General features: G+C 39.7%; 3 protein-coding genes and 1 pseudogene across 5 annotated transcripts; 2 read left to right on the forward strand and 2 right to left on the reverse strand.

Moving 5' to 3' along the window:
* Positions 1-3,477: 3,477 nt before the first annotated feature.
* On the reverse strand, positions 3,478-29,381 carry DYTN (dystrotelin). The gene is given in 13 exon segments (XM_008588429.1): positions 3,478-3,630; positions 5,142-5,249; positions 6,840-6,905; positions 10,465-10,668; positions 10,892-10,963; positions 17,130-17,152; positions 17,155-17,229; positions 17,783-17,910; positions 20,348-20,455; positions 20,457-20,547; positions 23,982-24,056; positions 29,141-29,188; positions 29,279-29,381. Coding segments are annotated over 12 exon segments (1,122 nt in total). The 5' UTR covers positions 29,160-29,188; positions 29,279-29,381.
* Positions 29,382-43,817: 14,436 nt separating this feature from the next.
* On the reverse strand, positions 43,818-75,615 carry MDH1B (malate dehydrogenase 1B, NAD (soluble)). 3 transcript variants are annotated; one of them, XM_008588425.1, is made up of 13 exons: positions 75,486-75,615; positions 73,805-73,917; positions 65,359-65,493; positions 65,014-65,156; positions 63,146-63,546; positions 59,232-59,373; positions 57,723-57,886; positions 55,445-55,584; positions 55,094-55,145; positions 49,589-49,669; positions 47,025-47,090; positions 45,683-45,748; positions 43,818-44,856 (listed from the first exon to the last, which is right to left on the reverse strand). In XM_008588425.1, exons 1-13 carry the CDS (start codon positions 75,505-75,507, stop codon positions 44,828-44,830), a joined length of 1,554 nt encoding a protein of 517 aa, XP_008586647.1. In that variant the 5' UTR covers positions 75,508-75,615; the 3' UTR covers positions 43,818-44,827. The 3 variants fall into 3 exon arrangements, with proteins under 3 accessions (XP_008586647.1, XP_008586646.1, XP_008586649.1); XM_008588424.1 differs by having other exon boundaries at positions 63,146-63,642; XM_008588427.1 differs by lacking the exons at positions 73,805-73,917; positions 75,486-75,615 and adding an exon at positions 65,960-65,980 and having other exon boundaries at positions 63,146-63,642.
* LOC103603837 lies at positions 69,129-72,837 on the forward strand (annotated as a pseudogene).
* A 1,027-nt stretch (positions 75,616-76,642) lies between the features above and the next one.
* Positions 76,643-105,533, forward strand: FASTKD2 (FAST kinase domains 2). Its single transcript, XM_008588428.1, has 11 exons — positions 76,643-77,395; positions 80,583-80,686; positions 81,401-81,509; positions 81,794-81,917; positions 82,090-82,229; positions 83,566-83,738; positions 100,901-101,064; positions 102,049-102,264; positions 102,673-102,757; positions 104,432-104,546; positions 105,330-105,533. Exons 1-11 carry the CDS (start codon positions 76,658-76,660, stop codon positions 105,447-105,449), a joined length of 2,088 nt encoding a protein of 695 aa, XP_008586650.1. The 5' UTR covers positions 76,643-76,657; the 3' UTR covers positions 105,450-105,533.
* The last annotated feature ends 38,646 nt before the right edge of the window (positions 105,534-144,179 follow it).

The following is a 144,179-nucleotide window of genomic DNA, read 5'->3' on the forward strand; positions in this document are numbered from 1 at the left end:
TGGGTCATATCTTTTTTGTTAAATGTTTTTTTCCAGTTAAAAAAAATTTTTTTTACAGGTATTGTAAATGGAATTTTTATAAAACTCTAGCTGTTTATTGCTAGTACGGTGAAGAATGTTGTGCATATTTATCTTTTATTTTTTACCATCACTCAAAGTATATTAATTCTAGTAATTTTTGCTAGAGTTACTCAGGGTTTCTTAGGGATTGACAATTATATTAGCTGCAAATGGAGGTAATTTTGTCTGTTCTTTTTCAGCATTTTAATTTTCTTATTTATTATATTTGCAAGAACTTCCCAAAATATTTAATAATGGTGGTGATATTTGACATCTTGAGTTCAATTATGTTTTTGTAAATGAAAGTATTCTCAGTGTGAACTGTTATATGCAAAGTAAGTGAACCCACATCAAGAGGGAGGAGGCTTATTACCAGGCAGATTGTTTGCTGAATCAGTGAATGAATTCAATAGTATCATTTGGTAATAAACATTAATCTCTTAGAAGATGGTCAGTGCTAATGTGACAACTTAATAGATAATAAGGATGGGTTTTTGCCGATCCTAACATTGTGAACCAGTAATATTCCACATTCTCTTCTCCTAGATCAGCCATTGATCAGAATCCCTGGACTCATCAATATTTAGGCTAAAGTGAAAATTATTATATAAGAAAGTCATTTTAGGAAACAACTCTGCTGTACATGGAGTAGAAGGAGCATAACACGTCGACATCTAAAGAACCTTTAGTTGACATAGCCCTTGCAATTCCCTTTCTTCATCTTATCCTCACGAATACTGCACTGCAAGTAGGAAGGACGGGTTATCCCTGTTATCGGGTGGAGAAACTGAGTCATAGAAAAGTGAAGTGACTTCATGTTTAAGGAGCAGCAAGGAGAGCCTGAGGCTGCTGAGGAACAGTTTGGAGGAGAGGCACAGAGGAGGACTAAGAGCTGGTGGGGAACAGGGTTTTTAGGGCCAGGCTTAGGGTCGTTAGAAGGACTTTGGCTTTCTTTGAAGATGCGAAGCTATCAGAAGGTTTGTGTAGGGGAGAGATATGATATGACCAAATTTTGAAAAGGATCACCCTGCCTGTGGCACCAGGAGTAGAGAAAGGGAGACCAGGGAGGAAGCAGGAAAACCAGTTAGGAGGTCACGACAACAATGCAGGAGAACGAGGATGACCGAGACGGTGGCAGCGCAGATAAAGAGACTTAGGGCTTGGATCTATTTTGAAGGCACAACCAACAAGATTAGCTGATGGACTGGATTGTTTAAATAGCGTTATGAGCCAGGTATTAGAGTTATGAGGCTGAGTGAAAGCAGATTCCTGGATAGAGCTTTTAGCCAAGTGGGAAGACAAATGGCAATCAGATAGTTACACAAATAAATATATAGTTACAACCTAGGACAAATCCTTTAAAATAAAGGTTTTAAGGGGGGCAGAGGGATTTGGCCTAGTAATATGGGTGGGGCAGAATCAGGGCTGGAGCACCGAAATTGGGGGGAAGAAATGAAACTGGAGAGGTTATCATGGTGCACCGAAAGTGCAGAACTTCTAAGTCATGTTACAACATTTAGTTTTTAGCTTAAAAACAATGGAAAGATAACGGAGGGATTAAAGGAAGGCATGGGAGTTTGCAGGAGATGGGCAGTGAGAAAGGCCATCGTACTCGTGTTAAATACATGTAAGAGATCAGATTGGCTCCAGCGGCAAAAAGAAATGCAAACGAGTATGGATCTTTGTGTTCTGACTGAGGATGTAGAAATTTAGACAAGATCTCAAACATCTAATAGATCCAGATAACTGATTGGCATGTTTTATTGTTACTTTCCTAAGGAAAGGTGAAAATAAGTAGTCTGAAGAAGAAAAATGAATTGGTGCCTGATATCCTTGTTTTTATTTTTAAATGTAAATTCTTTGTGTAATATTAAAGATATACATCAAGGGCTGAGCCCGTGGCGCACTCGGGAGAGTGCGGCGCTGGGAGCGCAGTGACGCTCCTGCCGCGGTTCAGATCCTATATAGGGATGGCTGGTGCGCTCACTGGCTGAGCGCGGTGCAGCTGGTCTCAAAAAAGGACAAAAAAAAAAAAAAAGATATACATCAAGGGCTGAGCCCGTGGCGCACTCGGGAGAGTGCGGCGCAGGGAGCGCAGTGACGCTCCTGCCGCGGTTCAGATCCTAGATAGGGATGGCTGGTGCGCTCACTGGCTGAGCGCGGTGCAGCTGGTCTCAAAAAAGGACAAAAAAAAAAAAAAAAGATATACATCAAGATGATATCCAAATTCTCCAACTTATATGTTAACAATCTGCTAGGCAAATGTGACATGGGAATAATAAATGTCATCTAATTGTGAGGTCATTATGTACTTTTTCCTTTAAAGAGCTATGAAGTATATATATATATTTGCTGGTGGACGTCTCAAAAGACACTAGGGAATTACAAAAGATATCAATAAATGAATACCAATCTGATTTAAACTAATCTATTCTTATACTCCCAATAGGTAAAATGAGAGTGAATGGATCATTATTTTCCCCTCATAAGTGTGATGACATGAACACAAATAAATAGTATCTCTTTACTTTCTGCTATTTTAATTATGAAGAAGTGGCTAATTCAAAAATTAAGGTCACAAAGACTTTTCTAAAGTCATCTTAGGTTGGTGATCAGGTATGTGATGTGTTGGCAGGGTGTGCTGCTCCAGAGCACAATTTGGCATTCTGAATTTTGAGGACTCACAAAGTTCACAACTTTTCATCCAATGATTTTACTTGAGTGAGTTTATCTTAATAAAATAATAAAAATATGCAGAAAGATGCATATATGGAGATGTTGACTACAGAATTTGGGGGTACAAAATTTGGAAATAGCCAAAATGTTCAGTGATAAGGGATTGGTTTGTGCATTATGGTGCTTCCTTATAAGGATAAAAGTAAGGCCATTAAAATTTTTTTGAAAACTAATGACATGGAACATGCTCTCCATTTAATGCAGGTGAAAAGAAGAATGAAAAATTGTATCTATAGCCTAATCCCTGTTTTAAAAACACTAAAATATGAATGGCACTCATGAGTGGCAGGATACTGAGTCTTTCTTCTTTTTGAAAATAAAGTATATTAATTCTGAATTAGGCTTTCAATGGCAAACCAGCAAAAACTAGAAATATAGAACAAAGTTATTCAAATTCTCTAATATTAAGTATCTTCTGTGTCTTTCTGATGCTTTTAGTGGTAGGAATAACTCTAAAAAATTGTACGGGTCACTAAAAGGCATTGTTGCTTTGTTCTACTTTAAAATTAAAGTTCATTTCTAGAGAGAAAAAGTGACTTAATCCCTCCCTCACTTCCACATCCTGGCTTCTGTAGGGTCATCAGCATTAGAAAAGCTGCTGCATGTGCCCTGTGCTGGCTGTGTAACCCAACACCCAGGTCCCCTGGGCTGCCCTTCTGCGAGACTGTTTTTCACAGACACTCACCTGGCCTTTGCATGGTTAGCCATGACCTTTGGATTCATCTGGTCCAGCAGCCACTGCCTTCTCATAGCCTCTTACCTCCTACAGCGCCCTTGGAGCAGGTTGTTTCTGAGGGTCCTGAGGACGAGTTTTGTATTCTCTTTTGTGGACATCTGCTGAAATGGCCAACATTAAAAAAGGTGTCAGATCAGTCTAAACACAATCTTCTTTCCTTACTTCAGTGGACTGGCCACCATGAAAGTTTTTGAAATTATTTCTCTTACTTTCATGAGTATGTCTTCAGAAAAACAATCTTACTTCTTTACCCCTGAAATATCTTCATATTCTCTCTGTATAAACATACACATAGCATAAACTGCCAAATTAAATACCTCCCTCAATAACTCCCTCAATAACTCCTCTTCTTTAGAGCAACCCCGTAATTCGGATTTTTAAACCTAGAAGAAGGTATGAAAGAGAACTAAGTTTACGGTTGCTAAAATTTGGGGTTGTTGGTTTCTTTCAGAATTTGAAGATAACTTGCAGATTTAGCTCTAAAAAATACTCATACGTTTAATTCTGTATGCAATTTCAGTGGGTTCACGGACCACCTGAAGTCCATCCATCCACCCCATGTTAAGAGCCTCCGTCTACCAACAGGAAACAAGGAAGGAATGAGATGCTTCATGAAAAGGTTTTCAGCACTTGAAATTTGAAGTGTAATAACAAGGTGACCACATGGTGTCACTCTAACATCAACAAGCTCCATGCTTTTAGAAACAGGAAAGTAGATCATAGGCCAATGAATCTGAAGATCTGGGTTAATACAGTTTATAGTACGGCAATGCCCACTGCAAATTATTTGGCAAGATCCAGGCACTTGGCTTTTGTGGACCATTCACGTTAAAGAGAAAATGAAGGAAAACCATCCTTGGCAAAGGTAATTAATCAACATCCTTCACTATTGTGGTATTTAAGGGGATGCCATCTGCATGGGGAAACTGATTTATAGGAACTTACTGATGAAAAGAAAATGTTCTTTCTGGGAAAAATTAGATGCTTTTTGCTTAGAATGTACTATTCTATTTCTCTTTCTCTTAGAAATATCTGAATTCACTTGCTGGACACATAATTTTCTTAAAAAAATTCTAAAGGCAGCTGTGAAATCTGATCTTTTCAGACAGAACTGAGATAGTAATCTTTCTGTTTTTCCTAAAGAAAAAAAAAATACTTGAAATTTAGAGCTTGGGAAGAGACATGGTAAGACAAAAACAAAAACAAAAAAATCCCCTAAAACTTCTCCAGAATATTCTAGCAAGTAGAAGCTTTGTCGCATCATTTTTACCAAACCAGAGCCCTTTTCTTTTTCATCTGTACCCATTTCCAATGGCTCCCCCTCTAACTCCTCACAGATATTTTCTAGTACACAGTATGGAATCAAAGGCTTCAGATTGGACACTGGCCTTTCTTGTCACCAAAAGATTTTATTAAAATCTACAATGTAAAGAGAGCATATTTACATTGAGAGATACTTATGGTTGTATTTGCCATTTCCTTTGTCTTAAATATTATAATGTATGACAGGAGCAGAATCTGTAATTTTAGTAGAGGGAAGGTTTTTTAACGGCTATAACTTACGCTGACTTGATTAACGAACAGTTTGGCACATTACATTAGGTGTTACCTGAACGCAGTGCTCAATTACAGGATGAGACTTCTGGTGGGACTTGCTGTGAAGACCAGATAAGAAACACACCTGGCAGATGTCAAAGTTGAGACACTTCAGCGGTATCTGCCAATTAAAATAGAAGTGCAGCTTATGTCGTTACTAGCAGGTGAGCAAAAAAATAATATTTAGGTGGAGAATTAGTGTCCCCAAATATTCAGGAGATGTCTGAGCTGTCAGGTGAGTATAAAGTTTCTCCCAAACTTTATAGGGATATTGAATGACTCTGATGTGTTTATTTAAACAAATAAATCTTCTTTTAATAGTATTTTTATATGGCATTATATTAATATGGTTTTATCCAACAAACTAGACTGATTTATCCCTCCCAAATACCAAGTATTCTCTCATGCAGAGTACTACATGCTACAACCCTTAGAATAAACTCTTGAGTTTGCAGCCACATTTTGTGTAGCTGCACAATGCACTCAAACATTTTGAATTTAATTGCCAACTTAGGAGATTTCAATAAAAACAAATTCTGGATTCTCTTGAAGCTGAGTATATACCCAAATGAATGGAAAACATCATGTTGAAGAGATACTAGCACCCCCATGTTTATCACAGCTCTATTTACAATAGCTGAGAGTTGGAACCAACCTAAATGTCCATCATCAGATGACTAGATAAGGAAAATGTGGCTTACCTACACAATGGAAATATTTACTCAGCTATAAAAAGAACGAAATATTGCCATTCACAGCAAAATGGATGAACTTAGAGAAAATCATATTAAGTGAAATAAGCCAGGCACAGAAAAAGGACTACTGTATGTTCTCACTCATAAGTGGGAGCTAAAATAATAAACATATAAACAAAAGATAGAAAGATACAACATTCACAATAACATTGAACTTTCAAAAAGACAACTGAGGTTTCAAAAGGCGGGAAAGGAGGGGAAAGGGAAGAATGGGTGAAGAGCCATGAATAGCAATGATAGTGTATATTATTAAATATAGTAATTATTTTGATGTGAGCACCACATATTGCACACGAGTATTGATGTTCAACTCTGTACCCCACAGATATGTATAATCAACTTTGTTACAATAAAAAAAAGAAAAAAAGAATAAAAAAGAAAAATTTCAAGGTATGATCATATTGGACCTGTATTCCTGCATGGTGTTGGGGAAAATTAAAACATAGATTAAAAATGTTAAAATAAGTTTTTGCAATTTTCTGGAAGTCTGTATGTAGGAAAGAAATAAAGTGGGGAAGAGGGGGAGTTCCTTACCAGCCAAAAGCTGGTGACCACCACACCCAAGTTTCTTGACACATCAACATTGGATATTTTCTTTTATGAACAGTTACAACCTTAAATCTCCATGTGGTCAGAAGGAGAAGAGAGAATTCTGAAATACTGTGGTAAGGAGGGGTGTCTCATTCACTTGTTGTGAAATCAGGGGAGGGCTGGTGAGACCTTGCAGTCGTCAATTTGTAACTTTTAAGGACATTTGAGTGGGATCATGTTGTTTGCTTGTAAAACATCAGGGATCTGTACTTCTTTGTGTGATATTTTAATTCTCTCCTCTAACTGCAGTGGATGTGGCCTAAAGAAATGGTGACAGTCTTCACAACTGGTGACAGTCGGTGAGGACAATGTGGCAGCTGCTCCTTTAGACTGGCATGCACTCTTCAGCCTTCCACAGTCCCTACCTGGCCTACAGCCCTCATGTACATCCTTGCCTTGTCCCCGTAAGCATCCGAGTTTCCAACCCCTGCCTTAAAAGTTACAAAAAAGAAATATGACAAGATTCCAACGCTCTTCAGATTTTATATCTTGCTGCAAAAATTTGACATAGAAGCTTGAGGTATTAACTAGCAAAATTAGGTGATACGTGATTAAGTGTCAAGTGAGAGGCATGGAAAATTAGTTCTACGGGAGGGAGAGGTGGAGATCCCTGCGGGCTGGTATGGTCCGAAAAGTTTTCATGGAAGACGTGATCCACACTATCCATGGAAGGCTGGGCTGGGGATTACAGCAGAGGAAACCCCAGCTAGAAAGAAGAAGAGGCATAAAGTAATGGAGACTGGGCTGGGCAAGAAGGGGTAAGAGGGCATCAAATCTATCAGACCTCCTAACTATCTGGAAGAACAGAGGGGGAGAACTTGGAATGCCCCTGAGGCCAGATGGCAGAAGGTCTCAACAGTCTGACCAAAGTCACCTGAAGGCAGAGAGGGAGAATGTGAATGCCATGTACCAAGCCTAGCTACCCTCGTTCACGGTTGTATTTCCAACACTGAGTCCCATGGCCAGATATTAATAGTGTTGAATGACTTTAACAGCAGCTAATGTTTTTGAGCACTTTCTACACACAGGCTGTGTGCATGTGTTGACACAGTTAACCCCCATGGAAGTTCTTTCACGTTAAGTTATTCTACTATGATGCTCAGTTTACAGATGAGGAAGCAGAATCAAAGAGTTTAAGTAACTTGCACAAAGTTACACAACTACTTAATAAGTGGTAGAAGTATGTTTTGAGCCCCAGGATACTATCTGAATCGAGAGCCCGCTGTTTTAACCACTGTAATAGATGACTAAGGCAGGAGGCTGGAGTTGAAGTCACACGCCACCCTCACTAGCCACAGTAGCACTAGCAGTTGGATTGGGAACTTGAGCTCACTGTTTTGGAGGATGCCTGTTACATGGTAGGTTTTCAATGAGCATTAATTGAATGAAGTTGAATTCAATTAGTTTTATCAACCAGAAAATGGGGCTAGTAAACCCTGCCCTTCTGGCCTTGCAAAATTTGTACAAAGCTTTAAAAATAATTCAACACGCATATGTGGGTAGCCATTCACTTTTTCAGTGAAGTGTATAACATAATAAACTATTCTTTATAAGGATTATTGGATGAACTTTGTCCAGCACTACCATACAGCTGCACTTGACTTATCTCGGGCAATATGCTGACTCTATCCTTGGATTTGTTTTTCTCTGCTCCAAAACTACCTGCAGGTGTGTGAGAAAGGTTGTCGTATGGGTAATGACATTGGTCTGTTGTTGATGCTTTTACCAGTACAGAACCAGGGTTTTCTCTCAAGCTCATCTCAGCCTTACATGGCTGTTACAGAACATAAATGTGACATGTCCTTTTAAAATATAAATCTTGGATTAGGGACAATCTAAGGTCTTGGCGCCTTCTCTTTCTTTAGAAGTCTGCGCCTTTGCCATCTTCCCGCTACCAGCAGATCTGTGAATGCTTCTGCCCTGAAATAGCTTTATTCATCTCACTAAAACCAAAGCTATTGCTTGAATTTCCTGAGAGCCAAAAACACAAGCTTAAAGTTAGGTCCGTAATACATCCAAGCAATTTTTAATAGACTCAGCAGAAGGTTGGAGCTAAAAGAAGCCTCTGACATCATCTGATCCACCTCTCCTTATTTTACTGAAAAAGAAACTGAGGTCCAGAGAGGTTTAAAGCCTTGCCTAGGCCACTCAGCCATCTGTATATATGGGACCTGTGCATTGCCTTGGGTGTCTAGGAGGAAAGTCAGTTCACACAGAGGCATTTCTAAGAGGAAGCTTCATCTCAGTATCAACAAATTGGGGCATATTCTAAAACGTAAGAGTGTGGCACTTCTTGCCTTCTGTCTTTGTTATTTTTTGGAGTGACTTAACAAGTCACTCAAACTCTTCAAGACTCAGCTCTTGCCATCTATAGAATAGGGATAATGATATCTTCATTAGGTTATGCATAATAATTTTGAAAAAATATTTCAATGTAAAAGTATTTTATTTAATTAATTAATTAATTTATTTTTTTGTCCTTTTTTTTGAGACCGGCCACACCACACTCAACCAGTGAGCACTGTGAGCGCACCAGTTATCCCTATATAGGATCCGAACCCGCGGTGGGAGCGCTGCCGTGCTCCCAGTGCCGCACTCTCCCGAGTGCGCCACGGGCTCGGCCCAATGTAAAAGTATTTTATATAATTGCAAAGTTAATTCTGTAGCTGGTCCAGTGCAGCACATGCAGGAACTCCTTCACTAATACTTGCTTATTGGCTAAATATTATAATAGAATCATGGTAAATCAGATTCCTCCACCGTCCAATATAAAAAGAGGTTATTTTTCATTGCAGGGTTATTTCTTTGGTCCTGCTTGCTTGGTTTCCAACAGCCCTGTCCCTTTCCATGTTTTATTGTTTAAAGTTCAGTTATTTGCAGAATTGTTCATAAGCCAAGGCTCACTGTGTCCTCCAAATTCTCTGCAAATCCACTTCATTTTCTCAGTGAAATTAAAACCTGACTTGCAGTTGTTTAGCGGCCCAGTGGACCTATTTGATATCTGTGGGGTATTTAAGGCTAGTTAAGGTCAGGAAGTATGAGAGGGGAAGGGAACAAAGTAAGCGAGAGCCAAGCCCTGAGGCCTCTTGGCGCCTTCTCTTCTGGGCCCTCCCCCCAACTCTGACTTGTACTTAGCCACCTGGTGCCCCAGAGCTTCAGTCCTACCACCTCCCCAGCTCCTATACCTGTGTCCACTCGCTATGAGAATGAGATCTCCCTCGCCTGGTCTAGACCCGGTGGTTTCCTTCTCTCTTGCCCCCGCCTTTCATGATAACTCTAACGTTACTTCCTTATTGTTTTATCGATGGGAGACCTGCAGCTCTCTTTCTTCAAGATGGGTTTTTGACTGTCATTTTCAAAGCTGTGGGAAGATCTGAATCTTCCACTCCAAAAGTGGCCCGAGTTGCTCTCACAAATGCTGATCATTCCTTTGAGCCTGAGACCTTGTTCTCAGTTGTCTGCACAGGGAGGCAGTAGAGCAATGTGGCTGCAAAGCAGCGACTCTGGATTCAGGCCACCAACCTCCGCCGCTGCCTAACCATGTGAATTTAAGGAAGTTATTAAATTCTCTGCAAATTGGGGATAATAATACCACCTTTTTTACAGGCTTATAACACATTTTAACTGAAGTGGTCCTTGTGAAGCACTCACCCAGCATTTGTTTAACACTTAACAAATGTAAACCATTGTGATGATGATGATGATGACGATTATTATCACTGTTGAGGATGCCAAAGTATCTAAAAGTGTTTTTTTTTTTTTGAACAAAAGACAAACTTTTTCCCCTTAGAGGAATAAACTATCTACTTGTCAGTGTATATGCCAGTGGAAGAATTTAATATTCCATCAATTATAGAAGATAAAATACAATTTATTATCAATCAGATGCTTCATGCAGGGAATTATTGAGCCCAAAATGTCAACTGAGTCCCAGATGTATGAGAACCTTGAAAAGAATCTGGAGAGACCCAGCTCTAACTTTAGACTCACCTGGAGAATATCCATCCACAAAATACCATGCTGACTGTACCTCAGTCCAGTAATTGGGAAGGTCCTGCAGACACCACACCAAACAGGGTGAGTGACCATTTCAATAGCTGATAATCGGTAGCAGGTTGGGAGCCACAGGAGGATGGGAGGCTCGGACTGCACCCAAGATGGAAATTTCTCTTCTTTGATTGCTGGGCTGAACACCTGAAAAACAATGGCACACTAAGATTTGTTTTTAGGCATGACTTTGTATTTTCACCTTCTTTTCTGGCTCTATTTCTGTCACCTCTGCAGAAGTTTATCATATGAAAGAAACGTCAGAGGTGAGTCTACCTTCTATATTCGGTTGTCTGGGATGCTGTGTGGAATAATAACAGGTCTGTAATTTACATCTGTCAGCAAACGGGGACGTTTGCACGGCACTCACCCCTTGGAAACGGCTACGTGTAGCACTTTCCACAGAGCACAGACCACTACTCTCCCTCACAATGGTTGGGATCTGCAAGAGACAACCTCATGTCAGCTGTTAGAAAATAAAGAAATATGTGGCCACCAGAGTCAGCCTGCCTCAATGATGATGCTCAGAGCCATGGGATCCCAAGTGTTTGCTACCTGAGACCAGGTGAACTGTCTCCACACAAGCAAACATGAAATATGTGGGTTTTCTGCAGCATTCGAGCTGAGACAATAAATGAACAAGTGGGAAGAAGAGAAGGGAGAAGGATAAGGAAGAAAAGTCTGGCAAGGGGTCCGGAAAGGGGCTGCTGTTTCGCTTCTCATGTTCCCAAAATATTCTTACCTTCCTTTGCCTGGGTTTACCTGTGAAATGCAGGTCACAATGATACTGTACTAAAGTTTAGAGTGGTTTTAAGGAAAACCGTTTCAAATGCTTTCCCATCATCTCATTTTAACCAATGTCAATCTCTGAGGTAGGGCAGTAATCATCTTTGTTTAAAGCAAGGGGTGAAAGGAAATGACGAGTATGTCAAAGAGATATCTGCTCCCCCATGTTTATTGCAGCTTTATTCACAATAGCCAAGTTATAGAAACAACCCAACTGTCCATTGATGGATGAATGGATAAGATGTGGTGGATATACATACGTACACACGCACACATATGCACACATACATGCACACAATGGAATACTGTTCGGCCTTAAATAAGAAGGACATCATGTCATTATCTATAACGTGAATGAACCTGGTAGACAATATGTTAAGTGAAATAAGCCAAACACAGAAAGACAAATACCATATGATCTCATTTATATGTGGAATTTAAAAGAGTTGAACTCATAAAAACAGAGTACAATAGTGGTTGGCAGGGGGTGGGGAAAATGGGGAGGTGTGGGTCAAATGTTACAAACTTTCAGCTATAAGATGAGTAAGTTCTGGAGATCTAACATAGGCATGGTTACAATAGTTCATAATACCATGTTGTTTACTTGAAGTTTGATATGAGAGCAGATTTTAAGCGTCCTCACCACCCCCACACACAACATGGTAACTGTGGGTGCTGATGAGTATGTTAATTAATTTGACTGTGTTCATCACTACCCAATGTATATGTATGTCAAATCATTACATTGTACACCTTAAATAGATACAATTTTTATTTGTCATTGGAATATTTTTAAAAAACGAATAAAGCAAGGAGTGATTGAAATTTGATATTTTGCTCAAGGTCAGAAAAGCAAGTGAGCCGTAGAATTGGGGTCTCACTCCAGGACTCCTTGCTGTTTGTTGAGGGTTTTCACAAAGCTCTGTCCCACCCGACCTTACGAATACTCCGATGGCTCGGTCTATGCTACCTCACACAGTGGCTTCCCTCTTTCGACCGCAGTCACCATAAGGAATTTATTTTTAATTTCTTGCAGCTGCCTGATACAGGGACCAGAAGGAGTTTAAGTGACTAAGAACCCCCTGTAACTGCCAAGATGGCCACGGACTTGGCTCTGACATCCCCTGTCACCTCCACTTAGTCCCCCTTGGTCATGGGTCCTAATTTCACGTCTGATGTTTTTTACAGCACAGGCTGTCAGCAGGCATTGCCTGTAAGCTCAGAAGTAATCTCAAAGACCCCCCCACCTGCTGAGTCCATCAACTCAAATAAACATTCCTCTAATCAGGAAAGTGGCACTTAGAACCTCTTTGCTGACAATTAGCCAGGCAGAAGTCAACAAACATTTGCGTAATAGCGCCAAGATGGCTTGTACTTTAAATTGATAATAACCCGTCACCAGTTGAAGTAAACAGCTACTCCCTATGTTATATGGCCTTTGTCAGAAAAAATAACTCATTACCCATCTTTCGACCTGTGAGTGCTGATAAACTAACAAGACCACTTATTTAGACTGTGCTGCTGATTCAACATTTGCTCTCCTTTGGTGTCAAGTTTCACTTCATCTGTAGAACAAGGGAGGTGAATAACATGGGACTGACTCACTAGCTCTGTGATTCTGAACACCAGTGAAAAGAAAATTCACTTCTGTAGTGGGTTTTAACCTACATTTTTGCATTTAAGTGAGCGCATAAAAATTTTGTGGATTAATTGCCCATTTGACTAATTTCTTGCAGGTGTTCTACGGAAGAATTAAACGTGGCTGAATGTCATGCTGGCACCAGCAGAATGCCACTTGAAGAGATAATTAGGATACTTAGGGGAGGATTTGAATCGCATGGCGAGGCCTGACATTTTCTATGGGAGTCGATCTCTGAGTCCATAATGGAAGTCAATGGGATGATAACTTGCTATGCAAATCTCTACCTTCCTAGCAGTTTTCTCAGGAGCATACAAATGTATGGGGGGAGGGTGGGTTGGGGGGTTGTGCTGCATGAGTTGCCATTCCAGCAGTTCATTGACCCCAGTTGAACCTGGAATAAAGGCAGATTTTTAGGGTCTCTCGGACTGGGTGCTGGCCTGGAGTCAGCAGAGAGCACAAGGAATTCTACAGAAGGAAAATGCCCCTCAGTCCATCTCCTTTCATCACATCCACTTTCTAAACACACTAGTCTAACCAATCTGATTGCATAAACGGATGGACATTTTCCCACCAGCTTGAGTCCTGAGATGTGAGATTGTTGGGGAAGAGCCTCTGCTATGGGCTCTCTGAGACATGCCTGAGAGACAGCAGAAATCTGGTGATGGTATCTGAGTAGAATCTGAAAAAGAACAGGTTGGAACCAACTAGAACAGTTTGGAAGTATCTATGCCTATTTTAACCTTAGAAATTAAAAAAAAAAAAAAAAAAACCTCTCCATTTAAGAAATACAAACATCTTAAATATTGTTTGGAATTCAAGTTAAATATTAATTATTGTGATTAACATGAACATAAAGTATTATTATTAAGACTATTAACTCAAAACTGAATTTGAGCTTTAGATGCCTCCATACGAGTGGTATGTAACAAACTGCAACCTAACTTAGTAAGCAAACAGACTGAAAACCTAATTTAGGAATTTTCCTTTATAAGAAATAAATGAGTCTCAGCCAGTCACAATAGCCAAGCTTCAGTCAGTGGCAGAGAGAAAACCGTTCAAATGAGTTTCCATTAAGGCAAACGCTGAGCTTTAACCAGTCAAGCTATCTCTGTACTTCCCTTCTGTTTTCTGTATGTCACTTCCCTTTCTCTGGCTATAAATATAACCTGCACATGTGGTGGTGAAGAGCATTCTGAACCATTTTTGATCCAGACTGCTGCCTGATTCTAGAACTGCAAATAAAAGCCAACTAGATCTGCAAAACTAGATTTGTTGTAATTTTGTCTTTTAACAGGACCGAATCAAAGCATGGATAATTTCGGGTAGGTTTTCCCAAACCATACCTCCTATCTCAAAGATTTTAATAATCTTCCTCCTTGCCCTCCCCTTCCCCATCATGCCTATCTCAGTTTCTGAATCCTTGGTCCAGACCCAGGGGAAAAATGACAGAAAGTTACTATGGCTTTCCAGTGTAGAAAACCTAGTTTGGGGATCTTACAGGGGCTGCAAGTTCAGAGACATCCTTCAAACAAGAGTAAAGGTATAGTGGGACAAAAACCACTTCCATGCAAAACAATCTGGAGCCTGCTTCATCCATCTGCAGAAGTTTTTGCTTGGTTACATCATTTCAACTTTTAAGAAACAAGCAAAGGAGCATGCCCAGGGTCCTGAGGCCAGGGACCATGGGCCACCCTGCCCCTGCCCACAACCAGGAAAGCAACAGAGCACACCTGGGGTCCTGAGGCAGGGGCCATTGGCCACTGCCCCCACCAGCAAGAACATCTCAGAATGCATTTATTAGCCACGTGTGTTTCTTTGGGGTGTGTGACTTGTCTGCTCATGTCCTTCACCAAATTTCTAAGATTTTTCTAATTAATTTTTAAGGGTTCTTTATTCATTAAAGATGTTAGTCTTTGCATGTTAAATTTGCTCCTTATCAATTGAAAAAAAAAATAAGAAACATTTACTATAAGGAGGTTAGAATCCTTTATCTGGAAAGGATAAAAACAATATCAAATTTGCAGATTCTTAAAACATAGGAAAGGATGGAAATCATAACGATTTGAGTATTCAGCCTTGCATTTCATCTATGCATGCGATGAAGCATTTGTTGAAGTCCTTTTAGGATCAGGCACCATTCGAGGCACTGGAGGTATCAACATGAGTGAGAGACAATTCCTGCTCTTGAGAAACAGTCTAGTGGGGAAGTATGTAGAATAATGCAACAAGTGCTGTAACAAAGTTGAACATAGGGAGTTAAAGAAGCTTTGAGTGAGGAGGTGACTAATATTTGAATGATCTTGAGAGATTAATAATGTTTGTCAGGTGAAAAGATGGGCAATGGTGTTGTATGTAGATGGAACTGAGGAAGTGAGGCATAGAGAAGTTGGTGCTTGTCAGGCACAGTAAGGATAGGAAGGATTTTGATATGCAGGAGTAAAAAGGGTATAGGAGGGTATGGTAAAATTAAATACCTTGGAATAAGCAAAAGAGACTACTGGATATCTTTTCCATGGTGATTATTGTAACCTGTAGAGGTATCACTGCCTTTGACCAGGCTATTTTACAACTCTGCTGAGATTAACGTTAACTTGAAGTGGACTGATAGCGACGCAAATAATTCTTGTCTTTAGATATGTGAGTGTATTCTGTGCTGGGGGAGGAACAATCCTCCCCTTCCTCCAAAAGCCAGTTTTACATCCACCTACTAAAGAAATTCTCTTTAATATTCCTAATCTATCAGTTTATCTGTTCTTTGTTTTGTTCCTTTCAACTGTTTGTAACATCTTGCAGGTGCCTTCCTTTAATTAATAAATTAAGTAAATGTTTTCATACATGTTCCCTTTATATTCATATGAGAACCATGATTTTACTTCTTTTTAAAAAGAGAAGCAAAGCAAGACATACAGATGGCCAACAGACATAAAAAATGCTCATCATCACTCAGCATCAGGGAAATACAAATTAAAACCACATTGAGATATTATCTCACCCCAGTTAGACTGGTTATTATCAAAAAGACAGAGATACCAAATGCTGGTGAGGATGCAGAGAAAGGGGCACCCTCCTACACTATTGGTGGGATTGTAAATTGGTGCAGTCATTATGGAAAACAGTATGGAGATTCCTCAAACAACTGCAGATAGAACTGCCATATGATCCAACAATTCCACTGTTGGGTATATACCCAAAGGAATGGAAATCATCATGTCGAAGGTATACCTGCACTCCCATGTTTATCACAGTTCTACTTACAATAGCCAAGAGTTGGAACCATAAATGTCCATAATTGGACAACTGGATAAGGAAAATGTGATATATATTCAACGGAATACTACTTTGCCATGAAAAAGAATGAAATCTTGTCATTTGCAGCAACATGGATGAACTTAGAGAAAATTATGTTAAGAGAAATAAGCCAGGCACAGAAAGAGAAACACCACATGTCCTCACTCATAAGTGGGAGCTAAACAATGACAACAACAGCAACAACAAAACCAAATAAAAAAAGAAAGATACAACAGTCACAATGATACACTGAACTTTCAAAAAGAGACAACAGAACTGAGTTACCAGAGGTGGTAAAGGGGGAGGAGATGGGGGAGGGGCGGTGAGGGAGGAATTGGTAAAGGGCCATGAAAAACCATTACATTGTATAATGTTGACTATTCTAATTATCCTATTTGAGCATTACATATTGCACACAGGTATTGATATTCAACTGTGTACCCCACAGATATGTACAATTAACTATGTTTCAATTAAAACAAACAAACAAACAAACAAAAAACAAGGAAGAGAAGGATTGGGTTAAATCATGAAAGCTTTGCTTGTGAAACTAAGGAATTTAGGCTTTATCCTACAGACATGAATGGCTAATAAAGAATTTTAGGCATGGGTATGACTTTTGTATTTTGGAAAAGTCACTGGCTGCAGTGTGGAAGAAGAGTTAGAGGCGGGAAACTTGAGCTGGAGAAACCAGTTAGGGCACAGTTACAACAGATCAGACTAAAGTTAATGGGGGCCTATAGTCCGATAATAGCAGTGGCTATAAAGGGGAGAGGTTTCATGGAGAGCTATATAAAGGTAGACTTGATGCTGTAAAAATCAATTTCTTTGACAATATATGTGGCTAATACAACTGAAATAAATTTGGAATTCTTAAGAATTAGGAATTTACCGGCTGTAGATCTGTTAGGAGGTTTTCAAAACCTTTTGAGTCATGCATGCTCCAGAGTCATAATCTCTTCTGTTATTTTCTGCATAGAGCTGAAAAAGAGCTAGACATGTAAGGGGGAAAAGAAATCCTTAAACTGAATACTTGTAATGTATCTTTGAAGAGTATATGCTTTGAATTAACAGTTTCTTTGTGGATATGAAAGGAAAGGGAAGGGAAGTTATATTCTTGGTTAGTTGCTTGCTATTTTGAAGGCCTCCCACACTAGATAATTGGATAATTCATGAAAACCCATTCAGATTTCAACCCTTTGCTAATTCAGCCCATCAATAATGAAGATCATGAGGTTGGTAAATGGCAATGTGTGAATCATCCTGGTCTTTAAAGGAATAGTAAATACTGGTGTGTGGATAATCCTTAAACAAATAAATATCAAGGACAACCAAGAAATAAATAATTAGAAAGCACAGATCTTGAAAAATTCCAAATTCTCCAGATCTTAAACATAGTTATTCAATAAACAAGCAAGTCATGCTGAGTACATGCTGAAAAACAAGAACCATTCTGACAGAGATGTAAGAGTGGGTGGAAAAGATAACAGGTAAGGGATTTGGGAATTACCGCACTTGGGGACACTCAACCCCTACACATATTACTTCTGTATTTTGTAAGAGGGCTGTCCCCTGAGAGGGAAACTAGGGCAGCAGCAGCAGATGAAAGCTTGAGAAAACCCACTCCTGTGCCACATGGCAACAAAACGAAGAGACAAGATTGAGAAGGGCAGGGTTATTCTTGGTGTAGTGGTTTATAAAAACCATGACCATTAATGGATGTTTCTGTTATAGTATTATAAGTTATAGCTTTTCATGGTCTCTTTTCCTATATCTAAAATTTGGCAGAACAGAGCCCTGAATTAAAATATTTCACCATTCATTCATTTGTTCATTTATTCATTCAACAAATATTTACTGGATGCCTCTTCTGTGCTAAGCCCTGTTCCAGGCACTGGGATGCAGGGGTACACCCTGTCTTCATGGAGCTGGCAATCTCACTTCCCCAGGACTCAGCTGCCTGGAAACCAAACAACAGAGACAACAACCAAAAGGCAGGGAAAAAGAGCAAACTTCTATGAAAAAAAAAAAAATCCACCAATTCACAGGCCCTCACTCAGAGCCTATCCACCAATTCACAGGCCCTCACTCAGAGCCTAATCACCCTTTGCCCACTAGCTGTGTAGCTTGCAAACCTACAAAACAATTTACTGAAAGCAGGAGGACTGTTAGAGACACTGATAGTAGAAATGACAGTCAAAAGCTTAATGTTTAAGAAGGCTGAAATCATGAAGAAATAACTCGAGAATGTGTTTCTACATTATTCATGAAATTAAAAAAACAAATAATAAATTAGAAAAGAAAATGACTGTAAGAAATTTGTCCAAGGGTTAAAACTGGTTGCTTCTAGTGTTATGGAATCGACTTGACAAAGAAGCAGTCAGCACTTAGAGGGTTGGAGAGTATTTTATTATGCCAGCGGGCCCAGAAGAGCTAACACTCCAAAATCTGAGGCCCGAGTTTAGGTCTTACAGGGTTTATATAGGTGGACTCTTCTGGGTTCTTTAAGTTTTGCTTTCTCAGCACTCATGTAGCTAGTGCAGTAGCTATTGTGATAAGCAAGCACAGTTTACAGAAGCAGGAGTGCAGAGCAGTTGATTATCAGTAAAGTTGATACAATAAACAGGTTCTGTTTTAAAGGCAAAAGAAGCTACTGAGAGAATTGATTTTGAATTTTTCCAACACTAGAAGGCAGGCTTATGGGTAATATTTCTTATTCTTTACTCTTTTTTTCTACTTTCCAAATGTTTTGTATTTGCTATGATTTTTTAAAACTTTATTTTAAAAGATGAAGCCTGCTGAGTCAAGACTACATAAGGTAAACCAAACTGATGAGGGGAAGAAGAATGTAAGCCCTACGGCTTGGCAAAACATAAACACTTCTCTGTCTACCAGAATCATTGACTCCAGAACAAACATCATCAACCCTTTGAAACGGGCTAAACTGGTTGATAGGTTAGCTATTCATGAACATGCTATTTAACCTTAATCCAGATAAAGCAAAACAAAACAAAAATTGATAATGGATTGCAAAGAAAAGAGCAAACAAATAATCAACCAACAACTCAAGTGTGAAGTGTAGTTTTTCATCTATATTGATGTATAATTGCCTTAGCAGGTGTACAATGCTTCTCTAGAGTGGAAATGAGTTTGTATGAAAGAAAGAATAATGTGGAGTCCCCCCCTTTTTCTTATCCATGGGTCTGTTGGGGCTAAAAAAATGATACCCCAAAGTATGGTGCTTTGGCATGTTGAACACTTTAAATGAGAAGAAATTGGAAGACCTTAGGAGCTTCCTCAGAGCCAAGCACTTTATAAACTTCTGTTGTTTCTCCACCCATCTCCCAGCACAGGGAGGGGCTCTCTCTGGAATTTCCTTATCTGATTGAGGAAACTTCTTTCCAAAAGAAATGCAATTGTCTTAAATCCCCTCTCCAAGAATCTCATTAAATAATCAGGAAAGATTAACCAAGAGAGGAGACTAAAACTCATCACCATACCCAGACAAACATTTCATCTTCTGGTCTGAGGGCAGTTCCAAGATATTACCTAAGAGACTTTATCTGCATAAGACAACGTTTGTTCACAGTGCAGTTCCACCTTCCCTCCATTTAATTTCCAAAGAGAATCATTTACAAACGATTGTCTGCTCATTGGGCACATCAAACTCTCCCCCAAACCAATTATTATCCCTCAAATATGCCTTATTACCCTCCCCCCCCATGAAAAAGGTGCTATTTAAGCTTCCACTATCTGGCCTTTCTTTGAGTCTCATACTTTGTGTGGCTCCTGTGCTTATGTATGTTAATAAAATTGTATGCCTTTTCTCCTGTTAATCTGTCTATTGTCAGTTCATTTCAGCAGACTTGAACCTTCAGAGGGAGAGGAAAAATTCTTTTCATGCCTGCAGGTTATTTATATTAGTGAAGCTGATAATCATTTACTTCTTTGTTCCTCTCCTGAATGAGTAAAAAATTTGTGGAAGACAAACAAACAAAAAGGTTTTCTATATATAAACCTCAAGCAAATATTAGACAGCACCAAATGGTCAATGACCAGTGGCAACTAAACATTGCCTTCGAGGTCACAGTGTGACATATAAACCCTCACCTGTCATACATCATTGTGAGAAGGCTCAGAGTGAGTTCCGAAGCTCTGGGATGCACCTGTCCTGGTTTTTCTGCCCTCTTTCTCTGAAACAGCTCTTGGAGTGCCTGAAAGCTGCTGCACAGAAAGGGTGCTCTCCCTAGCTTCCCAGAAAGGTTGATATAGTAGGACATGCTGGATCAGGGAGCTGTCAATCAAGTCTCCTGTAGGAAACAAATGAAGAATTGAGCCTTATTTTCTGATGAGAATGAAAGCCTGAGAATAAAGCAAATGCCATATAGTGTTTAATTAAGCCTGTCTTTTTATGACAGTTATTTTCTTTAAAGGGAGTTAAATATTCATATAACTGAGACAGGATAGGGCTAGGCCTGTGAACCAAACCAACTCCATTTTCCCTGCAGAAGACATTTTGTTACTTTCCTGCTTCTCAGTCATGAGAACCCCCAGGGAGTATGATAATCCCATGTCCCTGATAAAAGTGATTGAAAGAGACTGATGGGGCATAACCACCCTGATAAAATGAACTGAGATAAGAGGGGAACAGATATTTACTAAGTTGCAAAACCTCTTCCCCAAGGCTTGTTAAAATATAACTGTTAGCTTTGTTTAAAACTTATTATCTACCCATTCTTTATTTTCCTGTAATTGTAAAGTTAAGTTACAGATTAACTTTAAGACTCCTGTAGGAGTTACACACAAGATGCTCCTGGAACCAAACACTCTTGCGACCACTGCAAAAAGACCAGAAACCATCAAAGTGAGATGCCAACATCAATTGAGGAACGGCTTGCCTTTAAAAAGCCCTTCCCCAACTTCCCCCAGGCAGCTAGCCTGACTCCTGCATGCACACAAAGCTTCCAGGTGACTGCGACAACAGCTCTCCTGGGGTAGTGATATCTTGGACCTACTGAGCAAGTGCAAAGACCAAAGCCCTAACTGAGCATGAGCCCATGACACAACCAGGAAGAACTGAGTGGACCACCTCAAGAGGTGCTGAATGATGACATTGGCATGCACCCCTTGTCCTACAAAGGACTCTGAACAGCTTCCCCTCACCTGGTGAGCTTCTTTGTAGCTACTCCCCTTGTGCATAAGTTTATCTCCTCTTTTAACAAAGCATTGCTTGTGTTACTACTGGGTGCATTGTTCATTTCTGTGACTTTGAGACCCAAGAGCCTAATTCAGTGACATAACCACTATTTGAATACATATCTGTTTGTAAAATTCAGGCAATACCATTTTTACAGTTGACTTGATTTTACAAAAGTGCATCTGTTAGTAGAGCATAGTTATCACATTATCATCAGTACAACTTCTAGGGTGTTGTTTTGTAGAGTGAAGTTAAAGGGTAGGGAGTAAGACACTTGAAAAATAAGTCTTCCAAGGAAGTTAAGACACTGGTGAAAAGTTGGGGACAACGTTTTTATATTCTTTATTAAGTGGATTGAGCAAATTTACCTTTCATGTTCAGATATAGTTTTTCCTGTCTGCAGCCTAAAAAGATGGTGTGTTAAAAGCCTAAAAAGATGGTGTGTTAAAATGCAATTGCTGTAGTTAGAAAAGCCCAGAGATTTTAAGAAAAGAGCAGTTGCCAAATTATCAGACTCTTTAGGTCTCACCCTTGCCTCAGAAATATTATTTTTTTGATATTGGGTTCATCAGTATTATTATCTAGAAAAGACACTCAATAAAACTAGAGTTGCTTATAAAAAATAATGGTTGATTTCTTATATACTTTTCACCATCTTCTAAAAATTTTACAAGGCAGTGAGCAGAAAGAAGCATGAAATAGAGCTAACCCTATAGTTTCTTGCAGAGGGAAGACAACAGACACAATTAATGAAAACCCACTTGCACCATCTGAGGTGAGTATGTCAAGAGCACTAAGAGCTGCTGGCATTTAAAACCCTTCAGCCTCTGAAATGATAAAACTCTGTGCTTCTCTCTACTTCATAAATCAGCCTCACAGATAAGAAATCCAGCAAGTCTAATAAAAATTTTTATTTGTCCTCTGATATTGCTTTTAAGGGGAGAGCCTGAGGAATAGAGGAGCAAGTCTTGGGAATGTAACTTAAATAGAAACCTGGCTGCAGGTGGTGGAGGCTGTAAACTCTCCTATCATGATTCAATCACAAAACCTGTCACTTCAGCCGGGCATTCTGAACACAGAGTGTTTCTGTCTTCTGCTGAGAGTTCAGTATTACACCAGACCAGATAAGGTGGTGTCCATTAATCTCACCACAAGATTTCTGTGGTGATGGGCTCCAGACTCTGCTATTTGAAGTTCATGATATGCTTTATCTTAAGGTTCAAGACTTTACCGCTTTCAAATTTTTTGTTTGGATATGTTTTCTAGGTAGAATTTTCATTTACTGATTTTGTGTATTATTATTTCCCATGAGTATTATTTATATTGACTGTTTCTGATGCCAAGGGTAATGAAAAGTTAAAAAATGTACATCCTCAAATTATGCTATTATACATACACCGGCATTAATGATGGTGACTTATATGAACATTTGCTGCTATGTTTCTTTAATGGGAAAATTTCTCCAGGAAAACAGTATAATTGTAGGTAAATTTTTAATGAGAATATTCTGCCTTTTGTTTGTCCTTGGAATAATAATTGTTATAAGTGAGTTTATTTGTCTGGAGCAGTTATTGTCAAAATACTTTTTTTAAAGGCAAAAATTCCTTCTTCAAAGAAACCTGATACAGAAACACAGTGCGGAAAATAGAGACACACAGAACTGTTCTTGCTGGGGACGTGGTCGTTGAGTCTTCCGGCACTGCCTACACTGCCTCTCCCTTCCTTGCTGACTCTTTTGTGCCCTTCTCACACCCATGTACACCTTGTGAAGCACAATTTGAAAATATAATTTTCTAGACAGGAGGAAAAATATTAAAAAATTCAACCCCCAGTAGAAATGTCATATATATAACACAACTTCTTTTAGGTCTTATAGGATAAATGTCGGAAATTATTTCACATGAAGTGAATTTTTAAAAAATGCAATTTAGATAGGCTGAATGCTTGTTATTTTTTATAGCTAGAACACAATTTTTTCATTTTTTTAGAATTTTCACAGAATGTTTTTACTCTGTTTTACCTTATTTTGCCTAGATAACAGTATAAGAAAAAAAAAAAAAACCCGTAACATTCAATCAGGTATAAATTTAAAGAAAAAGGGTAGTTCTCAGGGAAGTCTCAAGATAGTTTTAAGATTTATGGCCCGTGGATTACTCATTTGAAATTACTTTTGCATGTTAAAATATGGATAAGAGGTACAACTTTTTTTGTACTTTTGTTTTCTGTTAATACTGGTTTCCTGAAAAGGAAACCATAAACATGTCTAGAAGTCGAGTAGGAAAAATACAAAAAAAAAAAAAGAATCCTTATCCATAATCATGTTCTGTTGTCAGAGAAGCTACAGGTAGATTGAATACACATTATGCACCCCCAACTCCCCTCCTCCCGTCCTGTCATCTTCTCTGCTACGAATGGGATAAATGCATAGGTCCAGTCTTCCAGAGTCTGGCAGTCACTTGCATGGGAGAGTTTTTGGTTTCTCTCTGAATCTTACATCACATATCAGGGTCAGATTATTTCAAGCCTTTCAAGAGAGCCTGTACTTACATCGGCATAGAGTTTGTACTGATCATAATTTGAAGACTGCTCCGTAAATGGAATTCTCAATACTATTAAGAGCATCTGCAAAGAAAACATGAAATATCATAGATAAAGGATCATCTCATTATAGAAATCCCACATCCTGGAAGGGAATCCTAGAGATCATGCAGCCCCATTTCACTATCCAGGTTAACAAATTAAGAACTAGAGCTTTCTTTTCTACCTGGAAACAAACAATAATGGATTTACAGTATTCTAGGGCTTCAGGTGACCCTAGAGAGTACCCTCTGAATCTAGCAAATGGAGGAGCCCGTCAAAAAGTGGGGAGTACTCCTCCACCAATCTGCCCACTTTTTATATAAAAAAGCAAAGGCCTTATGAAACAAATAGGATAAAAAACTATATGTAGAATATAAACTCAATTTTGTTAATATATTCTAGTCATATGCACACGTATTTATGTATGTGTGAAAAAGACCCAAAAGCTGTCCATCCACTTACGCATTTAGCAACTATTCATTGAGATTTTCCTACAGGGCCCTGGCATGATTCTAGGGATCTGAAACACAGCAGTTACCTAAACAGATGAAAATCCCCTCCTTGTGAGGCTTAACTTCTAGTGTTTCTGAGCACTTACTGGGCACAGAGTGTGTATTTGCCACTTAACAGTGTGGTGGACAAGGGAGATCTCTGGAGCCAGCTATACATAATCTATTCCTTTCTTTTTCCTTTGGGGAAATTAGTTTACTTTTTGATCTTTGCTTTCTTCATCAAACAGTGATTATAATACATTTCTTATGGGGTATCTGCATGATTTAAATAAGAAAATATAGAGAAAATATGGGTAATGCACTTACTAAATTGTCTCTCACTTTTCTTGAGGACCTACAATTTAAATATGTTTCATGAATCCTCCAAATTTGATTTTTATTTGGTTTAAGAGACATGCAACAGTCTCACAACAGAGCTTTTTGTTGTCTAAGACTAAAATGATCACTCTTTGTATCTATAAAAAATGAAAACTACAGAGTAGATCATCCCATTTATTTGTATTGTCTTTAATGTCATTCAATAAAGCTTTATAAGGTCTTAGAAATTAATTGTTTAGTTTATTTCAGGCACTTAAAATTGCCTGCCCTAAATGATTATTGTTGGTATAAAGCAGTGGTCCTCAAAGTATAGTTCCTGGACCCAGCCGCATCAATGTCACCTGGAAACTTGCTAGAATTACAATTTCTAACAAGACTCTACAGTCTTCAACTCCAGACTCCAGGGGTGAGGCCCAGGAACCTGTGTTTTAACAGGCCCTCAAGGTAAATCTGATGCAAGCTAAAATTTGAAAACTACCCGTATAAAGGGAATCTACTGCTTCTGCTTTTTATGATTGATTTTTGAAGGTCTTTGCCAGAGCAGTTTTGTGGAGTCATGGGGTCAAAATCCAATTGCAGAGAACTGTGCAATGACTATAAGGTGAAGAGAAAACATAAAAACACAACTTTTTCAAGATCCTTCATCTGAAGGGAAGACAAGAGAGGCACAAATAGAACAACACAAAGTCAAATTGGTTTTCAAAGGCAGGAGAGATTCCAAAACGTATGTATGGGTCAGGGAGGAGAAGCCAGGAGAGAGGAAGAGGTTGAGAATTCAGAAAGTGGGGGATCTGGGTGGCATTTGATGTAGCAAAATCCCTATCAGAGGGCACGTGTTCCCTTAGCCACCAGCATCCATTCATCTTTCTTCTGATGGACAACCTCCCCCTAATCTGAGCCCACGAAATTCTAGTAGTGTTAATTCCAACTCTCCCATTTCTAAGGCAGGCATGTGGCCAGGTCCAGACCACAGGTGAGTGTATCATCACATTCAGAGCTGAGCACATAACCAAAGCCAGGCAAACAACATGCCAACAAAACTTGGCTCAAGGACTCTTTGTTCAAGTTATCAGGGAAGCAGACTTATTTATTCCTGCTGGACTTGAACGTGGAATTGTGGATTGCAGCAGCACTCTCCTGACAGGGTGGATAGCTTGGGAATGAAACCAACACACAAGAGAGGGCAGAGATGAACTTGGAGATGAAGAGAAACTGCTTCCTGGTGACAGTGGCTGAGCCCAGGGAAAGCAAGTCCCTCCTTGGGTTATTTTATTTATTTTAGGTTTTTAATTTGACAAATAAAAATTGTATATAGTTATTGTATACAACGTGTTGTTTTGAAATATGAATACATTGCGGAATGGCTAATTGAAGCTAATCAACACACGCATTACCTCACCTACTTATTTTTTTGTGGTGAGAGCACAAAATTTTCCAGAATGCAATACGTTATTATTAACTATAGTCACCATGTTGTACAGTAGATTTCCTGATTGGGTTATTAATTACATAAGGTAATAAAGCCTCTTTGAGCTACGTTTTCTGTCACAAGTGACTGAAATATTGCTAACTGATATGTCCCTGAGGTAGAGACTCTGGAAGGGGAAAGATGCACAAGAAAAGGAATTAACTGTGGCAAGAAGTCCATCCCTCATTCCCCTGAGAGGAAAAAAAAGAAGGTATGATGGTGGATGTTGGGAAGAGTTCATGTCTGAGTGTTTCTATTTTCTTCATGAAATTAGGGACATGTTCTCTCACTTAAGACTCAGGAGGAGGTGGAGGAGTAGAAAACTTGAGGAATAGTGGAGATTTGGACTAGTTACAGTGGGGGAGTGAGAGAGGGATCCAATCACAAACTTTAGAAAGAACTGCCAGGATAACAAATTCCAACTAAATAAAGTTTATACCTGTAATGCTCACTCTGAGGCAAGGTGTTTACTTACAAGAAAGCTTTGAACCTAAGACTTACTTGTGTTTTTTTATGTTCGGGGGAAGAAACCTTGAGGAAACTAAAACTACTTTCAATTTTAGTGTTAGCTAGTTAACATAGAACTCACGCAATTGGGAGTAAGAATGTTGGGGGGTTGAGCTTAGTGACTAGAAATGCAGCCAGTTCTTTAGCCTTTGCTAAGCAGGCCCTGAGCAAAAACCGAACAAGGGACTGATCAGGGGATTTCATTGATTCAATCACATGTGGCAGGACAGTTATGGTGGTATTTATCTTTTTCTTGTTCTTGAAGCAATGAAAGAATTTAAAGAATGAAAAGACAGTGCTTCTGCATCCATTCCTGTGTGTGTTCCAAGGTCTAAGCTCTTTCTCCTTCTTTGGCACAGGCCAGGCATAAGCTAAGCCACTGAAGAGGCAATGGTGCTGAACCAGGCTGGACCCATCCTTGAGAACTTAGAGCACCCCACAGGGCTTCCCTAAACATATATTGATTCAATGATCAATATATAATCATGAGTCAAAGACACCTACCTCAGGTGAATGTGAGCTGTACCTAAAAATTGTCACCAAAACAAGAGATCTCATTACGAGCCCTCTACATTTTTTTCCCAATAGGTGAAAGATATCAAAGAACCTACAATTTGCTCTAAATCTTTTGTTATTCAATATTTCTGTATGTTTTAAAAATGCTTAGTTTTCAGTTAAGACTCCAATTCTAGAGAAGGGGAGAAATCAGAAACAACTCTGCCCTATGCCTGGAGAAGGGACACAAATGGACAGCTGATCTAATAGCGTGGAAATAATTTACAAATATGTAATGCCCAAGATATTCTTCCCCTCTGGAAATTGGCCAGTTTTTGTGCCCTGGTTCCTCTCAGATGCACCAAACAGATAGAATCAGCAAACTCGGGGCTCTGCAGGTTCCCAGATGCTATGGTTGGTGCAGGGGCGGCTCTGTGGCTGCCCTGCCATCTGGCCCGTCACACTTCTGTAAAGTTAAGCCATGCAGTGTCATCTGATGAAGTTATGCAGCGAAACATGGCAAGCTGTGTGTAGTGCAATGCGGAAAACGAATGAGCATTCAGTTGTTCCACCACCAGACCCGTTTCCTTAAGGCTTCATTTTAAAATTTTTTCTGATGGTGGGAGAAAACTCAAGGATGGAAGAAATTTCTGGATGTATCAGGCCAAAAGCTATGAACTAAGTAGTTTTAGATGCTTAAAGAAATAACACAAGCCATGTGTATTCTTGTTGACGGGAGCAATTTGATTAGGATACACCCTTTGCCTTCAACGATTCTTCTTTTTGCTTAACTCTATCAATGAATTCATTTTCCACAGATACTAAGATAAATGTAAGCAAAATCTCTTTCAGCTCTCCATCATCTAGTTTGATGATACAGAAATAAATACATTAGGCCAATGATCCTCAAGGTGTGGTCTCAGGCAAGCAGCATCAACATTGCCCAGGAGTGGGTTAGAAATGCACATTCTCAGACCTCAACCCAGACCTACTGAACCACAAACTCTGCAGGTGTAGTCCAGCATTTTGGCAAAGCCTCCAGGTGATTCTGATGCACACTAAACTTGAGAAATACTGCTTTAGGAAGAGAAAATTGAGCTTGGAATAAATTACCTGCTGCTTTGTATTAAGTCCATTAGCATGAGGGCTCAAATTTTGGGAAATCCAAAGATAATTTGAATTATTCATAATGTTGTTTCAGATAAATAACTTGAGATCATACAGAATTTTATATAAAACAAGTAAGGTTAACAACCTAGATTTTAGCTAGGGGAATAAGGCTGCAAATAGGTCCAGCAATAAAAATGTCACAGACCAATCCTGGGCCTAACCTTGTATTTAGAGATGTTGAAAGGGAGGGGAATTAGTTTCTCCATACTCATTTACAAAATATTCATATAGTGACAGCTGTAGGACCTTTCTCCCAACTTTGGGCCCACATAATACTGTGGACTTACATCTGACATTAAAATATCTACAGTGATGTTGTTTTAATAGTAAACTATGAATATAAATAAAAGTAAGATGACACTTTTTGTGTATTTGAATAGCAATTTAAAATGTAATTATACCGATATCAAGTTTTTTGTTACGTTATTTTTGGTGCTGTGGAAACAGCAGAGCAAACATTCTTCAATACATTATGGATTTCTGTTTAGTAGAGAGAGAAAGTCACTTTAATCACTTAATACTTGTAGTTTTTATTTTCTCAGCCAGAAATTTGCCAAATGTGTATTCTTCTGCAACTTAGAGGTCTGAAAATACAACATCTGTGCCTAATTTTTCTGTTTACAAACTATGCTCAGGAACCTGACAATAAAACTCACCTTGTTTATCTGGGTCCATTTCACAGATGGCAAGAGGGTCCTTGTAAACTAGAAATGAACCAATATTTTAAGCAGAAGGTTTTGCAGTGGAGATATGGGGGTGGGGGAACAAAAAGGCAAAAAAACAAATCATTTTACCTGTAGAACAGTGAATACAAGGTGCTCAGGGAGACTGAAATTTCCTGGGAGGATAAAAAGGAGGAACGTAGGGGTGGAGGCTCCGTATACTGGTCACATTTCTCAGAAAGTTGATTACAGCTCCTGGAACTAATTTTGTGAATACGTATTGTTTCAGGTAACTTGAGATCATGCAGAATTTTATGGAAAACAAGTAAGGTTAACAATCTAGATTTTAGCTAGTGGAATAAGGCTATCCACAGATCACATATGTGTATATATGCGCTCCCCCAGCTCTCCCTGAAATCCCCAGGTGGGCATAGAAGAGTCCGGCCTCCCGTCCAGCCAACAGTACAGCTGGAGATACTATCTACCTGCCTCCATGCCAGGTCCTTACCTGTGTTGGTTTCCCCAGGGAAGCAATTTAGTCAAACATTCTGTATAAATGACTCAGCATTTCTGGAATAGGAAAAAGCTGGGTAATAACAGGTTTCCAGATGTGACATTCCTATGAAGAGTTGCTTTCTCGCTCTGACTGACCAGCAGTTGCTTGCAAACCAGTAATGTTTGAAGCTGCACTGTTTTTAAGGGTTCATAGAAGTGCATTCATAAGTAATGAAGATCCTGAATAATTTAAGGCCGCGCCTACATCACTGTTTCAAAGGGCTATTTCTGTATTAGTTTCCTGTGTAGGAGAGGCAAGTAAAACGTCTTCTGGGTGCTATTGAGAGCAGTGGTTACCATAGAGATTAGGAAACACTTTAGAAAGGCTCCATATCTCAGATAACGGGCCACCTTAGGAACCAACCCAGATAAGAGTGACCTAGCAATGGAATCAAGTTCATTTTACTAATTCTTTTACAAATACAGAAGTAAGGCTGCACATTTAAAAAAGGCATTAAATATGAATGCAAGTCTTCAAAAGGGTAATAATAATTTGTTATGAATGCATATATCCTCTTCAGTTTTAAGTGTACTCTGAAGATGCCTTATTTCTAAAGAAGTTTAGGTTAAAAATATGCCTCTTCTAATCCTAACAGGATTTTTTAAAAACTATGTTACATGAACCAAATGTATTGGAACTTTATCATTAACATCTTCAGGCTGCTGAGGAAGTAGGGAGTTGATCATAACAATGTCTTTCAAAAATGTTAGATCCCATCGCACAGGCATGTTGCTCCATGAGCAGTACTCGGAGAGCTGAAATGTCTGACAGTCCAGATCCCAACTGATACACTTAAAATAACTCTGGTAAGTGGGCACAAATCCATTCTAGAATGTTCCATAATAGACACCAGTTTTGAAAAGTGAGTACAAGGTCCAAGGATAGCCAATTTATTCTTATCTTTTTAAAAGTATTAGTATCATACTATTGATTTCTTAAAAACTGAAACTTGGGACATTTAAAAAAATGAAAATTAATAAGTAATGGGGCAAGAATGGGATCAAGTAGAAGGAGGAAGCAACCTGTCACTGTCTTTGTCTATATAAATCATTTTCTGGGAGCAGAAATGACAAAAATCTAGGAGGAGAGCAAGTCTATCACACATGAAATCTGCCTCTGTTTGAGTGCTACAGACTAAAAGTTGAAATCATATTTAGAAGTTTTATATTACATTATATCTGCACTAAGACATGTCATAGTATCTGAGGTATTGGCAAAAGAGAGAGGTTTAAATGGTTTTCTGAATGCTGCCATGTTCAGATTTGAGCAGATCTCTGGCATTGACTAATTCTATGGATCAAGAATTATGGTACCAGAAAAAAAGTTGTCTAAAGTTCCAGTAAAAATAACATAATTAAAGAAACAATGTTTAAGTACGTAAGAATGAATGATGGTATGTTGGAAAGTAATTTGAGCAAATGGGCAATTGATAGTTCTGAGCTCTTAGCCTGGCTGGATTTTGGACAGGCTTCGAGAAAGATCAGAGGAGTGTTTTGGTGTCACTTACTTCTGTTATCCAAAACTTCGTAGTTACTATTGTACACCCTGGGTCAAGCTCGGATAGATCTAGTCACATTAAGACTTTTTTTTCTCTGCTTTTTGTAAAATGTTTTGGATTATAAATCAAAACCAGTTACTGCAATTTTACACATCATAAGTAACTGACAAGGTGGCATTTTTTGCTAGCATGGCAGTAGTTTCTGTAAATCATCATTGGTAATTGACACTGTTTACCTTCTGAAACAGCTTCACATTGAGGAAGCAGGTAGGAAGAAGGTTCAATCTTCCCACACGATCACAATTTACCCTGGTTTGGACAAACAAATTCCACACCAGCCAGAAGCTGAGCAACCGCTCCTTAGGGTACATGGAGACTGTTCCAGGCAGCCGAGTTCTGTTCCTGCTCTACCCGATGGCTCCTTACACAGAATTCAAAGACCAGAACTCCCAAGAGAGAAAGATGAACCTTGATACATTACACCCTAGAATGTGTCCGTTATGTAAATAATTTAATGTACATATTTATGTACATGATGAACAATTTCAGAGAAAAAATTAAGTTGATAAAATTGACACAAGAAAAAATAGAAAACTTACACAGTGCCAAGGATGATGCAGTGAATAAACTAAAAATACTCATATAATGTTCTGAGACATTTGCATGAATCAAGACTTTGCAGCCTTAAAAACCAAAAGATTTTTGTACTGTATGAAAATGGTTAGAAGACATACAAGGCTACCCAATTTATTTTATGAAGCCATAAAAACACTGAATACCAACATAGCAAGCAACCATAATTTCTGTTTCTCTCTCTCTGTTCCACACACAATCTCACACAAAAAAATACCTGAGCCAATGTTATTTATAAATATAGATGAGAAAATCCTAAATGAAAAGCCTAGAAACCATATATTAAATGACTAACTTACCACAATGAAGTATGTTTCATTCTAGGGATATAAGCAGGAATGCTTGATATTTGGGAATTTATTACATAATTTAACTTATTAAGAAGTCCAATAAGTGAAATCAAGTAATAATTTCAGCAGATGTTGCAAAGATGTTTGGTGTAATTATCATTTTTAAAAATTATGTTTTAATTGACAAAAATTTTGTATACTTATTGTGTATATTTTGAAATATGTATGCATTGTGGAATGGCTAAATCCAGCTAATTAACATATGCATTACCTCACATACTGATTTTTTTGTGGTGAGAACACTCAAAATCTACTCTGTTAGCAGTTTTCAATAATACAATATATTGTTATCAACTATAGTCACCACGTTGTATGATAGAGCTCTTGAACTTGAGTCTAACTAAAATTTTTGACCAATATCTCCTCAGTCCTCCCCTCCCTAGCCCCTTATAACTAACATTCTAGTCTTTGCTTCTATGAGGTTGACTTTTTTTAGATTCCACACTAAGTGAGATTATGTAGTATTATGTTTCTGTGCCTGGCTTATTTCACTTAAGGTTCATCCATGTTGTCGCAAATGACAGGATTTTCTTCTTTTTTTAAGGTTAAATAATCTTTTGTTGTGCACGTACGTATACAATATTTTCTTTATCCTTCATCCATTGATGGACATGTAGGTTGATTCCATCTCTTGGCTATTGTGAATAGTGCCGCAATGAACACAAGAGTGCAGGTATCTCTTTGACATACTGATTTCATTTCCTTTGGATATATACAAGGGTGCTTCGAAAAGTTCATGGAAAATGAGAATTAAAAGATAGTACAAATCTTTCCCTGAACTTTTTGAAGACTTCTCATACCCAGTAGTCGACTGCTGGATCTAATGGTAGTTTTGTTTTTAATTGTTTGAGGAACCACCATAGTGTTTTCCATAGTGGCTGTGCTAATTTACATTCCCACCAACAGTGTGTAAGGGCTCCCTTTTCTCCACATCCTCACCAACACTTGTTCTCTTTCGTCTTTTTATTAATAGCCACTCTGACAGGTGTGAGGTGGTATCTCTTGGTTTTAATTTGCATTTTCCTGATGATTAGGGATGTCAAACATTTTTCATAAACCTATTGACAATTTACATGCCTTCTTTTGAGAAATGTCTATTCAGGTACTTTCCTCAGTTTTTAAATCAGATCATTTGTTTTCTTGCTAGTGAGTGTTTAAGTTCCTTGTATGTTCTGAATATTCACCTCTCATCAGATGAATGGTTTGCAAATATTTTCTCCCATTCTGTGGTTGGTCTCTTCACTCTGTCGATTATTTCCTTTGCTGTGCAGAAGGTTTTTCACTTGCTGTAGCCCCATTTATCTATTTTTGCTTTTGTTGCCTGTGCGTTTGGGGTTATAAACAAAAAGCTATTGCCCAGACCAACATCATGGAGCTTTCTCTTTATGTTTTCTTCTACTATTTTATAGTTTCAAGTTTAAGTCTTTAATCCATTTTGAGTTGATTTTTTGTCCTATTTCCTCTTTTGTTTTTAAAAAATTATTTATTATTGTTATTATTATTATTATTTTACATTCTATGATGTTGTTGCAGAGCTGTTGAGGGGTATGGGGAGAGGGGAAAGTGGAGGGGGATATGGTGGCAGGAAGAGGAAGAGGGGGGCATGGTCAAGGCCCATGGCACACCCCTCACTCTGGCAGAAGCCCCAGAGGGGGCTTCTGGTGGTAGCTCGGTCATTGCTGGGCTGGATGTGGATGTGGGGGGATGGTGTGGCTGAGGTCCTTGCCTCCACACCACCCTGCCTCAGGAGCCTGGGGCACTTCTGGAAGTGGTCTGGTGGTTGTCACTGGGCTGGATGCAGATGTCAGGGGTGTGTGGCTAAGGCCCTTGGCCCCCCCGACCCTATCCTTGGAGCCTGGGGCCCTTCTGGAGGTGGCCTGGTGGTCATTGCTGGGCTGGATGCAGATGGTGGGGAGGCGTGATAGAGGCCCTTGGACCCCACGCTTCCAGTGTTGGCTCAGTGGTCATCGCTGGGCTGGATGCAGACATTGGGGGGACATAGCTGAGCCTCTTAGCCATTCCCCCACTCCGGCTTGGGAGCCTAGGGAGTTTCCGGTCCTTCTAGGTTTTATAGGTGTTCTTTGATGGTATTAGGCCTTTACTGGTTAATATCAGAACTTTATCTCTTATCTGTGGGTTTTTTGTTTTTTCTTTTAGTTCTGTGTTGGATTATTCACTATTCCCACTACTTAAATTCTATACTGGAACTAATTTATTGTCCTTTGCTTACTTCTAAAATGGGGAAACTTCCTGTGGGAACCAGCACTTGAGCTCTGTGGTTGAGCTAAATTGCTGCTTTGCTGCTGATTCTCTGGGGGAGGCTTTTTGTGCAGCTCAGGTTTTAACTGTTGACCTCTTAAGCACTTCTGGGTCTTGTGAGGTCTGGTACTCCTGGGTCATGTGGAAACTCTGGTCTGGGCCTGAGTCTTTTCAGCAAACTGTGCTCCTGCAGTTCTGTATTCCTGACCAGTATACACTGAGTGACCTGTGCTGATTGGATGGCAGATCAGCTGTCTATGCTGTGCCCCAGTGTTCCCCTGGTGGGCCCATCTTCTCCACCTCCTGTACTCCAAACACTTCCCATGGGATGGACTGTGTAACAGTCCCTTGCAATGACTCACCTGCCTCTGAGTGGCTCCTTTTTTCAGTTGTGGGAGGGAGTGACACTGGGACCATCTATTCTGCCATCTTGACTTGAAGTCTCTAGTTGATTTTTGTATATGGTGTGAGGTAAGAATCTAATTTCATTCTTCTGCATGTGGACATTGAGTTGTGACTGTCCTTTCTCTAATGTGTGTTTTTCACCCTTTGTTGAACACCAATTAATCATAAATGTATGGATTTATTTCTGGGCTCTCTATTCTGTTCTATTGGTTTATGTGTCTGTTTTTATGCCAATACCATGCTGTTTTGATTACAATAGCTTTGGAATATATTTTGAAGCCAGGTAGTGTGAAGCCTCTGGCTTTCATTTTTTTGCTTAAGATTGCTTTGGCTATTCAGGGTCTTTTGTGGTTGCAACACATTTTAGAATTATTTTTTCTTTTGATAGGGATTGCATTGAATCTATAGATTGCTTTGGGTAGTATGGACATTTTAATAATATTAATTCTTCCAGTCCATGAACACTAGATATCTTCTCATTTATTTGTGTCTTCCTCAATTCTTTCATCAATGTTTTATAGTTTTTAGTGTAAAGGTCTTTCACTTCCTTGGTAAAATGGTATAATAATTATTGTTATTTTTTCCTTTTCACTGAATGCTCATTTATTTTAAGCTATATCAGTGTATTTTTATGTATCTTCTAGCTTATTACCTGTAAATAGTGATAGTTTTATCTTTTCCTGTTGCTTTACATCTTCTATTTGTTATTTCATGTCATTGACCACAGTTTGCAGAACAAGTTAAATACATAAAAATATGCCAACAATTCAGTTAGAAAATACAAAAAAACATTTATTCACAATTGGCCAAGGGCTGTAAAGTATTTAGGTGGAAAGCTACCAGAGGCCATGAATATCATGGCAAAGGCTTCTTAAACTATATATCAGAATCATCAGTAACCTCCATATTGCTAAAACCAAAGTATATTTCTCGACCTTTATCTTAGCTTTTTCTCATCAAACTTTTTATTTTGCAGTTTTAAGATACATAAAAGTTGGAAGAATAGTACATATACCCTTCATCCAGATTTGCCAATTGTTATTGTATAAGTATGTACACAAACACACACACACACGTTTTTTGTTTTATGAACTACTTGAGAATAAGTTGCAGACAATTTGCCCCTTTTCTCTTAGATACTTCAGCCTGTATTTCCTTAGGATAAGGAGAGTCCCTTATATAGCCACAGTACAATTTTTAAAATCAGGAAATTTAGCCTTAATGCAATACTATTGTCCAATATGTAGTATACAAATTTTGCAAAGTGTCCTTAATAACAATTTTTTTTTTTGCTGATCCATGATCCAATCCAGCATCACACACTGCCTTTAGTTGTCATATTTCTTCAGTCCCCTGTAATGTGGAACAATTCCTTACAGGTAAATTATTCTGTAGAAAGGTCCTCAGATTGGATTTGTATGTTGTTTCCCCATGATTATTTTCAATTTATACATTTGGGTGGGGGCAGGGATAACATAAGAGATGCTTTATCCTTTTCAGTGCATCACATCAGGAGACACATGATATCAGTTTATTTCATTACTGGGTGACACTACCTTTGTACACTTGGTTAAGGTGGTGCCTCCTCAAGCTGGTGTCTGTGTCCTTTGGACATGTCCCATCCCGTCATTTAAATTTTATTTAGCATATCTTTATTTTCTGGCTCAACAAGATATCCCAGATTATCATATACTTTCCTGGCTCCAGTCCTAAACTAAATCATTTCTTCAAAAAGCCTTGGTTTCTTTTAGTGGGAATAGTTTTAGAACTCAAATTTCCAGTGCTAGGTGTGCTCATTGCTATAGGGTGGCCACTGTTGTCTAGGCTCTTTTGTAAATTCATCATGATACTTTCAATTCCAATCCAACAATCCAAAATCACAGGGTTCTTCCTTTCCTTTATCCATTCCATATCTGTTTTGTCTTTCTCCAACATTGATTACCCTGGTTTCCAAAAACTTTGATATGTTTATTCATTTCCTAAATCTTCAACTTATCTTTTAAAACCCACCCTTTTTTTTTGTCTTTTTTTGTGACCGGCAACGGGATCACAACCCTCGGTGTCACACCCGTACTGTGACCGGCAACGGGATCGCAACCCTTGGTGTCGCGCCCGCATCGTGCTCAACCAGTAAGTGGACCGGTCTCTACATGGGATCCGAACCCTCGGCGGGAGTGCCGCCACGCTCCCAAGCGCCACACTCTACCGAGTGCGCCACCGGGCCGGCCCTAAAACCCACCCTTTTAAAACACTCTCTCTTGGCCTTTGTTACAATACTCTGCATAGGTTCTCCTCTAACCTGAAGGCTATTTCTTCTGAGTCTACTTTGTAGGCTCCTCCTTGTAGATCTTGCCTTTACATATTCGAGTACTTCAGGATGTCTCCGGCTCACTTCCCTCCCCTTCCCTTCCTATGCATGTTGTATAGTGTGTAGGACCCTTATTACCTTTACTCTGGTGATTCACAAATTGGTAACTTTAGCCTTGATCTCTTCTCTGAACTGTAGACTCATTGATAACTTCTATTTAAACTTGATATGCTTCTGATTTTCTATTCTATCCTTAAATCTGTTCCCTTCTTCTTCTGCATTTCAGGAAATGGCACCACCGTACACTCCATTGTTCAGATCGAAACCAGGTAATCTTTGTATTCTGTTTTTTTGGGGTTTTTTAACTTTTAAATTTTTAAATTAATATTATTATTTTTCTTACATTCGATGATGTTGTTGCGGAGCAGTTGGGAGGGAGAGGGAGAGGGAGATGAGAAAGGGGAAGGAAATGGGATGGAAGAAGGAGGAAGGAGGAGGGGAGGGATTGGCGCCAGGGCACCCCCCTCATTCCCACAGGGGAGACCAGGGGGCTTCCAGCAGTGGCTTCATCATTGCCAGGTTGGGTGCAGATGTCAGGCGGATGTGGCAAAAGGCCTCACCCCTCACTGCCCCAGCTTGGGAGAGCCCAGGGCACTTCCTGTGGTGGTGGGCTTGGTGGTTGTCTCTGGGAAAACCAGGTAATCTTTGATTTCTCCTGTTTATATAACTTCCTCACTGCATTCATTCTATCTTCAGATCCTATAAACAGTACTTCTAGAGTATAGCTCAGGTTGTCCACTTCTTCCCATCCCCATATCACCTACCTGTCTAAGCCACTAGTGTTCCATGCCTGGACTCCTCATCACCTCCTATATGGAGGCCTTGCATCTACTCTTGTATGGCTCTAATCTTTTCCTCACAAGGCACTTGCTAGTGGCTTCAAAATACAAATTACCTACCAAGATTTAATGAAACCTTCAGTGATCTGCCTCTTTCGTCAAACCCATCCCACACTTCTCAAACTGGCTAGCATCTTTCCTGTTTCTAAGAACTTACTCATATCCTCTCTTGCCTCACACACTGGAACTTTCCACTTGATTTGCCCCTGCTTGGAACACTTCCTCTGGCTTGTCCCATGACTGCCCACACTCCTCCCTCAGGCTTCACTGAGGTCTCCCACGAACACCCTATCTGAAGTAGCTTCAACACATCTCTCCATTTTATTCATATCTCTTAGCACAATTTGTGGTCATCTTAGTTTTTTACTTGTTTACCTTTTTATTTGTCTTCTTCAGTAGAAAGCAAACCCCTCGAAGTCAGGAACAAGAACTCTTTTGTCTGATTTATTCCTGTATCCTCAGTACCTGCTTCCCACACTGCATGACCCACTCAAGAAATGTCTTGAATAAATGAGTCAGGAGAGACTGGCATTGTGCAGGGTGGGAGTGCCCTGCCTGTGATCTCAAAGAGTCTATAATGGACATGGCTCTAGAGTGGAGATGCAAGTGAATTAGCATTTGAGACCATGAGATATCCAAATCATCTGAATACCTCTTGTTCTGACTCCAAGCCTTCTGATTACAGTCTGTGTTTCTGTGTAGTTTGTACAGGAAGTGAATGCACTGTTAGGGCTGTGGACATCTGGTACCGTTGGTAATTCTATTTTAAATCTAAGATTGATCACTTGGCTTTCTTGTTCTATCATTAGTCTTGTTAGCTTGGTTATATGAGGGACATTATGGTGCCTGCAAACATCACTTATGATTCTGCAAAGATAAAGAATTTACTTTGGTGGTGGATTTTATCAAGGTGATGCTACCTCTCTTGTTCTTAGAGACTTACTGGTTTTCCTTTTCCTTTATACTTCAAAAATGATTGCTATTATTGGAATTTAGAAGAGAAGGGTCAAAAACATGTATTGATCACAAGTGTGTGCCACGCGTTATTCTAGGTGCTTAGAAAACATCAAGGAACAGATGAGCATCCCTGCCACTGTGGAGCTTTTGTTCTAGTGTGGGAGGTGAACAATACGAAGTAAGTATAACATATGAACAAACAATAATAATACTAGATTATTGTAAGCGCTGTGGGATAAAACAAATACTAGAGCAGGATAAGAGGGCTTGAGACTGCTGAGAGGGGCAGATTGCAGTACTAAATAGCGTGGTGCGTGTAAGTTTCATTAACAAAATGAAATTTGGGCAAAGACTTGAAGGAAGTGAAGGTGTTGGCCAAGTGTCACTGAGAGGAAGAGTGTTCTAGGTAGAGGGAATGACCAGAGCAAAGGCTCTGAGGTGGGGTGGCAGTGGGCCTGGCAGAGATAAGGTTCAGCCAAGAGGCCAGTGTGTCTAGAGCAGAGTGGGACGAGCACGGGAGGTAGTAGTAGGAGAAGAGACCATAGAGAGAAAATGTGGAGGTGAGAATAGATGATTCGGTGTCTTTTAGGCCATTGTAAAGACTTTGGATTTTACTGTGAAGTGGAGAACCTCTGTAGGCCTTTGAATGTAGCTGAAGTACAATCTGATTCATATTTTAAAAGAAAGCATCACTTTGGCTACTATCCTCAGAATCATCTATAACAGGTCAAGGACAAAGAAAGGAGAGACCACTTAGGAGGTTCTGCAATAATCAAAAAGAGAAATAGCAGAAGCTTGGCCAAGGGGGTAATGGCGAAGATTGGATCCTGGTAAATCCAGAAGAATATTTTGAAGGTAGAACTAGCAGGATTTCCTGAGATTGGGTACAGAATGCAAGAGAAAGAGAAGTTAAGGATGACTGACAGGGTTTTGGTTTGAACAGACGGAGGAATAAAGTTCCTCTTTATTGAGATTTGTGGAAGCAGGTTTGGGGTGGGAGATGTTGGAATTAAGAGATAAGTTTGAGACAGGTTAATTTGTTTGCTTGTTATCCATGTAAGTGGAAATTTCAAGTAGTATAGAGGAGCTGCAGGTTTGGAAGTAATGACTGGCCTGGAGATATAAATTTAGAAATCTCTATAGATGCATATAGATGACAAGGCCATGGGCCTTGATGGGATCATCAATAGATGAATGTAGGTAGAGAAGATAACCAAGGAATGATCCTTGGGGCACTCCAGTGTGATGAGGGTACAAGAGGAGGAACTAGCAAAGGAGACTGAGAAAGAGTGGAGCACTTCATGGAAATGAAGTGGGAAGAAAACCACGAGATTGTCATGTCCTGGAAGGCAAGTGAAGTGTTTCAGAGACAAGGAAATGATCAACGGTGCTGCTATGGTTTGAATGTTTGTGTCCCTCCAAAACTTATATGTTGAAAACTAACCACCAGTGTGATGATTTTAGGAGGTAGGACCTCTGGTGGGTGATGAGGTCACGAGGGCAGGATGGGATGAGTGCCCTTACGAAAGAGGCCACAGAGAGCCGCCTTGCCCCTTCCATCGTACGAGGGTGCAGTGAGAAGGTGCTGTCTATGAACTGAGAAACAACCGGCTCTCACCATTCATTGAATCTGCTGGCATCTTGATCTTGGACTTCCCAGCCTTCAGAACTATGAGAAATAGATTTCTGTTGTTTATAAGCCATCTAGTCCATGGTATTTTGTTACAGCTGCCTGAATGGACTAAGACATATACCAAATGCTGTGGACAGGTCAAGTCAGCCTGAGGACTGAGGGCTCATTTTGGGATTTTTCAAATACGGAGGTAATCTTGGGAGGTGTGGATGAAAACTTGATTTGATGGCATTGCTTGAATGTGACTCTTGTGTGTTGTCCTTGAGCAAGCCACATTTGTGGCTGTTTGCCCAGAGATAGGTAGCATACCTACAAGAAGGAAGGAGACTGTGTGCCCTCTGCAAACCTCTTGCTTATGGCCCCTTTGCGTAGAAATTCTGCTTCTTTGTACCAATGAAGTGAGAAACTTGTTAGGTATCTCTGTGGGTTCATGATTTCTGCCCAGAAGAAATTAATATGAGGGGCAGAACAGATGCTCACTGTTGGGAGGGTTACCATTTTGCTTCCAGGAGCTCAGTTGCAAACTTGGGTAACCTTTCTGTGTCCTCTGCAGACTAAATAAGCATTCAGCTCTGAGCCAAGACCATTTTCAAGTAAAGATGCTCACTTTAAGTCCAGCAAAGGAGCAAATGGAAGTTTTAGAAGACATTATTTCACACTCGTACCTTGTGGGGAGTAGAGGGAGGAAAAAGCTCTTTATCCTATGTCTGTCTCTTGGAGACCCATAATTTTCATATCCCTGAAATAAAAAGAAAGAAATAGTGGTTTGGCCAAGAGAGGAAAGGCCACTCCACTGTGTCAGACTTAAATAAGCTTCAATGACATAAGGTTTGAGGACATTCTAGGCAGGGCAAAGGGAAGGCACAAAGCAAAGAGGCACAAATGTAAGGCTTATAGGCATATGGGTGACCAGTTTAGATGGCATAAAGAAATCCTGTATGATCTACTGGTAAGTTTGGAGAAGAATGCTGTGGTAAGAAAGTGAAATCCAGACTCATGTATCTGGGGTGTAAGTATGGAAACAGTGAACTGGGGTGGAGGCTGACTCAGGAGGTGATTGCCCATAGTCGAGGACAGTGGTTGTCAAAGTATGGTCTCCAGATCAGCAGCCTCAGAAGCACCTGGGAACCTGTTAAAAATGTAAATTCTCAGGACCCACCTAATACACACTAAATCATAAACTCTAGAAACGAGGCCCAGCAATGTTTTAACAGGTGATTCTGACTCATGCTAAGGTCAAAAACCACTGGTCTAGGATTTTAACTAGGCTAATGGCATTTACTGACTGGGATTAGGCAGAATATTAAAAATATGAGGCAATAAAGGTTTTGAGCCTGGCTGAGTGGAAAAAGTCAGTTTAAATTATCTTAATATATTTCTTACTAATTTCCCTCAGCAAGTAATTGAAAGATAATTCTCTATCAAGTTATATAGGTGTTGGCTATGTTTATATATAGCCATATATGAGAGGCCTTCAAAAAATTTATGGAAGGATTTGCTTTATCCTTTAATTCAATTTTTCTATGAACTTTTTGAAGTACCCTCGTATATAAGTATATAGTCATTGTTTATAAGTAGCAGAAACCATAATCAACAAGGGCTTATACCAGAAAGTTACTTATTGTTTATTTGGCAGAAATTCTGGAGTTGGTCCAGGGTTGGTTCACAGGCTCTTTGAAATCATCCAGGCCTCAGGCCCAGGTGCCAGGCTCCTTCTGTCTGTCTGTGTTTCCTCCCTCCCGTGCTGGTGATATTGCTCCTCATGGCCACAGAATGGTTGTCCCACTGCAAGAATTACATCTTGGCAGGGCAGCATTTTAAGCAGGAAGGAATTAGGTGGGAACCAAAGTGATTTTTCTTGCACACCACTCTCTCTTTCTTACTCACTCTCTCATGCAGGCCTCTAGAAGGCTTCTCTTTTCATATCGTTGTCCAAAACTGGGTCATGTGCCTGCCCTTAGACCAACCACTGGCAAGTGGGACTAGATTATATACATCAGTATTCATGCCCCAGTGTTAGGCCCATTGGCCATCCCAACAAAATCAGAATTCCATTAGTCAAGAGAATGGGGACAGGTCTGTGGGGAGAGCAACTAACAGCGCCTGCTACAGTTGCAAGAATATATACACACTTAATTCATTCAGAGACAGTAATTACTTTATTCACATAATGATCCTCCAAATTATACTCTAATTTTTCTACTGAATATCCCTCCCTCATGCCTTTGCTATGATAGTTTTAACAATACAGGGAAATTAATTTTAATAACCTCACATTACTTCTAATGGGAAAGCCAGACTTGAGATTTCCCAAGTTGGTCCATTATATGTAACTGGCTACTGTGAGAGCTAGTACATCAGCTGAAAAAAATCTCCCTGAAAGATATTTTTGAAGTGGCATCAGTGTTATTTTTAAATAAATAGCAAATACTAATCCTTTCCTCCCAGTGTAATTCCATATCTTATATTAATTTGAGGAAAATGTGCGGTAGTAGATACAGTGATTAAAATCAATTTGTTCTATTCTCCTATGGGGATCTATTCTAGAATACCCCGGTCATCCTATAATGGTCCAAACATACAATAGTTCATGCTTGTGCTGGGGATGGGGCTGAATGTGTCCCCACAGGGGAGAAAACTCTGCCTATGTCTCTCTCTTGCCCCTTGCTCGACGTTCACCAGTTGGAGAAGAAGCTCATTATCTGATTGGTAAGAGCTTGATGCCCATGAGAAGAATATCACTAAGAGGCAGCGCCACTACATTGAAAGGTGTCGTGTGTTCGTGGTTGTATTCTCTGTTCCTGCTTTTCTACCTGGTTCTGGGTGATGTGATTCACAAACCTGATTCAAGGGGTATGGAGCAAAAGCTTTGCTTGGGCTTCTTGGTCTGAATCCTATTTTCCAATCTAGCTCAATCTTACCATGAAGAAGCCCTGCATATCGAGGGACAGCCACCTCTTGGCCACCATGTGCCCAGCTATGTATAGGGCACCACTCAATTTCCTATCCAGTTATTGTTCTTTGTGGTCACATTTTGGTTGAGGACCACACAAAGAGAGGCAGGGGAAGTGACAGAATCAGCACACAAAACCAGCGTCCTTAACATAGACAGAGTCTTTTTCACAACAACATCAAATGAAGTGCTGACTTAGGAAACAAGCAAAGGTCAGTCATGGTTTTGAAATTATCCATTTTATTATGATGGTGTAGAAGCAATGTAGAAGCATCTCAAATTTCCCTGAATTTTCAGAAAGTAACTTGTACTTTAAGAGCTATGTAAAAATACAGAGAAAGCACAGATATCAGCAGTTTTTAACATGGCTTCTGGACTTTTAAAAGTTCCTAACTGGCATCTGTAAAGAGTGCCTTTACTGGAAAATATATGAGCATATTAGTTTTACCATTACTGCTTTAATAAGAGACTGTGTAATTTTTACTTAAACTATGCAATTATATGGTAAAAATATTAGGCTTTTCTTTCAAAATTCAGTTTATTCAGGCCATATCTGGTGTCAAGAAACAGAAACCTATTCACTCTAAGCTAAAGAACATGTGTGATTTACTGTGAAGACACTTACACCGAGCAAATCCAAGGAAAAACAGTACACAGCCTGCTCCTGAAACGCTGGCGAATCTGACCTCGCAGGCAGAACCTCTGCAAACCTCCCACGCAGAACTTCACGGTCTTTAGTTCACCACTAACCTGACTCTGACACCAACTTACTCATCCACTTGTCTCAGTTCAAGTTTTTGAGAGAGAGAAAATATGATTGCTTCTCCTTGAACAAGGTGTATCGATTTCAGCCGACTGGTTGAGGCCAAGGAGGTAAGGACATCTAAACAACCATGGCCACATAGCCCTGTGTCCCAGGTACGGCCGATGGAAAGAAGCAGGTTCTCTCAGAAGGATGTAGGGGAAAAGATACTATGACTGACACTTCTATTTTAATGTAGTTTAACAAATAGCAATTGACACCAAACTATTTCCGAGAAAATGTAATAATAGACAAAACGATTGAACTCTGACTTTTGTGCGCTGTCACTGTTATTTAATTGCTTAGGACACTGTTATCTAAGACTGAAGTAAATCATTAAATCATTCTTCCCTAAATGCAGACATTCCTGGGTCTTTCTGTATTTGTTACCCTACCAAATAATTTTATATCTGGTCTAATTTGATCTGTTAGGGTTCCATAGTTTTGCCTTCAGGGTCTGTAAACAGAAGAAAAATGAAAAGATGTAACTATTTAAAAAAGACATTAGTAGCTTATGTTTTCATAGCTTTTCTTCTCTTCCCCTCTTCCTTCTGTTTACTGGATTCCTGCATTCAGTCTGATTCAACAGCTGAGAGAGTGCATGTGTGAGAGGGAATCTACAGGGAGATAAAACCACAAGACCATCATGAGATGTTTTCATGTAGCAAAAAGAACTCTGGGCTCTTTCCTGCCCTTAGGCGATTCCTATGTGCAGTCCCTCCTGGCTCCTTTGCTCCTCATTCTGAACTGTGGATGCAGCTGTGCCATCAGCCCCATTTCCTCGCCTGCCCTTGCTTCTCCTCCACACGCCAATGCTAATCCCCCATGGTTAGTCCCATCCCAAAGCCCACCGTACTACACATTTTCAGAATGGGAGGTGCACTGGATTGTGTTCATTTTATTGGACATTTAAATAAAAGCATGGAGGCCTGGCTGAATATCTTGACTGGTCAACCAACAAAGAAATCTACAGCAGCCTTGCTTTCATAAAATATCTGGACAGCTCAGTCACATACTTTGGAAATCTGGCTGTGCAGATAACGATTGTGTCCATTTCCCTACTTACTCATACTGAGGAGAGGATTAGGTTCTCACTGTTACAGTCTTGGTTATAAAAGTGGGAAGGTAGGTTCCGGGGGTGGGGGGCAAGAAAGGCTGAGTCACTGGGGATGTGGGAGAGGGAAGGTTAGAAAAAAATTACATCAAAAGGAAAGTTGGTCCCCTACTCCTAGTTCCATTTGTAGAATAAGAAAATATTTGTTAACGTTTTGTCTACCACCTACCATTTGTGGCATCTAGACTCTGCAGCTTTTCAGAGACGGCTTGAGGAATCAGATCTAAAGAATCCACTGCAGCAAAGAGAGAATTAAAAGAATAAGTTTTAGGGCCGGCCCGGTGGCGCACTGGATAGTGTGCCGCTTGGGAAGCGCGGCGGCGGAATAATTAAATTTTTCCATATATGAGAACTCAGTTTTTCAAATGGAGCTTAGTTCAGATTTTTACATAAATTCTGCTGTTTTTGCAATGTGGGAAAAAAAAAAAAAATGTAAATCCTATATGTGCCAATACCACACAGGTCAAACAAGACTTATGGCCAGCAGCTGGCAACTTTTCCTAAGCACATTGATTTTTGCAGTTATTTTCACTTTCTCCTATCTTATTGCTTCCCCTTTGAAGTTTCTCTGTAGGCCTTGCTCTCTTAGGAGTCGAAAATGCTAGACACCTTTAATATGGAGTTTTAACCCACGACAGTGGCTTGTCCAGGGCCTGGTGGGCAATATGAGTAAGCAGACGTCAAACAGCTCTGTATAGCATCTTTCTACGAACGTCCCTATGAGGGCCTGCACCCCACAGGATACCTCAGCGCTTGCCAGCTTCCTTCTATACAGAGAGTTTCAGGTAAAAAAGTGTTAAAAATGGAAACAGACTAGATTATCATTACTTTTTGATATACGATTTGTATGGCAGATTTAGAAAATAAGCAAGCCTCTACATAAATATTTGCAAGTGTTCACATTTTACGTGTGTGTGTATATATACATATACATATATGTATACACACATGAGGGGTCTTCAAAAAGGTCATGGAAAGATTCATATTACCTTTTAATTCTATTTTTCCACAAACTTTTTGAAGTGCCTGTGTGTGTGTGCACACGCATGTGTATACATGTGTGTATGTATTGTATGTATGTGTCTTATCACAAAAATTCCCAGAGTTTTCCTGTTAAAGAGAATTCTAACTTGGGTCTCTGAGTCTCCGCCTCTCACCCACTGTCTGAGGAGAATCTGGTCTTGCCATATGGGCTGTTTTGTCTTTGCAATGAAGAATTGAGAAGAAAAGGGAACGGGGACGAGGATGAGACACAGGGGTAGAGCTGAGGTCAGAGTGGGAGAGTATGGGGTGAGTATGGCATGGGAGCAGTTTTAGTATTAAAAAAATTGTTGACATTTTTATCCTTCTTTCAAAGAGCTAGTAAAGTACAAGAGAAGAAATGAAGTTATTTACAAGTTACTTGGTTGCTAGACTATGTCGTTCTGCCCACAACCCCATTCTATAAGAGTGGACACTGTGAGACCTGACTGTTAGCACTGCAGAGATTATTTATAACGCTATTGACTCACCATCAGACATAATTAGATCTTTTTCTTCTTCTGGGATTAGATCAGAATACATGCTGTCTTTACGTTCTGAAACCAAAATTAAATAAAACATGTTGGGTTTAGAATAGAACCAACAACCTGTGAGAAGTTCTAAGTTAGTGTTTTTCAAATTTTGTTGACCATGACCCATAGTAAAAAATGCACTTTACATTATAGCCCAGCATGTGCACTTGTGTACGTATAGGTAAAGCAAAAAGTTACATGAAATAATTCTTACCCTTTCCTAATCTATTCTTACTTACCTCTTTCTCTTTTCTATTTATCTTTTTCTTGCTATTCTATTCTAGTTCATTGAGTGGGGAAAATGCTAATTATTAAATTGATTTCATGACCCGCTAAAATTTTTTTTAAAACCCACCTATTTCCATAGAAATTGTTTCCACAATATGGAAAGCACTATTATAAGTAATATTTGACGGTAATGTTCACTCAACAAATGGTCATGAAACAACCTGAAATCAACCCATTTTCTCCACTTGTTTATCACTAAAGTTCCTTAGTCTGTGTAAGATCATGACTTAGTAGGGGGAGTCTAAGAACCTAAAAATTTAATTAGAAACTTATATCGTTATGATGCAGGTAGTCTTGAGAATACATACTCTACAATTCGGCTTCTCTTTCTGCATCCTGGAAAGGTGCCAGTCACCTTCTTCATGGCAGATCCTACAGTCTTTCTCAGTTCTCCCACAAGAGCCTTAGTAGCCTCAGTCCTTTCCTTAAGTGTTGCTTAACACCAGTTGGGCCAACTGCAATAATGGTGCTGCCACTCAGATGCCTCAAGGCACTGTCTAGCTGACTGGGCCTCTCCAGAGATCTATGCTGGCTGGGACTGAGTTCACCACACTCCTCTGGACAGTGATTTGGGCTGCATGATAGTCCTCTCTAGGGCTCATGATACAGCCAGATTAGTTCTCTAAGACTGATGCCATCTATTTCATGTGTTGTCCTGCTACCCACTGGCCATATTGCTAAATAACCACTCAGCCAAGCAACAGATGGCTCTTACTTACCTTCCCAGTCTTACTGATCCTCTTTGATATAACTAGGGTGGATGCTCTAGCCCACCCACCCTAGTTATTGTTTCCTGAATACAATTTTATATTGCCCCATGTTTATATTTCTGGTCACGCACTTGATCACCGAAAATGCCTCCTTTGCCCATGTTCTTTTCCCTCTGGTGGGACACCTTTCACGATCTCCTCCCTACCCAACCCTCCATTTGAATACTTCCTTTTCACTCAGTTACATGAGTAATGCCTACTCATCCTCCCAGACCCAGCTCCCATGTCATCTCTTCTGGAAAGCCTTTCCTAACACTCCCAGTCTATGGTAGGAGACTCCCTATGTGGCCTCTCTCTATCATAGCACTTACTTCTTGCTAGGGTCTGGATGTTTGCATCCCTCCCAAATTCATATGTTGAAATCTAAATCCCAATGTGATGAAATCAAGAGGCGGGACCTTTGGGAGTTGATTAGGTCATGAGGGTGAAGCCCTTATGAATGGGATTAGTACCCTTGTAAAATAGGCCCAAGAGAGCTTGTGTGTTCTTGTCTACCATGTGAGGACACAGTGAGAAGGAATCATCTATGAATGAGGAAATAGGCCTTCACCCTACACTGGATCTGCCTTGATCTTGAACTTCCAAGCCTCCAGAACTGGGAGAAATAAATTTCTGCTCTTTATAAGCCACTTGGTCTATGGCATTTTGTTATAGCAGCACAAACAGACTAAGACCCCTCTCAATAAGGTAATTTTCTCTTTGCTTTGCTTGCTATTTCACAAGGTGCTGAGCACTTTTGAGGCGGTGAGCACTTTTGAGGGCAGGAACCGTGTTTGATTTATTTTTATGTCCCTATCACATAAGCACAGTTACTTTCTTTTTTTTAATGATGGTAAAATATATATAACATGAAATCTACCTCCCTAACAAATTTTTAAATAGATGTACATTGTTGTACAACAGATCTCTAGAACTTTTTCATTCTTGCATGACTGAACTAGCACAGTTTCTGAATAAATAAATGGCCATTTGTTTATCTTTAGTCATCTGTCTGAAGTCCCAACTAGATTTCAAGATATGATTAGATTTTCTCCTTTGTACATTATAAGGGTCTTTCCTTTCCTTGTGAGTTTTTAGCATACTTACGGTATACTTTCCTTCCTTTTGACCTGTCTTGCTCTGTTTCACTAAATATTTTAATTCATTGTGTGCCTTGGCATTTACCTTTTCACATTCTTTTGGCTCCTTTCCCCCAGACAGTTTGTGTGGCCATAACTTCCTTACTGTGTCCCCAATGTCTCTCAGAGCAACCAGCAGATAGAAGGTACTCAATGGACATCTGGTAATCTCTTCCAAAAATTTAAACAGATTTTAAATATGATCTTATTTTTGACTATAGGATGAGGGTGATAAATGAGTTAATTCCCATCTTATGCCTAATGGGTGATCAAATTCGTTTTTTCAAAATTTAGTTTTAACCCTTGGATAAAAGGGCATTTTTTTTTTTTCATTGAGTATACCTACCATCTGGGATCCTTTGTTCTTCCTGGGTGTATTCTGCAGTGGGTAAGGAGATCCTTTCATCTCTTTTGGCTACTTCGGTTTCTATAACTCAGGAAATTAAGTATTAAATTAATTGAAGAGATTAAAAAAACCTCATACATAAATCATCTCACTGGTATGTTAATAAGCAGAGATCGCCAAACTGTGAGAAGGTGCCAAGCTCTGATTATTTTCAATGCTCTGATTTTGGAATCCCTGGAATAGTGTTTTTTGAGGCAAGGTCCAAAAGTGACAGAGTCAAGATCAATCAAATATGTATAGACTATGACCTTTGTTAATAAAAACACAGCATAAAACAAGGTCATCTTCTTTCACAAAACTCTGTATAATGCAAGTACATATGGGAACTTCACAATTAACTACCAGTCAGTGGAGTCAAATTCAGGATGACTGCTTCGTAGTCCATTCTAGTGAAAGGAATTTGCAGCTCTGGTCTGCCAAACACAGGAAGCCAGACAGAGGGCCTCTAAATTCTGAGAATGAAAGAGTCTGAGTTAAAGCCAGCTGCCCATCAGACTACAGATCCCTCTGCGCCTGTGTCCTCCGTCTTCACAGCACCTCTGGGCTTTGTGAGGTTTGGCCCACTCCTGGTGACCTGACCATCGGCCAGAACCCCACCCTCTGCCCACAACCTCTTTTCCTCTAGGTCTCCCTGCCCTTCCTGCCACGGCCTGTACTTCACCCTCACTAATCCTTCTCTGGTCCAGACCAAGGACACTCCTTGGTCCCTGCCAGGTTCTTTTCACCAGATACCCCATTCTGAAAGGCAGCAACTGTTTTAATTGGTTGGACTCTGTACCATACTGGTTGTTAAATACTTTCAATATGACCTCTGCCTGGACTCTTTTATTCCTAGTTATTATTTTCTTCTTCATCCAGTCTAGACCCTGTGGTCTATCACTTCAACTGCTTTCTTGCAGTTATCCTTAACTTCTTTGTCTCACCTCCTTTCTTTCTAAATTCTAAATAAAATAACAAAACTGTACCCATTTTCATCCTCATAGTCAATGCTGATGACCAAAATCACCTTAGCACCTATTTAAGGCACCAGCAAAGCAAGGACACGAATATGAGAAAAATAAACTTTTTGGAAATTATTTGATATTCCAAATAAAGTCATCATGGAAAAACTCAGAATTTTGTTGGAATGCAGTGTAGTGTTATTTTTATCCTAATTGTATTTGTTCTAACTGCAGGGGGTGCAGTATACTCTAATAGTTCGGGGTTTACTACAAATCTTGCATCTAGGTTTCCATTCCTGCATCCAGGCAGCTGAGCGTCTTTGCAGGGAATCACACGACTGTACACCGAAGTCACTACAAATTCATGGTGTCCAGCTTCCACTGAGCCCTTTTTTTTTAAAAAAAAAAAAATAAGTGCTTTTTCAGCATTGTTTCTCTCCCTTCCTCCTAACAGTTATTTCAACACTTCACCTCCTTTCTTACAACTGCAGCCCTTCCCCTGGCCTTTGATCCTCAGGACCAGGTTGTGCTGCCTTCTTTGTCCTGCACTTCCCAGCCTGACACACTCCCGTGCGGCTGTCCCATCACCTCCACCCAACCCTCGAGACGCAGCAGCCGAGGTGCTCCAGTCTGAAGCTGAGCCTGTGCTCTGGAGCTCGTGTTGACTGCTGTCTTGAGGACCCTTCTCTTCACCCCTCTCTACTTCACCGTCTCCCTCTCTACTTACTGGTAGTTACACATGAACATCCATCCATCAAGACATCTATTTCTATTTTTGGATAGGTGAATCAAGCACACAGAACAAAATCCACAAGACACGAGAGACCATGCAGTGCTGAAGTCTTCCCTGCCCAGCCTCTCAGGTCCTCCTCCAGGAGGTCACCATGGTTATCAGTTTCTTCTAATAAGTGCCAGTTGCTGACAACTCTGTGTCCTCATGTCCACCCCAGATCTCTCTCCTGGGCTCCAGACACATGTGCCCATCAACTACCAGATGCTTTCACTTAGATGCCTCTTGAAAATCTGCCCAAGTTCTCCTCTATTCCTTACCTTAACCACACCTTCCCAATCATTTTCATGACTCAGTACACATAGCAAATGACAAGGATAATAGAGGCAACCAGCCTTGGGACTCCAGTTGCCCCAGACTCTGCCTCCAGGGCTCAAGAGATCAATGGCTCCACACATCAACCCGTCTATGGCCTACTGTTTAAGTTTTCCCTCAAGTAGGGAAAGCACCATATGTCCAGATGTCAAGGACATTGGGGGCATTCTTGACTCCCTTAAGCTCTTTCTTATCCTCTGTCTCGGATTGGCCAGGTCGTGTCCATTGTATCTCTTTCAAGTCCAGCTCCTTCTCTACATCCTGTGGCCACTGCTTGGTTAAGGCTCTCATCATTTCTCTCCCTGCGATAGAACTGGTCTTCCTGATTCTTGTCTCTCCGCCTCCAATTCATTCTTCCCATTACAGACAGAGCGGTCATTCTAAAATGAGAATCTGTTCCCGTCCCTCTCCTGCCTAAAATCCTTCACTGGTTTTAACAAGGCCCGTGTTTACCTCCCTAACTCCTGACACTCCTTACCTCAAACTCTATTTTCCAGATAAAATGAATTGGCAGTTCTCTGCAAGCTCCTTCTTACTTCTGTGCCTTTGTATATGTTGTTAATTCTGAATGGAACAACCCTCCCATTCACCCCTCACCCACCTTGGCTAATCCTTCTTTCCTGTTATGACGTGGTTTAGATGCCACCTCCTCCGGAAAGCCCCTCCATCATGTCAAAGTCCTCATGTGGCCCTTCCCACTGTTTTCATGGCACCTGACACATCCCATGGGCCCACAGCACTAAGCACACCAGCTCCATAGTGAGATTGTGGCTCCCAAGGCTAGGATCCTCCCTTCCACTCTGGTCTCATTTCTGCCTTCTCCATTCCACAAAATTGCTCTCACCAAAGTCACAAATGGCCTCTGTCATGCATCTGTTGGCTACTTTTCAGGCCTCATTTTGAGCGATTCCCTGGCAGCATCTGATGGTGTAGACCAGCCTCATTCTTGAAACACCTCCGCCTTTAGGGTTTCATGACTTCAGATTTCAGGGGCTCATCGTATCTCACTGACCACCCTTTCTCACGCTCCTTGGCTCCTGTTCTACTTACCACTGCAGGCTAAGCTCCTCCAGGCCTTCTCCTCTCACTCTCCCTAGATAATCTCCATTGTGCCCCTGGCTTCATTTCTATTTAAGAGGTAACAACTTCCAATTTGAAAACTGTAGTCCAGATCTTTCTGAGCTCCAGGAATTATGCAGTTCTCTGTCTGATAGTTCCATTTTAGACATCCCACAGGTATTTTGGAATCCAAATGTGAGAAACTAAATGCATCCTTCCTCCACTTTGGCAGCATGCCTCCTCCTCTCCCACCCAACACACATGTACACACTTCTTCTCTCACATAGGCACACACAACACACACACACTCACACACACACATGCACACATACACACACACTCAGACACACAGTCATATACACCCCACATTCTCATATTCTCTCTTTCTCAAATAATGAAATAATGTTCCTTTACCATTTTTCCCCATCAGTAAATCCAGCACTCGCTCAGCCAGAAGAACCTGGAGTCCTCTGGGATTCCCCACAGCCAATCAGGTCTTGATAATTCCACCTCCTAAATATCTCTGGAATTTCTGCGCCTCTAGTCTCAGCTGTAACCATCTCTTCCTTGTGTCACTGCTCCACCCTCCTAATACCAGTCTCTCTGCAAACAGTCTTGCTTTGTCCCTGTCTGTTTTTCAAACTAATCACAAACCTACGAGGTCTCTCTCCATCTGATGCCTCTTGCATCTATTCCCCATGGCTTTGTCTCTCAGCCTCATCTCTTTAGGCTTCAGGCACATAACCTGTTTTTGCAATTTTTCCGTACAAGTTAACATATGCTCTCCTGCCTCAAGTCCTTCTCTCTACCCCCAGCCACAAGCTCTCACAGCCCAGCACCGTGAACCTCTTGGTCCTCAGACACACCGCAAGTGCAGTCATCTGTATAATGCGTGGCCCCTTGATGAACTGCAGTTTTCAAGAGGGCAAGATCAGGTCTACCTTATTCACCACGGTATCTCCAGCTCCTAGCACTGGCTATAGTCGGTATAAATATAGTGGAAGGAGGAAATATTGGGCTTCAAAAGGCTTGATTAAAGTTCTTTTCATAAATGAATTCATTTATTTCTTGTCTACTTCCATATTGAAGATGGGATTTTCTTTAAAGCAAAGGAAAGAAAGATGACAGTATTTCCTTATGAGTTTATGATTAGAGAAAATGCCAACAAGAAAAATGGGCTTACTGAAACGTATTGTTTTTAATATAGCTATCTAAAAGTAAATATGGTGTTGTGGGTTGAATTGTGTTCCCCAAAAGACATGCTGAAGTTCTAACTTCCGGCACCTGTGAATGTGACCTTATTTGGAAATAGAGTCTTACCAGATCTAGTCATACTGGATTAGGGTGGGCCCTAAGTGCCATGATTGGTGTCCTTATAATGAGAGGGAGATTTGGAAATATAGACACACACAGGTGGGAGACAGACGTGTGAAGAAGGAGGTGGAGATTGGAGTGATGCTGCTACAAACCAAGGATGCCAAGCGATGCCACCAGATGCTAGGAGAAGCAAGGGAGAACTCTTCCCTAAAGCATTCAGAGGGAGCACGTCCCGTCTGACACCTTGATCTAGGTCTTCTAGTCTCCTGAGCTGTGAGCAAACACACCTCTGTTGTTTTAAGCCACCCAATTTGGGGTAAATTGTTATGGTAGCCCTAGGAAACTAATAAACATGGTATACACAAAATTTATAAGATCATAGTGTTTCTTAAAAACACATCTTAATGTGATTTCTTTTTTTCTTTTCTTTTCTTTTTTTAATTTTTTTTTTTGTCCTTTTTTGTGACCGGTAAGGGGATTGCAACCCTTGGCTTGGTGTTGCTCGCACTGCGCTCAGCCAGTGAGCAAACCGGCCATCCCTATATAGGATCTGAACCTGCGGCGGGAGCGCCGCTGCGCTCCCAGCACCGCACTCTCCCGAGTGCACCACGGGGTCAGCCCCAATTTCTTTTTTTCAAATTGAAAAAAAATTGTTTATTGAAACATAATTGATTGTACATATCTGTGGGGCACAGCATTGAATATCAATACCTATGTGCAATATGTGATGCTCAAATCAGGATAATTAGTACATTCAGCATTGCCCAATATAATAATTTTCTTGCTAACCCCCACCTCTGGTGGCCTCAGTTAAGATATGATTTTTTTTTTTAGTATTCTATGGGATGTTTTCTTTCAAAGGACACAGGACACACTGAACTTGGCAACTTATTTTGCTTATAATTTAGTTTAAAAGTTATAAAATATGATTAGAGTTATCTATATCAATCATGATTCAGTTATAAAAAAATTTTAATACACTTTTAATAGCAGCCCAATAAAACATTACATCTAAGAGATTACCTGATTGGTATGGATGAAAATTTATCATGTCTCCAAGTGCAACAAGTTTCTCCTGTTGAAACATTTCATAATCAGAGAATTAAATGACCACAATTACTAACTTAATTATTCTTTAATAGGAAAATATTTTGATCCTTAATCTTAAAACAACAAACAAATATGTTTAACATGCCAGAAATTATATAACCAAATGACTAGTATTCCATTGATTTCTTCAAACTTTTATTGCTTCATTACTTTTAGGAATACATGCAAATTGAACCCACAAAAAGCCAGTGCATGCCTTGGCCAAGGAGAATCAGTTTAAGGTCATTATTAAAGTCAGTTCCTTTGTATCTATTCTGATATTACCTGAATTAAATCACTTGTCATTCTGGTCATTATTTTTTCACTTATTTCAATATCTTCGAGGTCTGTACGAACCACCCAAGTTCCATTCTCAAATTTCACAGGCATAGAAAAGACAATCCCTTCAGGAATACCAAACTGGCCTGCAGTAGGCAAACACAAAGAAAAACAAAAGAATTCAGAAAAATTAACCCTTCCTGTTGAGCATTCTAGAAAGGGACAGACATTATACACGATTTGTAATGACAATGGTGGAACTAAATTTTTGGGATTCCTCTTCAGGGAGGACTGAAGCACTCACTTTAGAAGTAATGATTGAGCACCTATTCAAGTTCACACAGTTTTCCCTTCTGTATGTCTCACATGCACGGGCTGATGCAGGCTTCTTCTTCCATGCTTTGTCTGTATTTCTGTTGTCTGCCTCCCATTGCTTTCCTTGACCCCCTTATGTAGCGCACGAGCCTAAGTTATTTGCCCAATCTGATCCCCAGCTCTTGTAGCCTACTATGACAGTCACTGGGCATAAAGGCATTGGAAAGGGACAGAAAGGGGGCAGGGAAGTTGGTTATTTCCTTGCAGTTCCCACTTCCTCATTTAGATGTATTCTAAATAAAAAGACTGATAATATTTATTACTAACTGAGCACCACTCAGATAAAATTGACCCCTTTTCTGGTGCTTCAATCAAATAAGAAAATTATTCTTGCCATTCTAGACACCACAAATATTGTCAGTAGAGCAAAACATTGAGGACAATCAAGAAACCAGGATCTAGAACACTTTGCCTTAGAGGGCTTCCCAGGTCCTCTGTTCATTCTGTATTTGTTTTATCTGTGAAGAGCTAGCCTTGTGGGCAGACAGTGTATGAGGATTTACCCATATGGAATAGTTTCAGGGAGACAGGCAATGATCACTTCTCCCCCTCCTCCCAGCATTGCATTGTTTATTTTTCAATAAAATTCCTACAGAGATTAATTAAACTTTCTTTCTGCAAATAAAGATAAGGTTTAAAATACCTATGTCCCTAAAAAGGTAACATACTGATTTGAATTCACACTATGGGTAATGTTCATGCACCTTAACTTCAATTGACCAAGATGCACTGAGCATCTACCATATAAAATGCTGCTCCCACAAAAGGTGCAGAAAGATGACTCAGACAGAGCTGCTGCCCTCAGGGTATACACGTGCAAATGAAGGGGACATATGCCACTAACCATACTACCAAAAAAAGGCCGGCTACAACACGCTGTCTGATACAGGAATAAAATGCTATGTAAGTATAGAGAAGAAACAGAGATTCATTCTGACGTGGGGGATTTGGGGACATTTCCTAGAGCTGCACCAGAGTCACTGGAACAACGGGGAAGATGGTGGTTCCACTAATAACATAAGGAATACAAGAGGTGGGTCAGATTGGGAAGGAAGGCACAAAGTTCAGTTTGGTGTATGCTGGTTTGAAGTGACAGCATGAACATGCAGGTGGCAATGTTTTGCAGGCTAGAGCTCAGCAGAGAGGCCCAGGCCTGAAGCTTTGGGAGTGAGTAAGGCTGCTAAAGAAGATAGTAGAACACAGGGGGAAGAGATACTTTAGACAGAACCTACAGACTACCAGCTGTTCTCTTTCCTGTTTTGTAACAATGGTAGAAGTAACAATGGTAGAAGTCTTCGCAATAGTTTTTGGCAGATGAATACATTAAGGCTGTACGAATTTACATATGGTGTTTATGGATGGAGAGCCATCTTACCACACCCCCAGTGCTGCCTGGGACTCTGAGACCTGGGTCCTGATGTGCCCCTTTGTGTCCTGCCTCTGTGCCTTTGCTCCTGCGGCTCCCTGTGCCCAGGGTTCTTCCCACACTTGTCTTCTGGTCAACACTACCCATCTTTTAAGACTTCCTGGATTGCCCTCCTGTATGGAGCCCGTCCTGATTCTTCTTGCTACCTGCCTAGAACTGATCGCACCTTCCCTCTCTCAGCTGGGAACAGTGAGGAAAACCTAACAAGACTATTTTATTTATGTATCCGGTTCTTCTCTACTCTACTGTAGGTTTCCTGAAGGCAGAGGCCAGGTCTAATTTCTATGTGTATTCCCAGTACATTCATACAAAATATTGTTGAATTTCTGAATGAATAACCAAAGGAATGATTATGAAATTGTAAAAGTCCAGACAGCTTTATAGGCCGTGCTAAGAGCTAGACAGGTAGAAATACAGAATTAGGAGCCTAAGGCATACATGGAGGTTTTTAAACATTACAGGATACAAAAAACTTAGATTTACCTTCACTGAGTACTCCTAAAGACACAATCTCCCCAGGTGGTGAGCCATGGTACCAGTATTTCAATGTAGTGGCTATACTGTGTGCAGCCAGAATGCCTCCAAATTGTCTTCCAGTGCCGGTCAACTTTTTAAGAGTTTCCACAAATTCTCTTTTTAACCACTCACTGAAAGGAGAGAAGTGATTTTACAATGGAGTGAGGGATGGAAATAAAAAAGGATGAACTAAGCACAAGGAATCACATCCACAATCAAAATAGCATATGACTTCATTGCCCCTTCAAGTGTCTTCACTCCCCATAAAGAGTCGATTGAAAAATAATGAAATGTAGCAGATAGAAGCCCCCAAATTTCAAAGTAAAAACATGACAATGTGAATGTGGGACTCAGAAAAGTGGTCAAAGACTGCAGAAACAATTACTTTCCTTACAAAGAATTTATTCTATGTAGATGCTCTCGTGGAATCAGTGATATCCTTCATTTTAAGTAAAAAAGTTTCATAAAGCATTGCATTATTCACGTTGGGAATTAGGGAATAACTCTTTTTATGATCTGAAGTTTAAACTTAGGGAACATCCTGGCTGGACTAGAGCAAGTGGTGAAGGGCACCCCTGTGAGGCCAGCATGGCACAGCTCCATGCGACACTGGCCCTGCCCAGGCAGCAAGCACGGGGTATCATGCTCCAGGGATCCATCAGTCCCAGGCATGGATGAAGTCCCGGTGGCCTGAGAAAAAGAAAGAAGGCAAGGAGCTATGGAAAGGAAATGCTACAACTGGGAAAGTGATACAAATTTAGAAAAATGCTTCGAAGGCACCGCTGCCCATTTCTCTTCCTCTGCCTCATCATAATGCTGGTGTTCATTGTGGCAGGCACAGCTCAAAGTGTCTTACCTGAATCAATCCATTTCATCTTCCCAGCAACCCTGTAAGGCCCATACAGTGTTACCATTTCCACTTTGCCGATGAAGAAACTGAGACACAGAGAGGTTAAGTAACTTCTCTAAAGTCACATAGCTAAAAAGTGGCCAAGTGAGGATTTCAACCCAGGTGGCTCAGTCCTAGGACTGTGCCCCTCACTACCTCCTCATTCTGCCTCACCTGGGACAGAACACCCAGCATGGCCTGGGCCTGCTGGTCATCTTAACTCTTCTTTCTCAAAATGTTTCAACTAATTTCGACTTGGAGACATACCTCTGTCTTTAGGTTAAATAAGATTCCCTTTGTACAAACTTGCTTGAGAAATAAACTTAATGGAATGTATGAGCTTCTTTAAAGGTAATCTGAAATTTAAAAATGGATAACTTCAAAATCAAATAAATTGGGGGCGAGGATTGATAAGCTGATATTCTGTGGAATTTTCTGTTTCTCTGATAAAGAGCATGAACAAACATGAGTGTAAACAATGCAAGTTATTTTTGTACAAAGATTTATAAGATGATTTAAAAGACTACAACAACTATTATGCATTTATTTAACATTGTTAGGATACTTCACTTAAAAATATACCATACCTATCAAAAATCAAGTTTAAGACAGGGCGTGAATAGTGAAGAGGTCCCCAAATGGCACTATCATATCTGTAAATCCTTGCTTTTCTCAGATCAATGTAGTTATTTCCAGTGATATTTCCCCAAATTATCACATCTTTGATGCCTATTAGGAATAGAAATAAAATCCATAATAATGCACATTATTATAAAAAAAACCCTGAAGCCTATATTTTGTTTGCGCGTTTAAGATTGGTCCTTTTGCTATAAAATGAGTCTGAGTTTACACTCCCTAAAACTGTGCAAAAGGTGTGGATCACCTCCCTGATCATCAGGATTTGGCAGCCCCTAATACTGTCCTGTGACTGCTATGGGTACATAATTAAATTCAAGGAATAATGAAATGTTCCCTGAAAGGAATTACTCTTTTTTTTTTTTTTTAAAAATTATATCACTGGGGTTGGTCCGAACTTCATTACTCTGCTTGCCATTAAGAGAAAGAGAAAGGTTGAGAGAGAGCGAGAAAGAACTTTTTATCTACTTTGATTTTGCAAAGGCATCTTGGATTCTAGACTGAAATAGAAATTTGGGCAAATTAGTTAACTGGGTGGGTTAAATCTCCTGTGAAATGAGAGTGTTGTGATAAGAGGACCCTGGGGAATATCTAGGTCAACAAATAGTTATGAATTATATTCTATCTGTGAGGCACTTCTACTTACTGTGTTTGGCAGAAAACCAACCAGTGCAAATTCTTACAACATTCTGGGGATGGAGGGAGGTGGGTGAGGAAAGAACTACTGTGCAAAGTGATGCGTGCTGAGAAGAAATGTAAGAGGATGAGGGTTAGAGAGAAATAAGAATTGGCATTTAATAAAAATTGTGAATTTTCTAGAAACATTATATGCAAAGTGACAATAAGTACAGTAATTCTATTTATTTACTTATTAACTTATTTATTTGCTTAAAAATTTAATTATAAGGCCATACCCCTTCCTATTGTGGAGTTAAATTCTTTCCTATTCTGTATGAGGTAAGATTGGTTTTTGCTTCAAGTAACATAATATCTTACTGACTTGGTTTAACTACAAGGAGTTTACTTATCTCAGATAATAAGTCAAGACAGGCAGTGACATGTGCTGGTTCAGAAGCTCAAAGAAGTGTTCTCTTAGCCTTCCCCTCATGGTCCTAAAACGGCTGCAGCAGCTCCAAGTGTCACACTCTCCCAGTTGTGTTCAAAGGTAGGCAGCAGGGAAAAGAACGGGCAGAGGCTTCCTCTTTTGCCTTACTTTTTTCAAGGGGTGAAATATCCTTCCCAGGGGACCCCAAGTAGATCACATTACTCAGCCAGTCCCTGACTGCAAGAGGAGTTCAGAAAATGAGCGACTGTTTGAACCTGTACAGCAGGAGACAGGCTGGGGGGAGAAGAGTGTGGGAAACAGATCTTGGGTGGTCAACCATCATGGTCTATCATCATCCTCTGAGATTCTCTCCCTCATCAAAGTGACTCGTGAAGCAGGAGCAGCTAGTTCTCTCCCCACCACCTGACTCTTAAGAGAGCTAGTTATGTGCACTTGGGTCCCTCCAATAGCTGCATGCCATAGGAGGGACATGTGGAGATGGTTAGGGCTGGGAGCTCATGGGATCCCAGGTGGGAAAAATAATACTCCAGCCCCAGGGAAGCACATGGTAGGCTTCCTGCCTATAGTCTAAAGAAGTCTTTTCATCTCACTGGGTCTCACTTTTCTTATTGGCTTTGAGGACCTTTGTAGCTCTAAATACCCTAAACCATTCTATAGAAAAATATAGTGGATGTCCACTGTTGTTTTTTTTTTTTTCCCCTCCCAGTGTCTCTTCCACTTTTTCTTTTCCTTTCTTTCTTTCTTTCTTTTTTTCTTAACAGCATACTGGTTGTTTTTATAAATAACTACCCCTTCTCCAATTTCAGCCAATATGGTTTGGGTGGAGCTATCCTTACCCCGTAGGGCACCAATAGGCACAAGACCCAGATTCCACCCCCCTGACCACAATGTGTGACTTGGAGATGGGCGTGTGGTCCAAGCCTGACCAATGAGTTTATTCTTTTGCACAAACACTTGGAAAAGAAAGCCCTCTTTCTACGGGGTGGTGGGGGGTGGGGGGGGGTGGTAAGCTATGAGCATGAATCTGGGGATGCCAGTGGCCATTTTGCTACTCACAGAGCCTTCCTGAGAATAAAACAACACTGCAGAAAGCAGAGCTGAGGGACAGGCCAGGACAGAGCACAAGCAAGTTTGATGTCATCACTTGAGCCCCAGCAACCAGCTATGCCTGAAATAAGAACTGCCTCCTGTACTTTGTTGTGTGAGAAAAAAGTTCTCTATCTGCACTCAGTCACCTTGAGTTGACTTTCTATCACTTGCAACAGAAGAAGCTGCAGCTCAGCCAATACACATGTTCTGAGAAACAAGGTTATGTGCGAGCTGAACTTAGGGGATATCCTGAGCCTTGCTTTTCTGAAAAGGTTTGCTATCCTCTTGGCATCTGGAATGATCCCTGAATGATTTCCTGGGTGATTTTGCTGTTGCTGAGTTTCTCCTTGCTGCTCCACTGATAATTCTACTTTGACTACTGTCCCTCTAATGTCTCTCTTCCCTTTTCCCAACTTTCTTCTCTTTTTCTTTTTACTGCTTCTCACTTGCTTATTGACTTTGAGTACAGTGGAGCTTAGAGTTATGGCACTAGCAGACCCTCAAGAGAGCACCTTTCTGGTTGAAATTCCTTTGGACCCCCACTTTGTTTTAAATTTTGTATCACTGCCTCTTCTTGACACTTCATCAGCATATCAGTGACCTTTTGTGATGTCAGTGTCCATACATGTAATTATATCTGTATATAATTATAAGGTTGATGATAGAGATAAAATGATTAGAAAATGTTTTCATTTCCTGTTGCATACTTCTGGTATCAATTTGGTTGAGTTTTGTACTGACCTTGGGGGTAAGACACTAAAATATGTATGCCAGAATACCAAAAATTATTATTTCTAGGACTACCTTGTAAAGAAATGAATAATACAACTCTGGCTATAATGTTAGGCTCACTGGAGTTCTTTATTGCCCTGATTTAGCATGTTCTAAGGCTCACATTCCATTGTCTTCCCAATTTTGCAAGAGAGAATGCCTTGCCCTCCTTCCATTCTCAATGGATGCCATTGCACCAGCTCCATCTAAGGGCACAAATAGCTAAAATATATCACATGTGATCTCTCTTTTTAAATACAATCCTTATTCTTACTGTCTCACCTTTCTATGATTCTGACATCTACCAGTTCAAAGATTAACAGGAGCAGAAAGTGATCAGATATCATAATCCTACTGATAAGTTTTATATCCTTGCACATGTTTACCATGTGCCAGGTATTCTTGTAAGTACTTCAGAAATATTATCTCATTGAATACTTACATCAATTCTAGGAGGTAGGTACTGTTAACATCCTCATTTCACAAATGAGGAAACTGAGGCACAGCAAGATTAAATGGTTGATCAAGGTCACACAGGTGGGGAAGTGGGGTAGAATGACTTCAATACAGCCCTTTTCAAACAGATTTTTTAAAAAGACAACACTGATTACCCTAACTGACTATTATCATAGAATATTAGGAATTCGAGGTCTCAAATATTAAGAATATTAGGTTTCAAATTATTACTTGAATAATATAGATCTTATAGTAAATATCTGTTTATTCATTTTTATAATGAAGGACAGAGTTAGTCATGAAAGCCAGTAAAAAAATGTTTGCACAGTAGTCAAATCTTACTATAAGAAGTTCTTTGTATCCATTTCCTCTTTCTATTCCAGATATCCAGAATGATCCTAGAGGATTCAGTGCTCTTCCTAGCTGCTTTGAAATCATGTTGTTTCAAAACAAAAACATAAACTAACACAGGAGTTCACTCACATGAGGGGGATGTCTTCAATTTTCTGGCCAGTGCAGCTTTTGCTTCACCTTCCACCCCCAGCGCCACAGCGATAATATTGTGTGCGACGTTTGGGGCATATGTCATAAGCAGAATGGTTTTCAGATTCACAAAGGTTTTTCCTCCCACAATCACTCTGACAGAGGCATGAGCATTTTTCTCGATCAGGCCTCCATAGAGCCTGCACAGAGGCACCCTGCGACGAAGGCAGTCTTCCAGCGTGTGCACCTCCTGCTCGGTGGTGTCATCGAGAATGACGACAACGTGGGCCTGACGGAAGGCCTCTTCCACGTTCGTGCAGATGGAGACGCTGCGGAGGACGGGCGACGCCAGGTCCTGGGTTTCCATCACAAGGTTTTTGAGGTGTTCTTCCACCTGCTTGCTGTCAAACAGAGTGATGCTGATTTCTGTATGCATCCCAAACACTTCACCGCTTGTCAATATGGGAATTAGGTTGTAGCAGGCAGGAGTAGCTGCACTGATAAAAGTGCAAAGGCCGGTTGTGAATGGTTAGATCCTTTGCCCATTTTAATCCTCTGTTCCTAATAGATGTGCCTGCATGTGCGTTAATAGGGTGATTTAATATTTATATAGGCATGCACACAGCTACATAAACAGTTTTAAGGCTAGAAATAAAAAGTAGAACAAAAAATTCTCACTACTAACCCCTTACTCTGGCCATATGAAAACAATTCCAAAAATAAGAAATGCACCTGTTTATTAGGTTTTCAAATAAACTAGAATTCCCCATATGCAGAAAGCAAAATTTCAAAGATCTGTATCATATAATTCTAATTATGTTTACATTTCCTCTTGAAAAGATAAAGACATAAATTTCAGTTAACCATAGCTCTTTTAAAATTTTCTTCCCTTATCTTCTAAGTAATGACATTTTTTGGAGAGGACTATCTTCTCCAAATTCTTACAAAGAAAAATCCTTACAAAGATGGCAAAGATCCACACAAGCTATGTATGGTTTGTCTGTAGCCACAATTTAGCAACTATCTGGGTACTTTATGGCTGTGATTATTGACTTTGAGCTGTAATGACCCCCTGTGGAGAGTTCAGAAATGCATATGGGCATTTCTAGTATTCACAGTGGGTCTGGGGAGGTGTACAATGGGGGTTTCAACAGTATCTGTATCATTTTAATCCTTTGAAGAATGTCTAAAGAAGATGTGATATTTATTAAATCTGAGTGATAAGGTCATGGAGGTTTATTATCTCATTCTCAATTCTTTTCTGTATTTGAAATATTTCATAATAATAAATAATTTTTAAAATGAGGGCATATATTAGGATAGACACATGTGTGGTGAGGACAGTGTGAGAGAGACTGAGGAGTCGGGAATGGGGGGGGTAGGGAGAGAGAACACAAGAGAGAAAAAGAGAGAGAGTGCAGAGACTGCACGTGCCCCAGATGGGGGAAATGAGGAGCAAATGGGAGAAGGAGGAAAGTAAGAAAGAGCAAGGTGAGGGGAGAGTTCCTGAGAGAGTGTGTGTGCATGAGGTGAGGGAGAGCCCAGGAACTCTAGTGAGTGGGAAAGAGGAGAGAGCACCTGTCAGAGAGGGCAAGTCAGGCAAAGCGGCCATGCTATAAAGTTGATCTTAGATTAAATGTGTGTGTGTGTGTGTGTGTGTACAGTCTAAAACTCATACATGGGTTATGTTGGAAAATACACACACACACACACACACCCCACACACACACCTATACATATGTCTACATATACACACAAATCTCAAATGCAACGTTCAGGTACTTTTCCCTCATGGAATTAATCCAATCTCTTTTCCTTTCTAAATATAAAAAGCCAATCTCATGAATCCTGGGGTTTGACTGTCCCACCTGGTGATCCAGACCTGCAAGGGGTGGATGAAACCTTTCAGGGCTTCTTCCTGCAGCTCGTTTTCTATATGTGCCCCCAGGTTCTCTTGAGCAATGACCATCATCTGCTGAGTCGTCATGCTGGAGGTGACATTATAGTAAAGCTAAATATTGGGAAAGGAAAAGCCAACATCGGAGAATAGATAATTAGCTGAAAATAGCTATAATGGAAAGTTTTTGTTTAAAGTCAAAACAGAATAAAAAGAGAGATGAGAGAATGTCTCAGAAAGCAAGACATTTGAAAAATAAAATAATGTAAGAGAATGATAGTTTTTTTGAACAGATAAGTCAACTTAATTTATGTACCTGAGCATGCTCCAGGAACTCATTATATCCTCCCAAAAGCAAACACTTCCCTCCACGATCCAACAGCTCTCTCCAGATGATGGGGGAATTTTTCTGACTCCACTTATTTTTTTCACAGACATCATTCAGCCACTCCTATTGAATGATATTCCAAGTGAAGACATGTATTAAATCTGCCTGAGAATTCAATTCAATACTTTAGAATTAAAACTAAAATGCTAGCTTGTTTTTAATGTCCTTATGTATAATACAATTTAGATATCTTTTTTTTTTTTTTTTTGTCTTTTTTCGTGTCTGGCAACGGATCGCAACCCTCAGTGTCGCGCCCGTACCGGACCAGGACCAGCAACGGGATCGCAACCCTCGGTGCCGCGCCTGCACCTCGCTCAGCCAGTGAGCGGGAACCGGTCTGTATGTGGGATCCGAACCCTGGGCAGGAGCGCCGCCGCGCTCCCAAGCGGCGCACTGTAGCAGTGCACCACCGGGCCAGCCCACAATTTAGATATCTTTAAACAATAAAATGTAAATATAGAAAAGAGTGATGAGTTAAGTAACAAGTTAATAAAATAAGAAAAAATATCCTTCAAATTCATTGACCAACCTAAGGCACTGCAAGTGGCTCTTTTTGCTGAGGAGACCTGGAGTACAAGTGTTTATCTTAAAGAGAGGCGAGGTATTCCAATTTGAGTGATTTAAAAAAAAAATTCAACTGATTTTCCTCTTATTCTTCTTATATATGAGATATTTCCAGTCTTAGGGCCATATTAAATTTGATATTGCTTTTCAAATCTGTGGGTATGGTTTATACAGTTCAGACTGAATTAGTGAGCTAAAAATTATCTGGGGATTTTTGATAGTATTTATCAGAAAAAGTTTAAATTATCATTATCTGTTTTGTGTAGACCATGTCTTCCAGTGACAAGATCTAAGTAGAGACTGAGAGCAACACTCTTATCTGTAAAGTACATGGTAGCATTATTAGCATTAATGTCACTAGTGTTGGTATATAACACCCCACTGCTAAATTTGATGGGGGAAAAAAAAGTACATGGCAGCAGCCTTAAAGCCATCTCATTGGAGATGTGTAATGAGGCTACCTTAGAAATGAAATCCTAGAAACTAATTTCCTTTGCTGATGTTGAAGATCTCGCTACCTTACAGCAAACGGTGGGGCTGCGAGGATTCCACCATGTCCCCCTAGTCTCAGCATGGCCTGACCAGTGAAGTGAGGGGCTTATGGATGAAAGGGACTTTACCCTTTCCTTCAGCAGTAAGCAGAACATGTTGCTGGGAGAACATGTGTAGGACTGAACCCTGACAATGCTGAATCAAGAGTGAAATGTAAAGCTGAACAAAGGAGAATTTATCAGTATGAATCACTCTTCTGCAGTTCAGGAGTGTATACCCTAGCAGAAACCTCAGAAGATAGTGATAAGGTGTTGCCAGATGGGCTCTTGGAAGCTTGGAGAAAGTGATGATTCACATTAATAAAATAAAAATGCCAGAACTGCCATAAAAGACATGGAGTAAGGGATCAAAAGGCTGGTGGATATGGTACTATGGAAGGCTGAAAAGCCCACTAGTCTACCCTGTTCTATGGAAGGGCATGGAAGACACTACATTCACCAAAGTGATAAGCAATGCACTCAAAAGGTGGGGGGAGGGGGGGTCCCAGTGTCACTGAGAACCTGGTGAGGCTATCCATTCTAGGCCAGGGCTGTTAAAGGACATGCTGTTATAGAGCTGGATTCCCTGGCAAATGGGATGATAAAATTCTGAAATAATAGAGGCTGGGGGCAGTGTCCACCAGAGACCATCTATTGCAAAAGAAGCACTAAACAACCCGCAGATGAAATAACTTAGGCAGCTGCAGGCACAAAGGGCTCATGAAAGAGACAGAGGCTGTGTAACAGCCCAAGAGAATGGGCTACCCCTACTCAAAGCTTATCTAGCTATTGCTGCTGCTAAATGGCTAATGTACTGGCAACAGAGGCCAGTGATGGCCCCCTGATAATGACACTATCCCTCAAAGACACCAACCACCCTCTTGGTGGCAAGTTGGTTACATTGGACCTCTTCTACCCTTTAAAGGGCATTGATTCATTTTGATTTGGAACAGGAGTAAAGAATATTTGGGGTAAAGTATTGCTATTCTTACTTGTAGGGCTTTGGCCAGTGTCCTTGTCCAAGAACTTAGAAAATGTTTAACCTATCAACACAGGATAATGCATAATGTCAGTTTGAACCAAGAGATCCACTTTAGAACAAAGGAGGTTTGGCACTGGGAACAAAACCAGGAGATCCACTGGCTCTATCATACACATCACCCACCCTGACAGAGGAGTAAAACATTCTACTGAAGGTACAGGCACCAGCTTGGAGACTAATACCTTGCAAAGATGGGGCACCTTCTGGATGCGATATACATCTTAAATCAATATAATGTTCCACCACAATAGGTAGAAAACATGAATCTGGGAACCAAGGGGTGGAATTAAGAGTGACCCACTTGGGGAATTTATGCTTCCCCAAACCCCTCTACTCTAGACTCTGTGGGTCTGGAGACTCTAAATCTCAGAGAGGGAGTGCTTCTACCAGAGGACACAGGAAGAGTCACATTAAAATTTAAGCTATGGCTACCACTTGGTCACTTTGAGCTCCTTTGCCAAGAGACCAGCAGGCAAGGAAAGGAGTTCCCATTCTGGAAGGGGCAATAGGCCCTGATGATCAGGAGCATGTAGAGAAGCTTGATGTGGCCAAGAAAGAACATTTAACATCTAGGTTATCCATTGGGGCATCTTTGGTACCACCCTGCTCAATTCTGATAGTAAATGGACAAGAGCACGAGTCACATTCAGAAAAGAAAATAGAAACTAGGGCTCAGATCTCTTAAAAATGCAGATATAGGTCACCACACCTAATAGGTCACCCAGACCAGCAGAGGGTGAGGGGAATCTGCAATGGACAGTAGAAAAGAGAGGTGATGAGTATCAGTTGGCCTTGAAACTATGTGCTGTGGAGACTGAAGTTCATTTGACTAACCTTCCTCTTGTAAAGTTTCCCCAGGGAAAAATGCCAACCAGAATCCTGGAGAAACTGTTCCCAGATGGTGAAAACTTATTACATGGAGCATGTGGATCCACAAGGCACAACGGGTGGACTGTAGCAGATGCTGTCATGTCTAGTCCAGATTCCCTCCCATAACCGAGGCACTCATTCCCTCAGACAGCAGGTGTATTGGCTGCTGATAGCTCTGGGCTAAATCTCTCTTAAAGAATTGACCTCAGCCCAAGAAAGCTACAATGCTTTAGGTTAAGTTTCTTCTGCAGAGGCAGCTTACATCCAATGACTGGTTGATGTGGGAGTACAAAAGCTCAGCTCCCTTGCCTTAACGTGGGATATATCTGAAAGGCCATCCCAGCTTCAGAGTTCCCTGCAGGAGTCCTCTGTTGCAGATGAATCACAGTTCGACTTCTCCCTTTGCCCAATCCTGCTGCCCTCATTTTTTCTCAGGATGTTGTTTCCAAGAGCACTTCCCAGTAGAGCCCCTTCACCAAAATCTCTATCTCAAAGTCTGTTTCTGGGGAAACACAGTCCCAAAGAAGGGTATTTCAAATAAACAAGTCCTTCATGTCATTGGATATCAGTATGAAGGAGATTCTAACCATAAGATACCTGGTCACCATGGGACTCTCTAGAGTTCCCTCCCAAAAGAAGGCCCTCACCAGATGATTCCCCTGGACTGTGGACTTCCCAGCCTCCAAAGCTGTATGGATGAACAAGCAAGTATGACATCTTGGGGAAAAAGTGGTCAACCAAGACCCTCCTATGATTCATCTAGAGGTTTTACAGACAGCCCTCATTACAGTGATCACTTAAATGATGGTTGATTAGGGGCCCACAAAGGCTTGTCCCGCAAACCTTCCATGAACTTAAATCTGATGGGAAAAATGTCAGAGAGAGGCTCATTTTCTCTGCACAGCAGCCTGTCAATCTAGTCTTCTGAGACAATATCTAGGACTTGGGAGCTGTATTAGTCCATTTGTATTGCTTATAACAGATTACACGGAACTGGGTGATTTATAAAGAAAATGAAATTTATTGCTTACAGTTTCTGAGGCTGGGAAGTCCAAAGTCCACCTGATGGTGGTGACAGTGACCCAGGGGTCTCACATTGCGAGATGGTAGAAGCAGAGAGAGCAACAGACAGACTCTCCTCCTCTTTTGAAGCCCTCAGAACCACGCCCCCGACCTTGATTTTTTTTGTTTGTTTGTTTTGTTTTGAGACTGGCCGCACTGCGCTCAGCCAGTGAGTGCTGTGAGCCCACCGGTCATCCCTATATAGGATCCGAACCCGCAGCGGGAGCGCTGCTGCGCTCCCAGCACCGCACTCTCCCGAGTGCGCCACGGGCTCGGCCCTGACCTCGATTTTTTAATCCATTCATTACTGCAGGATCCTACAACCCAATCACTTCTTCAAGGCCCCACCTTACAATGACCATAATAGGATTTCTCACCCTCTTAACAGTCACAGTGAAGGCTAAGTTCCTAATACATAAAACTTGGGGGACACAACTCAAGCTTCAGGGAGTTTTGGGGAGACATAATTCAATCCACTACAGGAGCCTAGCACAGCTGTCTTCCTCGGGAAAACATGGGGCACCATACTATTCATTCTCTGCCACAAGGTCCAGAAGAAGTCCACTCCATGACTCTGCAGCACTTGATCCTTTGCAAGCAGAGAAAGACAGAAAGGTGCCTCCTGGTTTGCCTTCTTCTGTATACGCACCTTCCCCAAATTCAGATGATTTCAACTGTGAATCTCTAGTTATCCATCTCCTAAGCCACCAACCAGTATGTTTGCTAGCACTTTCTTTATGCAAGGAACCAGAGGGAATATTGCTGGAAGCTCACAGACAGGCGATGCAGTTGGAAATGTTTTCACATGTATTTATTCTCCTGACCACACCAGCAGTAGTTTTCCATCAAATCTATCAATACCAGTTGGAGGACCTTTGACTCTCACAGGAACCAGTCAGAGGCCCAGACCTAGAGGGCAAGATCCTTTATCCTAAACCTATGGAAATTCACTCCACTCTCTGAGAAGCCAAGTTGAGCAGCAACTTCATGAACATTTGCAAGATGCAATGTTCTTTCTCTCTCTCGGCTCTTGGCTGGTACAGGAATGGAACCCTAGACCCTAGTGTTACCAAGTTCACACGCTAACCAACTGAGCTAACTGGTCAACCCCACAATGTCCTTTTTTTTTTGGACAGTTTTTTTTGTTGAAACATAATTGATTATATGTATTTGTGGGGTACAGATTTGAATATCAATACATGTGTACAATATATGGTGATCAAATCAGGGTAATTAGTATACTCATGATTACAAAATACAATCAATCTTTGTGACCCTTAATGAATTTCTCACTAACCCCCTCCCCCCCACCTCTAATAACCACAGTTCTGTTCTCTTTTCTTTTTTTTTGCAAGTTCAATGTATTATTGGGACTCTATCTTCCTTCCTTCCTTCCTTCCTTCCTTCCTTCCTTCCTTCCTTCCTTCCTTCCTTTTAGCTCCCACTTATGAGTGAAGACATGCAGTATTTCTCTTTCTGTGCCTGGCTCATTTCACTTAACATAATTTTTTCTAAGTTCACCCATGTTGCTGCAAATGGCAGAATTTCATTCTTTTTTATGGCAAAGTAGTATTCCATTGAGTATATATACCACACTTTCCTTATCCAGTCATCTGTCAATGGACATTTGGGTTGGTTTCAAATCTTGGCTACTGTAAATAGAGCTGCAATAAACATGGGAGTGCAGGTGCAATGTCCTTCTTAAAGGATGTCTATGAGCAGTTTCAAATGGAGGATCATTTAGATAGGTTCGATGATGCTATCCATGTGTTGTGAAACTATGCTGTGGGACCTTCCACCAGTTTGCTACTGGTCACAATGATACACACAGTTTATGGGGACCATTCCATAAACCATCAGTTGGAAGCCTCAATTCAAACTAAGGAGGAGGATCAAGACTTGCTACAAGCAATCGGCTTCAGTGGTTGGAACTCATCAGGAAGACCATTGGTTTCTTTTTTCTTTTTAAAAAAATTTATTTTAATTTATCAATACACAATGTAGTTGATTTTCATGTCCCTTTACCAGTTCCTCCTTTCTCCCCTCTCCCCCCACTCAACATCATATCTATTCACTTGTCTTAAAAAGTTTAAGGAATCGTTGTGATTGTGAGTCTTCTTCCCCCCACCCCATTTATTTGTTTGTATGTTTATTTGCTTATTTATTTTTTGCTCCCACAAATAAGTGAGGACATGTGGTATTTCTCTTTCTGTACTTGGCTTATTTCAGTTATAATAATTTTCTCTAAGTCCATCCATGTTGGTCTGAATGGTAGTTCATTTTTTTTTTTTTAATAGCAGAGTAGTATCCCATTGTGTAAATATACCACAATTTCCTTATCCACTCATCTGATGATGGACATTTTGGCTGGTTCCAACTCTTGGCTATTGTAAATAGTGCTGCAATAAACATGGCAGTGCAGGTATCCATTTGACATGATGATTTCCATTCCTCTGGGTATATACCCAGCAGTGGAATAGCTGGGAGGGTTCCACCTGATTTCATGTCATCTGGTGAAGGAGGTTCATGAGGGTTTTCATTTTTCTCTTTGTTTTCAGTCTTGATTTCTGTTGGAACAACAGATCCAGACTGACCTTGCAAACCACCCACCTCTATAATTTTCTTGTGTTGTATGGTTTAGGTCTGTGCTTGAAGCTGTGGCTGTACTAGACAGAACTGAATGATTGCTATTAAAACTCATATGTCTAAACAATCCTCCATTGAAACTCATATGGCAATCATTCAGTTCTGTCTAGCATAGTCACTGCTTCGAGCACAGACCTGAACCGTAAAACACAAGAAAATTATAGAGGTGGTTTGCAAGGTCAGTCTGGATCTGTCGTTCCAACAGAAATGAAGACTGAAAACGGAGAGAAAGATGAAAACCCTCATGAACCTCCTTCATCAGATGACATGAAATCAGATGATGAATCCTCCCAAAAAGATATCAAGGTTTCATCTAGAGGCAGAATAAGCGGTACTAATGGAGATGAGGATTTGAACCCAGAACAGAAGATATTAAGGGAGAAGGAAAGGTGGATGGCCAACAATGCCAGAGAATGCTTGCATGTGTGGGATATTAATGAGGCATTCAAAAAGCTTGGCCAAATGTGTTGGCTTCATTTGAAGAGTGAAAAACCCCAAACAAAACTCCTTATTCTTCACGAGGTGGAAGCAGTCCTCCTTAGTCTAGAACAGCAAGTCAGAGAAAGATGCCTTAACCTCAAAGCAGCCTGACATAAGAGGAGGGAAAAAGAAAAAGTTTCTGCAATATTGGCAGAGCCAACCACACAGCTGGGAACCCATCCTGGGCTTACTAAAACTAGCAACCCTATATGAGTCATACGTAAACATGAGCCAGTTCCAGAGTTATCAGTAGGCTAGACAGAAAGTGAGCTCTCCTCATAAGGACTTGCACAACTCAGATTATCTGAAGACACAAACCTGACAGGAGGGAGAAGAAAAAACAAATCGCTTGAAGCAAGAAACTCAAATGTAATCCTACAATCAAAGCAACTGGTCAACACTTCCATCAGAAGTGAAGATAGGAAGCTCATCATATAGAAAGTTAGCCCATGAGAGGTTTGCAATATATTTTGTTGCAAGTAGCAAGTCGCTTGTGCAGACTATGTCAATCTCTCTACTCACTGTGGAAGTTGCTTTGTGCCTAAACTGAATTGACAAATGCATTGTAACTACAAATTTTATTTGCAGTTATAGAACTGTAAGGTCTACATATAAAGGGAAAAAGTTAATATGGAAAGCTGACTTACACTCAGCTGATGCCAGCTTTCATTAAAGCTATTCACACGCAGAGAACAAAGCAGTGATAACCATTGGCCTGGCACACCTATTAGTGTCTTAAAAAGGAAGAGAAATGTCTTTTGTTGCCCTCTCCTGTACTTTTTCCATACAAATAGTGTTTTCCATGAAACAGGAAGATATTATTTGGTATAGCATTAAACAAAAATCAGTACAAACGAGAATGAAAAGTTAACAAGTGATTTCTGGATTCTTGGGGTGGGGGTGGAGCACTAAAACCTATTTTACTTAGGGTCTATTTATTCTGGTTAAGGTATCATTTATTCTACTTGGTATTAGGAAAAATATATAAATAATGTTTTGATACTGATAAGTAGGGATTCTTTTTAATAGTATTCATTAGTACATGAACATTCATTAGTAGTATCATTAGCACATGAACATTCATTACTGGAAGCTAACATAATACATTAGCTAATAGTTAGTCAAACTAAAACGTATTTCTGTGCATATGTAAGTTCAACAAAACGTAAAGGCTTCTTACCTCCCAAACCTCGGGACGTTGTGTAATTTTATGTATCCGAAAATCAGGAAGATTCTTTTGTAAATAGTCTGCCAGAAGTTCTGCTTTAGCATAATATGGACAATTTGCTCTACCTAAAAGAGTTCAAATTAGCCATTTTTTCAACACACTGAAATTATCATGTAGTTATAAGTATTTGCCACATGATTACATAATTAATCACAGTTGATATAATTTTATAACACTGTTATAGTATAAACTGACATGAAATAAACTTCTGATTTTTATTATATTGACAAAAATAAATTTCATAGGAGGTCAGAATCTTAAGTAATAAAATGTGGAAAGGAATAAAACTATTGAATACTTACCCTTGTCTAGTACTATGCTAGACCCCACTTCCTCTAGGCGGCTGCCGACTATAACTAAGTAAGCATGAACTACTAACAATGAACTGCTCTTTAGTAGTTACTAACAGGTAAAGTGTGAAGTGAAGAGTGGTGGTAAAATCACATTAGGATTTGATATGTGTGGCAGGGAGTTGTGGGAGAGGGAGAGTGAAGAGTCTGGGATAACTTCCCTTACCAAATCTTCCCTTCCCAAATCTGCTCTTTCTATAGAACCCTGCCCTGCCACTGTCACACATGCAACATTCTCTGTAAATTTGTTTTCCACTCTCTTCCCAGCATACGGTTAATCAGTGCTCAAAAATATTCTTCTGTATGAATAAAGAAGCGAAGAAAAGGATTTTTAGGTAGATGGTAGATGTCAATTGTGTTCAATGCATCAGAGAGGTCAGATATTACAAGGACTGAACAGCTTCTGTAAAAGTCATTGTTGGCTTTGGTGAGGATAATTTCTGTAAGGAGGCAGAAGTAGAAGGCAGATTGAGTGGAATGAAGAAGATGGAAGAGCAGCGCACTCTTTGAAGCAACTTGCTGAGAAGGGGAAAAGGAAGGTACAATACACTGTTGCAATAAAAGCCTCCTCAGTGGTTTCCTTGTTGCCTGTCACATGGTTTCCAATCCTTCCCCTCCATGGCTGCCAAGGTGGGCTTCCTAAAATGCAAACCCATCCAGACCACTCTTCTGCTCAAAACATTTCAGTGACTCCTCATGGCTTTAAAATAGATTTCAAACATCTTTTCTTGGTGCAGGTGGAGTGCAAGAATCTGGCTCCTACTCCTGTTCTAACCCCAGGTTCTGTCACTCCCCTCATACCCAGATTCTCCATTAGGCCACAGGGCTTCTAGCCTCTGTGAGTTCATCAGGACTGGCCTCTCTATCCCAAACCGTCACAATTCAGCTCCTGTAACACCTCCCCTAGCGAGTTTCTTGTGTCCACCTCTCTCTCACCCACACACCCAGGTCACGGGTTTATGCTCCCAGAGTCCTATGCAAGACTCTCATTTGCATTAATCACACTGTATCAAAAGTGCTTCATTAAATGCTTCTGTACCCCATGAGACTGAAAGCTCCTGGAAGGAAGCTTCCCTTCACTGTCTCCACAGCGACCGGCAGTGCTTGGCACGTGGTCACTGTCCACTAAATATCTTTGAATGAATGCTTAAGAAAGCGTGGGGTGGTCCTCACAGAGGCCGGAACTGCTAGAATAGAAGCCAGTTAGGAAGACCACTGCCCGAGCGACCATGGGCGCTGTTGGTGTTTAGGGCGATCTGCGGGCGGACGCGGGGATCACTCACCGGCGATCACGAATTTGGCCATAGTCAAGCGAGACCCAGAGGCAGGGACCGCGGCGTCGCGGTTTCCTAGCAACTACACCGCCAAGGGCGTAACGCAGGACTTCTCTGAAACAGGAGCCAAGCAGGCGAGATTAGGTGTTCAAAGTTGTGTTTTGAATGGCTTACGTTGCGGTACACGATAATACACTACCATTATAAACTCTCTGATCTCCTCCGTCTCTATGCCTGCATCCAAGAAAATTAGTCATTCTCCTCGGCAGGTTTTCTTCTTTCTAAATAAATCATTCTGCAACCACTGAGAACGTACACTTTTTGATCTGTGAAGGCATCCGTAAGATCTCGCGATACACGCGGCTCTCGGGGAAACTGTCATGGCTGCGCCTGCATAGAGCCGCAGGGTTCGGCTCTAAGGTGAGTGCAGGACGGAGCGATTGGCAGTGTTACAGCCTAGACTTTTTATCATGCATAGAAAGGTCTCAGGAGTCGCCCCGGCATTGAGTTTAGGGAGGTGGATTAATGCTGGGTGGCCCACCTGCGGAAGGACAGGCTTTTGACACCGGTTTGGGGGTCTGTTGAGGCTAGCTGAATGTACCTTCCTCCCAAGCGCGGGCCACGTGCAAACCTCGCTTTCGTTTTCTTCTAATTCTCCTGAGCCGTTTTACCTGTCCAAGTCTCTGTCCTTTATTAGTCCAGGTTCGGCTGTTGCTAAAGCCTCACTTTGAATATTATCCACCAGTGTTAAACCCCTTATTTTCATTCCAAGTCAGTGCTAACAAAAATCCCTCCTTCAGAGGAAGCTTTATGGAACACTTTTACACCAAAAGTCCGCTTACGTTTTTTTTTTTTTTTCATTTATACAACGACTGATTCCACAGTACTCTTGGCTTCTTTAAAACAGTGTACACATTGCGGTAGAAGTGGAGGAAGCTCATACTGGTTAAATAATTTTACTGCATTAATGTAAAATATTAATGGCCCCGTAGGCTTCCATTTTCGCTTTTGTTAAGTGCATTTCATTTCTTTAAGTAAAAGTGTTAATTTTTTATTCCTTTCATTACTCCTTTCTCTACAGGAAAACAACAGCGTGTGTTCTTTTTCACTAGCAGGAGTGATGTTTGTTTCATATTGACAACTTTAAAACCATTTGGAAGTGATTCAAGTGGATAGCAAAAATGAATAACAAAGCAAGTTCCTTTTTATGGAACCTCAGACGATTCAGTACTTCAGTTCCAACAAGCAGAACTGTGAGGCTATATTCTGTGGGGTTTTGCAGACCCAAAATTGTTTATTCAAACTGGAACCTAAGAAACCTTCCCTTAAATGATTTTGATAACAGAATGCATTCATCTATTAGACATCTCTTTCAGGATGCATTCGTTTTTAAATCAGGAGATGATGCCTTTCAAACAAAGGGCATGAGCACTGTAGCAGTTCTTAGAGTTGACAGATTACTTTGCCTTAGACAATTGTCCTTTGACACAAAACATTCTCTTGTCTCTGTTGCTACATCTGATAGTGGATTGGAGAAAGTAAAATTTGATCATGAGGTCTCCAATGAAGATGTTCTCACCAAGAAAACAAAACCACTCCCTATCAGCTATAGAAAACTGTCTCAGGAGTGTAATTCCCTGAGTGATGTGTTAGATACATTTTCAAAAGCTCCTACCTTTCCTAGTAGTAACTATTTCTCAGCAATGTGGATCATTGCCAAAAGGATGTCTGATGACCAGAAGCACTTTGAAAAACAACTGATGTTTAACCACCCTGCGTTTAACCAGCTGTGTGAACATATGATGAGAGAAGCCAAGATTATGCACTGTGACCACCTGTTGTTCAGTCTTCACGCTATCGTGAAGCTTGGAATCCCTCAGAACACTCTTCTGGTACAGAGTTTGCTGAGGGTGATCCAGGTAAAATTAAAAGGAGACTTAAATATGCTTTTACTTGGTTTAGGATGTCTTGAAAGAATGAGGGGAAATAGATATGTAGCTTCCTTAAAAGAAGCTATCAAATGGATGTAATTTCCTTTATATTTATTTCCGCATATGTATTTTATGATTTAGAGACCTTAAGTTAACTGTTAACTTGGTTTTTTCTTCATTTTGCTATGGAAATTTATGAAAGCTTGTCCCATTTGCCTGTTCCAGGATCAAGTAGTAATGAAGAAGCTCAAATGAGGAGAAATGCAAGATATACAAAGAAAGTCTGGGTAGTTGAAGGAAGGAGAGAGGGAAGGGAAGGGAACTAATATTCATTGAGTATCTATGCCTTTTACATACATAATCTTATTTAGTCCTCCCAACAGTCCTACAATGTCGATATTACCTTAGTTTCGCCTATGAGGAAACCGGTCACATAGCTAGTTGATTCATTTATTTATGCAGTGAACATAGCTAAGGTCACATAGTTAGTCAATTCATTTATTTATGCAATAAACATTGGATGTCAACTATGTACCAGTTACTGCACTTGTTAATAGGGATATAAAGATATACAAGACATGGTTCCTGCACTTAGGAAGCTTATAATCTAGAGGGGAAGACATATATTTGAAGGCAACTACAAAAATAATAACCAACATTTATTTAATGAATCCTATATAGGCACTGGGCAGAACACTAGGGAATACAGTTGTGAAAAGTGCGTTATGACAATGTATAATAGGGGCTTCCAACCTAGTTGCTTTCATGACGAGAAGAGGAAATGAGGAAGGATGATACAAGGTCAGTATTTGAAGCAGAAATATATACAAAGTTTGAATACAGAGTTGCCTCGTGTTCTTCAGTATAGCCTTTTAAAATAGGTATTGTTAATCTCATCTTCCTGAGTAGGAAACAGGCTTAGAAAGGTTAAATAACTTGCTTGTGGTTATATATCTGTTAATATCACTATTTGTAGGTACTTAATAAATATTTGCTGATTGAATGAACACCTAGTCCACAGCAGAATTGGGATTCAAGGCCAGGAGGAGATGATGTCTGAGTCCAAGTATGACTCAGTTTGTGAAAGGATTGACAGTGAAGGGCATGGTGTTTCAATCAGAGAAGAAACACCTGCCTTAGCCTCCCAGAATAAAAGTCTGGCAAGTTTGGGGAGCTGAAAGTACAGCTGAAAGTTTGGTGTGGCTGATGTACAGAATGATAGGGTTGTGTGTTTAAAGCAGTGGGGAGGAAGAAGTGTGCATATGGTGGTCATGGGGAGGGGGAGGAAAGGGTAAGGCCCTTAGGTCAGGACATGAGGCTGGAAAAATATGGCTTGAATCATAAGGAGCCTTTTAGGCCAGGCTAAGGAATTTCTATTTATCCTGTAGGTAATGGGAATCCATTAAGTGATTTTAAGTAAAGGGTTGACATGCTCAAATTTGTATTTTAGATCACTGAATGAGTGGAAAATGGATTGGAAGAAGGATGAAATTGGATAGAGGGAGCTATTTTTAGTTTAAAATAAAGGTTTTGGTGTCCAGCTTGATGTCACTGAATTGATGCCAGATGTGAGGAAGGAATGATTAGCTTGTTAAATCATTTACGTTTTAAGAGTGGACACCTCAGACTTCTAAACTCAATGAGCATGATTAAATAATTTTTTCAAAGACAGGAATTTCCTGGGGGTAATCTGACGTATATCTTGTCTTACTATAGAATTCAAGAATTGAGCTCATAGGTATATGAGAGTTTTTAACTTTAACTTTTTACATTACTGTGATTTCCGTATGTCTTCCACCAAGAACTAATTTTTATTACGTGTGTGTGTGTGTTTGTTTAAACCACAGACTATCCATGTTTATTTGGTAGACTGTGTGTTAGTTCCCAATGTAGTTATTTAAAAGTAATTGTAATAAGTCACCTGACCTGGTCAGTGATGGCTTAGTAGATTTTGGACAGGTATTCACACTAGCAGAGCATCTGCATTGGTGAGGTATGAGCAGTGGATATTTGGAGTCAAAATATCTGTGAGTGTGTTTGATCTCACCTGTTGGAATGTCTAAAGAACATTTTAGTTAGAGACGAAAGGACAGTGTGCTGTCAATGGATTTGCCTTCAAACATGCAGCCAAGTGGTCTTTCCTTTCATAGCAGATATTTGATAGGATGCTGAAAATTGTTGAGGAAATACTCCCATGGGAATTAATCCCTTTTTTTTTCTTTCTTTCCTCTAGCCTTCTTCATTTCTTGTCATTATGTGGTTCTGACTCGAGACTTTGTGACTGGTTAGCTATGTAATTTTAGCAAAAGAGCATACCTCTTTCAGCTTAAGTTTCCTCAGATGTGATCACAACTACTCTTGTGTGGTATATAGACTAGTAGTGATTAAATTATAGAGTACTAGATAAGCTGTGTTACTATTCACTTTCCAAACTATGCCCACTACCATTTCTGGATTTTAAATTAGTAACCTAACTAGAAGGACCTGAAAGAATAGATTTTCAATGATAATGGTGAATGTAAAAAGTGTTGATATATAAAGGGGTGCATATCAGTTATTTGGAAAATTCACTTAAGTATAATATCTTACCTCCCAAAGATGCTGTTTTGTGGACTGTATTCATCCTTTTTCTGTTGCTTGTAACAGAATACCTGAAACTGGGTAATTTACAGAAAAATGAAATTGATTTCTTACAGTTTGGAGGCTGGGAAGTCCAAAGCCTGGGGAACACATCTGGTGAGGGCCTTCTTTGGTGGCGACTCTGTAGTGATGCAGGGTGTCATGTGGTGAATGGCTGAGCAAGAGAGAGCTAACTTCCTTACTTGCTCTCCTTTTAAAGCCATCAGAACTACACCCATGACCACCCATTAAACCATCAATGGATTAATTCATTCACAAGGGTACAGTCCTCACAATCTGATCACCTTTCAAAAGACCTCATCTTTCAGTTACCGTAATTGGAATTTCCACCCTCTTAATTCTGTTACAATGAAGATTAAGTTTCCAATCATGAATCTTTTGGGGACACATTTAACCCGTAGCATGGAATAATTATGAATTATTGGTTTGATACTTAACCCTTTAATTGAAAGCATCAGTTCAGTAGTTTTACTTGGGTAAGGTAGTCTCCTATGGCATCATCACCTATAGTGTTTTTGTAATCATATTTCAATAGGAACGTATCAATGAGTGTGATGAGAGATGTCTTTCAGTTTTGTCAACTGTTTTAGAGGCAATGGAGCCATGCAAGAATGTACATGTTCTTCGAGAAGGATTGCGGTGAGAACTCTTCTCATGCATTGTTCATGTGGATTTTTCCTCTGTTTCTCATATCTGGAATAAAAAATTAAGAAGAAAACTGAACTGCTCTTGTTGGAGGGGTGTGGGCAGGGAAGGTTTGTTGGTAGTTACAGTCTTTAATACCTTATAAAACTTAAAATCCTGACTCTGGATGAGATAAAGCTGGAAATAATACTTCTTTAAGGGTCCATTATAAAAAAGATGTGGGTAACATTGAGCTCTAAATTAATTTATCTTAAAACATAGTACTGATGTGTTGTGTGGGGGACAATTCATTTGTATAGTCAATTCTATAGTCAATAACTATTTTATTTGGACACTATGTAACAGTTATATGACACTGGCCCAACCGAAAATGAATTTATAAAATCGGTGCAACTGATCTAATGTCATCTGTTAGTAAGAATAACACTTAATTCCCGTTTTCTTTGACTATGCATAGAACATCTTACTATAATCTCTTGAAGTAATTTGTTCATTAATAAAGATACCACAGTAAGGTGAGAGGAAATAGTACTAGCATGGTTTTGGATCTTTCACTAGCTACTTACACTCTCTTGGGTGGGTAGATCATTTCTGTGGGCTTCATATTCAATGCCTATAGGAAATAAGGGCTGGACTAAATGAAATGTTAAGATTTCTCTTCGGATTTGAAGATTTTAATGTTGTAATATTTATTGTGTTTGATGACAGGATACTAGTTGATCAGCAAGTTTGGAAAATAGAACGTGTCTTTACGTTACAAACTATGATGAAAAGTATTGGAAAAGATGCACCAATTGCTTTTAAAAGGAAACTGGAGGTAAATACCTGAATTTTCTCTAGTGGGTGAAATTGGAAAAAAAAAATTCTTGTGACCTGCTGTCATTTCTTGAAGTCCATTTTCTTAGGAGGATATTGCTGTGCTTTTGGGTTTAGTTTTGCTAAGACGAATTAATCGAAGTAGACATATTTATCTGTATATATTATTATATACTGTATATTTATCTATTTGAGTTATATTTCTTAAACCTTATCCTTTCTATTTAAAAATAAAAGTTACTTTGCCACAAATAATAACTTAAATTTAAGTTTGTTTTTCTTTAGATGAAAGCCTTGAGGGAATTAGACAGATTTTCTGTTTTGAATAGCCAGCGAATGTTTGAGGTTCTAGCTGCCATGAATCACCGTTCTGTTATACTCCTCAATGAATGCAGTAAGATGGTCATAGGTAAGGGGAATTTTTCTCTCATAATTTGTAGCATCTGATCTACTGTTTTAGACTATATTTGTTTTGTTTGTTTTAAAACTTTGCCCTTATATGAAAAAAAAGTATCAAGCATCTTGAATCTTACATTCAAAACCATTTGGTAATTTTTTATATATTTAACTCATTCTTAAAGCTAATATCCATGGGTGTCCTTTTAAGATAATGGTCAACATATTGCAGTCCTGCAAAGACCTACGATACCATAATTTAGATCTCTTCAAGGGAATAGCAGATTATGTGGCTACAACTTTTGACATCTGGACGTTGAAACAAGTGAGTATGTTAACAGTAAGCCCCAGAAACTTTCAAGAAGCATACTAACTCATTTAGCATTTTAAGTATTTCTCTTTTACCTTTTTAGCAGTTAAGATACCAAAATATTCCAATGCTAAGCTGACTTTTGAAAAATTAGCTCCTCATTATTTCTATCTGGAGATTACTTGTTAATATACTATTGAGTCTTTTGACCATCTTTCTGTCTGAAACAAAAATTATATTTTTCAAAGTTTGTTGTTTTGTTTGGTTTTCAAAAGGTTGTATGGTACTTTGGTTAGATATTTAGCATTATTTCTGTGTTTATACATTTTCCTTGTTAGATTTTGAGTAATAAAGATGGATAATATGACAGGCTTATGGTTTTTGAAGAATAAAATATCATTACTTAATGATCATGTTCATTATTTCCTCCAGAGTAAGAGCTTTTAAATTCAGGGACTGTGTTAATAATATAAACATGTAAATGAAGCTGCTGGCAAAAACTTTTTAAAGTGAAGTAGATGATAATTATGTTAGATCATTATATTGAGTTTAATATGGAAATTGATTTTGGAAAGAGAAGTAATAATCTTAAGTAAGAAAGATCAGACAGAAATCAAAGGTAAACTAGAAAATTTATTTTGATCATAATATTTCAGGTCCATTTTCACTTATAGAAATGAACATTAAGGGGCCTGCCCGGTGGTGCACTCTGTAGAGTGCGGCGCTTGGGAGTGTGGCGGCGCGCCGAGGGTTTGGATCCCATATAGAGACCGGTCCGCTCACTGGTTGAGTGCGGTGCGGGCGCGACACCAAGGGTTGTGATCCCATTGCTGGTCGCGGTACGGGCGCAACACTGGGGGTTGTGATCCCGTTACCGGTCACGAAAAAAGACAAAAAGGAAAAAAAAAAGAAATTAACATTAAATATAGAACATTTTGAGTTATTTCATTTGTTAGAATCTAGGAAGTCTAGGTTTGGTAGTGAGAGGAGTTCAAGACTGAGTTGGTCATTTTCAAAAACTTCAGAAAAGTTATATTTAAAAGTAATTTTCAGATCTGTTGTATAAAAAGCATGTAGGAAGGAGTTTATTTTTAAATGAAATGGAAATATGGAAACCATTGTATGTTCTGGTCATCAGCTTATAAAAAGAGGTTGCTTATTAACTTGCTACCTAATTTAAGAATTAATAGAACAGATTTTGTGAGGAAAAGATAATTGTTCCTTTTTAGAGAATATTCTGTTGATCAGGACAGTTGTATTGCTGTTTATTTTGAGATCTGAAAGATTACTGTTAGTATTAATCTGTAATGCTGTAATTATTAAAGAGTTTTCTTTCAACTCTCTTTTTAAGGTCCTTTTTCTTCTCATTTTATTTGAGAACCTTGGCTTTCGACCTATTGGTTTGCTGGACTTGTTTATGAAGAGTGTAATAGAGAAACCTGAATCCCTAAACATGAAAAACATTGTCTCTATTCTTCATGTTTATTCTTCTCTTAATCATGTCTACAAATGCCAGAACAAAGAGTATGTACTTGTCCTTTTTTACTTTTTTATTGCCACATAACCTTCTTATAGAAAAGATCACAAATTATAATCTTAATGAGTTATCACAAGTGAAGACATACATAGCCATTGTCCATGTCAATAAATAAAACATAGTGTTTCTTACTCATTTAGAAAGTTAAACATAATTTTGTTTTATTTTTGCTCTTCTTTGTCTTGCTTATCTCTTTGTTCTTTATAACATATTTATTAATGCAGTATAGTTTTCATTTTAAACTCTCTTAGCTTGTCCACTTGGCTCCTAAGTTCATAGTTTAGTTTTTAAAATTTTATTGAAAAATTGAGCAATGTATCTTTAAATTTTTTTTTTTTATTGTTGGGTTTTAAATTTTTATTTTGGTAAGAACACTTAATGTGAGATCTGTCCTCTTAAATTTTAAAATGTGTAATACAGTACTGTTAACTATAGGCAGAGTTGTACAGTGGAGCTCTAGAACTTAGATTATCTTGCATAACTGAATCTTTATACCTGTTGAACAGCAATTCCCCATTTCCTCCTCTCTCCACCTTTGGTAATCACCATTATACTCTCTGTTTCTATGACTCATTTGTTAGATTCTTCATGCAGTATTTGTCCTTTGGCACCATATTTCACTTAGCATAGTGTCCTCCAATTAGCATATAGCAGCATTTTCTTCTTTTTCAAGGCTAAATAATATTTCATTGTATGTATATACCCCATTTTCTTTATCCATTCAACTGTTGATGGACATTTAGGTTGTTTCCATATATTGGCTATTGTGAATAATGCTGCAGTTAACATGAGAGTGCAGATATCTTTTAGAGATTCTGATTTCAGTTCTTATGAGCTGAAATATACCCAGAAGTGGGATTGCTGGATCACATGATAGTTCTGCTTTCAGATTTTTTGAGGAAAAAATTTTCCATAGTGGAAACTGTTTTCCATAGTGGCTGCACCATTTTGCATTCTCACCAATAGTGTACAAGGGTTCCCATTTCTTCACATCCTCACCAGCACTTGTTATTTTTTGTTTTTTGATTATACCCATCCTCACAGGTGTGAAGCAATATCTCATTGTGGTTGTGATTTGCATTTCTCTGGTGATTAGTGATGCTGAGCATCTTTTCATATAACTGCTGACCATTTGTATGTCTTTGGAGAAATGTCTGCTTAAACCTTTTGCCCAATTTTTAGATCATGTTATTGGGTATTTTTTTTTTTTGTTTTTGCTGTTGAGTTGTAGGAGTTTTATGAATTTTGGATATAACCCCTTATCAGATATATGGTTTGTAAATATTTCCCCCTATTCTGTAGGTTATCTCTTCACTGTTGTTTCCTTTGCTGTGCAGAAATATTTTCATTTAATGTGGTTTCCCTTGTCTATTTTTGCTTTTGTCGATTATACTTTTGGTATCACACCCAAAAAAGCCATTGCTAAACAAATGTCATGAAGCTTTTCCCATGTATTTTCTCATAGGAGTTTTATAATTTCTGGTCTTATGTTTAAATTTTTAATATATTTGATGGATTTTTGTGTATGGTGTAAGATGAGGGTCCAATTTTATTCTTTTGCATGTGAATATTCAGTTTTTCCAACATTCTGTGTTGAAGGGACTATCCTTTTTCTGTCGTGTGTTCTTGGCATGCATGTCTGTTTTTATGCCAGTGCCATACTATTTTAAGTATTGCAGCTTTGTAATATATTTTAACATCAAGAATTGTGAAGCCTCCACCTGTGTTCTTCTTTCTCAAGATTGCTTTGGCACTTCAGGGTCTTCTGTGATTCCATATATTTCTATTAAAAATGTCATTGGGATTTTGATAGGGATTGTACTGAATCTGTAGATCACTTTGGGTAGTATGGGCATTTTAACAATATTAAGTCTTCCAAGTCATGAACACAAGATGTCTCTCCATATATTGTTGTCTTTAATTTCTTTCATCTGTTTTTTGTAGTTTCCAGTATACAAATCTTTCACCTCCTTGGTTAAGTTTATTCCTAAGTTATTGTATACTTTTCGATGTTATTGCAAATGGCATTGTTTTTCTTTTTCTTTTACTTCTCAATATACATTGTAGTTGATTTTCATGCCCCTTTACCCATTCCTCTCAACACCTTCCCTCCCCCCCATCATATCTGTTCACTTGACTTAAATAGTTCAAGGAATTTTTGTGGTTATTCTGTCTTCTTCCCCGCCACCCCTTGATTTGTTTGTGTGTTTATTTATTTATTTATTTTTAGCTCCCACAAATAAGTGAGAACATGTGGTATTTCTCTTTCTGTGCCTGACTTGTTTCACTTAATATAGTTTTCTCTAAGTGCGTCCATGTTGTTGCGAATGGTAGTATTATGTTCTTTTTTATAGTAGAGTAGTATTCCATTGTGTAGGTATACCACATTTGCCTTTTCCAGTCATCAAATGATGGACTTTTGGGCTGGTTCCAACTATTGGCTATTGTAAATAGAGCTGCAATAAACATGGGAGTACACGTATCCCTTTGGCATGATGATTTCCATTCCTCTGAGTATATTCCCAACAGTAGAATAGCTGGGTCATATGGTAGATCTATCTGTAATTGTTTGAGGAACCTCCATACCATTTTCCGTAAAGTCTGCACCATTTTGGAGCTCCACCAAAAGTGTATGAGAGTTCCTATTTCTCCGCAACCTCTCCAGCACTTATCATTCTCAGTCTTTTGGATGTTAGCCAACCTAACTGGAGTGAGATGGTATCTCAAAGTGGTCTTGATTTGCATTTCCTGGATGCTGAGTGAGGTTGAGCATTTTTTCATGTGTCTGTTGGCCATTTGTATATCTTCCTTTGAGAAATGCCTATTCAGCTCCTTTGCCCATTTTTTAATTGGATTATTTGTTTGTTTGATGTAAAGTTGTTTGAGTTCATTATATATTCTGTATATTAATCCTTTGTCAGACGTATATTTTGCAAATATTTTCTCCCACTCTGTTGGTTGTCTTTTTACTCTGTTGATTGTTTCTTTTGCTGTACAGAAGCTTTTTGGTTTGATATAATCCCATTTGTTTATTTTTCCTATAGTTGCCTGTGCTTTTTGGGTCCTATTCATGAAGTCTGTACCCACTTGTTCTTCCTGGAGTGTTTCCCCTATGGTTATTTTTAAGGAGTTTTATTGTTACAGGATATATATTTAATTCTTTAATCCATTTTGAGTTGATTTTGGTATATGGTACCAAAAGGTACGGGTCTAGTTTCATTCTCCTACATATGAGTATCCAGTTTTCCTAGCACCACTTGTTGAAAAGGCAGTCTCTTCCCCAGTATATAGATATGCTGCCTTGTCGAAGATCAGATGGCTGTAGGCGTATGAATTTATTTCTGGGTTCTCTATTCTATTCCATTGATCTGTGTATCTATTTTTATGCCAGTACCATGCTGTTTTGGTTATTATAGCTTTGTAATATAGTTTGAAGTCAGGTATTGTTATGCCTTCAGCTTTACTTTTTTTTGCTCAGGATTGCTTTGGCTATGCGTGGTTTTTTGTTGTTTCATATAAATGTCTGGATAGCTTTTTCCATCTCAGAGGAAAAAGTCATTGGAATTTTGATGGGGATTACATTGAATCTGTAGATTGCTTTGTGTAATATGGACATTTTCACAATGTTAATTCTTCCAATCCAAGAGCATGGGATATCTTTCCATCTTCTTGTGTTCTCTTTAATTTCTGTCAACAGTGATTTGTAGTTCTCTTTACAGAGATTTTTCACATCCTTGGTCAGCTTTATTCCTAAGTATTTTATTTTTTTGGAGGCTATTGCAAATGGGCTAACTTTCTTGATTTCTTTTTCTGCATGTTCACTGTTGGAGTATAGAAATGCTACTGATTTTTGTGTATTGATTTGGTATCCTGCAACTTTGCTGAAATAAGTTATCAACTCTAGGAGTTTTTTTACAGAGGCTTTAGGCTGTTCACTATATAGGAACATATCATCCACAAACAGGGACAACTTGACTTTATCCTTTCCAATCTGTATGCCCTTTGTTTCCTTCTCTTCTCTGATTGCTCTGGCTAGTACTTCCAACACTGTTGAATAGGAGTGGTGAGAGTGGGCATCCTTATCTAGTTCCTGTTTTTAAGGGAAAAGCTGAAAGCTTTTCAGGATGATATTGGCAGTGGGCTTATCGTATGTGGTTTTAATTATGTAGTGATACTTTCTGTCTATGTCTAACTTGTAGAGAGTCTTTATCATGAAAGAATGTTGAATTTTGTTAAGTGCTTTTTCAGCATCAGTAGAGATGATCATGTGGTTTTTGTCTTTGCTTTTATTGATGTGATGTATCACATTTATTGATTTGCATATGTTGAACCAACCTTGCATCCCTGGGATAAATCTCACTTGATCATGATATATAATTTTGTGTATGTGTTAGCTAGTATTTTATTGAAGATTTTTGCATCTATATTCATCACAGATATTGGCCTGTAGTTTTCTATTTTTGATGCATCTTTGTCTGGTTTTGCTATCAGGGTGATTTTTGCCTAATAGAATGAGTTTGGGAGAATGGCCTCTGTTTCAATCTTTTGGAATAGTTTGTAGAGAATTGGTATCAGTTCCCCTTTGAAGGTTTGGTAGAACTCTGCAGTGAACCCATCCAGTCTTGGGCTTTTCTTTGTTGGGAGCCTTCTGATAACAGCTTCAATCTCTTTTATTGTTATTGGTCTGTTCAGATTTTCTATATCTTCTTGCCTCAGTTTTGGTAGCATGTAGGCATCCAGAAATTTATCCATTTCCTCCAGATTTTCAAATTTGTTGGCATATAGTTGTTTATAGTAGGCTCTAATGAGTCCTTGTATTTCTGAGATGTCAGTTGTAATATCACCTTTTTCGTTTCTAATTTTTTTTTTTTTTTTTAAAGATGACCGGTAAGGGGATCTTAACCCTTGACTTGGTGTTGTCAGCACCACGCTCTCCCAAGTGAGTGAACCGGCCATCCCTATATGGGATCTGAACCTGTGGCCTTGGTGTTATCAGCACCGCACTCTCCCGAGTGAGCCACGGGCCAGCCCTAAAGTATTGTTTAGATCCTGTGTTTCTGTGTTGATTTTTTGCCTAGATGATCTGTCCAATGAAGAGAGTGAAGTGTTCAAGTCCCCCACTATTATGGTGTTAGTGTCTATCTCTTTTTTTAGATCTAATAGTGTTTGCTGTATAAATCTGGCTGCTCTGATATTGGGTGCATATATATTTATGATTGTTATGTCTTCTTGATGGATAGATCTTTTTATCAGTATATAGTGGCCTTCTTTATCTCTTTTTATGGTTTTTGCTTTAAAGTCTATTTTATCTGATATAAGAATAGCTACTTCAGCTTGTTTATCATTTCTATTTGCATGATATATTTTTTTCCATCCTTTCACTCTTAATCTTTGTGTGTCTTTACAGGTCAAGTGAGTCTAGTCTCTTGAAGACTGCATATTGTTGGGTCCATCTTTTTAATCCGGTCAGTCAGTCTGTGTCTTTTGAATGGGGAATTTAATCCCTTTACATTTAGAGTCATTATTGAAAGATGTTGATTTACTCCTAGCATTTTACTGATTTTTGTTTAGATGTCTTAAGTACCTTTTGTTCCTTTCTAATTTTCTGTTTGTCTTCTGTATTTGTTGGTTTCTTGGGGTGATAGATAAACTATTTTTTTTGTCTTTGTTAGCATTTTTGTTTTGCTGGTAAGTATTGTTCTTTCTTGAGTATTCATGGCAGTGATGGTTGTTTTTGTGGTATCAAACCCAGTACTTCCTTGAGAATTTCTGAGAAATATATTATTTGTCCTTCATTTCTGAAGGATATTCTTGCTGGATAAAGTATTCTTTAGTGTTTTGAATATATCATCTCATTCTTTTCTGGCTTTTAGGGTTTCTGATGAAAAGTCTGATGTTATTCTGATTGGGGCTCCCTTATCGGTGACTTGCTGCTTTTCTCTTGCAGCTTTTATGATTCTCTCTTTGTCTTTGAGTTTTGCCAGTTTGATTATCACACGTCTTGGAGAGGATTTTTTTGGGTTGAATGTGTTTAGGGATCTTTGGGCTTCCTGAATCTGGAGATCTGTGACTTTCCCTATACTTGGGAAGTTTTCTGCTATTACTTCATTGAATGTGTTTTCAATGCCATTTCCTTTTTCCTCCCCTCCTGGAATACCTGTGATTAGGATATTTGAGTGCTTAAGATTTTCTTCAATTTTTTTGATTCTTTTAAAATTTTTTCTGGTCTGCCTGTGTTAATTCAAACAGCCTGTCTTCGAGGTCAGAAATTCTCTCTTCTGCTTGTTCAAGTCTGCTGGTTAAACTGTTGTGTTTTTTATTTCGTTGAATGAATCCTTCAGCTCCACAAGCTCAGCTATGTTCTTTTTCAAGGCATTGATTTCTTTGTACATTTCTTCTTTCAGATCCATTATATTTTTTCTCATTTCATTGTGTTATCTGAGTTTTCTTGTATCTCATTTAGTTTCCTTAGAATTGTTACTCTAAATTCCTTGTCTGTCATTTCAAAGACTTCCTGTTCTATAGGATCTAGAGCTTTGAGAGTTATTATTTTCCTTTGGTGGCGATGTACTTTCTTGATTTTTCATATTTCTGGTATCTTTCCTTTGGTGTTTTGTTATTGTGGCCAGGGGTATCACAGTCCACTCATTTCACCCCAATGACTGGTTTGGATCCTGAAGGGACTGCTGCTTCTGGTCAGCAGGAACTAACCTGGGCTGGGGGTCCAAGTGCGCCTGCCTGTTCTGAGACAGGTGGCTCAGGGTGTGGGGGCCCCGAGCCTCTTAAGTCTCTACTGGTGGTGGGACTGGCCTGGGCCAGAAGTCCAGCCCCACCTGCCTTCTCTGGGATGGCTGGCTTGGTGTGTGGGGACCCTGAGGCTGGCTTGGTGTGTGGGGACCCTGAACCTCTTAATTCTCTCCCAGTGGCATGGACTGACCTGGGCTGGAAGTCCTGTTCTGCCTGCCTTCTCCAGCTCAGCTGGCATGGGGTACGGGAGCCCCAAGCCTCTTAAGTCTTTCCCGGTGGCTGGGACCAGGCTGGGCCGGAAGTCCCACCCCAGCTGCCTTCTCCCAGATGGCTGGCTTGGGGTGTGGGAGCCCCAAGGCTCTAAAGTCTCTCTTGGCAGCGGGGACTGGCCTGGGCCAGAAGTCCAGCCCTGCCTGCCTTTTCCAGCTCAGCTATTAAGAGGCTCGGGTGTGGGGGCCCCGAGCCTCTTAAGTCTCTCTATTCAGTGGGGAGCAACCTGAATTGGAGTCCCGTGGCACGCGTTTCCTGCCTGTTCCAGTGCAGATCTTGGGTCTTCTGTCATTGCACCTTAATAGTTGCAAATTGGTCATTCTGTGGGAGAGAGCAACACCAGGAACCGACTACTCTGCCATCTTGACCCGACCTTGGGATTGTTTTTCTAATTTCCTTTTTGGATAGTTTGTTGTTAGTGTATAGGAACACAACAGATAATTTTACTTTTTTCTGATTTGGATGCCTTTTATTTCTTTTTTTTTTTTCCCTAACTTTCCTTTTCTCCCCTTCCTCCTTCCCCCTCTTCCTTCCTTCCTCTCCTAATTTCTCTGTCTAGGATTTCCAGTACTATGTCGTTTTAAGAGTGGTGAGAATAGGCATTTTTGTCTTATTCCTGGTCTTAGTGGAAAAAATTTCTGTTTTTCACCGTTGAATATGTTATTATCTATGAGCTTTTTATATATGGACTTTATTATGTTGACATTCATCCTTTCTATACTTAATCTGTTGAGAGTTTTTATCATGAAAGGATGTTAAATTTTGTCAAATGCTTTTCCTGCTTCTACTGAGATGATAATGTGATTTTTACTCTTCATTCTGTTAATGTGGTGTATCACATTAATTTGCATATGCTTCATCATCCTTGTTTCCCAGGGATAAATCCTAGTTACTCATGGTGTAGGATCCTTTTTTATTTTTATTATTATTATTTTTTTCTTGGTGGCTGGCCACTATAGGGATCAGTCCCTGGACATTGGTGTTACCAGCACCATGCTCTAACCAATTAAGCTAACCACCCAACCCTATATGAGCCTTTTAATGTGCTATGAAATTTGGTTTGCTAGTATTTTGTTGAGTATTTTTGCATCTGTGTTCATCAGGGATATTGGCTTGTTTTTTTCTTGCAGTGCCTTCATCTGGCTTTGGTATCAAGGTGATGCTGGCCTCATATAATGAGTTTGGAAGTGTTCCCTCTTCTTCAAGTGTTTGGAAGAGTTTAAGAAGGATTGGTGTTAATTCTTCCCTCAACATTTGGTAGAATTTACCAGTGACACCATCTGGTCCTGGTCTTTTTCATTGTTGGAAGGTTTTTAATTACTGATTCAGTTTTATTATTAGTCTGATCAGATTTTCCATTTCTTCATGATTCAGTCCTGATAGGTTGTATATTTCTAGGAATTTATCCAGTCTTCTTGATTATATAATTTGTTGGCATATAATTATTCCTAGCAGTCTCTTATCCTTTTTTATTTCTGTGGCAATAATTGTTATTTCCATTTTTTTTTGGATGGCTCGTGGCAGGGACTTGAACCTTGGACCTTTATGTTACCAGCACCACACTCTGACCAACTGAGCTAATTGGCCAGCCCTATTTGTGGCATTAGTTGTAATGTCTCCTCTTTCATCTCTGTTTTTATTTTTTTGAGTCTTCTCTATTTTTTTCTTTGTTAGTCTAGCTAAAGGTTTGTCAGTTTTGTTCATCTTTTCAAAAAACTGTCTCTTAGTTTTGCTGATGTTTTTCTATTCTCTATTTCATTTATCTTTGTTCTAATCTTTATTATTCCCTCCTTCTAAGTTTGTGCCTAGTTTGTTCTTTTTCCAGTTCCTTGAGGTGTAAATTTAGGTTATTTATTTGAGATCTTTCTTCTTTTTAAGGTACGTGTTTATCACTGTAAACTGTCCTCTTAGTATTGCCTTTTCTGCATCTCATAATTTTTGGTATGTTGTGTTTTTGATTTTGTTTGTCTCAAGATATTTTCCAACATCCCTTTTGATTTCTTCTTAGACCCTTTGTTTGAGAGTGGTTACGTGGAAAATTAAAATGAGTAGTTTTTCCATTTTTCCTTCTGCTGTTGATTTCTAATTTGGTCAGAAAGGATACTGTTACATCTGTTTTGTCTATAGAGTTGTTCAAAACCCTTGTTTTCTTATTAATTTTCTGTCTGGATGTTCTATTCATTATTGAAAATAGGGTATTGAAGTTTCCTACTATGACTGTATTGCTGTCTTTTTTTTCCCTTTAGATCTGTCAAATTTTGTATTACGCATTTAGGTACTCTGATATTGATTGTGTATGTGTTTATAATTGTTACATCTTCCTGATGAATTGACCTTTTTGTTATTATATTATGTCCTTCTTTATCTCTTTGACAGTTTTTGACTTAAAGTCTATTTTTTGGTATAAGTATGGCCACTCCTGCTGTCTTTTGGTTACCATTTGCATGCAATATCATTTCATCTCTTCACTGTCAGACTATGCATGTCTTTAAATCTAAAGTGAGAAGGTGAATCTCAGGTAGACAGCATATAGTTGGGTCTTGTTTTTTTAATTCAGCTACTCTGTGTCTTTTGATTGGGGAGTTTAATCCATTTTCTAATTCCTTTAGGTGTCATTATTGATAGAGAGCAACTTACTATTGCCATTTTGTTGTTTTCTATTTTTTCATCTTTTCCTCTCTTGCTTTCTTCTTTTGTGATTTGTTGATTTTTAAAAATAATTTGCTTTAATTTCTTTCTCCTTTTTTTTTGTATACTCAATAGGCATTTTATTTGTGGTTGCCATGAGTCTTACATAAAATATCTTATTTTAATAATCTCTTTAAGCTGGTAACAATTTAATTTCAATTGCATGCAAAAACTCTACACTTTTACTTCTTCTCCACACTCTATTTTATTGATGTCACAATGTAAATTGTTTTATATTGTTTATCCATTAACAAATTTTTATAATTAGTTATTCTTAATACTTTGTCTTTCAACTTTTATACTAGAATTAAAAGTGGTTTACAGACCACCATTACAATATTAGAACATTCTGTATTTGTCTGTATATTTACCTTTACCAGTGAGTTTTTGTGGGAAAAACACAAAATGAGTAGGAAAAAAAACTAAGCCATTTTTCCTCTGCTTTCAAGCCACTGTCAACACAGAAGACTTCTGTGGCCAAATATGTAGGGATTTCTCCCCACCAGTAACCAAGCGACCAATTCTGCTGCAGGCCCCAGCTGGGTCTACTTTAATTCAAATCTATTCTAACACTGTCTGCCTGGAGATAGCGTCAGATCCCACAAGTTAAGTGCTCAGTCCCCATGACTGCCCCTGTACTTTAGGTGCCAATCACAAGTCCAGTCCTCTGGAACTTACATCTAACCAGCTATAAATTGGGGTTCCCACACCCCCTCCTTTTCAACTGATTTACTAGAGTGGCTCACATAACTCAGGAGAACACATACTTAAATTTACCAGTTTGTTGGGAAGGATATTTTAAAGGATACAAATAAATAGCCAGAAGAAAAGATACATAGGGCAAAGTCTAAAAGGGTCCCAAGCACAGGAACTTCTGTCCCTGTGAAGTTGGGGCATTCTCCCAGCAACTTAATTTGCAAATCCCTACCTGTTTGCTATTCAGAAGCTCTCCAAATCTAGGCCTCTTGGGTTTTTATGAAGGTGTTGTTATGTAGGCATGATTGATTAAATCATTGTCCACTGTTAGTCAACTTAATCTTTAGCCCCTCTCCACTCCCAGGAAATTGGGGAGTGGGGCCTGAAAGTTCCAACCCTCTGAGTACATGGCTGGTTCCCCTGGCAACCAGCCCCCTATCCTGTGGCATCCAGTGGCTTTCCAAAAATTGCCCCATTAACATAAGCTCACATGTGTTTGAAAAGGATTGTTGTAAATAACAAACCTATTTGGGAACCAAGGACAAAACGCTAAATGCTTTAACAAAAGATATTCTGATTGCTGTAGTCACTAAGGAAATAACAGAAGCTGAGAATCTTGGGTGTATGAAAACCAAAATATATATACATCATAGTATCACAATTTTATACTTTCATGTGCTTTTGTATTGCTGCTTTGTGTTCTTTTGTTTCAAATAGAAGAACTCCCTTTAGCATTTCTTGTAGGGCAAGGCTAGTGGTGATGATCTCCCTCAACTCTCATTTGTCTGTGGGTTTTTATCTCTTCAGTTTTGAAGGACAGTTTTGCTGAGTATAGAATTTTTGGTTGGTGGTATTGTCTGGCAGCACTTTGAACACATCATCCTGTTTCCTTCTGGCCTGCAAGGTTTCTGCTGAGAAATTCACCAATAGTCTTTTGGTTGCTCCCTTGTACTTGATGAGTTGCTTTTCTCCCTTATACCAGGTGAGTTGCTTTCAGAAGTCCTTCTTTGTCTTTGAATTTTGGCAGTTTGATTACAGTGTGTCTCAATAGAGATTTCTTTAGGTTTATCTTATTTGGGGTCCTTTGGGCTTTATGAATCTGGATGTCCTTTACCCTTCCCAGAATTGCAAAATTTTCAGCTGTTACTTCTTTAAATAAGCTTTCTGCCCCCTTTTTCCTCTCTTTTCCTTCTGAGAAACCCATAATACATATAGTGGTTGGCTTGATGGTGTCCCATAACTCCCTTGGGCTTTCTTAACTCTTTTGTTCTTTTTTCCTTTTGCTCCTGTGACTGGATAATTTTAAATGACCTGCTTCAAGTTTGCTAATTCTTTCTTCCGCTTGATTAAGTATTGCTCTTTTAGCCCTCTAGTGAATTCTTCAGTTATTGTATTCTTCAGCTCCATAATTTGTTTGGTTCTTTTTTATAGTTTCTTATGTCTTTGATTATATTCTCATTTTGTTTATGTATCATTTTCCTGATTTCATTTACTTGTCTATCTCTGTTCTTATATGATGATTTTTTTTGAATTCTTTGCCAGTCAATTCATAGAATCCATTTCCTTAAAGTAGGTTACTGGAAATTCATTTTAGTCATCTGATTGTGTCACATTTCCCTGATTCTTTTTGTTCCTTATAGCTTTGCATTGCTATCTGCTCATTTGAAGAAACAACTTCTTCTCCCCATCTTTATGGATTGACTTTGACAGGGAAAGACCTTCACCAGTCAGCCCAACTATAGGTTCTGGGAGCCTTTCAGACCTTTTCTGTGGATGTGCATGTGGATTCCTAAGTAAAGAGATTTATTGGTTTCTTTTTTTCAGGAGCTCGTAATTTCTTGGTCCCTCTCGTGTCTGACTGCTGTACTGCAGGCTGGGACATTGAAGGCATGTTCCACTCCCCTCTCTTCTTTCCGATGGAGAAGCCTTGCGTTCTGCCCTTCTCCCAGTCTTCCAGAGTTGTGCTGGCTGCTGCAAGCCACCAACCCCTTTCAGGATTCCTAACTATGCTGATTCCATCAGCTCTTCTTGTAAGGCAAGACTGAAACTGGCCTCTTGGACATCGCACCAAAAGGCTGGTGTTGAAGCCATGCTCCACTGCTCTCCCTCCCTCCTGGGGGTGAACCCTCAGGTTCTGCACCTTCTCTCAATCTTACGGAGCTATGCTGGGTGCAACAAGCTGCCCACCCCTTTTCTATTGTTCTTAACTGTCCCCAAGCATTTGAACTATGCTAATTTCTCAGTACTTCATGTGAGGTGAGAAAGAAACCAGCCTATCAGGCAGTGGGAGATGTACTGAAAGGCTGGGATGTTGGATGCATGCCCCACTCTCTTGCTCTGAGGGAGAAGTCCTGGGCCAAGTCAGTCTCTCTGTGCTGAGCTGTGCCACCTTGGGGGAGGGGCTGACATGGGTAAAGTGAAATTGCTCTTCTTACCTGTTTTAATGCAGCTGTTCTTTCTTGGTTTTGTGCTTGTCTAGAGTACTACAACCTCTTAACTGGATTCGGGACTTCTCATAATGGTATTTTGGTCTGTATGTCCTTGTTGAAATTCGTGTTTCTGGAGGGCAACAAGAGCTGTCCTTCCTATTCCACCATCTTGCTGCTTCCCCATAGTTCAATTTTGACCCTAACTATTAATTTGGTCCCAAGGTACTGCTTTCTGTTTTTGTTTTTGTTTTTTTTCCTTTTTGTCTTTTTTACTGACCGGCAACGGGATCGCAACCCTCGGTGTTGCGCCCGCACCGCGCTCAGCCAGTGAGCGGGAACCGGTCTCCACATGGGATCCGAACCCTCGGCGGGAGCGCCGCCACGCTCCCAAGAGGCGCATTCTCCAGTGTGCCACCGGGCCGGCCCTGCTTTCTGTTTTTTTTTACTTTGACCACAACCATGCATTTCTGCTGTTAAACACAGCAATTCTTCAGACATGCCAGGCTCTTTCATACTTCTGCTTTCCGCCCAAAACATCTTTTCTTACCTCTGTGGATCAGTTAAGGTCCGTTAAAAACCAGAAACACATATAAAATGTCATTTGTTAGAAGAGTGATTAATAGCACAGACTCTGGAGACAGCTTGCTTAGGTTTGAATTCCAGTCCTGCCATTTATTAGCTGCTTGACTTTTGGCAACTTACTTCTCTGTGCCTCAGTTTGTTCATCTATTAAAATAGAGATGAGTTATATTTAATGGCATTAGGTAGTTGTATTAAATGAGTTAACCTATGTCAGGTTCTTAAAACGATGCCTGGCACACAGTAATTGTTAGGTTTTTTTAAAAATTAGAATGTAGATCACAGAGGACTTGGAGGAACAAACTGGGGCAGTTCTGAGAATCTTAGTGGCAAGATTTGTAGGCCATCTCTTTGCCATCAAATGGCTTAACTCTAACTGCTTTCTGTGCCTGTAGTTTTCCATCTAGATTCAGATTTCCAGAAGACAAAATCTGATTGACTGAGTTTGAGTCTCATGCCCATCCCTTAGGGGCAGTTAATCAACGAAGGGGTTCTGGGCCAAATACAAGGCAGCTGCCCACAGACTCGGCTCATACTGCATTTCCTGTGCCTTCCCTAATTGTCTCTATCAGAATGCCTGTATTTGTCACACCCCACACAGATCTCTGGTGGAGACTTGATCACATGGTTGTAGTTAATTGTCAGTAAGTCTGTGTCTGCTCTTCAGTTGGCAAGCTTTCGAGTCAGACCCAGGTTCCTGTTCTCCTGAACTTTAGCATAGGGCCTAGCACAGAATAGGCAGTTAATAAAGGCTGAAAATTATCCCCCAAATTTACACTTTCTATACTCCCCCGGTGTGGCTGGCTTCTGTGGACCTCCTGAACTTTCTAGGCAAATAGTGTCAAGCTGAGCAGTAATTAAAATTTCAGAAACAGCTCCACAGATTCAATGAGATTAAGAGAATAAACACTGGGTAGTTGGGAAGTTTTCCAGCTGACTCTAGGCAGCCCAAGAGATAACTTGGTCCAATAAAATTGTTATATTGGAAATAGAAGGGGCATAACAAAGTTAGTAAACATTGGGAAATTCAATAAAAGAGCAGTAGCAGAATTATTACAGGAGGGGAATTATGAATGTTGTCCTTTTGGCCATCTGCTTTCATCTAATCCAGTGGTTCTCAATCAGGGGTGATTTTCCCTCTAGGGATATTTGTCGATATCTAGAAGCATTTTTAGTTGTCACAACTGGAAGGGGTATGTGTCCTGTTGGCCTCTAATGGGTAGAGGCCCAGGATGCAGCTAACATCCTACTATGCACAGAACAGCCCCTCACAACAAAGAATTATCGAGCCCAAAATGTCAGGAGTGGTGAGATTGAGAAACCCTGATCTAACTCTTAGCCTCTCACCTCAACAATTCTCCACTGGAGAAATAGGTGCAATGAGAGTGTGGCTAATATATTGAGATTAATCAGTCACACCTTTCTGAATGCACATAAATGTGCAGTTGCCTGAACTTGGTACTCTAAGGACATAAAAAAAGAAGCTTATGTTCCCTGTCCTTCCTAGACCAGTTAAGAGGACAAGTCTTGTACATCCAGAGGAAGGCAGTAAATGGTAGGTACCAAACAGGTGCTTTATGGAGGAAGGAGAAAGGAAGATGGCATCTTCGGCTGGGGTAGCAGAGGTTTTGGAAGCAGTAACTCAAAGCATTGAAGAAGGGGGTTGACTAGAAGAGATGGGTTAGGTAGGAGAGTGGTAGGAAATTTGGCTTAGCACATTGTGTGTCCACACATTAATCATTTTATTTATATTATGGCCTATGGGAGAGAAGATGTGTTAAATCCGAAGTATCTTCCTGGGTTTAAAACCCAAGGAAGAAAACATTTAACATTTAAGCTCTGTCATTTCAGCCCTTAGGTTTCTTCTCTTCTTGATCTAAACCACACTGTGAATAATACCAGACTTGCATCTCTGGGTTCCTGTGGGTTGCATATGGTCACTGTACATCCCAGAAGTGTCTCATGTTCAGCAGTTCTGGAAGTCAGCTTCCAGACTGATTTCTGGACTCATCCTTTTCCACTAACAAGCTGCTCCTCCAGTCTTCCTCATCTAAGTTTATTAGTTCATTTAGTCAGCAACATTTACCGAGCACCTGGCTGCTTAGGACAAAGATGAATAAGATGACACAATCCTTGCCAGAGGATTCTATGTAATGAGTAATGTGGACGCATAAGTTGGCAATTAAGTACAGCAGGAAAATGATAGTGACAGAGTTTTATGCAGGATATATGGAAGTAGAAGAGGAATGTGCCAGGATGCCAGCCCAGCGAAGCACAAGGACCAGCTGGGTGTCAGGCAGTGCTGCCTGGAGGTGGTGGTGAGTTAGCTGATCTTAAAAGCTGGGTAGTTAGGAGGTCATCATGGAAGATAAGCAGGAGAGAACATCGTGAGTAGGAGGTGCTCTACACGCAGGCCTGGAGGAAAGAAGGAGAAGAGCATGTGCAGGACTAACATGCAGTTGGGAGCTGCTGCAGCATGAGGTACTGAGTGAGAGTGAGGGAGAGAAACTGGAGAGGGGTCACCACCCAGGCTCCAGAGTTCCTCATCTGCAGCCCCACCCTGTTCTGCTGCACACTCCAAATGCAATCAGTTATCAGTTTAGTAAGTGCTGCCTCCCTTTGTGTCTAGGATCTGTTGCATTCCTCCCCTTCTGTTGTACCGCCAACAGTTCTCCTAGTCTACCATGGCCTCCTTCCCTCCCTGACCTACCCACCTCTACCCATGGGACCTGTCAGTTGATCTCAAACATTTGCCTTTACAGTCTCATTGTTAAAAAGGGCTTTATTCCAGGCGTATTCACCCACTGCTGTAGGAATCACTGCTCTGTGCCTTCATCTTAGTAGTTATGAACGATCATGCAATAGTGTGCACCCTTTTCCCATCTTTTCTGCCTGTTCAAATTCTCCTCCCCAAAACTATCCTATTTTCTTTCCTCTGCAATATCGAAGTACTTTGCGTATATTTCATTTTTTCTTATATAAGGATATGTAGCATATGCCCTGAGAATCAGATTGATGTGGTCAAAGGGTATCTGTGTCATTTATTAGCAGTGTCACTCTGGGCAAATGACCTTACTAATTTTGGTCTTTTCCCTCTTCATCTGTGTGTCAGTACTTTGTTATACTGTGTAACATTAGTTCTGGGTGGTAGGATTAGGCTTGCAGTTCTTTTAACCCATAGTGTTGATAGCTAGAGAATTGTAATTGGTTACAAAACTGCAGTGGTGGTCCAGGCCTTATAGGAAATCTAGCATAATGATTAAAAGCCTCTGGAGTGTGTCCTTGGGTTCCAATATTGTCTCTGCTATTTCCTGGCTGTGTGTTCTTAGACAAGTTACTCAACTTCTCTGAGTCTGTTTACTCATTTTTATTATGAGGATAATAATAATTATTATACCTCGTAGAGTTCCTTTTCTTTTCTTTTTCTTTTTTTTTTTTTCAGTCACCACTATACTAACAAGGACCCCTTGAGTTTTAACGGGAATTAAACAAGTCAAGCCTGTAAAACATTTGTCCTACACAAGACATATAGTGATTCCCAACACTAATTGACGATATGCACTCTTTAGGAAATAGCCACCTGTGCAGAACAATGTGTGGATACTTATTTGCAAGCCTGATTTTCTTACCTCTGTTTTTTTGAACTCCTTAAAGATGTTGGTTCTATGGTGTCTAACTAGCTCTACCATGACCTTGTTTTCTATTTTTATTTGAAACTGACTTTACTTTGTTCCCTGAAGGTTCCTAGAAGTTATGGCTAGTGCACTGACTGGTTGTCTTCACCACATCTCTTCTGCAAACCTATTGAATGCTGTGCTTTCGTTTTGCTTGATGAATTATTTCCCCTTGGCCCCTGTTAATCAGCTTCTCCAAAAGGACATCATCAGTGAGCTGCTGACATCAGGTGGGATGTCAGTGCACAATGGTGACTGAAATAGGCACTATCACTAGCTACCTTGTGATTCTGAATGCGGTCTTAGTCAAAGCAGTGTTAGTTAAAATGTGCAGAGCAGATGTTACCGAGGAAAGGACTGATAGAATGGTGAAGTCAAAGGTCAGTGCTTCAAACCAGCAAACCTCTGGAGCCTTCTTAAATGACAAATCCTACATATGAAAGGAAAGAACAAAGAATGTATCATCATTATTCCTTTTATTTACACTCTATGCACCTATACAGAGGCTAAATGTTCGTGTTTTTTATGCCTTGATCAGAGCTGTTTGCATTTCCTAATCCTTGCATGTTACATTTGAAGCCAACTTAAGTCAACTTTTGCAGTTGTAAACATTTGGTCACACATGGCCTGTAATGAGGGTACAGCCTGTTAGATCAAGAAACCAAATAGCTACCAAATTCGTGAATTTATTTAATCTTAGCACCAAATTAATTGTTGACTTTTAGTCTTCTATATTAAACAAGGAAAAGCAATATCCAGGTAGATGTACAAAATTTGATGATGTGTGTAAGAATAGAGTAGTTAACATTCTTTTAAAAACAATGTTATAAAATCCCAAAATTGAGTTGTGACAGAGGAATACCACGTGCTGATATTTTAGGCAGTGTAATGTTGGGGACACAGCCTTGAACCCAGAAGACCTGGATTCTAGTCCCAACTTTGTCTTTAATTAGTCATGAAACTTTTTTAACATTCCTGGTCATTTCCTTATCTACAAAATGAGTTTATACTAAATCCCCTCTAAAGATATTTTAAACCTTAAAACATTGTCAAGTACAGGGCATTGATCTAGATGCTGGGGAAACTAGGGAGACACAGAGAGATTCCTCATGATAAGAAAGAGATGATTAGAAATATAGGTGCATTAATGCAATTGTTAAAATGTGGCTTTAATATTTTTTCCTAATGATATATTTTCTACCTTTTTCCTTTAGGTGACATGGAGAGGAATGCTCACAAGCTTTGTATTTTGAATACTTGTCTAAAACTTGATGATACTCCTTATCACAAAGCCATAGACATACCACTGCCACAGTTGCCACCAGCACCGTCATATCCAAATGCAAAGGTTGCAGAGGCACTCAGTAGCCTTTTGGGAGGTGAAGGTTACTTCTCGAAAAATGTGCAGTTGCCACATAATTATCATATTGGTATGTGACTTTATATGATTTCCCTTTGTTTTATTTCTTTTCCTTTTTTTCTGACAAAGGATTAGGAATTTACCATGACAGTTTAGTGTAGTGTAGCGCTGTCTTTGTAGCTGGACTTCCTGAATTTGGATTCTTGCTCTGTGACTTACTAGTGCTGGGACTTCAGCCATTTACCAACCTCGCTTTTTTATATGTAAAGTGGCAATAATAATAGTACCTACCTCATAGGGTTCTTGTGACCAGTAAATGAAATTATACATGTAAAATCCCTAGACTAGTGTCTGGCACATGGTATGCTCTCAGTATATTTTAATTACTGCCATTATCATTATAATTAGTAGTAGTAGACCTGTTGAAACAAAATCATTTTGAGCAATCTTTGAAAAACTAATATTCTTTTTCTTTTAGATTTTGAAGTCAGAATGGATACTAACAGGAGTCAAGTGCTTCCATTTTCTGACATGGATGTAACTTCTGCTACAGATATTCAAAGGTTGCTTACATATACTTATTTCTGGGATTTCTGAATTTAAATCTTAATTCTAAAAGACTTCATATTAAGTAGCAGTAATAATACTAAGACCTTATGTTTATGTGGAGCTTGCAACTTACCAAGAGACTTCCCCCCCCACCCCGAATCTACTCGTTAGGTGTAAATGTGGGCATTATGTTTGAATAAAGTGGACTGTAATTGGGCCATTTAATGAAATAGACATTTTTTAAAAATTAGGTTTTGAAGCTAATAGTTCACTAAAATAATGTTAACGTAATTGAAACTATTAGGGCAGTGTAAACTGTTGACAAGATAATATAGTAATGATCATAAAGACTTGAGGCTTCTATAAAAATCAAATACCCAATAAATATTTTGCTCTACCAGCAAACCTTTTCAAAGATAGAGAAACTTTTGCTTTCTTATAAGCTGTGTTGTGTATGGGTCAGAGCATATCGAAGCTAATCATGTTGTTTCCTTGGCTCACACATTACAAATAGGGGTCTGTGGGAAAAATACAGTGCTACACTGAGAGGCTGTCCTGCCTCTTCAGCAGAAGCATTAAGATTATGTAGTCATTGCACATACCCCTATGTTCAGTGAGCCTTTGTGGAAAGGCTCTTTTAGGCCCTGTGGGGCACACAAAAATGAGTCAGACATGGATCCTGACCCCAAGGAACTTACATTCCCTGTTACTCTATTAGACATGCACGTAATTACGATAAAGAGAGGTATAGAAAAAAATCTGAAGCGAGTCAAACTCTCATCTGCCCATTGCTGTCCATTCACATACAGCTCTGTGACTTTTAACCCCTTTCTGAGTGCATCTAGCTTATTTCTTGGCTATCTTTTTCAACTGCTATTTTCCCTGTCCATCTTCCCTCAAAAAATGCTTTCTCTCTGACCCCATTCAAAGATCATTTTTCTTTTTCAGCATTCTACTGTTCTGGCATAATAAAATAACATGGTTCCCAGCATAAAGTGCTGAGTAGTGAGGAAAGTGAGCATTCTTTTGAAGATAACAGATTTCTCTTGTAACAGCCGGGGTATAGGACAGGCACTAACGATATAAATGTCTTTTTTTTTTTTCTCTCCCAATGAACTTAATATTTCCAAAATGCAAGGAATAATAAAAAAACTAATCATACCTCTACATTTTTTTGTTACATTTACAGATTTTATCTTTCTCACAGTCTTGCCTTTCTCTTAGGGTTTTCTTCTTTATGTTTGATCTCTCAGTTCTGGTTTTTAAATACTGCTCCCTCTGGGAGATGATATGTACAGGAAGAGCATTTGCCATTTGGTGTTATGTACACCAATATTTCTACTGGTAGAATAAATAATTATATTTGGATCAGGGATCAGCACTGCACAGTGAACCCTTAAAATGGGTGTTTTCTTTTCTTATCAAAAATGTAGCCATCCTTAAAGGTGGCTGGAGGATAACTGTGTAAAGCATTATTATAAGCTTTTGGTTTATAAAGTAGCCTTTGTATACTGGACTATATCTGCAGAAGCCAAGTAACAGAAAGAAGTGAAGGACTAAGACAGTCGGGAGTGGTGAGGACTGTGGCCAAGTAAGGGCTCAACTTTGAAATCTCCAAGGAGCAGGAAGGCAGCAGGATTGTAAATGGTAATCTCCATAACTGTTGCATTGTTTATTTTTGTTTTCAGAGTAGCTGTGCTGTGTGTTTCTAGATCTACTTACTGTTTGGACTCAAGCCACCCCAGAGGATTTCTTGCTATGAAAGTGCGGCATTTGAATGTAATGGGTTTTCATGTGATTTTGGTAAGAAAAAAATGCAAATGAAATAGTCTTCAATTATTGATGTATGTTTCAACAGCTGCCAGGAAGAAGAAGAATGTGAATAATATATTTTCTTATTTAAATTGAGACACATGAAACCATATTCAGTTTCTAGGTTGTCTTGAACAAGGGAAGAAAAGATGTTAAAACTTTCTTTTCATCGGCCAGTGTGTTTGTTACCAGAAAAAGCTGGATGGTTGTAAGAGGATGGCTCTTCCTCTTCCCTCTTATGCTTCACTTTGATTCCAAGAACCACAGCTTTTCTTGAACAGCCTTTTCAGGTGTCTCTGTATGTAGCAAGAACCTTACAAATAAATTCACATTTATGTTAATGTTGGGCTCTATCTAAATGCCACTCTTATGGTCTTGCACATAATGGGAAATGTAGACATTTGAATCTTCCATTATGGTACTTTAGTATCCAGAAATGGTTTATGTGTGGATTGCTGAGAATCAGATGGCTCTTTTCTTTTAATGGGCTACCATTTAAGGCTTTGTTTTTCATATTGTAGATTATATATGTTCTAAGGAAGATTTTCCCGAGATAGTAATTTCTGCACCATTTAGAGGACCTTTAAATTTGTTAGAGCTTTCTTCAACCCTAGCATATAGTGTTATTAGGCCTTTAAAATATGAGTAATTATAAGGTAACATTTGCTTATAAAACCAGTTGAGTTGATGCTACTTTAATATGTTTGGATATCTAAACTAGCTTTTATTTTATGTTATCTTCTCACAACTGATTTCTTTTTCTTTTTTGATAAGGTCAATAACTGGGAGATGGAAAAACTAGAGATGGAAAATGCAGTCGCATTTTTGAAGACTAAAATCTATTCAGTTGAAGCCCTTCCTACTGCTAATGTAAATTTACAAAGCACATATTAAAGTAAAAAGCAACCTTTTCATATGAGGAGACATGCATTTGTAAAAATAACTTTAATAAAGACTATAATTCATTTGTTAGTGGAATTAACCTGACTGCTCACTATAAAAAAAAAATGTTACTTCAGTTTACTGTTAAAATCAGTCTTAAGAATGGAAGAAATATTGTTATTGGCATTTTAGAATATGCTGAGAAAATTCCAGAAGGATCATTTTCCAAGCATACCTATTCCCTCTAGTGCTCAGATATTTGACAGATTCGTGAGCTGTAGGTTTCATTTTTTCTCATTAGTTTTGATGCATTAAACACTGGTTTCTTAGTTGTGATAGGTCACAGACAAGTTGGTATGTGCAGTCCTTGTGTTTGGAATCTGTATATTTATACTTCTGCTATATAATCTGTTCTAAGTCTTGGGGTTATAATTCCAAGTCATTTTCAAGCATTAGTCAGATAGCAGTTGGACCAGGTTCTTAAATTGTAGAGTGTAAGCCTTAGTGAGGTAGCATGTTACAAATGGGTGAGGATGGCATTTGCATTTGTAGCAAACATTGCAGGTGGAGGTGTTTCATGGGCCATAATAACACAAACGCAGATGGGATAATACGTACGTGTGTAAAACTGATAGGCTGTGAATTGCTAACACCATAACTCTTGCCACTGTTGAGGTCATTTTTTTCTCTTACTTTCTCCCCCTTTACCTCTCCCACCATTTCATAAAGTCCTTTAAGTTAAATATATAGCTGAACTGTGTTGTGAATCAGACTTGAGAACTGTTTTTCAATCATGTTTGTTCATTCTTTTGGTCAAATATTTGTTCACGTTCAAATATTTTGTTCAGTATACCTACCTACCTAGTATTTGACTTGCTGGGAATAAGTGATGAGTAGACATGGCCACTTGTGGAATTTACAGCACAGATTCCATGTAAGTTGGTATTATTCTGTCCCCAAGTACAGAGACATGCAATTACTGGACATCTTACTATGTGCCAGGCTCTGATGTGTATTCATATGTATTCTCTCTTTTCATTATCTTAACAACCCTTTGAGGTGTAGCTGCTGTTATGATTCTTTCTGGGCCTTCATTTCCTCATCGCTAATATGAGGATAAGTTATGTGCCCAATGCTACACAGACAGTTGGGCAGGGCTAGAGTTTGAATGTGAGCCGATGGGGGCTTATAAGAAAAGTAGTGGAAGATCCCCAGGCTGGCAATAAAAAAACTGCAGTAGTATGACAACAGCTATCAAGTTTTATCAACTTGTCCAGCCTGCATTTAGAAAAGGTTAGAGCTGAATGGAAATTTAGTGATCATATAATGCATCTCCCTCATTTATGAGTGAAGAAGTTAAGGCTCAAATAATTTAATTTTTCTGAAGTCTCATCCATACCATTGATTTCCACATCAGTTCGTCCTCTATTGCTCTTCAGCTTGTGTCCCAGATCTGGATTCTGGTTCCAGATTGGACATCATCTAATTTTGTGTACTTGGCCAAGTTTATTTAACCTTAGTAAGCTTCAGAACAAGATGAAAATATTCTGTTATTAAAGAAACTAAAGTTGATTCTTTAAATGTTAAGTGTGTATCAGTTTCTTCTTGTGGCTAATTATGATTCATATTCAAAGGATTGGACAAATTTATGAATATTATAACCACCTTTTTTGGTAGTAATTTCTTGAGTTTGTACCAATTGACATGGCAGATAAAAAGGCATTGTTTTACTAGCATTACTAGTGTTGGCATTCTTAATTGCTTTGTGGCAATGAAAGAAAAATGGGGAAAGAGCTGATCAACACAAAAAAATTTCATTCTGCTGGTAAAGATATGCACATCCAAACAAATGAGATATTTTTGCCTTTCAAATTAGCAGGGATTTTTCTTTAAGAATTATGGTACGGACGAATGGGTAATGAGGCAACACTTGCATACATTGCTAGTGGGATGTAGATTAATACCACCTTTCTGGAATTCACTGTGTGGTTTTTTCCCTCACATATTTTTAAGAAGAGCTGTGTTGAAGTATAATTGACATACAGTAAACTGCATATATTTAAAGTGCATAATTTGATAAGTTTTGACAATATATATGCACACATATACTTATGAAACCATCACCACAACAAAGATAATGAACATATCTATCACCTCTAAAAGGTTCCTCCCTGCCTTTCCCTCTATCCCCTGGAAACCACTGATCAATGGCACACACAGAAAATAGTGTTTTCATAGCACTAGCTGCAGAGCATTTGGGGTGTCCATTTGGAACGTGGTAGAAAAAAATTTTCTTTATGTGATGTAAGAAACAAAATCAGTAAGACCCAAAGTATTAGGGAATATATTAAATATTGATTTTATATGAAATTTTCAAATAAATTTTGTTTTCAGGATCTTTAATGAGAAGCTTGATCTTGCTTTCTAGACCTAACTATTAAATATCAAGTTGTATGCTTGAAATGGTTACATGCAATTCTTGATTAAGACATTTTAATAAGTTCTTCAAATTTTTGGTAGTTACCATCCACAAGAAACTTTTTTACACAAGTAGCTGATGAAACAATTTAAAACTCTTTTAAAAACCATTCAAAAATCAAAAATTATATTTATAGCCTAACAGTCTTCTTTTTCTGTTGTTGACAAAATGTGATGTTGGTATTTTTTTGTGATAATACAAATGGATCGCAAATGCAAATGAATTTTTTCACGTTGAGTATTTCCAAATAATGATGAAGTTCTAATTTATAGAATGTATATGTGTTGTTAGACACCCTGCAACTAGCTTGGACATCCTAAGCATATAGACAGATGTATCCATAAGACAGAAATTTGGGGCATCTACATGGAGCTGTACCTTTGAGAGCTGGCATTCCTCAAACCCCAGACGAACATACTTTACTGTGAAATTATCCAGCAGCTAGAGGATCCCTTGTCCATGAAGATCAGTGGCTCATTCCCCAGCAGGCTGCTTCTGTAGCTGTCCAGGTGACTGGATACATTCTTGTTTCACACAACACATCATAGTACAGCAGCGAGGGCCAGATACCTCTCATACTCTTTCCCCATGAAAGAGAGGTGGACCATTAGACCCCATCCTGTTTGGGCACCTTCTAGGGAGTCCTAGGTGAGGAGGTTACTGGCCGAGAATGCTTTGACTGCCCACCCCTTAGTGGCTACCCAGAAGGCTGAGGAGATAGATAGGACACACTTATAACTCATTTGTGTACATGGGTGTGCTATGGTGGAAAAAGCTGAAGTCTACATTTTCGAGATACCCTTCCAGTTTGAATTCCGTATATATCTTAGCTTCCTCCACGCAGATGTGCCTGCTTGAAATTAGGAAGGTCCAATGAGATGGAGACCATGTTTCTGTTGTTTCTGCCAACAAATAGCCATGGAGCATTTGATTTTTCTGGAATAGCAATAGCAGAGGTCCCAGGGTGTGGCGGGATATGGGGCATCCAATCTGTGGGTGGGGATTGTGGCTAAAGTAATGGGGCTCTGGAACCCGTAACTAGGCAGCACTGTTGTGATTTCCAGCTTCCAGGCTGTAAGCAGAGATAGCAGCTCTTCTGACCAGCCTGTTCTGTGATGGGGTCCTGCGAATGGCCAGAGGTTAACATCCAAGCACATTGTGTCTAAACTAGAGTGGTTCCTGTTATCAGCAACTGAATCCTGATAAAGAAACCATACACACATATATGGTCAAAGAAAAGGATCCTTTCTTTAAAATTTTCTGAATTTTAAAGAATTTCACTCAGGGTTAGAGACATACAACGTTACTAAGACTACGAGGAATCCCCATGTGCACTGCTGATTGGTTTTACATGTGACCTCCCCCTCAGCGGGTTTCTCCCGGCAGCAATAAAGCATCCCTGGCAGATGAAGAGAGAAACTAACCCACCTGGCTTTATTTTCCACTTGTTCTTACACCCAGTTTTCACCATACTTCCCCACACTGTCACTGCAACTCTGCCGGTTCTCTCGCAGGCAATCTCTGTATGCCAGGATCCATATCACCCTGAAGTAGCAAAGGAAGGGAGCATCACATTTTGCCCAATTGTCTGAGGAAATCCATTCCTTACTTTTCAGTAAAAAATGCAGAGCAGAAGAAAGATATGGGATTTGTTAGCCATATAGATAAGACTTTCATGTTGTCATCACCTTTAAGTTAAATTAAACAGCCAATGCTATCATATTTAGGAACTTAGGGAGTACTTGGACATCGCTGATACTCATTAGAAAATACTCTGTCTTATTAAATGCTAGTCTTGAAGAATACCTGGGTGGAAGAAAATCAGTTAAAGACAGATGAAACTGAGGGGCAATGTTTGAGGTTAAAGATTACACCACGGTGCTCACTTACATGGCGCTCTTTGTCCTAGCAATGCAAACCAGAAAAGATGTTTGTCAAACTCACATTTAATTGTGATTTTCATATCAATATGGTTTTTTAATTAAAAAAATTTTAATCGTGGTAAAATACACTGAACATACAATTTACCATCTTAACCATCTTTAAGTATACAGTTCACTGCATTATGTACGTTCACATTGTCGTGCAGCCATTATCACCATTCATCTCCAGGATCTTTTCAATTTGCAAAACGGAAACTCTGTACCTATTAAACAATAATTCCCGATTTTCCCCTCCCCCCAGTGTCTGGCAACCACTATTTGTTTTCTGCTTCTGTAAATTTGACTACTCTAGATACCTCACGTAACTGCAATGCAGTCATACAGCATTTGTCCTTTTCTGACTGGCTTATTTCATGTTGCATAATGTCCTGGTTCATCCATGTTGTAGCATGTGTTCAGAATTTCCCTCCTTTTTAAGGCTGAATAATATTCTACTGTATGTATCTGCTACGTTTGTTTATTCTTCTGTCGATAGACATTTGGGTGGCTTCCATCTTTTGTTATCAATATGTGTGTGTGTTTCTAGAAACTTGTTACTCTTGTGTCAAACTGTTTTAAGAGTTTGATTTCTCATTTCTAGAACATTTTCTTAATCTAAAGATTATCTATCATCTATCATCTTCTCTCCTAAGGATCTTTAGTTGCTTATTTTTTAATGAAATATATGTTACCATAGTATATTTTATGTATCCTCATGTCCTTTCACTGTGGATTTAATTTTTGGAAATAGGAAAAAGTCACACAGGGTAAATTTGATGAGCTGGGTGGGCGATAAGTAACAATGGTAATAACCACTTATTAAGTTCCTACTACGTGACAGGCACTGTGCTAACATTTTACACCCATTATCTCATTCTGTCCTTACCGCAGCCCAATTTGGTGATTGGTAATAAAAATATTCATTTTATAGATGAGGAAATTGATATTCAGGGGCTTTAAGTGACTTTCGTAGTGGTTTGCAATTAGGAAAAAGGCAGAGCCAGATCTGCAACCAAAGTTCTTCTGGCCCTAAAGCTCATGCTTGTGTCATTACACCTGTATTTCTCAAGCTTTTCTTGTGATTAGAACCATTTGGGTACTTGACCAAAGTACAGATTCATGGGCCTATTCCAGATGTACAGAATCAAAGTATACAGAGGAGGGACCTGGTATCTCCATATTTTCATTACACATGTAACATGCTCTTAAAGAAATGAGATTATGTTACACAGCTCACAGACAGCTCTGAAGGCATTTCCCACAATAGAGACTCAGAAATGCTATGAGCATTACCGGAATGACAGAATAGGCTTCAAAGTGACTTCTTTGAAGGACAATATTTATTAGAGTGTTCTGCTTCAGAGTCATTAAAATGAGCAGCCTCACTGCTGTGTAGGCTCAATGCGCAGTAGGATAAAGAGAGCATTTTACAGTGAAAAGTCTAAGCCAGCCCTTATTTGAGATCTTTGGTAACTTCCAGAGCCTTAGTTTCTTCCTCTGTAAAATGGGGATGCTAATACCTAATTTGAAGGACTATTGTATATATTATAAATAAATATATATGCTTTACCATGTAGTAGATGCTTAATAATTAGTAGTTCTTATAATAATAAAGCAAATTGCCCACAGTGAATTGTAAATGTGAACCATGCCCCTTGGCGGTGATCCTTGTATGATAAGCTAGTGGACCGATGTTTTCAGCTGAAGTAAGTCTGGAGCTGAATCCTGAAAAACGTGTGCAGAGAAGCTTCTATACTTTTTTCATGTGGAGGGGATTGGAGAGAGGGAGGCTGCAATACTTCAAAAGGAATTTTACAGTGGAAATAGCAAGAAATGAATGACAATGTCCCCTAGGTGGTGCTGAATCATCATGAAAGTGCAAGTGGGACACTTGGTATTTTCAGAGGTGACTTCTTTCTGGTTTGAATTTCAAATAAGAGCAGGACAGCTCCCTGGGATATCTGGGAAAAATGACCAGGCAGAAAGAGTCTTTTTTGTAGGATTGAGTGCACAATACTCTTGCCTGTGAGGCCCCATCGGGTCTTGGGTTTGCTTTAGCTGGAAACAGGAAACAGGGTCAGGCCAACTTCTATTCATTTGCTGAGGGCGGTTGGAGCCATGACTGATTTTGAGAGATCAAAAGCCATTTATAACACTGCTGTGGGGGATAGGTTAGCCTGGGATGTTAGTTCTAGCCCCTCCAGAGGCTAAATATGGGGTTTGAGGGATGCAAGGCCCCTGGAATATACAAATATGTATGCTAATAGATTTTAACAAGAATAGCCCATTATTGTTTTGTGTGTAATGCTGTGCATTTCTCAGCGATGCTGTCCTTTCCAACCTCAATTGCTGGGCAACCTATTTTTCTTTCAGCATCAGAAGCGATAGCATCTGGGAAGTGAATCTGATGAATTCTGTCTGGCAACTAACAACTTTCTGACTGCCAGATCCTGGGGGAGGAAACTGAGATGCTCTGGAGTTAGGGAGTTGGTTCAGGACCAGATACACCTGTCCTTGAGGTCCTGACGATGGGGAAGGAGGCTGGCCAAATGCGGAACTTCTGAAACTCCACTTCCTGAGTTCATTTCCATTTTGGCAAAATGTGACATTGGTTTCCAAGGGAAAGAGTTCTCATGTATTAAAATGTCTTCTTGCTGAAGTTGCTTTGTGTCCTCCACTAAAGCCTTCTACCATCAATCCCGTCTCCCAACACATTTGCAAACATGGTGTCTTTGGGAGGTAACCATAGCAACTAAGATTATTCAGAAGTGACTGAACCTAGGCAGGAAAAGGGGAAGTAACCCCACGCTATTTTTCAATGAAAACCCACAGGGCAGTATTGATTCTAACAATTGTATAGGCTGAGTCCTGTTATCTCTGCAGTAGGCACTGTACTACTTTAAGACATTTGATTTTCACAGCAACCCTATGGATAGTCATCATTATCCTCTTTAACAGCTAAGAGAACTATAGCACAGAGATTTTGATGATGGGCCTGTGGTTGTACAGCTAATTAGATCTGCTGGGCCCTGAAATCAAAGTTCTTTCTCCAAATGGATTGTCCAGCGTCCATTTTGCAGGTAGTAAAAGTGAGTCACAGAAACATTGAAATTGTTGAAGGCAATAACAGCAGAGACGCAGACCCTCTGCCCCCAACCCACTACCAGCTTTCTGTTGTATGTAGCTGTAGAGCTCCCAAAATTATCTCATCTCTAGCTCACAGCAGGTCTTTGTGATTATTATATTTATTTATAGATGAGGAAATTGAGACACTGAGAGGTTAAATGACATTTCCCAAGGTCACCAACTATTGCAAAATAAGAAATCAAAGTCATCTCTAATTCCTTGCTGCTTACCTAGATGTGGTGCTTTAAAAACATTTCATCCATCCATTCATTTATCCACCTATTCATCCATTTCTTTTTTTTTTTTTTTTAAAAGATGACCGGTAAGGGGATCTTAACCCTTGACTTGGTGTTGTCAGCACCACGCTCACCCAGTGAGCAAACCGGCCATCCCTATACGGGATCCGAACCCGTGGCCTTGGTGTTATCAGCACCACACTCTCCCGAATGAGCCACAGGCTGGCCCCCATCCATTTCTTATGAATTTATGAATGTATTAGGTATCATAATTATGTATGGCTGACAAGATTTTCAGGATTAACTTTAATTCATCAGAGGTGAATTTTATTATATGTACAATGGGATCGTCTTTGGCTTCAGTATTGTGGAAATACTGTTTATGAGTACAAACTTTTATATGTGAAAATTATATATTCTAATGAGTTTAAAAAATCTAAACTATGTATTATAGATCAAAATCATAAGTTTATCTCTGTAAATTGCCTAAGATGATGGTAGAGAAAGGTGTTATACTTAAGATTTTTAGCAAAGTCAAGAGCTGAAATATTCTCGAGAGAAATGATGTGTGATCCTCAGCAGAGCCACCTGCCATGCAGGGGGCCCAGTGTATGGACAGGAAGGGTGACGGTCATGACGCCAATCCTGGAGGGCATATCTGGTAGCTTGGACTCGTTCACTCAGTGAGGTAGAGCCACCACTCATGAAGTGACATTCAGAAGCCTGCACTCACAATTCTTTTGGGGGTTTAATGTGGGACCTTTGAGCAGTGGGGAGGGGGTTAAGGGGAGAGGAGGTGTAGATAGGACCTGACTCTCGCTTAGGAAAGTCCAAACGCAGAGACTGCCTGGAGCTGCTTCTGGTACCAGAGCAAAAACAGGTGGCCAGGCTTTAGGCTTCCAGGTGGTGTTGGGGAGAGGAGATATGGATGAATGGTATTTTCTGTGGATTAAACAGATGCTGAGGAAACTGGCAGGTTGAGTTATCTTGAAAGGCACCTGCCCTAGAGATTTCCTGCTAGAGCTTGGCAGCCCCAGTAAAAAGAAGTCGTGTGGGGTCTTTACAGTCAGCCTGGGAGTGCATCGCAGGGGGCAGGTCAGGGAACACTGGGGTGTGAGAGAGCCCCTGCCGTGGAAAGGGGCCTGTGGTGAGGTGTCTCTTAAGAACCCAAAGAAGGCCATCCTGTGAGGAGGAGCCAGCCTCTGGGCACCTAACACACAAAGGCCGGGGATGGAGGAAGATTGTCTCCAGCCGAACTACTGCTCCGGCCCATTCAATTAGCTGGTTTTCCCTAGTCAGAGCCTTCCATTTCCTCTCCTTGCCCCAGCACACCCAGTGGCTAGGCTCACTCTCAAGGCCATATCCTATGTGCTTTTTCTTTTAATGTCTGGTAGGAAAAGCATCCCCCACCCTTTCTGCTTGGTTTCACATTTTCACCTTAGGGTTATTACCAGGGAGAAAGGCTCCTTTTTCCATCAACTGCAGGCAAGAGCTGCACACTCCCTCCAGGTGACTTTCTTGGGCCTTCAGAATGAGGTTGGAATCTGCAGGGAGTAAACATCACAATTAGAAAAAAATTATCTTACAATAAAACATTCTCTAATACCGTCTGTAATAGCATACACGTACACGGTGTAATAGTTACATGGTGTGGGACCCAAAGAGGATGTATTCATCTGCGATTATTTATGTTTACCAGGTGAAGAATTTTTCTTTATTATTTTGATCATGATTAACCAGCAGTATAATGATAAAGCAATAATGATAACAACATGAAGAATGAAATGTTTGAGGTACAAGTTGTAGGCCAGGTGCTAACCCAAGACTCTGAGAGCTTTTGGAAGAACACAGACGCAGGGAGTCTATTTTTTTTTTTTTTTTCTTTTTCTTTTTTGACTGGTAAGGGGATCGCAACCCTCTGCACGGTGTTGTCAGCACCACTCTCAGCCAGTGAGCGCACCGGCCATCCCTATATAGGATCCGAACCCCCGGCTTCGGCGCTACCAGCGCCACACTCTCCCGAGTGAGCCACAGGGCCGGCCCTAGGGAGTCTGTTTTTAATGGTGCATGTGCGTGCATGCGTGCATGCGTGTGTGTGTGTGTGTGTGTGTGTGTGTGTGTGTATCTTGGGGGAAGGGCTGGAGTAAGTGATAAGTTTATCCTGAAAAAGGACAAAACAGGAGTGATCCAGATGCTGCTCTTACTTCCATAGGCTACTTTGCATTCAAGGTCAGGTGTGCTTGGGGCTCTCAAAGACTTCTCCTTCCTTCTATCCTTCCCACAGGATGAGAATTAATCAGTAGCAGAGCTACAGTGATGTTTTCTGCTTGCAAAAGTCCACACGTAATTATTTCTGAGAGGCAGTATTTCTCTCTCAAAAGTTCCGGAGAATTCTAGCTTCCCCAGGGCTGACCTTGAGTCATCTTCTCAGTTCTGGAACAGTATTGGTTCTATGGCTTATGACTTTCCCAAGGTTTCTGGGCTAGTCCAGCACTTAGAAAATGTGTTCCTTCCACTTAAGGAAGCAAATTCTTTTGAGTATCCTCAGTCATGGCAAATCTTCATCTTTTGTACCTGGCTTTGGTTTAAACGAATGAATGAAAAGTACCTTACAGCTAACAAGGGTGAATGAAGTTGATAAAACTGAGTTTCATACTTTTTGATTAAATACAGGTATTAAAGAAATAATTTTCTCTTAAGATTCAGAAACTAACTCTGAAGGCAATTCCAAAAGAAAAGTGTACCACATATTTTAAACAATGATAGTGTCATGGGAATAAGTGTATGGTAAGTCTCTCAGGGAGGCTCTTTTAAGCCCCAACCTACCTATATAACATAAAATATAATAATAGTCACTATCTTTTAAGCATTTTTCTCCAAAGTTAATTAAATAAAACAGTCCAGCTTTGCCCATTTGCCCTCCAATTATGCCCATTTACAGATGAAGAAACCCAGATTTAGACTTATTAGCTATGTGACTTTGAGCAAGTTATTTAAACTTTTAGATTTGATTCCAGAGACATATGTCACACATTACATAACTTTGTATTAATCAACAGAAACAGTTACTTTCAAATAAATGTCTTACTAATTTTTGCATTTTTATACTAGGATATGAAGGTACCAATACATTGTACACAAGTAACTTTTTTTCACTTTGGAATAAATTTCATTATGGGTAAGAAATGTCCTTTTTTGTCTCTCCTTCTCTCTCTCTCTCTCTCTCTCTCTCTCTCTTTTTTTTTTGCATTTTGAAATGTAGGGAGGCAAAGGAGAGAAGAAAGCCCATAGACTGAGGGTCAGGAGACCTGGATTCCAGCCACTACCTCTGTCATTTAAATCCTCTGGGTCTTGACTTCCTCAGCTGTATAACAGTATAGTTGGGACGGACCTTCTCTAAGATGTGAAGCTCTACCTTCTTTACAAATGCTGAGCATAAGCCTAGATTTCCAATTTCAACTTTTGGTCAAAGGTCCTCCCCATACCTCAAACCATGGTTTAAGCTCACAAAAAAGTAGGCTGTCATCCCAGGACTAAGAATATGCAGTACTTTGTAAATCAAATTCAACATTAAATTGCACTGCAAACAAAAAGTTTCACACAGTTAAAATGTTGCTGTATAGGATTTAATGAGTTCCATATGCCTGACCTCTGGAAAGAAATGATTTTAGGATCTGTACCTGTGGAAGAGTCTAAGGGCATCAGCATCTGGTGTGAGTTACTCAGAGTGAAGGGAATCAACCACACTTTTGTATTATTGCCAAGTTTGGAAAGGTAGAAATACTCTGCAATCTGTGTGCTCACCTTCTGAGATAATGCTGACAGTTTTCCAACATTTTTCTCACTCATCAGGAAGTTGTGGAGTCCAGCAGATTCTGACTTCCTTCCTGCAACTCTCCCAGGCTTTTCATGCCTGTGGGGCCATTGGGTTGTAGGTCTGCTCTGGTGAGAACAGACAGTCCTGTTGTACATGACAGTGACTTTTGATTGACCATTTGTACTTGTTTTCGTCAGCTCTGCTACACCTAAATGATCCTGCCTAAATCCCAAGTCTGACAATGTCATTCTTCTCCCTTATTTAAAGATTCAGGACTCCTTATTACTTATGCATGTACTGTTGAGTTGGGCCTGAACCCACTTTTTGAGATTCCTGGTCATTATTCCCCATTCTTGGAATCCTGTGCTCCAGCTATTCAGAGGCTTTCACCAGCATTGAGATCACATCTTTCAGGGCCTTTCCATATGCTTTCCACTCTGCAGAATCTCTGCCACCTTTTCTCCATGCAAAAAAGAGCCTACATCAACACAGCTTGCGTAACACTTCTCTGAAATATCTCTCCTCATTGCTGCTGCTGCTGCATTTGTGGTTAGTTTTTGCCATTTCTGTGTTCCCATAATCCTTAGATGCAGTAGAGCTAGAAAGGAAAGCTGTATAATCATCTGCCAATAAGTTGGGGAACTCTTCATGACTGAAAATGTGTCTGATTCTTCCCTTTATTTACCAGAGAAAACTACAGTTGGCTCTCAGTAAATGTTTGCTGAGTGAACAAATGAAGGAATGAATGAACAGAAAGTCCTCAGAAGCCAGGCAGGATCTCGGCTTTTGAGGCTTCTCCACCATATTTTTCTAATTTTTTTGTATATCATGGTTTATGTCCATCAGAGGTCCATGCTGTACTTACATCCTTTTTGAATTCTACCGTTCAAGGGTGAAAAACAGCTAACATTTCCTTTGATTTGAGGAAGTTGCTATGAAACAGGGCAGAAAAGAACAAGCCAGTGGATTTGCTTGTCTTCACAAAATGAGAACTCATTAAGTGTGTGGATGGACATTTGTGTCTGAGATGTGCTTTGAATGTGGTCATTTTTCGTGCCACTGTTTTGCAAACAAATAGGTTTCTCAAATTGGAAACTGAACAGGGGCAATAATTTAGGTCTTCCTTTATAGGATAGGATTTAATTGTCAACTTTTTGTTCTTACTTTTATTTTAATTTATTTCCTAAATCTTGAGACACCCGATCCATGAATTAGTACCTTTTCTCATGTTACGAGATACTGAAAATAAAGATTATTTATATTTTAGAGATGCCTAGTATTGGTTATCTGAAATAAAAATTCAGAAGAACTGACAGTAATATTTTAATAGACATGATAGTTTTCAAACACATTATCTCATGTGATTCTTGTAACAGTCTTGTGAAATGCACTGGGCAAAAATTAAAATCCCTGTTTTATAGATGAGGAAGCTGAAGCTCACAAGTGACTTGCTCAAAGTTTCATAGCTAGGAAATGACAATGCTAAGATCTGAAACAATTATGATTATGTGGGTAAGCCTCTCCTCTCAATTGCAAGTATTTGTACATGAAGAGGCACATATACTATAGCACAATTTTTTTGGCCACCTTTGCAAGTCTCTAAACTCCCAAAGCAAACAGTCCATACTGGGAACTGTACAAGCTCTCTGGTTACACAAGTTGCTTCTCTGGATCATTTTCATGCTCATTAGCATCTATGACAGAGGACAGGATTGAGAAAGGAAAACAATGTAAACTGACCATTGATTTGATTAAAGTTTTGATGCAGAATGCAACTGAAACTGCTTGAAAAAAGAAACAGATTGTGAGATTATGAGTTTTGTTTTTTGGTTTTTGTTTTTTAAACTGAGACTATTCCTTTTCTCCATTCTCAGAAAGATTCAAGAGCAGACAATGGTAAAGAATATAGTGACTCCATTTATTTGACCACTTGGATCCTCTTCAGAAAAGGTGAAGGTGATCAAATGTGTTAAAAACTCAGTTAAAAACAACAGACAATTTAAAATTCAGTAAATCGGGTGTCCCCTGGTTAGCCTGCTCTCGTTAGAATAATAGAATTTGAGGGTTTAAAACACAGCTTGTTTCAAAGTGATGCATGAGTTCCCAAAAACCTTGTTTTAACATATTGCTGAAATAATGCATATGAGATGTTTAAAAATGGAAGTAGAAAAAAAAAATCCCCAACACCCTTAGAGGAATTTGCAATTCATAAAGTTACTGCCAATTTTGCATTATAGTTGCCATGGTAACCATGCTAGGCTTCTGCTCAAATGTTTCTCAGAAGGGAAAGGAATAGTATATAATAAGCTCCTCAAGTGTGATTTTTTTTTTTATTGTAGTTGAATTAGTGTGTAATTCTTATGTGAGCATTTTAGTAATCCATGAACGTGCACTACAGTTATGATTCTGATTTCTTATCTCTGTATGTTTAAACAATGGATGAAAAGTTGCTGGCTACTATCAATGCTTGGTAATTAATTATAAAAATAATAACACAAAACATCATCAACAGTAATTAATTATAAAAGCAAAAACGAAAAAGCATTTCAAACCCGACTGTAGTAAATTTCCCAGACCAAGGCATTGGCTTGCTTATTGATTCAAAACGCTTTCAGCCAAGCTTTTAGCCTGCATTTCACGAGTCACCTCGTGCCCTCTCTATGTTTTTCCTCAGAAGAGTCCTATATATTGAATAAATGAAGTATCAAACAAAGCTCATTGGACCAATTAGGCAAAAATAATACTTTCGTTTGGCCATTTAGATAGGGAGCTATTTTTAAATGGTAATTGACTTTTTTTTTTTTTTGCTTTGTTCAGCTTCTGTGGAGCTAATCTAACAGGCAGAACTGTTCTGAGGCAGAACAGTGCATAGTGGGACGTGAAGTGAAGGTGGGTTTGATTCCACATGGATTAGTTTTGAGTCAAGAGGAGATATGGGCTTTGGCGTAAAACAGAACTGAATTTACATTCCAGCTCCACATTTTACTATCTGAGGCCTTGGGCAAGTCACTTAACATCTGGGGTCTCAAAGTCTTTATTCGTATAAATCAGTTATTATGCCTTTTTTGCAGTGTTTGTAGGAACTGGAGATTATAGACATGAAACAGCCAAAAGCTTGGTACAGTGTATTAATTTCCTATTGTTGCTATAACAAATTAGTTTAAACTTAGTGGCTTAAAACAACATGTATATATTATCTGACAGTGCTGGAGATCAGAATTCCAAAATGGGTCTAACTGGGCTAAAATTAAGGTGTGGGCAGGACTGTGTTCCTTTTTGGAGATCTCTAAGAGAATCCTTTTATTTTATTTTTATTTTTTGCCTTTTCCAGCTTCTAGAGGCTGCCTGCACTCCTTGGCTTGTGGCCCCTTCATTTTTGAGGCCAGCAGTGACTGGTCAAGTCTTTCTCACAGCCCATCACTCTGACACTGACTTTTCTGCCTCCCTCTTCCACTTTTGGGTCTTCATTCTTGTAATTACATTGTGCCCACTCTAATAATTCAGGGTAATCTCCCTATTTTAAGGTTGGTTGATTAGTAACCTTAATTCCACCAGCAATCTTATGGATCTTTTGCTTCTCCATATAACTTCTAGAATCAATTTGTTGATATCCACAAAATAACATGTGGGGATTTTGATTAGGATTGCATTGAATCTATAGATCAAGTTGGGAAGGACTGATGTTTTGAGAATATCAAGCCTTCCTATCCCTAAATATAGAATATCTCTCCATTTACTTAGTTCTTTCTCGATATCTTTGTCAAAGTTTTGTAGTTGTCCTCATATAGATCTTGTACAAATTTTGTTATATTTATATCTAAGTATTTTATTTTTGGAGTGCTAGTATAAATGGTAATGTATTTTTAATTTCAAATTTCATTTTTTCATTGCTGGTCTACAGGAAAGTGATTGACTTTTGTATATTAACCTTGAATCCTGCAACCTTGCTATAATTGCTTATTAGTTCCAGGAGTTTTTTGTTGATTCTTTCATATTTTCTACGTAGACGATGTATTAGTCAGGGTTCTCCAGAGAGACAGAATCAATAGGATATGTTATAAATATATGAGAGGGGATTTATGAGGGGAATTAGCTCATGCGATTGTGAAGAAAAGTCCCATGATAGGCAGTCTATAAACTGGATGCTGGTAGTGTGGCTCAGCCCAAGTCCGAAGTCCTCAAAACCATGGAAGCTGATGGTGTCCTTGGTGTAAGTCCTGGAACCCAAAAGCTGTAGTCTCAAGTCTCCTGATGTCCGTGGATAGGAGAGAAGAGTGTATCCCAGCTCCAGCAGATGAGAGAGAGGTTTGCCTTTTTTCTCTGCTTTTTAGTTCTCTACAGGCCCCCCAGCCCATATTGAGGGCAGATCTTACCCTCCCAGTGCTAAGCTCTTCTGGAAACACCCTCATGGACACACCTAAAAAGATGGTTTAACCAGGTTTCTTGGCATTCCTTAATCTAATCAAGTTGACACCTAGAATTAACGTTCACAGATGATCACGTCATCTTCAAAAAAGAGACAGTTTTATTTCTTCCTTCCCAGTCAGTGTACCTTTTATTTCCTTTTCTTATTGCATTACCTAGGACTAAAGTACAATGTTGTAAAGCAGTAGTGAGAGGGCACATACTTGCCTTCTTCCTTATCTCAGCAGGAAAGCTTCACATTATTTAGCAACCTAAGTCCATCTGCAACCTTAGTTCCCCCTTGCCATGTAATGCAACATATTCATAGTTTCTAAGGATTAAGATATCCTCGGGAGTGAGGGAGGAAGTCATTATTCTGCCTCTCATACACAGGAAGCACAAATAAACAGTAATTACTAATTTTCTCTCATTACTGTTATTCATAGTATTAGTAATAGTAATACTAACCCCACGTAAAGGGGGGCTCAAACAGTATTTGATAGAACAGAGAGAGCTGTCAAACTCCAGAGGTGCTTTAATCAAATATTAATCTTCCTGGAATTCTTCATTGCCCTCTTGTTGTCTGACAATCACCCTCTAACAGATTTGGATGGGCCCATAGCTGAAATCCACATCTGGAAAGCCACCATTGGGATGGAGTTTTATTTCCCAGATGTCTTGCTTTAATGTGTTTTTAATTATGAGAAGCTTTTTTCATTAGTATTAAGTTTTAAAAGTTGTTTTTTCTAAATGCAGTAATTCCTAAATCCTAGGAATTCCTTCTCAGGAGGAAAGTCTTAAAAGATCCAGATGAATAAACCTGGAAATGACAATGGGAATTCTTGATAATATTCTTACAGGAGGTGATATCTTCACACTGTAAAGTAATGCCAGTGCCTGTCAGCCCTATAAGAAAATAGGGTGGTAAGGGACTTGTCTGTTCTCTGTCTTCACTGCAAACAGGATGAAAGAGAATAATCCCATGGGTGTTGATGAATAAGAAGGAAAACATTCTGACCAATGTTCCGCCCTGGAATACTGCAGCCAAGGGAGATCATGGGAGCTACATCTCTGGAAGTCTCATCTGCTTGGGATGGTCTAGGTGTGGCTCTTGGTAATGTCAGGCAGATGGCCGTGAGGCCACCCTATTCATTTCTTCCCTGTGAGTCAGTGAATTTACCTTCTCTCTCTTTAAACTCTCCTTGGACTCCATAGAACTCATTATTGCTCCCACAGTTCTCCCAAGGCAGTCGAGCAAATGGAAACATCTGTTTTTCACTGTCTGAAATGGATTTATACCCTACAAGTTAGAGGTTTTCTGGTATCACTCAGTATATTGTAATTTGGGGGAGCAATTTCTTAATATCACCAGCGTACTTTCCAGTTATTCTATTAGAAGGCTTTAATTCTACTTCTTTCCTTTTACCTCTGTATGTGTTTATTCTTTTGCTTTGTTTCTTCCCTGCATCTTTTTTTTTTTAAATCTCTGTTCTTATAATTCGGACTGAATTTTACTATTATCATTTTTTTTTGACTAGTTATTTCCTCCTCCTTTGACTTAATCAATATGTTTTATCAAATGAATTTAATGGTTATTCTTTTGTAAGAGCAAACAACCACCCTCCAAATTAATTTTTTTCCAACTTGACTTGTATAAGGAGAATGTGCTTGAGTTCCTAGTCTTATGCACTAGCAAAGAACAGTCTTTATGATCTAAAGAACTGGTGATTGTTTCTTTTCTCAAGAAATCTATGCATAATGAGTAAAAGCAAGAAATCTACTTATTTATATATTTCCCCTACAAGTTTTCTCCTTGGGTCCTTTCCATCTCCATCTGCTGATGTATGTACTTTCTACTACTGGGGGGTGGCTATGAAAGAAGAAATTTACGATTTTGTTGATTTCCATTTTACTCTAATTAACCCTCTTTGGAAGTACAAGCTATCCTTTCTGTTGCATAAAAGGAGATAAATGTTGCTATTTACTGGTAGCAAGACAAGTGGGAAAGAGGAAGGATATTCGGACTCATCAATGTACATATTCGATAAATGCAATAGCAGTTAAATAAACAAGTTGAATTTAAGTATGTAAAAATATTGTTTTAAGTTATATGCAAATAGTTAATTTCAGGGACTTTGTTTTGAACAGCATCCATTCCTCCTCCTTTTCCAGCTCTTGGGCAATTTTTTCCACAGTCTTTTTGAAATACAACTAGAATTTACTGAAGTTCGACTTTCTAGTCTGAATACACTTGAGCTTCTCCACGCTCTCTGTTCCCAGACTTAGGCTGGCAGATGCTAGAGGAATGGACTTGTGTCCGTCATGATGGTTGAATAACACAATGAAGGTTTCATTGTGGTGGAATTGCCAAAGAGCTTCCAGTCCAGGCTCTGCCATTTACTAGCTGTGTGAGCAAGTTTCTTAATAAGGGTGACTGTAAGAATCATCCAGACCGGAGCACTTTGGAGAGAGAAAGGTGATGTTATCAATAATTATGCCAGTACAACAGGTATAAATCAGGTGATCTTGACCAAACAGGATCCACGGTCACCTACTGTTAGCAGAATAAGCTCTTTCCTTTGTAAAGTGTGTAGGAAAAATGTAAACATTTGAAAAATACCCATATTATGTGGTGTTGTAAGGATGAAATAAAATAATAAAAAAGAGAGTGCTTGGCACAGAGCCTGGTATATACTAAGAGTCCATAGATGTTAGTTGTATTATGAATACATATCCAATTTTTCAGGCCCTCAGGGCAATCTAAAATGTTAAATAGTATTTATAATAATTTCTGCCCCTTGCTTATCACATCGAACTCACCAAAAGATCGTGGGTTTATTTTTTGGAACGTGTGTGCTGTTTCCCTCTGTTTCTTTTAAGTATGCTGTAGGAGTCTAGCCAACCCAACCAGTCCACCCGGATGCCTTAAGTTTTTGCTAAATCTGTTTCACTACGATGCTACTTACTGTTCTTGAGTTTAGAGAAAGGGGGTATAGAGGAAGCTTCAGCAGTTCTGAGTTTCAGTTTATAATTTTCTGTCGCAATCAAATCACCAATGGAGACTTTTTTTCCTACACTAATGGTTCCTGAGTAGAGATCTGCCTGAAAACTCCAGAAAGTTCTGCACGGCCTTGTCAGAGGTTAGCTATGGTTCAGGAGGCTTTTAACATTGCTGCCTTTGCAGTAAAAGAGATTGTAGTTGAGATCAAAGATATTACTCTGTTGCCCTAACTTTGTTTAGTAAGAAAACAAGAATTGGAGATATTCAATGACCTTAATACAGTGATAAAAACTCAGCTTAGTTGCACAGGAAGGTTTGTGGTAACTAGGGAAGGGTGGACACTTTACAAAGTACTTCATGTTCATCAGAGAAGGATTGAGAAGAACCCAGGCCAGTCAGTTTGTGCTTGTTTCTGTTTTTTTTAAATAAGATATTGCATTAGATCTTGTGGAAACCAGTGCACAAATGTTTTCTTGCTGGCATCATCAAAATAATAGTTGAATTATTGATGATTTGTCTCCGCTAAGAGCTCCATAAACTAGCTTCGTTAATTCATCCAGTCATCTATTCATCCATTGATCTGTGCATCTGTTCAACAAATATTTATTGAACTTACTATTATGTACTAGGGGCAAAAGATTTAAGCAAGTAATATTTAATTTTGAGCTTTGTGGTAGGTTTGCAAAAATGGCTTCAGTTCTTCACCTCTGTCTTTGCTATGTAACTCTATAGTGCTCTTCTGTTTCCACTCTGGTCTCAGCCATGAAAATTGTTTTGGCCAATAACTCGTTGTTAAGCATTGACATAAGCAAAGGCTTGAATAAAATTGTGAAATCAGGCTTGTTCTCACTCTTATACCCTCTTCATCACCATAAGAATATCTATTCTAGCTTGTTGGATTAGAGATCCTTGGAACAGAGATAAGTTTGCTCACTCATTCCAGCCAAGAATATCCTATATTGGCTAAAATCTAGCTGACCCCATATATCAAGATATCTCCCTCTACAGGAAAGATTGACTGAGACCAGAAGAACCATCCAGCCAACCCAGCAGAGATCAGCAGAGCTGCCTAATCAACCATCCCAGAGGCATGAATAAGAACTGTTTATTGCTGTGGGCCACTGAAGTGTTGTGGTTGGTTGCTAGTCAGCCTTATTGTGGGAGCAGCTAATGATACAGCTTCAGAGACTCTTGACCTCGTATCTTTTCTCCTTGGCAACCACATTCCCACTTTTCCTAAGATGTATTGTGTATGTGCCAACTTGATGTTCTCACACATCCCACAATTATTTCTTTGGAAGAATACAATGGCTGTTTTGAGGTATTTGTCTCTGGTGGGTTTATGCTTTTGAAAGACTTGGATTGAAACTGCAAAAATCATATGCATGTCTGTGAAATGGAGGGGATTCATTCACTCTTTTGCCATTTATTGGGTGCTTGGGTTCTGGCTCTGTATCAGACATAGTGCTAGGCATTAGGGAATGGGGGAGGGGCAGATGTAAGTGAGCCTTTTTTTGTGCAGACCTCACATTCTAATGGAGAACACTTTAAATGGGTAAACAAACAAACCGCACAATGTGGACAGTACTAATACAGTGGTATGAGCACAGGTTTGTTTATTTTCAATCCTGGAGAGAGATACCTTTTGATGGAAACACTTGAATTAAAGAAATACTGAAATACTACTACATCATTCATTCATTCAATAAACACACGTTGAACATCTAGTATGGACAAAACAGTAAGCTAGATAGTTGGAGGCTATAAAAAAATAAGTTCTTAAAGAGTTTATAATCTAGAAGGGGACGGTAGCATACAAAATTAATATAAAGTAGATGGAAGGAAGTGCTGACACAGACATTCAAAGTATAACTTAAGCTGAAGGCAAGGAACAATGAATTCTCACTAGGAAGGTCATGGAATGCCTTGAGGATGTAATGGAATTTAAGCTGGATTTTGAAAGGATTTGGGAAGAGAAAGCTGAGGCCACTGCAGAGGAAGAGCACCTGACTATAACGGGAAACTCGAGGCTGGGTCTCTCCTGACAGAGCAGCTCATTGGTGTGACTCTGGCCAATTCATCACTTGGCCAGTTTTAATTTTCTCACCTCAAAAATGAGTAGAGTGATTCTAAATGACCTATACAGACCCTTCCAGCTTTAAGACCCTGAGTAACCTAATTAAATTACTCATCATATGCTTAAGCACAATAAAGTGGCTAATAATTCCATTAATGATAGGCCAGCATGGGCTCAGTTACTGGGGGTCACTGAGGAAATTCTGTTCTTGGACTGACAGAATCATTATGAGTCCATGTTGGGAGTGGGCTTTGTAGAGAGGTTCTGTTACAGAGAGAGCATCAGACAGACCTGGGTTTGAATGTTGATGCTGTCCCCAACAATGTGATTCTGCATAAGTCACTTAACTTCTTTCTGCCTCAGTGTCTTCATCTACAAAGTAGGGAAAATAATCCTGCTTCATACTGTGTGAAGCAAAAAAATGGTGGTACATTCAGTGTTGCCCATGAGCTGCTCACTGCGGGTGATGTCTGAGTGAATAGAGAGGTCTTTGTGGAGGGCATCCCTCATTGTACACGAGAGCTGTGTTCCTGAAGGATCATATGCAATTTGAATTTTTAAAGAATTCCTTTATATTTGAAGCATGTTGCTTTAAAAGTTCCTGCTGTGACTCCTTTTGCTAAACAATCAATTGTTTCTTAGATTACACGAAATTTGAATTTATAAATCAGGGTAATTATAAAACAGGCAATTTATAAAAATTTGAATTTATAAAGCAGATAATTATTTACCTGTTTTATAAATTATTTTCTTAAAGAATGGATTATAATACTAGGCTGAGTGTGAAATAAATTACTAGTTTCCAACCCAATATTCACTTTCCTCTCTTTCTTAGTAAGATGTTATTTGAGGCACCAGCGTGCTCAACTGAAGGGCTACATTCACAGTGTTTCTTGTGTTTAGGGGTGGCCAATGTGATATAAACTGAAGGCCATAGTAAGGCATCAGAAAGAGTCCCCCCTATACACCTTACTCTCCCTTTTTCTTGTTTAGAATGCAGGACGGATGTCTAGAGACCCAGAGACATTTCATGGCTTTGAAAATGAAGTCACACACTAGAGATGGTGGAGCGGCCATCCCTGGTGACTTGAGTGCTGCAGTACCAGCCCTGAACGGAGGTGAGAGCACAATACATTTTGATTTTGTTTAAGCCTTTGTTAGTTCTGTTCTCTGATATGAGCAGCTTATTGCAGTTCCTAACTGATGACTCTAGCAATGTTAGTGACATCATCAAGTTCAATGGGTTGGGGTTGTGTGTATCATCAGTACCCAGAGGGATGGAAATCATCATGTTGAAGGGACACCTGTACTGCCATGTTTATCACAGCTCTATTTACAATAGCCAAGAGTTGGAACTAACCTGAATGTCCATCATTGGATAAGCAGATAAGAAAAATGTGGTATATTTACATAATGGAATACTACTCTGCTATAAAAAAGAATGAAATACTGCTATTTGCAGTGACATGGATAAACTTAAAGAAAATTATGTTAAGTGAAATAAGCCAGGCACAGAAAGAGAAATACCGCATGTTCTCACATATATGTGGGAGCTAATATAAATAAATAAAAAACAAACAACAAAAAAAGATACAATCACAAATTCATCAAACTTTTTAAGGGAATAGAACAGAATTGAGGTTGCTGGGAGTGGGAAAGGGGGAGAGAGAAGGGGGAAAGAGAGGAATTGGTAAAGGGCCATGAAAATTGATTACATTGTATTATGATAAATAAAAATAAATAAATAAAGTGGAAATCAGAGTAATAATCTGGCCAGAGCACATTCTCTAAGAGAATTATTTGTGCAAGATCCTATAAGACTAACTAGTTAATATTGGCAATGCTACTGTTTGTCAATAAAATTTATCAAACATCCTCTTAGAAGGTGGAGAAGCATAAAGGAAGGGCACCTAGTCTAGTCTTGAGGGACCAGGGGAGTCTTCATTAAGAAGGTCATGCACATGCTGAACACTAGAGGAGAGAAGCAGTGAGCTAGGCTAAGATCAATGTGGAAGGGAGCAGGGAGGACAGGGCGAAGTGTATTACAGGCAAAAGGAACAGTGTTTGCAGAGGCACAGAAGCAAAGTGAACATGGCCTATTTGGCAGAACCACAAGTACTTAATATATAAATGGAATACATAATGTCAGAGGAAAGCATAGGGAGTGAATGGAGGTAACAAATGAAGCCAGCAAACAAGTCAGGGAGCAGATCATGTGGACTTTTAAAACCCCATTTAGGCATTTCAGTCTCTCCTAAAAGGAATGAGCTTCCATTTTTCAAAGACCATTGGGATGGCAAAGAAGAGAAAGGATGGGGTGGGTGTGAGTTGGTTGCTTCAGGGAACCAGGTACAAGATGACGGTGACTACACTAGGAGTGTGGTTTTGGAAACACAAAGAGTAGATGGATTCAGGAGACAACCTGGGTTAAAACCAATAGAATTTGATAATTGGCATAGTGCCAAAGAAGATGCTCAGGTTTCTGGCTTGGGCTACAAGACCGGAGGAGAAGCAAGTGGGCATTAATAACTGGAGCTGCCTTAGTGCAAAATTGAAACTCTCATAGATGCTATACTTGCTGCTTCTTATATGAATCCTAAATGTCTGTTCTCTACTTCAAACCTACCTTGATAGCAATTGGCTTAGTGAAAATTAAATTTTATTGATAAGAAGGGTAAGCCATCTGGCTGTTCTCTGACTGGTTGTTATCTATTTTCCTGGGTGTAATAAAGATGTAACCTCTGCCACAGGAAGCTATTACCTGATATTATTTATTTCCTGATAAAAAGGAGCAAATCATGGCTGGACATCTGTGGAAAATGAGTTTCTAATAAAGCTAAGGTAGTTAATGTCTAAATGGGAGTTTCTCCTGTGATGATAAATGTCTACGCTGTTGAAATAGTTTCCATAAAACTCAGCAAGTAAGAAAGTAGAGATATTATATAATTTTCAATGAAGCAATAAAGGGATGTTTGTTTATTGGGTTTACAATCAACAATGAACCCTAACTCTTAAGAAAAATAAAAATGTTTTGGTGTGCCAGTCTAGCAATTTAGGAGCTTCTGTTTCAGAAAAAAGATTTTAATATGTATTTAGTATAACATTCAGTGGATAATAGGAAAAAAATGTGGAAGATGCCATTAGGAAAAACAGCAAACAGTTACCACATGTGAGAGTACAGTGCTAATAGCTCTTAGAACAAATAATAGCATATTGTTGACCATTCAGTGTACACATAGGGCTGGTTTTCAGCATTGCTCTGTGTAATTTTTGCTTATAAAATCCTTCACTGCCAGATTGAGGTCTGTATTGTAGACTGCTGGAATATTGCAGCAATAGACAAAGGATACCTTTACATTAGGTACCTGCTTCTTTTCCTCCCTTAAATACCTTGGTGAAAAATAATAAACTGCTTCTATGACACTGAATGTAATAGAAACCCGCAAGACCAGGATGCTATGAGTGAGTATGTTACACTTCATTGCTGCCTGTGTTTCAGATGCTTTCTGTAGATTTGGGTTGGGTAGGGAGTATAAGCAGGACAGCTAGAGACATGTGACAACTTCCAGGGTGTACATGATCCTCTATAGGAAATAGTGGTCACTGGGCACCAATAAGATGAGTGTTACCTTCAGCTGGCTTTGGTGGACACCGACGGGGCTTCCTCTTTTGAGAACCAGTTATCTAGCACCAGTCTCTGTAAGTCAGGGTCAGACTAAGTTGCTGTAACAAAGAGACCCAAATATATGATCGCTCATATAAGCTAGACATTTACCTCTCTTTCACATAACAGTCCAGAGGTGGGGACGAGGGGAAGTCCAGGGTGGGTAGATGGTCCTGACTCATTGGCCATCTTAGGTTTCAGGTTTCTTTGACCTCATTGCTTTGCCGTACCTTAGATTGTTGCCCTCAGTTGCATGGTCAAAGTTGTCAAAAGCATCACATCCTCTTTCCAACCCAAGGGAAGAGGGAAAGTGGAGGTTGAGAACAACCAGCTTTCTTTTAAAAGATATGACCCAGAAATTGCTCATCCCATTGGCCAGAATATCATCATGACCACACCTATCAGCAAGGGAGTCTGGAAAACATCTCTAGCTAGATGGCCAAGTCCCCAGCTAAAACTCAGAGTTTTCTGGTACTAAAAGGAAGATGAGGAAAATGATGTTATTGGGAGGCACATAGCAGTCTCCAGCACACAGTCCTTTCGACCTGCTTTAGTAACTGCTCCCATTCTCTGGGGTGAGTTTTAATTTATGGGTGTTTGGGGAAGGGTCTCTATATTTTATTGATGATGCCCAGATGGTGACTGTTCATTACTGAGAGAGAAGGCATTGAAAACTACACATTTCAAATGTCATGTTTAAACTGACACAATTTGGATGTTTCATACATTTCACTTATTCATACATGAATGCACCTCAGTCTTAATGTAGCAAACTCAACATGGTGGTAATTACATTGTCCATCATACTTACCATTCTACCCAAAACTATAGTCAAGGGAAGGCTGAGTGTATGTCAGGGATTTTGCTGTATTGTTCCACAACCTTGTCCCTGGAACATGGCAATTAAGATTTGCTACCAAGAAATAAAAAGTGGCAACACTTGAAATTGAATGGGATGCCTTGTTTATTTAACACTGTAAGAAAATATATTAAGAGTACATTTGTATTTCAAAATAGAAAGTTTTGTTTTCTATTAAGTCAAATACACCTAGTAGAATTCAGGTTTTTATTTTCTTCTGCAATGTTAAAATGGTTTTTTCCTGGGACTACCTGATATTCCTTGATGAGATGGGGTTGACGAATTGAAAGCTCCTAGTCTTGGTAAGTTTAGGAGACACCCAACAATTCCCATCTGGGAGCACAAAAGAACCATGTGGGGTCTTTCAGGACTCTCTTCACACTTTTATCACAGCATTAACAATGTTTTATTTCAGTGATCGATTTTATGGTATGATTACCCGTCTTTCTCTTCAATAGACCCTGAACTCCTTGAGGGGAAGGACTATGTCTTCTCCAACTTTGTGTCCAGATCCCAGTGCCCACCTGGCACAAAGCAGAGGCTGTTTGAAATGTTGAGGGAATAGATGAGACAGAAGGAAAGTGAGTTGGCCCCAAACTGGAAAACCTCCTTCAACATATCAGAATGAAAGGAGGAAAAGATGGGCATGGATTCAGAAAGTCCTGGGAACTCCTGTATGATGGTTTTGTCTGGTGTGTGAGGTATGAAGAGCTATCTTCAGCTGACCGTGAGTGAGGGCAGGGAGGTCAAGAGTTTGGGGAGAGTAGAAAATATGATAGACAGTTGGGGAAATGTAAGGGGCTGCCTGGCAGCAGTTAGGACCTCTTTCACTTTCTGTCCCACCTTTTATTTATTTGTATTTGTTTATTACTCTCTTTCCCCCTATTGTCATCTCCTTCTTTCACTGTTTAAAGATGCTCACATGCTTGCATCTTAAGCATACAAAACTCTCCCACAAGCCCAAATCCCTCTCCAGCAACGCCTTTTCCTTTCCTCCCTTCAAAGACAGACTCACCGAGTTGCTGCCCTCACTTCTTGACTTTATCCCTGCCCTCTCGTCCCTCTCCGACTGACTGCCCTCTATTCCATTCATTGAAATAATTCTCAGTGAGTCCTAGAGATGTCTTTGTTGCTAAATGCAATGCAGAAACTTGAGGTCCTCATCTCACTTGATTTCAGAGCAGCTTTCAACTGCTCTTTCTGCCTTGAAATATTTTCCTTTCTTGGCTTTCAAAACATTCCTGTGTCTCCTTTCTCTCTAGCTGCTTCTTTGCAGGTTGCTATTCTTCTGCCCGTCTTTAAGTGTTGGTGTTCTTCAAAGTTTTGACCTGTGCCTTCTCTTCTTCTCATGTGACATTATCTTGCTGCATAGTCTCACTTGCTTCCTTGTCTCCAGTTATGTCTTTATGCTGCATGGCTACCAAATCCTCATCTCCAGTTCATACACCTCTCTTTAGCTCCAGACCATATCACCAGGTCTTTCCTGGGCCTCTACATCTGCATGTCCCAAACTCATCATGTCCAGAGCTCAACTCATCCTCATTCCCTTGGCACCTGCTCCTTCCCCCATTGACTAATGGTGTCTCCATAAATTTGGCAGTCAAGCCAGGAATCAGCACATCATCCCTACTTGCTAGCTCTCCATCCCCTTGATTTTACCTCTTAAAAATCCCTCTCAAAACACTGCTACACGTTACTGCTACCCTTGGCTAGCCACCAAGGCCTCCTGCCTGCATTACTTCGATAGAATCCAAACTGGTCTTCCATCTTCCAGTCCATCTCTCCCAACCCAGATCTCCACATTGCAGCCAAAATGTCCTTTCTGAATGCAAATTTTTTTTTTTTTTTGTCCTTTTTGAGACCAGCCACACCGCACTCAGCCAGTGAGCACTGTGAGCGCACCAGTCATCCCTATATAGGATCTGAACCCGCGGCTGGAGTGCTGCTGCGCTCCCAGTGCTGCACTCTCCCGAGTGAGCCACGGGCTCGGCCCTCTGAATGCAAATTTTATCATTTTCTCCCTTGCTTAAATCTTTAGGAAGATGTCCCCTTTTTCTTTTCCATGAAGTTCAAACTTTTACCTGGCTTACAGTTGTTCATGATCTGACTACTGGTTATCTTTCTTGTCTTATCTTATCTTTAACCCCCCCCCTTCCTGCCCCCCAAGGTCTCTAGGCCACATTGAATCTGACCTCCCTTTAGTTTCTTAAACACACCATATTCTCTCTTGTCTCAACACGACAGTTCTTCTATCTGGAAATCTTTCCCCTTCCCTCTTTCTTTGCCTGCCTAACATTTGTTCATTCACTTACAAAATATTTTATTAAACCATTGTAGTATTAATAAGGCACTCTTCCAGGTGCTAAGAATATAATAATGAATAACATAGAAAAGTTCCTGCTCACCAACATTAGGACCAGTGCTGTTCTAATCAGGTTTATGTCACCCATCATGGCAGGCATCCAAGTGGGGCTCATTTGTGGATTCTTCAAGGGCCCTGTATTTAGTCTATTTTCTCTATATCTACACTGCTGTCTGTAAGTATAACATGGTATTGCTCTCATATTTTTTCCTCCCATAAAATACCTGTCTTAGCCTGGGTTTCTACTGGCAAGCAGAGCCTGAAACAAGGGCTTATTTGGAAAGTGATTCTACACACAGGAGGTGGAGACTGGGGACAGGAAAACACAAATGAGCGAAAGCCAATACCACAGGAGGCTGGAAACCTGAAATCCAGGGAACACGTCGGGTGAAGGTCTTCTCCTAGGTGGGAACTTCTACAGGGTCCTGTGGTGACCAGGGTATCACATGGCAAGAATAGGCTGAGCAAGAGGGAGCCAATTTTCTCACTTGTTCTCCTTTTAAAGCCACCACAATCACGCCCATTACTCCATGAGTGGATCGACCCATTCACAGGGCACAGCCCTCACAATCTAGTCACTTCTTAAAGGCCCCACCTTTCAAATACCATAATTGGATTTCTCACCCTCTTACCACTGCTACAGTGGGGGTCAGGTTTTCAATATATGAACTTTAGGGGGATACATTTAACCCATAACAGGCCCCCAAGGGAAACTTTTCACTGCACCCTTCCTTAGGGAGAGGTATTGGGTTGCTCAGTAAATCAAAGGAAAAGCTGAATGATGAGCCTTTGGAGCAGCAATACCCAAGAAAGCACTGTCATCTCTGGGTCAGGAACGTTGGAGTGGCTCCTCGTGGTGCTAATTTTGTTATGACTCAGCTCCAACTAGCTGCCTAAAATAGGGATACTACAGAGCGTGACTTCTATGTGTTCCCTGGATTAAGATTTAGATTCCTTTAGTAAAAGGTAATAAAGTTCTAGTTATACAAGATGAATAAATCCTAGAGATCTATTGTACAATATAGTGCCTATAGTTAATAATATTGTATTGCATACTTAAAAATTGTCTAAGAGGGTAGATCTTATAAGTGTTTTTACCACCAAAAAAAAAAAAAAAAAAAAAGGAAAAAAAAATTCCCCTAACAGAAAAAAATCAGATTGACCTAGCTCCAGTCAAATATCCACACCTGCAGACTGGTTACTGTGTCTGGCAACCAGAGGCACTGTAACTACTGTTACACTGATCCAGATAGGAGATGAGGGTTATTTGGGTTATGGTAGCAGTGGAGATGGAGAAAAGTGGACAGATTCAGGATATGTTGATGGATTTATAGAATGAAGTGGTTGTCAAGATGGAGGAAAAAAGGAAAAAGAATCTAGCTCCAGTCAAATATCCACACCTGCAGACTGGTTACTGTGTCTGGCAACCAGAGGCACTGTAACTACTGTTACACTGATCCAGATAGGAGATGAGGGTTATTTGGGTTATGGTAGCAGTGGAGATGGAGAAAAGTGGACAGATTCAGGATATGTTGATGGATTTATAGAATGAAGTGGTTGTCAAGATGGAGGAAAAAAGGAAAAAGAATCATGGATGATGCCTAGATTTGGGGCTCAAGTAACTAATGGAAGGTAGTGCCATTTGCTGAGACTGGAAGACTGGGGGATGAGGAAATTCAAGCTGGTGGGGCTTGGGTGTAGAGAGGAGATTGTGAGTCTATTTGGTCATGATAAGTTTGAGATGCTCAATCGGCCATTGGATATGAGTCTGAAGCACAGTGGAGAAGTCAGGTCTAAAGATATAAATACAGGAGTCTTCAGCATATAGATGCTATTTAAAGTCAAGAGTCTAGATGAGATGACCTATGGATAGATGGAAGGTATAGAATAGAAAAGGCCCTGTGACTGAGCCCCGGGGCATAACTGTACTTAGAGGTGCTAATACAGGAGGAAAAGCCAGCAAAGGGGCTGAGAAGAGAGACCAGTGAGGTAAATGGGAAAATGGAATTTTCCACCATTGTCACAGAAGCCAGACCTTATTATGAGTAACAGATCTTCTCCTGTATGGATGTCTGTTCAGTCTTGCGATGCATAATCTGCTTTAGTCATCCTGCAGTTAGATTCACTGGTGCCCTCCCTATGCATCCTAATATCCCTAATTTGATCCATCCCTATTACAAATTTTATGAATGGATCACACACACCATATGGAATGTGGGGCACCACTAAGAGTCTAAATTGTATACTGTCCCTATTCTCCATGGTGCTTATGTTCTTATTTTCTTATCTAGTCTGTAATCTGTCCAGTTAATCCTGTTCCTCTGTGTTTACAGGGGCATTTCCCACACTGATGCCTGTTGGGGTCATGTTCTTTCCCCTGTTGACTGCTCTAGGTCTGTACTGTGGTTAGACATAATTATACGTCAATGGAGTATTAGGGCTATTCCCCTTATTTTTTCTGCAGCTTTATAGAGGTGTAATTGACAAAGGTGTACGACTTGATGTTTTGACATACATATACAGTATGAGATAATCATCACAATCAAGCTAATATATCTGTCACCTCACACAATCAGTATCTCAAAGAGATATCTGCACTCCTGTGTTCAATGCAGCATTTTCCACAACAGCCAAAATATGGAAACAACCAACCCCTTATTTTTAAGATGAGGAGGCTGAGGCCTAGGAATGGTCTTCCTGTGCAAAAGGATGTGACAATGATATTTTTAGCAACTCTACTAGGCTGGCCAATAAAACTAGTTAATTATTTTGTATATTCCAAATGTAAATCCTTAAATATCAGAGACCAAGAGGCATAAATGTCGGGGGTGAGGCAAGGAAGGTTGTTGTGTAATGAAAATGATAGCACCAGTTCTGCCTCCTTCACGATTTTATCATTAGACTCCATGAACAATATTATGAAATTCATCATGAACAACGAAGTGCTATACAAATGTGAGGCCATATTTCTGTTTCCAGACAAGACAGGTAATATTAACTAATTTTTTTTTCCTTTTTGTCTTTTTTCGTGACCGGCAACAGGATCGCAACCTTCGGTGTCGCGACTGCACCGGACCGGGACCGGCAATGGGATCGCAACCCTCGGTGTTGCTCCCGCACCTCGCTCAGCCAGCAAGCGGCCGGTCTGTATGTGGGATCCGAACCCTTGGCGGGAGCGCCGCCGCGCTCCCAAGCGCCACGCTCTACTGAGTGCGCCACCGGGCCGGCCCGATATTAACTAATTTTTGAAAAATCATTTGCGCTCAAGGGAGGCGCCTCTGCCCTGCTCTCATGGCCCTCTGGGTTCAGATTTCTCAGCTCTCATAAGCATTTATGGAAGCATTTACCCAGCACCAGACTAGGGTAGCCCTTCCATAAAGGCAAGGGCCTCTGTGGGCTTAAGAAAGAACCCCTGAGGTTCACACTTTGGAATGAACCATGGGACCCGTATCTGCGTCTCCCTGCAAAGCAGATATCTCCAAAGGACCAGAGAAAACCTGAGGATGAGAAGCCAGGTGGGGGGACAAGCTTAGTCCAGGGGCAAGTCCGAAGGTAGCAGAGCCATTGTAAACCTTCTAGGAGACACAAGAATGTTAGGCAGCCCCGGTCAAAGACTGATAGATAGAACACACCCGAGGCGAATATAAACAGAGGCGAATAACACATGTCTTGAAATGAAGACAAATACATTTTAGCTTGATTTTATTTTCTCATTTTTCATTAGGGGGCCAAGTGGCCCAGGAATCCCACAAGTGGAATTGCTATTAATCATGATCACTTACCTTCCAGAGAGGAAGACATAGAGTTCAACGCGTGCAAGCCATATTCCTAAATTTGTGATACATTTGGAAACTAGAGCTTTATTCTTCCAAGAAATTACCAACTATAGAAAGACAGAAAAAGCTTCTAGTCAAGGACGTAACATCAGACTTTTAGGACATTTATCCAGCCTGAAAAAAAGCATTATTTGGTCTTTATTCCAGAGTGGTTCCAGAGAAAGCTTTTCATTTTCTCTACCATGACACAGAATCTTACTATAAAACACACAGGAGCTTCTGGGTAGAAAAAAGCCAGAATCAGATGGGAATTTAGAGATCTACAATTGTAATAAATTTCACTCCGTGGACAAGGTAAGAATGATTTCTAAACATATTCCTTACTCCTGCCCAACCCTGCCTCTGCTGGCTACTTTGTGTACAGCTGTTGTGAGTGCTCTGGGTCTGAAGAATCAACATCAGGCAGGGCGACCTGGTAATGCCTGAGGACAAACACTGAAACCAGAACCTTCCATCAGGGTAACAGGGGTCAGACCCACGATGGCCAAATTCATCTGACCCTTCCACCTTAGTTTGCATCTCACAAATGTACCTGTCTCATGTTTCAAAAATGCTCAATGGTGAGTTCTCACTCCAAAATAATGGTCTTGTAAAAGCAGCTCGCAATAATCTATATTGTGAATAATTCAAGTCTTGCAGAGCCACTTTTGCCTCCACTTCTACTAGCACTAATGTGATCCTTTTTTCTCTTTCCTTTTCCTTTTTCTTCCTTTCTCCTTCACTTAATCAATTCTCCACTTGCTCCCCACAATAACAAAAAATGGATTTGAGGTTTGTCTACAGAAATATGTGAAACATCAAATATAACAAGATATAGATGAGGAAATTGGGGTGAAAGGGAAATTGGATTGCAGAAATGAGAGACAACCCGAGGTGAGGTTAGTGTTTAGCAGCGGGAATGAGAAAGTTCTATTTGAAAGCCAGAGGTTGGCCACAAACCCTGTTTTGAGTTTCTTGAGTAAAGGAAGAAAAAGGTTTAGTTGCCAAAAGCCAAAAATACATCAGTTGCTCAGGAGAACTTTACCTATAGTTCACTACACTTTATTTATCTGATACCAAACTTTTGACCATTTTGTTGCTTCTCCATTCTGAAATAAGCTGAAATAGGAAGAGGGAGCAAGATGTAAGTCGTAGGTCGGTTTGAGTCTGAGTTCTTGATGTAGCAGTAGTTTCTGCATCAAGCTGAACACCAGAATCATCTGAGAGAGCTTTTAAAAAAATGCACATCCCTGGGACCCATCCATAAAAATGTGGCTTTGTAGGTATGGGGTGGACATGAGAAATATTTATATTTTTCTCTCCAAGCATTTCTGCTACAGTAAGCCCATAACTTACATTCAGAAGCCGTTGATGTAAATAAGATGTGGTGAGAGGGGGAGTGTTGCAGGTCAGGTTCCCCATGAAACAGAGATTTCCATGTAGAAAGTTTGCTGGGGATGCTCTTGAGCTCAACACCTGTTTAAAGTGAACGAGAAAGACTATGGCAGAGGGAAAAATCAGTCTGTGAGGCAATCACAAAAAAGGTCTTGGTCAATTCCAAGGAGAGTTTCGGATCCACATTGCTCTGCTTATTTGTCCAAATTACAGTAAGGAAGATGGGCCTTTATATTTCCTCAGTGACCAGTCATTGAATGTGGGCTCCTCCCTGGAGAGAGGCATGATCCTGGGTGAGGGGGCTTTCACCAGTGGAGGGCAGTCTGTACAGAGGAACTCAGTTATGAACTCTTGGTGGCCAATGCTCTGAGCAGCTGGGAGAATGAGAGCTTCAGTACTGAAAAGGTGGATCTGGAGGGCACAACACAGTGTTCACTGCAGTCTACCTCTTAAGCCATTCACATCTACTTGCTCATATATGTCCTAGGAGTAGCTTGTTTGAGATTCTAGTGGCCCTCTTTTCCTAGCAGGAACCTATAAGTGGAAGTTAAATGGGATGAATTACAGCCCCTCCTACTGTCTGTCATCCCTAGGGATGCCTTATTCTTTAAAGCATCTCCATAGCTTTCTAAGGGTCAGCTCTCCTTGGTGGCCACTCTGACCTTGCTGCTCATTGCAATACTTGCATCCACCGTGCTTCTGATGACTAAGTGCCACCCCTCCCCCACCTTCACTAGTTTAAGATCCAGTGATCCACATTGCTACCAGGGAGCTCGATTCTGTAATAATATCTCCTACTGTCAGCTATGATCTATAAGAGTTGGCCAACACTGAGCTTCCCAATGATGCTGCTGCCCCTTGCACCAGGACATTACTTATTGTTCTATTAAGATAGTTTCTGGGCCCTTTTGTGGACCACAGTCATCTGGTGGGGTTTTCGACTTTATCTGGTATACCTATGATTGCTTACTTTTTGGATGCTTTTGATTTTTTCCTTTCACCATATGACACAATATTTCTGCATTACTTAGTGTGTGCCATTGCTTTCTCTAAGCTCCTAAGAGTCCTGTTAGTAACATATTATCACTGTCTAACTGGGTTCTTGCCAAGCGTTAAGTTCTGTAGTACTCTCATCTCTGTAAATTCTCCCTTACCTGCCTTTATGTTCTACCCACCCCATTAATCATTAGAATTCAGTCCCACACATACTCTGCCAGCCCATCGGTACATGTTGTCTAGGATCTACAGCTTTTTTGGCCTTCTTTCAATTTTGTCATAACTTAAACCCAGTTATTGTTTTAGTGGCTAAGAGGAGAGATCGAGGCAGATCCTGAGTGGAGTGCATGTTGTCTTGTAGTTCATCAAGAGGGACATTAGCCTTTAACAGGGAAGAGTGGTTCACTTCTGTAGAGGATTCGGGAGAATCTGGAGACTCAAGATTATTGAATGCATCAACCCAGACATCCCTTGTCATATCTCAAGGTCCAGTTCCTTCCTAATCAGGACCTTGACCTTGGCATATTGAGGGATGTTGAGTTATTGAAAGTTACACTACTCTTATTTTCATAGGTCTTGGTCTTTATTCTCAGCTTTGTCTGCCTTGCAGCACCAGGAGGTGCGAGTCACTTGATATCCTGCAAAGCAGGCTTCGTCTTTCGCACTTAATCTCTAATTAGTGATGAATTACCCTTATTATTACTATTTCCGTTGTATGTCTCAATGCTTCATACATCAGACCTGCTAACATTCCATTCCACTAGTATACTGTCCTGGTTCACCATCAGTGCAAGTTTTTCCTCATGCTGGGATTTATCTACCAGCTGTGATGGGGGTCATTATTGTTCACTGGCTCATGGGTGATCCAGCTCCAAAATCTTACTTTTGAATCATTTTTTTAAACATGCCAACTGTGGCAGATCAGGTTCCCTGGGAGTTATAATCTCTGGATCAACCCTCATGGGAAGGAGAAGGAAGCAAAAGCGGACAGAGGAAGAATGTGGGCTGTGAGCATTCACAGCTAAGACCTCAGCCAGTGCCATCATTTGCTCTGGAGCTGTGGTTGCTCTGTGTCATTGTCCCAAGCTGGAGCAGGGGCCAGCCTTTTGTAGCCTTGACCTGCCAGTGGATGTGGCTGTTCCCGGGAAGGGCATGTGAGCTCAGGCTTAGCAGTTCTCTTTAGCAGGAACAGACTCTGCAACAGGACTCACTGATGAGCTGTCAGCCACCAGTACTCCCAGGAGCTGGGGAAATGAGTGCCTCAGTCCTAAAAGGGAGGAGGCATCTGGACAGCCCAATGCAGAGTCCACTACAGAAAGAAACTCTAAATCACTGACATAAAACATAAAAAGTCTGATTTGTTTGCTGCTATACAGACAAATATACTATCATAGAATTGTCTGAGATCGTGACTTAGAATACTAATATAAATTTGGGGCCGGCCCTGTGGCTCACTCGAGAGAGTGCAGCACTGGGAGCACCGAGGCCGTGGGTTTGGATCCTATATAGTGACGGCCGGTGCACTCACTGGCTGAGCATGGTGCGAGCAACACCAAGCCAAGGGTTACGATCCCCTTACCGGTCACAAAAAAAAAAAAAAAAAAAAAAAAAAAAGAGTACTAATATAAATTTGGAGAGATGAAGGAGAAATCATTGGATGACACTTCAGCTGTGTAAATCCAAAAATTCCTCCTGATGGTGGTCACCTCTTTAAAATTCTTCTCTTCTCTAAGACTAAGAGAGCCTGATGTTATTAATTTCAGTTCCTGCAGGTCTCTATCCTGCAAGCACTATGGTCTGTCTTGTTAGAGGATACAGACATCAACAGATGTGCTACCTGTCCTCCAGGTAGGCAGATTGCAAGGCTATTCCCAGCTTGATTAATTGCAGATCCTTCCACTGACTTAATGAGAGCTGATTGGGGGTGCATGAGGGAAAGAAGAAGAGAAAATAATACCACATTAAATTTAAATATAAACTATAGAATGCATCTCAATTTCAGAAATGTTAAAATGTGCATAATTGTGTGCCACAGTAAGGGGACAATACAGTAAGAGGTACTAGTGAGTTTATGTATAAAAATACACAAACCATTGGGTGAAAAGCCAGGGAAGGTGAGAACATTCTAGAAATAACAGGAAAAGCCTCATGGGAGAGGCACAATTTGAATAGGACCTTGAAGAAAAATATATCACACACTTGCATATGTGTGTGATTGTATGGTTATTGACCTTTAAAACATGTGTATTTATCTATTCACGCTGGTCTAATCTAGCAGATAAAATTACATTTCACTGTTCTGTTCTTTATTTTAGCTGAGTCTAGTAGTGTATTAAATTTGTAGGGATCTAATTATTGATCCACTTACATCGTATTGTTGTTTAACTATTTAGCGATATTTGGGTATATATCATGTTATGGTGTCAAGAGACCTTACTGCAAAGGAAGCCTATTAAAATATCAGTAGAGCAAATGGTGTTTACATTTGCTTTGCTACTTGTTAACATTTGTCAGTTGAGTGTTGTGGTCTCCTAGTAACAATAGGGACAAAATAATGTATTTGTAGCTAGTACGACATAGTTACCTCAAATTTGCAGCAAAGCATTGGAGATAAAGTAATTCCCAGTTACTAACACATTTTACATCTGTGAGTGGTAGAACTGGTTAAGAAAGAAAGTTATATGATGAAATCACAATATTTTGGCAAACCCTAAAATATTTTTGAATTAAAGTGCTTTTTTTTCTGCTTATAGAATTAATATTGTAAAAAAAATCAGAAAATATAACACAAGTGAAAATCGGAATGAATTATTCACTCATAATTCTTGGTAAGGTTGAAACAACAATATGGCAATTGAAAATGGGAATAATGCCACCATGAGTTTTGAATGTTGTGACAAAAACTCAAATTTCAGGTTAACACACACACACACACACACACACACACACACACACACACACACACACACACACAGCATTCTATAGCCCAAATCTTCTAGAAAAAAATAATAAGATTGCCTTTCTCCCTCCTTCCTCTTTTTTCTCTCCCCTCTCTCCTTTCCTTCTTGTTTTTTTGTTTTTGTTTTTTCAGTAAACTAACCCCCTGTGAATAATATGACAGTCTACTTTTACAAGGCTGATATAAGAAGGAGCGAGAATGGCTGCTGTACTAGCACATCTGAGGCAGTTTTGAACATAAGAAATTCCAGATGATTTTAAAGCTGGTTTCATCACACTATCCTGAGAACTATTGTTCTTCCTAAGAAGAAATGCCAGACACTGGCTGTGACACTTAGAATTGTTTTAGAGTGGTGCTCTTAGGTGTCGGAGTTATGATGATATATAACATAAAATAAGATTTGTTGACTTAGGAAAACCACATCACATACATATAAAAACATCCATTTGTAACCATCTGCCCAGGCTGTCTTTAAAAAGGATTTGATCACATCTACTAAGTTTCCCTAAAGTGAAATCTTCCTTTGTTAGTTGTGGGACTGCTCTGTAAATCTTATTGAAAAGAGTTAAGATATAAATAATCAGTGAGTGGAAGTGGACTGTGGGCCATATACCTACGCAGTGGACACTGAGAGTATGACAGAACAAGAGCATGTCTTGAAAGTGAACCGTCTTATGGAAGCAGATGGTCAACTGAATATATGTCATTCACCATAACTTGGTCTAAACGAATTACCTAATGTAGGAAACAGATGTCTGGGGAGCCTCATAAACAGAAATGATGTATGAGTGTATATTACAGTCAAATAGTAGCCAAAATGATGGCAGCTATTAAAATGCCATTGATGTCCAAAAATAGAAAAAAAAAAAAAAAAAAAGAATGTTAAATAGTACTTCATAACTTTTTCCCTCAGGAATTCCAAACATCTTATTACCAATATCTTATCTCATGAATATTAGTAACCATGAAATATGGCTATTTGTGAGATTGCTTACTTTGCACAGGTCATCAGGGTACCTTGATTTGAATTACTGCTTCTGTGGACAAAATTGTATCTCTGTGATCTGCAAACATAGTTGCACCTCTGAAGGTTTCCAGTGCAGGCAGGATCTGTTCTTACAAACACTGCAACATGTGCTGTATCCTTAAAAGGAAAACTGCGGGAAAACTAAGACCTGGTCTAAGCGAATGAAGTCAGGTTAACTTCCAATTTAGTATGAGAGATCTATCTCTGATCATATTACCTATGAATATAGTGTCTGTGCATTAGTCCTAATTTGGGAGCTCTGATTTGATCAATAGAAGCTTATACACGATAATAAATTAGATCTTCTAGCGCTTTCTGCTTCCTTTTATTTCCCCTTATTATTAAGATTTATTTCTAACATACAGAAAAGTATAGAGAGCAGTATAACAAACACAGTTACCAACTATCACGATTTGATAAATGTTGACATGTTGCCATGTTTGCTGCAGATCTTTGACGGGGGAGGGGGCAGTGGGAAGGATAAAACACTTTGGTAAAGTTGGGAAGGAGTTTCCCAAGTCCATTTCCCTCTCTCCTCAATGGCAACCCCTACCTTGAAGTTGATGCATATCCTTCCTTTCCATGATTTTATGTTTGACTTTA

Source organism: Galeopterus variegatus, unplaced genomic scaffold (genome assembly GCF_000696425.1).
Source record: "Galeopterus variegatus unplaced genomic scaffold, G_variegatus-3.0.2 Scaffold4819, whole genome shotgun sequence".
Lineage (NCBI taxonomy): Eukaryota > Metazoa > Chordata > Mammalia > Dermoptera > Cynocephalidae > Galeopterus > Galeopterus variegatus.

Excerpts from the sequence above, each read along its gene's own strand:
- FASTKD2 (XM_008588428.1), top strand. The coding sequence starts at position 76,658 with ATGAATAACAAAGCAAGTTCCTTTTTATGGAACCTCAGACGATTCAGT. Across the intron at positions 83,739-100,900 it reads TACAAATGCCAGAACAAAGA|GTTCCTAGAAGTTATGGCTA; the intron begins GTATGTACTTGT and ends TGTTCCCTGAAG. Across the intron at positions 102,265-102,672 it reads GCCACATAATTATCATATTG|ATTTTGAAGTCAGAATGGAT; the intron begins GTATGTGACTTT and ends TTTTTCTTTTAG.
- MDH1B (XM_008588424.1), bottom strand. The coding sequence starts at position 75,507 with ATGGCCAAATTCGTGATCGCCG. Across the intron at positions 55,585-57,722 it reads TTTAGGAGTACTCAGTGAAG|GCCAGTTTGGTATTCCTGAA; the intron begins GTAAATCTAAGT and ends TGCCTACTGCAG. Across the intron at positions 44,857-45,682 it reads GAGTCTAGATGCCACAAATG|ACCCTGAAGGCAAAACTATG; the intron begins GTAGGTGGTAGA and ends TTCTGTTTACAG.